The sequence below is a fragment of the Aphelocoma coerulescens genome, chromosome 2 (assembly GCF_041296385.1).
Source record: "Aphelocoma coerulescens isolate FSJ_1873_10779 chromosome 2, UR_Acoe_1.0, whole genome shotgun sequence".
Taxonomy (NCBI): domain Eukaryota; kingdom Metazoa; phylum Chordata; class Aves; order Passeriformes; family Corvidae; genus Aphelocoma; species Aphelocoma coerulescens.
In genome coordinates, this window is record NC_091015.1 from 142,441,091 (window position 1) to 142,585,269 (window position 144,179).

The window sequence follows — 144,179 nt, forward strand, 5'->3', positions numbered from 1 at the left end:
TGGTAGACATTTTCAGGCAAAGATATCCATAAAACCTGAAAGCATACCAAGATTTCCATGGATATGCTCTACAACTTATCTCTTCTTCAGTTCTTTACCTGGATTTGCAGTTTGTTTCTGAAGGTGTTTGGAGGTTTGAGCCATCTGTACCATTGCTTCTCAGTCTTTATTATAACAGTTTCAATTTTACCAGTTTTCACTGGGCACAATATTTTTTTCAACTGTCTGGCTCTTGTGTACTTGGCATTCTCAAAACACTGTATAAGCATTTTGTGTTGGATATATTGCCTCCATCTGTCCCTTGAAGCACTTAAAATTGCCTTTATAAAACATGTATACATTAAATCAAGCATATAGTCCCTTTGAATGAGTCTGCTCTAAAGTGCTTTCCAAGTCACCAGGCAAAACAGGCAGTCTGCAAACTCAGGTGTCGCCTTAGAAAATAAACACATCGGCAGCATATCAAAGATAGCCCAGGAAGATGTTCTCAGCCTCAATATGGAGTCTTTTTGCCATTATTGCTCCCAAAATAACAGAAATGATGATGTGAACCATTGTGTTTTGCTGCTTGTTCCCTGATGTGCAGCACCAATTCACAGACCAAGGTGAAATATTTCAATTTTTTATTCTAGCTTGTGCAAAGTAGGGAGATAACCCACAAAAGACTGGCTCCCTGATCATCAAGACTATGCATTTTAACAAACAAAGGCATCAGCACTCACTGGTTACAGATTACATAACTTTTTTTACTAATTAGTACTAAAATTCCTATTAGTTGTATCCCTTGCTCCTCATGACAATAGTCTGCATGTGCAGTTCTTCCCTCCATTTGAGTCTAGGGTCTGCTTTTAGCAGGTGGTCAATGAGTCGATGATCACAATCTCCCACAGCCAGAATTGCCTTTCCCCCAGTTACTGCTCAGTTCTGCTGACTTCACTCCTGGTGGCTCTCATCCAGACAGCCCATTCGTCTTGGCATTGTCTTCCTTTTTTCTTAAAACAAAATTCGCCAAGCATACAACATTCACAATGCAATAGCTTAATCATAACAGTCTAGCTAGAGCTACTGAGTAACAACTGAAAAACAAATTGCAAAGTTTGATTCATATCTTGAGCGACTCAAGTGCTGGGGGGCTTGATATCATTTGTAGAAGTCCTGATTTAAGCAGAGAATTTCTTCTTCATTGGAAGAGCGCCTTAAAATCTTTGTACAACATTGAACCAGCTATCTTTATAAACCTTTGAACAGAGTTTGCTTTCTCCACAATTCTTGTGATCTGAAGTAAAACAAAAGGGTTTAATACAGGGAATTAGTACCAAACCTGGGATTTAAATCAGTTATTTTTTCCTATTATAAAAATTTCTGGTTTTGTGAGTCCTCTTTTTCTCTTAAAACATGTAAAGAGGATTCTTTTAAGTAAGTTTGTGCAACAGGAATAGTTCCCAAAATTTTTCTTCATGGTTTTCACAGTTTTATTAACATATTCTGAAATCAGTCTTTCAATGTTGTTTGTATTCCTTAATGAAACATTTTTGAATATATAGACACCTTATATTGCTCCATGTTTAGGAAACTGTTAGCTTTGTCATCTGTATGGTCCCAGTGATAACATCATCCCTTATTCTCTGTTTCCAATCAATAACAGTGGGAGGTTCACCCCCATTTCCCTTCCTCCTCTGTCTCCTTCCTGGCATTCTGCCTATGGCCATGGGGTAGCAGGCGTATATTATCAAGAAGTTACACCAGTTGCTTCAGGCATGCAGATCTCTTCAAATTAACTTCATGCCCCTCAGCAGCTGTTGCTGCTTTATCACTTTACTGTCAGATGGGCAGCAGGCACCAGTCCTAATCCAGGACCAGCTGAGATGCCATTCCATCCTTACAGCAGCACCACTGTAAATATTCCTTACTGGAAACTGGATAACCTAATCAGCTACCTTTTTTTTCAACAAAATTTAGTTTAATTCTTCTCTATGGGTTTTATTAATATTTGTCAAATAAGACAGGAATCATTTAATAACAAAGGAAATATTGAAGAGCTATTATGTAGATATGAATGCACAATTTTTAATGAGTTTTGAATGAAACTCCACACCACTCCAGCAAAAATTTGCCTTAATGTGAAGTAATCCTAATTTTCGTCTTTATGCATCAAGACCTTCCAGATTAGTCTGACATCTAACTAGACATACAAAAAATTGAAAAATTTTGCTATTAAATTCATACATTTTAAAGTGTAAATTCTACCTCACCCCCTCTATAGTATACAAAAATTTCCATAAAGTAATTATTTGAGGAAAAAAAAAAAAGACAAAAATAATTTGGAGTTGACTGTGTGTGATACTTAATAACTTGAGCAAATAGTTACAGTGTGTGATGCTAATGTTATCTTTAAGTACAAAGAGCAACCAAGTACCCCCAATATTTGCACTTTGATTATAGTCTCAAACACACTGTATGCTCTGTAGGAGTTAATATGGCTGGAGTAAGACTCTGGCATGACCGTGGCACCTCTGTTATGAGCTTTTCCATTCCACAATGACTTATTGCAATCATGAGAAAAAGGCTATCATGCCTTTTTTCTTGACCTGTGAAGTTACAGACTTTTTCTGTATCAAATACCTTGACCTAAGGTGCCAAAAGAGAACTGCTGGGTTCCTGGAGAAGCTTTTATGTCCCCACAAAATCAGATGTTAGGAATTTCTTTCTAGATCTCCTTCAAGGATAGACATGCACACCAGTAATGACAGAGACATAAATTATCTCTAGTCTGAATCCATGGACAAACTGTACCTGCTGTACCTCAGGACCTGTACTGCCTGGACGAGGACTGACATCAAATGTGCAGAGATCCCAAACTGTGAAGACTCAATTCAATGTAGGTAATTGTAGGTAATTGTCCTGATCTTACCTGGGATAGAGCTAATTTCTTCTCAGAAGCTGTTACAGTGCTGTGCTTTAGATTTGGAATGAGAATGATGTTGATAACATACTGATGTTTTGGTCCTTGATAAATTGTATTTACCTAAGTTAAGGACTTTGATTTTATAATTGAGTTTTTGGTTTTGGGTTTGGTTTTAATTTGGGAGGTCGGGGGAATTAGTGTTTTTTTGTGGGTTTTTTTTTGGCTGGTTGGGTTGGGTTTATTTGTTTTTTGGGGGTTTTTTTCTCATGCACCACCAGAGAGGAGGTACGCAAAAGAAAATGGGAAGGAGCATAGCGAGGTGACCTGAACTGAATATCCCTCTATAGAACAGAGGGATATTCCAAACCACAGAGCATTATGCCCAGTATATAAACTGGAAGAGTTACCCAGAAGCAGCGGCAGTTGGGGTTTGGGAAGGGGGATCTGGCATCTGTCAGTGAATGGTGAGCAACTGTATTGTGCATCATTTGTTCTTCCCATTTTATTGTCATTATTATTATCATTTACCATTATTACCATATTTTACTTTGGTTTTGATTATTAAACTGTTCTTATCACAACCTGCAAATTTTACTTTGATTCTCCTCCCCATTCCACTGGGCTGGGAGAAGAGAAGGGGCTTTGAGTGAGCAGCTGCATGGTGCTTAATTTCCAGATGGGCTTAAACTATGATGGTAATGTAATTTAATTTGCTAATCCAGGGAAAATTGTGTTATGAATACAAACTACTTGTCTGGCTTATGCATGGTTAATATGCTAACAGAGGTTGACAAGTGTAAAGGAGGATCACATCTTTCTTATTTGAATCCACAGCATTAAAAAGTTGTTTAGGGTTTTCATGTTTTTGTGTTTGGTTTGTTTTGCAGTAGCTAATGTTGTTTTTCCTGGGTTCATGATTCATTTTCTTTCTTTCTTTCTTTCTTTCTTTCTTTCTTTCTTTCTTTCTTTCTTTCTTTCTTTCTTTCTTTCTTTCTTTCTTTCTTTCTTTCTCTCTTTCTCTCTTTCTCTCTTTCTCTCTTTCTCTCTTTCTCTCTTTCTCTCTTTCTCTCTTTCTCTCTTTCTCTCTTTCTTTCTCTCTTTCTTTCTCTCTTTCTTTCTCTCTTTCTCTCTTTCTCTCTTTCTTTCTCTCTTTCTTTCTTTCTTTCTTTCTTTCTTTCTTTCTCTCTTTCTTTCTCTCTTTCTTTCTTTCTCTCTTTCTCTCTTTCTTTCTCTCTTTCTCTCTTTCTTTCTCTCTTTCTTTCTTTCTCTCTTTCTTTCTCTCTTTCTCTCTTTCCTTTTCTTTCTCAGAGGTAGAAATGTCTCATGAAGAGTCTCATGAAGCAGTTCCTTAAAGAAATAAGAAAACGGGATGTGAGATGGTGAGATTCTATTGAAAGCCAAGATCTTGTATCTTGAGTCTCTGTAACACCTTTAGTCTTTTTGATTTCACCCTGTTGTTTCCTAGTTGCCCCTTTCTTTAAAATTTGTCATGCACTTTAAACTTTCAACCCTTCAGATGCTTCATGTTACTTCATTGGTCCATTTGTCCATTTGACCAAAACTTGCTGGTCAGAAGGCAGATTGCATTTCTTAGGCAATACCTTTGGAGATTGCTTCAGAATTGAGACAACTGATGATAAACCTAGTTTATAATGATAAAGTCAATCCCAGTAGCTTCCCAAGAGATACAGGAAGCTTTTTGCAAACTTACCCTTTAGAGACATACCAAATTGAGGAACAATTCATTGCACTGGCATTTGGAATCCACAAAGCATTTATTCTTTAATGCCTTGATTTTTAATTAGTGTTTTAGTTATTTAAGTTTGAGCAGCCCTTTCCCATCTCTGTTGTTATTCCTTTATCTCAGAAATTACAAACTGAGTCTATTCAAGGTAATAGAGTTGCTCAGGCAGGATTTTCCTTTGGCAAATCCATGACTACTCCCATATATTTTCTTCTTCATGTTCTCAGAAGACTTTATTTGAACTGTGTATCTTTCAGATAACATACAGAAATTATTTATTCAGAATATATTTTTACTCTGAATACATTTTTCACTCATTTACCTGCTACATATTTTTCACAGTGTATTTTCTGGTACAGTACATCTACCATGATCACAGAATGTCACACAAACAGGGCTGGATCCAACTGATCTAGATCTGAGGACTGTGCTGTGTGTGGGGCTCCACACAATGTATCTGAATCCATGTGCACACTGCCAGAGGTTGAAAAAGGATGAACCAGAAGAAGGAGAAGGTTAAGGGCCATGTTTCCTGTCTCCCCTCCCTGCCTCTTGCAGTAAACCCTTCCTGCAGGGTACTGTCCTCTCATTAGGAACTATTTCTGTGTACACGTAACGAACTGGAGGAGGGAGATTAATAAAATTCTATAGAACAAGTACATAGCTGAAGACTTGATCTGATTCAATAGGGCATTACAGTAGCTATAGAAGAAATTATCCTCCTTGACATCAGAGATTTTCCATGACAGAATAGGGAGACAGAAGCAGTCAGGCCTACTTAGCCTTCAGTGTAACAGGAGGCTGCTTCAACAACAGAGGTGATAGAGTGGTTGTAACTCTGTTGCATCCAATTACAAAGTTTCTAATTATGAAGAATTACTTAGGATTTCCCCAAGGAGATAATTTTAGAGAGTACTGGACCTCTTCTAACCTGTCGCTCTTAAAAGCATTCCAGCTTCTCAGATGTGCTGCTCAAGGGAGCTCTTTCTATTTTATTGGTATCCACTAGAGAAAAATATGCAACAGCCAAGTCATAACAATGTTGGGGTTTATTGCTTAACATTACAGCAATTTGCTGTTTCTAACCTCCTTGGGAAATTGCAGGGAGGTGAAGATGAGTGGATGAGCTGATTCACTGGGGAGTATGATTGATTGAATGTGGGAAATAATGACAAGTCCCAGGGAAGCACACAGGAGAGAGAAACTTCAGCAAAAGGAGAGCTTTAAAGTGAGGTGTTCTATTTTCCCTTTTTTTTTTTTTTTTTTAACAAAAGCACCCAATATCTTCATTATATGCTTTGATGTGCACAATTTTGATGGGGTTATTTTCAGAGCACAGGAAGCTCTCCTTTCTTTAGGAATGTGAAAAGGCTGTGCTTGCCACCCCTGGAAACAGCTGTGGGATTCACAGTTCACTTAGAGCTCCTAAGAAAGTAGATTCACATACGTAGCCTGTATTTCCTTTTGTCAACATAAAACCAGCTGGTTTTAAGCAGTTTGTTAAGACGAGTCTAGGCCAGGTCAGCTGTGGCTGGTGGTGGATGTATAGTGCATCTGACTGGACAATAAACTGTTCCTCTTCATGCCAGCATTTATTTCAGAGCAAAACACATGTAAAAAGCCCCAGAATATTTCCCCATGTTTCCTGCCCTCCCACAGACTGTAACTGTCTCTGGTTTGGAAGCAAAGAAGAAGGAAGCTGTGATTTCAAAGAAACACAACATGAGGGAAATGATCAGTGTGGCAACGGAGTCTGCTGTGAGGAGAGGAGAGGAGAGGAGAGGAGAGGAGAGGAGAGGAGAGGAGAGGAGAGGAGAGGAGAGGAGAGGAGAGGAGAGGAGAGGAGAGGAGAGGAGAGGAGAGGAGAGGAGAGGAGAGGAGAGGAGAGGAGAGGAGAGGAGAGGAGAGGAGAGGAGAGGAGAGGAGAGGAGAGGAGAGGAGAGGAGAGGAGAGGAGAGGAGAGGAGAGGAGAGGAGAGGAGAGGAGAGGAGAGGAGAGGAGAGGAGAGGAGAGGAGAGGAGAGGAGAGGAGAGGAGAGGAGAAGAGAGGAGAAGAGAGGAGAAGAGAGGAGAAGAGAGGAGAAGAGAGGAGAAGAGAGGAGAGGCATGAGCATCAGGAGAAAGCCACATTGAGGGAAGCCAACCAGCCTGTCTCTAGCAGACCTTTGCTTTTAGGGGAACTCAGGACACGGGTAGACTTTCTGACTCTTCCTCATGGCTGACATATATGGCCAGTACTGCATCAAGTCCTATCCTTTAAGATATAGATTATCACATAAACATGATTCTCCATTTTCATATTTTTTTGAATTAAATTTAAACATACGCTGTACTAGCACAGCTAGTGTTGCTACCACAGTGGTTATCTTTTATTTCCTATATTTCTGCAGCAACACAAATCAAAATTAAAAGAATGAACATGACTTTAAGACAGAAGAGCCCCCTATAAAGGAAATAATCTCATCAGGCTTCTGAACTGAACTAAACAGTCCTGTTTAAGTGCAGAGAAGACCAAAATTAGTATGTGCGAGAGAGCCTGCTTATGCAGCTTCAGAAAAGGGGAGCTGTAGCAAAGGGATTATTCCTGGTGCTTACTTCAGGCATCACTTTTCAGCCTATGTAACCAAAAAAATAAAATAAAAAAGAAAAAATAAAGAAAATAAGGACTGTATCATCATTTAGGTTTTATTTAAGGAATGAGAAGGGTTAAAAATAAAACAGGAAATTCTTCTTTTTTTTTTATTTCCTGAGCATTTATTAGGTAGCCAACACAGGCCAGCTCCTGGAAGAACACTTGTTTAACAATTGGACAAAAATCAAAAGATACATTTGAAGGCCATCTCTTTGGCAGCTCTCTTCAGCATGCAGTAAGGCTCCTTTAAAAATGTTACAGGGCAGTCAATCTAAAGATGCCATGTATCTTTTAGAAGAGATTTAAAGTGAAACTAATCTGCTTAGGGCCATCATGACCCCACAATAATGTATATTGCCTGTCCTCATCTCATGTTCAGAATACCGGCATGACAATCAGATTTTCCCAGAGAGCATATTATTAATCTTTGCCCTTTAGAATGAACTGTTGGGTTTAGCTGTATTGTATACAATATGAGCCCAGGATCCTGTCAAATACTCATCCTTTATGGAACTCCTACAGCCCAGCAACGTGGGAGTGGGAGTCTCTTCTGAGACTGAAAAGATGTCCATTGTGATTCCCTTAAGCTCAGGAGAAGGAAAATGCTGATAACTCCAGAGAAAGAAGTGTAAATTGAACAGATTACAGGACCCTGCACTGCAGGACCCTGCAGGGACCAGCTCTGTGCTGGTTTCAGGCATGCTGTTGGATGGATGCACACACTGCAGCAGGTGAGAATCCCTCCCACTTGGCTCTGCGGGTGGCGCTCCATCAGTTCCTGAATTAGGCCACGTTCCCTCTTGGGAAAAACGTCAGGAATTAGCAACTCTAATTGCATTATCCAGAGAGATTTTGGCCATGGTGAGCAGACATAGTCATGAGCGAGACCTTGATAAAAACTATCAGTCTTTTGCCTATCTCCAGATACTTCTTAGAAAGTTTACCCACTCTAAGTAGCTATAATTTAGCAGAATTATAGCTTTGTATAGGCTGTGTAGCCTTATACAGCCAGCTTTAGGGCCAGGGACTGAAGGGAAAGGCAACAGGAATACTTAGAGCTGGAGAGCCTAAGAGAAAGAGCAGTGCAAATACAGCCATCCAATAAAAGAAGTGCTTGTGTTTATCTAGATTCTCTTGCCATTTATATTTAAAATAATCTGATTAGTTCAGGTTATTCAGCACCTGGAACGTTCCCTTTGCTGCTTGCCAAAAATAAATTATTAAGCTTTATTCTTTGTGCTAGAGAGCATTGGAAAGGGAAGCCACGGAGAAAAAGACAAGAGTAGATTTTTCTCTATTGGGAAATACTCAGAATACTCAGCAATGTGTTTATAATTTCTAAGTACCCCTGAAGCCTACAAGAGATCAGAATTTCTGGCCCACAAACGTGAGAGACTTCAGGAGCTACTCAGTCAAAAATGATGGGAAGAACAGGTCTCACAGAAGTGCCAAAAGGTGAGGATGGCTGCACCCTGGTCATATCCTTAGCAAGGGAGAACATGAATATTTCTGTAATTTTGTCCCTGATTAAGTATGTCGTCCTAAGGGAAATAGTGTGTCTTAATGATGTTTTCCTGCTCACAGAAGATGTTTCCATGCATAGTTCTGTTCATATTCACTGCTATGCTAGCAAATGTGCATCAAATGCCTTTCCACTAATGCTTTTTTTTTCAGAACCTCTGCCAAAACATCCAATCCATGGGTTTTTTCAGTGTTGATGGACAGTTTAAGAGACTATAAACTGTAGTTCCTGCAAGATACACACAAAAGCAAAGTAAAGAGAGGAATAAAAATCTCTTGCCTGCTTTGATGGCGAAATTGTCTGTACAACAAGGAAGTATAAATTCTTTTGTTATTTTCTTTTAAGTTTCTACAGCTGCCAAATTCATCCTCTGCTAAATTTCAGTATTTCAAAAATGCAATGACTAAACTCCAAGGGGTTTTGCTGATGAATTGAAGTTCCATCCCTCTGGTTCTGCAGCTAACTTTTCCAAACCAGCATATGCAGCCCTTTTTGTATCTGGGTGTAGAAGTTCTCCCAGTCTCAACCTCAGACCTGTCTTCTGTATGTAATGATCTTTCTTTATATTCGTTTCCTCGTCCAATCAAGAACCACTTTCATCCTTCAAACTAAAGATGGACATGTTAATTAGTACTAGTTAGATTAATATGTATCCTATATTTAGACAAAGGATTTGTCAGTGGAACCTGGAAAAAGGAAGGGGGAAGGAAGAAGAGGAAAGGAGAAGAAAGAGTTTATTTATGGAAACCACTTCATAGGCACCAAGGATACCTCTGATTGCTATTTCTGAAGTACAAAACCAAAGCAAAGACTTGCATTTAGACCTAGAAGTCTGACCGAAACCAGTGCAGCTGCCAAATCATTCAGCCATCTTAGGAAAATTTCACTAGGTAGTACTCTCCATTATACTGTTGTTTCCTCATGTGAGTTACATTACTCAGGAAAGTGAGCAGAAGGAAAGGGTCACTGAGTTAAGGAGAGAGAAAATCTCCAGTAAGAGGGAGAACTCAGTTCCCACTAATACAATTAACTGATATATAATGATAATGAATAGTTACCATCTTGATAATTAGGTGATTGTCTAAACCTATGGCTATAGTGTAAATGGAGATGTGCTAACCCAACTGAATTTTGTGCAAGTATCATCAGCAACTAATCATACCCTTCTTCTCTATAGGTTTGCTTGAATTTGCTTATTTTGGAAACAAAGCAAAGCTTTAACCTCATTTGTTAAAACTGTATAGGCAGCAGAACTAGCCAGTGTTTTACTCTGTCCCGTGACCTACTAGTAAAATTCCCAGAATCAGCAGATTTCCAGGTGCAGAAGTTTTGACTGGTGGCAGTATACATGACAGAAGTGACTTGTGGGTTGTAAGATTAATAATGAACCAACTAGCCCTGATGTATGTCCCAGTAATGTCTTCCAGTGGTACATATTTACCATTTTACACCGGCACATTTCTGTGAGTTGTCCTGAAGGTCACCAGCATTAAACATAAGACAACACAGTCAGGTTCAGTCATCGTTTACAACACTACAGATCTAGACTGACATCAGTGTTAAGACATCAGCAAGAGAGAGAGAGATCAAGAGCACTTGGCTTTTCTTCCAGAAAGACACAGAACAAAAAACATATTACCTTTCCCACAAAATTTTACTTGGGCAGAAGTGATGGAAGCATGTAGGTACTAATTCATCATCGTTGGAATTAATTTCTAAATATTACTATCGTATCCACTGAGACTCTCAAATTACCTTTGTTATAACATCATTCCAATTAGAATTTGTAGGGAAGTTCTGACTCCTTGAAAGTTTTGCTCGTTCTGAATGGGAACAAAATCAACATTTTATAGTTTCTTAAGAGACAGTTTCTAGAGGAGATGCTGTTTCAGGAAATTTGAAATGCATTACCCTAAGATAATTAACTAGTAAAGAGGTTTGAGTTTCAATCATGAAACAATTTATTCTGAAAAGGATCCAAATTAATCACACTGACATTGTTAAAATGCTTTTCAATTATTTTCATCCTAGAATTTCATGAAAAGCAATGCATTTTTCAGATAGTTCAGTTTTTAATGAAGCTTCATTTCCCAAGTGAGAAATTTTCCTACAGGAAATTTATTACCTTTTTAACTTTATCCTTTGTTTTCTATACTCTGTTCATCTGACACAGTTATACAAATGCTGGACAGACACTTGTACCACTACCACTACCACAGTTTCTAGGTGTGAGTCTCTTACTCCATCTTTCAGAACAAAAATGTATTACAAGACAGACATTACAGCTGCATGTATATGGCATTTTATAGATGGAAGATTGTCAAACTGTTAAATATTGACACCAAACTATACTTGTAAATGCTATAAATTTACAGCACACCCCAGCTTTAATCTAGTTTTTCATGTTAAAAGTGAGTGCTGGCTAAATGAGGCCCTTCTGCTTTTAAAGAGGTGATCAGAGAGAAATGAGTAGATTAGGAAAAGAAGCTTATCTAAAAAATTAGGAGGGAGGAGTAAGGCCTGAAGTTGAAAAATACATAGACAGTATCTCAATTAACAAGAAAAAGCTTTCCAAAGAATGAATGTACTTGAAGCATGGTAAAAATATTAATTGGTTCTCTTGAGGTTAATAGGGAATTAGAGAGAGGATGGAATTGCATTGCAGACCTGTTGTGTAATTTCCCAGCCTGCTCTTGCAATTGAAGTGGATGGAGATTTGCTTCAGCTGGAAGCCCATTTTCACAAACACAAGGAAAAGAACTAAGAAATAATGCTCAGCTTTCAGGACAGGCAGGACACAACAGGGCCAAAGGGAGTTGAAGCAAAAGATTTGTGGGTGGGAAACTGTCAGAGGTAACCACTGACAAATATTTGTCAGGCTGGTTTTGGTTCATTCTAAAGCAACAAATGTTCTGAAGGACAGGGAAAAAAATTATATAACAAATACCAATACAAGAATCAAGGCTTATTGCCAGAGATTACCGACTTTTATTACTGAGCACACCTATGAAAATCTGACCTTTGGCAAGGAGATGTAATTAGACAGTGTGCACACTACAGGCAGTGTGGCTTTCCCCCTGAAGGACAGCATGAGAAGCAGCAGCAGCTGAAGTGCTCTGGAGTTATAATGGAAAGACCAGCACATTCTGGGCATGTGTCACCTGTGTAGCAAATAATGCCCTTTGTCCTGGAGAGAAGAAGAGGGTGCATACCCTCTGTGCAGTTCAGGAACCTCAGGAGGTCGGTGAGACATGTAAGATCTGGCTACAGCCTCTCCAGTCGGTCCTGGGGCTTCTGCAGGTGCACCTTTGCCCTTACTCTAGACAGTCCAGAGTTGGAAGAGGAGTTATTCCCAGGCTGCAATGGGCAGTGGTAATGTTCCTTTACTAAGGGCTGCTTTAGTGTCTTTGAATTGTCTTACACATAACTTGCTTCCTTTTCAAGTGAGATCCACCTGATAAATACTTCTGTTTACCGTTCAACTGCCTTACGTTCCTCATTGTTGGCAACACAAAGCAAGAAAGGATGGTAAATCTTAGCTGTTAATTAAGGGTATGCTGAGAGTCAAGGACTCTGCCATAAATATACATTTTATTGCCACATGCAAGAAGCAGGGAGTGCAGTGCAGACTGTTTGAGTGTGAGCTACAAAACAGGAAGGGAGAATTTATATGTCATCCACCAGCTATCCTTAAATTCAGCATAGATTTTCCTCTAGTGCATGCCACTTCCCAGGCAGACTCCTGTTTTCCATTTCTGCCTGCTGAGCAGATAGGCAGGATAGCCACAACCAGGATGGACCATCCAATGCTTTGCAAAGAGCAAATCTAGAAGGTTTGTGGGAAGGAAGCTGGCATGGCAATAACATGACTGCAGAGGCAACTGAAGGGGGAGACTCCTCTGGACCAAGATCCTGGGGCTGCGAGGATCTGTTATAGATAAAAGAGACATCAGCTGGGCTCCTGTGAGTATTTACAAGAATAGTAATAGAAGGGGAAAAATACATCTGCTACATATCTTTGTAAACTTTTTTGTCTCTACAAAGGTTTCAGACATTAAAACCTTGCTCAGTGAAGAAACTGGTATTGCCTAAGAATAATCATATTGCCAAATCAAAGATCTGAGAAAAGACAAATGGGGAGGTTATTAAATCTGCCATATTTGTAATTTTTTATGCGTGGTATCCATCACAGGATTTCATCTTATATTCATCAAAATTAAAGCTCCCTCCTTGTAATCGCTTCTGAAAATAAATCACTTTCAACCTTAAGAAATGAAATCAGGAGCTAACAGCTTTGAGTTATTAAAGATGCTGCAGTTAAACACAGAGTGCCATTCAGCAGACAGGAGTGTTCAACAGACTGTGCCGTCTTCTGCAAACACTGCCCATGTCTCTCTCTCTCTCTGTAAGCACTTTCCCCGCTTTAATTTGTGGTTTGTAGAAACTGATAGCCCATTAGTAGGTATCTTAAGTCATCATCCTGTTAATAGCTTCCATGGTTTAATCAAATATACAGCAAACACTACTAACCCTTGTTAATTCCCAAATTCTTATCCATGAGAAAGGCTTAGTGTGGGCAATGCTCTTTGTGCAGATGGAGTTTGTACATGTTTGTGTTTTATTTCTGCTGCGCTCATTTAACCTGTTAATGCCCTTTGAATTGTAGGAATTGAAATACAAAATGGCGGGAAAGAAAATAAGATGGGAACCTGATGTGGCTGGTAAACTTCTTTCCATGCACCACAGCTTTCTAAAGACTAAACAAAATTGCTGAATGTCATCAGAGGAAAATAGGAGACTAGCTTTGCACAGCTTTAAATCTCATTTTAATGACTTGTTAGGCAAGATTCAGAATTTCTGATGTGTTCCATGTCAGAAACTCAGCGGCAACTTCAAAGCAAATAAAACAAAAAAGTTATGTTATTCAAACCACCTTCATGCTGTTTCATCATATGACAATTTTTATTTTTATCTAAGTATGATAAGCTCAAAATGAGTTAAAATTAATATAAGCATCATGTTTATTCTCCAAAATATAAATAATAGATGTATAAACTCTGTTTTCTAAAAAAGTAACATACATTTTCTGTCCCTTTTACATGTTAAGGTAGAGTATTTGTCAGTGTCATCTTACTGTTTTACAACTTTTGTCAAGTAATTATTCACAGACATATGTGATGATTTACTTGTTTAGTTCTGAGCAAACACTTTAATGTGGGAAGTTGGAAAGATGATTCAAACATTATTATTCTAGTCAACTAATTCTGGTTGAGAGCCAGCAGAAGGCACATTTGCTGAAAATATACTGTTCTAGCACTTTAATTCAGAGAGGCTGGAGAAAATTACCTAGAGCTTTGATTAGATAGTATTAGGCCATAATGTGAAAAATAAAATCTAAAATAAAGGAGGAGTATTTGTTTCATGGCAGCTTTTTGTTCAAAGGGGAGACCAGAGCATGCCTGCAGCCTGGGTCATTTTGCTAAAAGGTGAAAACTTTTTGGATTTTGTATTCTTTTTACAGCAAAATTGCACCAGATGAGAAGAGAAAAATAGCAGATCCATGAAAGTTAAGACAAAAGTCAGCTACTGAAAATAAAAACCTTAGAGCCATGTGCTAGTCAGAGACTCCATAGCAGGGCCCACTGCAGGCGGAGCATTTGCCCCTATGGCCAGAGGGCAGCTCGTGGCTGTGCCCAAGCTGCCCAGCTGGGCAGGGGAGAGCCCTAGTTCTAGACCCTCTGTGTGAGCTATTCCTGTCCTGACTTCTCCAGAGCAGCAGCATTTCCTAGGGCTGTAGCTTGTGCTGTACCTGATCTGTAGATTAATGGAGTTCAGCAATCTCAGCTGTTAATCTCCTACTTTTCAGGAACACGATATGTATACTTATTTACACTTGCATTGCCACTCATGAATGCATAAGCAACTGTGAAGGGAACAAAAATAAAAATAAAAAATGAGACTCATGGGAACTCTGATTTCTAATTAGAAGCACTGCACATCTCTTATAATTTTGGCTCACAGAAGTTAATAGAAAATGAGATCAAAGGCAGCATATGTTTACCAATGGTAGATCATGCCAGACCAAGCTTCTTTGATGTGCTGAGAGATTTGAATAGGAAATGCAGATCTCATCCATCTGAACTTCAGGAAAACATTTAATGTGCTGTCACTTGGGACCATATCTGCTAGATAAATGGTAAAGGAACTCATAAGAGAAATGGAAAAATGCATGAAGTTCAGAACAAGACAGATGACAAACTGATTCTGTTGAAAAGAAAATTGCTATACTGGAAGGAGGTTAGTAGTAGAGATTCTTGTGGGTTTGTGGTGGGTTAGTCATCTTCTGTAACAGCACTTACACTGTTCCTTCCCCTTCAACTCCATAGATTCCTGAGGGATTTTCTGACCAGGTGCTCCAGGGCTGCATAGCAAATGAATCCAATACTGCCTTGGACCCTGAGCTGTGTTACCCAGCCGGTGGGAGCCAGTGTTGCAGGGCAGTTCCCTTCCTCCTGGGGAAATCCTCCCCTGGGCTGCAACTGTATGCTCCAGGGAGGGCTTCAGTACCCAGCAAGTGCAGGGAAGGGGGTGTCTCCTACTTTCCTTGAGCATGGACACTTTCAGAAGAATTTTCAGGGCTGCACTAACACCACAAAACCTTCTGGACTCAAGTCCAATTGACAGCACTGCCAGGTCATTTTTCAACTCATTAAGAAAATAGGTTACTGTGCTGGGCAGAAACAATCAACACAGAGCTTTCATCCCTACTTTAAAATGTTATTTTTAATTGATATTGGCATGATGTGACAAAGCAGAAGGCTGTGATATCATTCAGGAGGATCTAGGGAACTTTAGGGCATGGAGTCAAAGCGGTGTAAGGATCTTTCATCAAATATGTTGTAAGATCCTTCCCCTTGGACTTGCAATGAGATTTGTGTTACAGACTGTGAGTGCATCGTCTGGGGAGATGATAAACCAGGGATTTATTTTCAAAGAAACAAAAGCACCTAGAAAGTACTGTCTGAGCTCCTGGAGCAGGTCCAGCGGAGGATGAAGATGATGAGGGGATGGGAGCACCTCACTTATGAGGAAAGGCCTGTTCAGCCTTGAGAAGAGACGACTGAGAGGGGACGTCATCAATGTCTATCAGTCTCTGAAGGGAGGCTGACAAGAGGATGGAGCCAGGCTCTCCTCAGTGGTGCCAAGCAATGGCACAAGAAGCAAAAGGCAGAAACTGATGCACAGGAAGTTCCACTTGAGTATGAAGAAGAAATTCTTTACTGTGCAGGTGACCTTTCACTGGAATAGATTGTCCAGGGAGGTTGTGGGTCTCCCTCAATGGAGATATTCAAGAACCATCTGGACACAATCTGGTGCCATGTGCTTGAGCAGGGCGGTTGGACCAGGTGACCTGTTACAGTGGGGATTCTGTAACATGATGTATCAAACAAGGAGGCCTGTGGAAAAGAAATAGATATGGACCAATTCTTGCTAGATGTTTCAGAGATGTTTATTTCTCCAGCCGCATGGCCGGGGCTCTGCCGAGGAACTGCTGCAATCACAGGACCCGAGGGTCCTTGCCCACACAGGGGAACACAAAACAACCAATGGGGAATGAGGCTGACCAGGGGCAGGGAAACCCCGTGCCTCCCCCCCAGGGCCCCTCTCCCAGGGCTACACGGCACGGGGAGGGACCCTGACATTTCACCCGTTTATTTTTAACAAAAGAGATTTAAAACTTAACATTGAAAACTACTGGATAAACATAACAAGAACAGTTACAAAACAAAACAAGCCACCCTCCTGAGTCTTTAAATGTCCAAACAGATTCTCTGGAACATCTTAAGGCTGACAGAAGGGAGACAGGAATCTCTGGGCATGCTTTGTGGGGAAACTGATGCAGGAGAGGGTTTAATTTCTCCCCTCCCCCTTTTCATCCCCCCCTTGGCATCGGAGAGGAGTTGTAGGGAAAGGGAATTGTTTAGGGAAGCCATGGGGTGAAAAACAGATTAGGAATACACTGGGGGTAATAGGACACAGGGCAAAAAGGAAAGGTGGGACCAGGAAAGGGAGACTGTAGAGGGGGGCCTACAATGGAGATATTGTCTAACATGACTATGATTTTTAGCATATATACTGCCTTTTACAGAAACACCATCAGGCCCAGTGACCTCCGCTGCCTGCAACCCTTTTCTACCTTGTACAATTTTGAATTCCACCACCTCTCCATCTCCCAAGCTTGGGATGCATTTTTCAGGGTTATTCTTTTTAGTAGCAGTTTTATGAACGAATATGTCTTGCTGGTTGTCACATCTTGTTTTAAAACCATAATTTTGTTTAACATTATACCATTTTACTATTCCTAAAACCTTAGCTACAGTGATCTTTCCATTTTTCTGAGTGGCTGCTGTTTTCTGTCTCACTGCATTTCTGCTTTCTCTTTCGCTTTCAGTCGCTCTCGTGTTGGAATTGTCGGGGCTGCTCGGGGCTGTGCGCTCTTCCTGGGGTCGCATTCGGGGCTGCGCGGGCCGGGCCGGGCTGCTCAGCTCTCTGCGCTCCGTCGCTTCTGCTCTCAGCTGCGCTGCCGCTTCTCTCGACCGGGCGTTCACGGGGCTCGCTCCACCACGCGCTGCATTGGGCTGGGCGGGCTCCTGCCGCGCCTCGCTCCACTGCTGACACTGCAGCTCGGGTGGCTCCGCCCGTGAGCGGGAACTGCCTTGCTGCTGCTCGCTGAGCACTTGGTGCACGGGGCCGAGGCCGCACGGTCCCTGAGGCACACTTCCCTTTGCCAAGACACAGCTGACATTGCTCAACAGTCTTGGTGATTAAATAAAATTCACAAAAATATTCTTCCATCAGCATATATTTTGACTCAAAAATTAACTGTGTCCAAATGGTGTTCCAAAAGTCTTTGGTAAGAATCAAATCCCAAGAAACGTAGAAAAAGTTCTTAAACAACCATGCCAGGAAGTGTTTTAGTTCCTTTTGAGCTTGAATCAAGCTAAAATTTACAAATCGTTGTTCAAGAATCATTTTAAGTTTAAGATAAATGTCCATATGCGGCTCTGAGAGCCAAGAGTCTTTCCACAGTTCCTCCATAGTTTAGATATGGAATAGCAAAACAAAAACAAGAAGAGGAATCCAAAGTTTCTAGGGTTTACTCACAAATCAGTCACTTAGGGATCAGGGATCGTTCCGCTCGCATTACCACCATCTGTTACAGTGGGGATTCTGTAACATGATTTATCAAACCAGGAGTCCCGTGGAAAAGAAATAGATATGGACCAATTCTTGCTAGATGTTTCAGAGATGTTTATTTCTCCAGCCGCATGGCCGGGATCTGCCGAGGAACTGCAGCAATCACGGGACCCGAGGGTCCTTGCCCACGCAGGGGAACACAAAACAACCAATGGGGAACGAGGCTGACCAGGGGCAGGGAAACCCCGTGCCTCCCCCCCAGGGCCCCTCTCCCAGGGCTACATGGCGGGGGGGAGGGACCCCGACAGTGACCCACTGTAGTACCTTCCCACCTGACCCATTCTGTGATTCTACACTAATTTTAGCAAAGAGGACGGACATGTAATGACGTTTTCCTTGTGAGCCCTTTCTGAAAGGTGGCATAAAACCCTTGTTCCTTGCTTTGAAAAAGAGGAGCAAATGAGTGTCAGTGCACAGAAGCAGACATGATGAGGGAACTGACACCTTCTTTTAATGAGAGAAACACTAAAAAGTTTAACTTAATTAGCTCAGCAGAATCAAAGCTGAAAGAAGAAACAATTATTCTCTGTAAAGCTATCAAGACAAAACCTCTGGGAAGCAAAAGGACTTTTAGCTGACACAGCAAGATGTGAAAATAACCTGGCCATGAATATGTTTAGGCTGGAAAACGGAGGAAAATAACTACCAAGAAGTGGGGTTGTCTCCCAGTAAAGGCAAGAAAAAGCATATGCAGTTTTAGGACAGCAGCTACTAAGAATGTGGAAGGACCACCTTGAACACCACCATTCTGCAGCACGAAAAAGAAAACATGAGTAGTCAAAAGGCATTTCTAGTTTGCAGCTGGACATACAGAAGTCAAAGGGATACTAAACTGCATGGCAGTTAAGTAAAACCACTTCTCTCAATGGGATACACTGCTTTCAGAGCAGTATGTTAATGCTGGGATTAAAAGGGCAGTCCTACATCAGAACAAGCAATTCCTTGGCTCTGGGGTTAAAAGTGAACTTGGAATCATATCTATCTGGCCCTTTTTGGATCCATCTGCTTCTGCTCCTAAAAGCAAAGAACAAAAAGAATGGCAAGAAGAGCACCAAGCCCACAATGAGGAACTTCAGCCAACATTCAAATCTACAGCTGAATCTGATTGCAATGGCGGAGGGTTGGTTATAAATCCTCTGTGTTGGAAAAAAATGTAGGGCCTTAGAGAAAAGCTTACATATCCTTTTGCTATGAATTATTGAAACTCCAGGTAGGAAATGATTGCAATTTGAAGACAAAAAGATCACTGGACATTAACACAATGGCATCCTGACATGCTTTGCTCTCTGTGCCTGCCAAACCAGTAGCCTGCAGACTTGAAACTTTGCTTTGGGCATGTGTCTGTCTGTGAGACATCCTCTCCTTAACAGAGCAATTGGACCACTGCTGAGAGGGGTGCCACTTGAGCCATCCCCCCTTGGCTGTGGCTGATGACAAGCTGTTGCACTTCTGATTAATTTCCAAAGTAGAAAACATTACAAGCTTTGTGCAGACCACAAGATGGCACAGATGTAGTAGCTATATAGAACTGCATAAGGCAGCCCAGCATGAACAGATTAGAAATAAAAATCAACATAGAGTATAATATCAATTTGGCGTTGGAGAGGAGTGAAAAATATATTATTTTGGTGAAAAAACTCTAATTTCTACTTGAAGGACAGTGTTCTCTGAGCCTATAAACAACAACAATGCTGAAATCTTTTATTTACAGTTAATAACTGCTTATATATTTAGAATGAAATAACTGAAAGCAGAAATTACTTTTGAACAAGGTCATCAGTTTTTTCTGAGATCTAACAAAGTCCTGTGATTTTAGATTCTTTTCAGCCAAATGGTACAATCATTATGGAATAGCTTTTTAGTGCATATTTTTTTTAAGCTGGAAAATTCTTTAATTCCAACAAACTCTGTCTATCCTACAGACAATTCCATTTGCAACAATTTTCAATCTTTGAATAGCAAAAGAGTTTGAGAACAATCCCTAATTAGATGTCAGATACCAATGACCTTTTGAAAATAGCCTTTTTATGAACCAACCACAAGGCAATGAATTCACTCCATGATACAGTAAAGTTAATGATATGGATTTATAGGTTTCAGATTCACTTCTCTGAAAGCATGTCACAAGGGACTGGATGGTACAGCTATACTGTGTCCAGGATATTTGCTTTTATTATGCCTTAACTACTGAGGACATTATTTGAGGTAAAGAGAAGCAGACATATATCAAGAACTATGCAGGGAGGAGGAATTTCATTATATCTCTATTATGTATTTTTTAAACAGAAATTAGGAGATTTATATAATTCACCAGTGAGTTTTGCCATTTGTCTTGCAGCTGTTAAACATCTAGCAAAACAGACTGATATTCCATGATTAAGATTTCTAGGAATGTCTGCAATAAAAATATTTACTTTCTATCTACTTATGTGCTGCCATGTTTGTCAATAATTGCCACAGATGTCAGGGGTTTGGGAGGCCACTTAATGGCAGAATAATCAAAATATAAACATAAAGTCATCTAAATACTGATATATGTCCACCAGAAATATCTAGATCTAGTCATCTAATCTATATCCAAAAAGAAGGAAAATAATAACTTCATTATTCAGGTCTGTAGAAAATCAGAATTCCTGATTAGCATTCAAATGAAAAACTGACCTTTCCAAATTTGCTACATTTCATCTAGGAAAACTGTTCTCTGACTTGGACAGTGAGGAGACTCACAGAACTGTATTTTTTTAAAATGAGATCTGAAACTTTAATTAACAATTTTTTAATTTGGGTTGACAGCCTTCCTTACGTAAGTAACAAGGAAATGCCTGTGACTGTCCTTGCTATGCCTGGGGTAATATTTATAAGGAATATCCTAGTAAGTAAGAATTTAAGTCACTGACATTCACTAATAATCATGGATACAATTTTCAAAGCAGCCTGAGGGATTTGAATACATAATATTCTTCCTCCTCTAATTCTTCCCGTACTTCTCTCATTATCACCCACTGTAGTATAGTACCTGCTTCAGGACTCAATTCTTCAAACATAGAATGCAGTTTCAGGAAGCCTGTAATCATGGGGGGACTCATTCTTCAGATTAAAATCTTTCCCAGAGAAGGAATCCACACTTAGAGCTCTGTAGGAAAAAGAAGAAAAGGAAGCGGAAGAGGAAATGGAAATGGAAAAAGGAAAAGAAAAATTAAAAGAAACTGAAAAAGAAATGGGAAAGGGAAAGGGAAAAAAGGAGAGAAGAAATGGTGATTCATTCCCACTGCTCTCATGGTAACTGAAATGAAAAGAGTAAATTTATCTCATACTGTTAGATCCTGTACTCAGACCAAGTAGCATTGCTCCAGAGCTCAACAGACTGGCACCAAAGAATACAATCATTCTTTTGCTTTTATTGATATAACTCAGCATGGAAACAGACCAAGAAAATGTATAAACTGTCTGTTTATTTTTTAAATTGAGGGTAGTAAAGAGTCTTTAAATTTTCTGAGAGTATACATATCCCATGTAGAAAACTCAATCTTGCAATTCCAATTAATTTTAAAGTGATTTGTACAATCAGTCTCTGAAAGCTAAAACCTCTCACAGTAAAATGTGACATAAAATGTCCCTGTTGTTTTATTGCATCCTTTGATGATTGCATTTTGGCTTTTGTAGAGCATACACATCCTAAAACCTTGTTTTCAGTTCCCTGTTTGTGTTGCAGTGAGTGACCGTATTTTGAAATCATATGCATATCTGTATAATTTTGTTTTCCTGTCCCTATCTTTATAGGAAAATGCACTGACGAGCCTTCTCTTCTCCAGGCTGAACAGTCACAGCTCTTTCAGCCTCTCCAGGCCAGCTGGAGGCCAGTCACTAAGTGGTGCAGCACAGGGACCGATACTGGGACCAGTACTGCATAACGTCTTCATTAATGACAAGGATGATGGGACAGGGTGCACTCAGCAGGTTTGCAGATAATTTGTGGATCCAGGGGCTTCTAGGCATACCAGTGCTACTAAGTTCTTTGTCTAGGACCCTACAGAATATGGCCAGGAATTTAACCTGGCTGTCTTTGGGTTGGACTAGCACTGGGGCATTGAACCAGCCCCCACAAGCATCAGGATAATGGCAGCATTAGTGGGATATATCTGTCCAAATCACTTACTGCTAGTCTCAATCTCAAATCCCATCTGTAAGTAGAAGTTCTCTGGGAGTATTTTAGGTGGAATTTCTCCAAAGAAGCACAATGTTCAGAAGCAGGCCAAAATTTTGACATTCGTTCCCAGAAATTATTTTAGTTTCTCGTACAGGGTTGGATAGAAATTTGAATAGAAATTTCTCCAAAGCTATGCTCTGTTTGGATTAAGGCTTTTAGTTCTGTCAATTAGCAGAAGTGATTCTTTACTTCAAGTAGGCATCTATTAATTCTTATATTAAATATTGAATTATTAATTGTATTAATTATTGTTAAAATCAATAACAGATAAAATCACATCTCTCCCTCCTTTTTTTTACGTTCCTTTGCATTATTCTCCTTAGCTTAGGACTGAACATGATAACAGCTGGAGAGCAGACAGTGCTTGGCACTGAATTCTCTGGCCATATAAAATTGCTACAGACTTTTTTAAAAATAGATGGTGCCCTAATTTGCTCTTTCTGCAAGAATTCAGTTCCCCCCAAAGATCTGCAGAAAGCAAAACAGAGTCTCATCTACAGTTGTAGCAATATGATGAAAACATCAGTCAAAAAGGCCTTGAAGAGCCCTTGGCTTTCCTTGAGGTAAGAAGTACCAGGAGATGTTCCACTAGGCTGTGAGCATTGCCCGACTGGGGAGAGGGTTTTGTCTGCAGATTCTGAGCTGTCAGCAAGGCTGCAAGAGATGAAATCTCTGAATTGGTATAAGCCAGGAGGTCGTTTCAGACAGCAGAATTTCAACAACTGCCAAGGACTTTCAAACTGAAAAGCAAAGAAAAGAGCTGGAATAATCTCATGAGGTACTGTTTCATGGGAGATATATATCTGAGAATCAGCCTGGGAAAGGTGGAGAGAAAATTCTTCATTTCACTAACCCATTGGAATAGTACAATTTTTCTTTTAAAAAAATTCTCAAATCCAACTACAGAAATGAGTTTGAGATACTCTTCTCAGTTCCATGATCTTTTTATTGGATTCATGTAATTAAATCCCAGATGAATAGAAAGGACAATGGCCTACACCTAGAAAAATATTTGGCCACCTAAAGCAGAGCCGAGGCACTGAAGCTTTGCCAAAGTCAAACCCCTGACTCCATGTCACAGGTCTCAGACACTGTCCCAGATTGTACTGTCTATTATATGTGTCTGTGCACTCATTTCTGGCCCAGGTGTGAGGTACAAAGCCTTTGGCCTTTTTCTTAGTGGCAGTCACAGTAACAAAATATGTTATATATAGGTTGCCATTGGCAGGAGGGCACATAGTCATGGAAGAAACTGTAGTTGTTTACACACTCCAACAAGCCTCAAGCCTTTGAATAAATAAACCAAACTCCTAAAAGTACTCTGTGGTCAATAGCTCCTTCTGAGCCCTTATACACCAGAACCCTTAAGACTGGAATTAACTCTTTGGGGGAGACTCTTCCCCATCTTCAGCTGTGTGGGAAACTCTTCTCCCAGGTTTGATAAACAGTTGGTGACTAAAGCTTTGCAGTACAAATAACCTTATGATCCCCCCTCTTAGGGGGAATGGAGCAGGGGTGTATGGACTGCTCAGGACCATTGCTTGTATCTGAGCCTCACAGGTACTGTGAACTGAAACTCTCTGGGTTTAATCCAAATTAAATATGTGTCATGGTTTAGGAATGGTACTTTGCTGTTTAGTGACCCGTCTGAGACTCTCCAAAACTCGGCACCTGCTCCCCTTTCCCCTTTCTGATTCAGTGGGATGACATTGAGAATTGGAGGCACAAAAGGCAAAAATCACAGGTTAAGATAAGAAGTTACTGGAAAAAGAAATAAGAAAAATGAACAGTAACAGCAACAATACTAATGACAGAGGGTATAAGAAAAGAAGTGATTCACATAGGGAAAAAAAAACCCCAATAATAGAAAACACCGTGTTTTCTTGGAAGGAATCCCTTCTCCCTGGATGAGTGTCCCTTTCTCCTGCCCCCAGCAATGACATGAGGTGGTTTAAAATAACTTCCGTGCCCTGGCCATGTCCCCTCCCAGCTACTGCAAAAAAATTAACCCTGTCCTGGCCAGAACCAGGACATTATGAAATCATTTTAGCTGTAGACAAACAATAGCAGTTTTCTTCTACCTTTTTTGGGGGGGAATGTTGCAAATACAAAGACTAAAAGTAGAAAATTTTCACTGTGCTTTTGCATTGTTTTGCTTCTTATGCTTTGATCTTTTCCTTTATTCTTTTTCTTAGACCTTATAAATACATATCTGCCTTATCCATCCAGTCTCACAGCAGGCTTTCTCTCAACATGAGCCATAGTCTCTGCTGGATGCCCCTTTACACTCCCTCCTTCCCCTCGGCCAGGGGGTGCAAACCCGGCCTCAGTAAAGCACCCTGCTGCCTCCACAAATGGCCGATTGCTTTGAGTCATTAACCACTAACATTTCAGTCTCTCACAACTGCTTTACACTTATTTTCCTAGTGATTTAGGAAAAATGTCCAACGCAGGCAGACTGCATTCAGGCTCACCTTGTCGAATTTCCCGCGAGTTCACTCGTCGGAGGAAATCACTATGAGGGATGGGACTATGCAATTACACGAATTTATTGTTTAAAATAACAAACACATCAGTCCAGGCATGAGATTTCACAACACCTCCAAGTAATGGCAACTAGTCACAAGATTTAGGGTTACATAGTAATTTATAACTTTCTAATCCAATAGGCACTTAAAACGACACTTTGTTTTGGATTTATGACCTATCACCTGTGGCACTTCTCACTGCAGTGCAGCTGTGTCTTGACCAATAACTTCTCATGTACACACAGATGTCTCTTTTATACCATCTACATTCTTAACTTAAACTATAGAAAAATCACACTATTATATTGTACACCCAGTGTACAATTTTACTTATAATTACAGGAACACAAGCTTGTAATCCTTTTGCTTAAGATCTATATAATCTCTGTCAATTAAGCCAGACCCAGTCTCTTCCAGGGTTGTAAATCAAAGCCTCCTTTAATTGCAGGAGTTTCTACTCCTCTGTCTCCCACACACCTGCTGATGTTCATCCCTGTTGTCTACACTGGCTTGCCATTGAACTGCCCTTGGCTCCAGCATGGCCTGTGCCTGGTTTTCCTTTCCACCACCAAGTGGATATGGGACCAGAGGGAAAGGAGGAGGGTGGGAAAGGCATGGGAGCAGACTCAGGCCTTGTCCCAGGAGGGATCACAATGAGAGTAAAGTGAACTCCCAGAGCTGGGAACCTTGAGGTGATTTTCATCTGATGAACTATATGTAGCCACACACTCTGGTACAGGTGGATGGCCTAATGGTTTTCCAGGAACACCAACATTCCTTTTGGGATTTTTACATCTACCCTTGCTGTCACTGGCGCAGTTACGGTATGGTTATAGAGGAGGACTCACTTTTTCATCATCAGAGTCCAATTGCTAGAAAAACAAAGCTGTAAAGATACTGGGTTGTCACTTGGGTCAGATTAGTCCATGTGGGACACACAAAGTGATGGGAAAATAAAGGTGGCCTCTTGCTTCCTCTGTTACTGCTCATATTATAAGCCATGGCCACAAACATACTAAATCTGAATTTTCTCTGTTTTTACTTTATGACCAAGAAAAGTTATGAGGGAGCTACTACAGGGGCAGCATTTGAGTGCCCAAACCAGGGGCTGGTTTGGGGTTGGCCTACAGAGCTCCAGACCAGATGCTCAAACCATGACAAAACAACAGGTTTTGAAAGCTTCATGGAGAGGGACTGTATAATGCTAACTCAGCCCTTTGGATACGTACCAGTCAGCTCCTGCAGTGAAGAAAAAAAAAGACCATAAAGCAGATCCATTCCCTTAGCCAAGTGCAAATAGTACTGCTCTTCTGCTGGAAAGGTTATATTGTGGCATAAGCACTACAAAGTGTTTTTCCTGTCAGTTAGAGGCCACACACATAGAGTGTGGAATCACGGAGTGGTTTAGTAACTTGATTAGACAGCTTGCATTTCCTTGGTAAAAAGGAAGTTTTGCTGTTTATCTATCTCTGCATTGATGGCTCCTGTAGCACATCACAGTCCATTGCACAGTAAGTGGAAGGTAGCTCTTGCTGCCAGCTTTCATTTGTTTTTCCTGGATCAAAGGGCAAAATCATTACACACTGGCTGACCACTTCACTTCACATGAGCCAAGATGCTGGTAAAGTTGCTGATTTCTAAATAAAAGTTTAAAGATTTGACACATGGAAGGAATAAAGCAGGCTCTTTTAGGTTTTATCCTCAGACACACACAGAACAACTTTTATATCTTGTGATAGATGGTAAGCAGCACAGGTCTGTGGCTGCAGAGGGGAGCATGTCACTGAGTGCTGACCTTTGCTAACCTCACCTGGGCAGGTCACAAAGCCATCATCCTCCCATTGAGGCAGAACCTGTACTCCCACACCACAGGACACTCCTCACACACCGCTGCATTCCCCTCTCCTCACATCTTCTTGCTCAGAGACAGAGGGAGATCATTGGATGAATATGGAACCTAGTAAGATTCAGAGCTCTGGTCCTGCTTGTGATGTTAAAATTGAAATATTACTTCAGGTAATATTAAAGTGGTATAAAAATTATCATCAGTAAGTTTCACATATACTCTACTCACAAATTCCTCATATAATATAAGTTCTATGAGACATTTTTGATTCTTATATTTAATTTTTACCCTAAAAATACCAAGATGGCACAATTTTTTTTCTTACAATTTTGAAGGAAGATTTCTCTAGCCAAACAAAATATTCTTAGTGAATGTTAAGGCTAATCAAAAGGGAAAGGTACTGGTTCTTCATCAAAAGTCATTTTATTATGAGATAGAAATTAGTCAAAAAAGATCAATATGTAAATGATTCATGTTGTTGTTATAAAAGTTAACAAAAATAAGACCCTCTATAGTCTAAAGAAACTTTTTCTTATTTCCACTCACCCTCCTGGCCCTTGAGACAATCTTTGAAATTTTTTCTTCTTTTGTCTCTCTGTAAAAAAATATATTCCCATAGTTCCATCATAAAAATCAGATTAAATAAAAGCCGTTCTGTATTATTAAAAAGCAAAAATAGCCTGAGATGATCTTTCCATCTCTTTTTCAAGCCATCTTTATGACTTGACATAAAAATTGCTCACCCTGTGAAATGCCTTGTCTTTCCAATTGGGCAATTCTCTCTACCCTTTCTCAGGTTTCCCTCTGACATGTGGAAAGGTAGGTGAGAGAAGCAGGAACTCCGAAGTCACACCACGCCTGAGGCTTTTTATCCATGAAGGTGTTTTAAAACAAAAACTTCACTCTAATATTTGTTAAGAAGCATAGTATCATACACAGTAGTCAATAAATGTAGTATATAATATACAACACCATTGTATTGCATAATTGCAATGCCACCTGCTTGGAGTGTGTGGTGGGAGCACAAAGTAAAAGCCCCTGTTACACCACGTCCGTGCAATAACTTCTTGGCACAGGTCTGAAATAACACGGAGTGGGTTCCCCCCAGAACTGCTTTCCCTCTCCCTCACCCCAAAACCCTCTTCCTCTCCTGCCCTCACCCCGCCGAGCCCGGTCCTGCCCCATCCCACAGCTTGCTCCCTTGCAGGAACACCAGTGCTGCCCTTGATTTTTGGCCGGGCCACTTGGAGGGATATGTTATATTCAAGCTCCTTACTCTCCAGCCCGAGCGCTTTTGCAGAGCGCAGCTGCTGGCGGTCCCCGCACCGCAGTGTGGAAGCACAGAGCCGCCCCATCCGCCCTCGGCACTGCCGAGCCTTCATCTGCGGTCTGGGCTCGTGTGGCTTTCTTGAGAAAGACTTCCCCAAACGTGACCGTGCCGAAGGGAAGGCAGACCAGACGACGGTGCAAACGTGGCCTGACAGCCTGCGAGGCCCAAGTTTCTTTCACGGAGAGAAAGCGAGTGTGGCCACGAGCGCGCTTTAGGGACGCAGCAGGGCGTGTGTCCCTCCCGCCCCCGCGCAGGGAGCAGCAGCCGCGGCCGCCCCTGCTCCTGCCCTTCCTGGGGCGGGTTCCCGGGGGCAGGCGGGGCGGCTCGGCCCCCGGAGGAGCCCCGGCCCCGGGCAGGCGCTGCGGGCGCTGGCTCGGGCGGGCGGATGGCGGCGGAACGGGGAGCGGGGCTGCGCATCTTCCGCGATGTGAGTACGCGGCACCCCGACACGGAACGCGTGCTTCCGCACAGCGCACCTGCGAGCGTCTGGGGAGGGGGCACGTGGTTTGTTATGCTTTGCCTTTTTCTCTTGTCTTTTTTTCTCTCCATCCTTCTTTTTTTCCCCTTTTATTTCCTCTTTTCTTCTTCTTTTATTTTTTTATCTTGAGCTGTTATCTCCTCCCTCGGTGGAAGGGGCTGAAGCCCAGTGAGACTCTGGACTTTCCCCTTTCCTTTTCCCCTTTCCCTTTTCCTTTCCCCTTCCCCTTTTGCTTCTAATGGCTGCTCGTTTGAGGGAAGAAGGTTGGTGTTTGGGGGTGGCTAGGAGAAGTTCTGGGTGAAAAGTCACCTTTCCAAATAAGTTGCTTCAAATTGTATCGTTTTAATTGGGATGGGGGAGGGGGGGCGCTTTTCATTGCAATTTCTCACCCTATAAAAGTTGTGGGGGTTTTTTTCACAAACCATGCAGGCTCTTCTGATCCCATTAGACCCTGATGAATTTGAGGTGCCCGAGGTCAATGTGCAGAGAATCCTGAGCCCCTCAGCCCTTTGAGGGTGAGCCCAGGGAGGTGCCTTGATGTGCATCTGGTCATGCAACTCCCCAGGGGTGCTGTGCTAGACTCTCACCAAGGGCTCAGCATCTTGCAGGATGCAGCTGTAAAGGTTTTTTTTGTCTAAACTGGCACAGCACAGAGTCTTTCTTTATTCCAAGACAAATCCTGGTAAAAGCCAAACTCCCACCCAAAGATTTTCAAAGAATCCCCTGACCTTGGTGAGACCTACAAATCTTGAGACCAACTCTACTACCAACTCTGATCTGCTTCAGACCAGCTCCTGTATTGGCATTATTCCACAATATCAGCTGGAAATGGTATATTCTGTGTTAAAGGACTCTTTATCTAGACGTTTTCTATAATGTACCCACTTTAACTTCCCCAACCTTTCCCCAAATTATTTCGAGCAACCCTCATCTGCTCATCTCCTGATTACTCTAGCCTCCATAAGAAATCATTTAAATAAGAATTTTTGTTGAATTCTATTCTATTTCAATTCAAGTGTATACTGAAAATGCAGATTTTTTTTTTTTGTCTCAGAGATACCACTTGTAAGAGAAACAGAAGAATTACAGTCATAGATCACAAAAACAGAAGAGAAATCTAAGTTGCCAGGAAAGAGCTAAAAAACATTAAATGGAGCCAACTCCCCAGTTTAACTCAGCACACTGGGTTAGGAAACAGCACATGGTCAGATTATCTGATAAACTGGAAATTTTTGATTTTACTAGAGTAAAAAAAAAAATCAAAATAAAATTGTTTCATTTTCAGCATTTTCTTAAATCAGCATCAGGTTCGTATTTATAGGAACAAACCTGTAAATAGGAGGGAGGGAGGATGTTTCTGTGTTTCTCCTCTTATATCTGGAGGAAAAGCTTAGATTTAAACCATGTCTGCCTGCTTCAAAGCAGGGACTGGACCCTGGGGCCCTGCCTGCAGTGAGAATATGCTCATCTCACAGATATTTTAGATATTTGGGGGTTGTAGATGTGTGATTACCCCTCAGTGAAGTACCCCCACCTGTATAAAAACTTCCCTTTAAATTACCAGGCAGTAAGAGGTTTGTTGTAAGGCTGCACAGACAGGGCAGGCACTGAGGTCCTGATCCCACTGGAGCATAGAATTATAGAATCATAAAATGGCTTGGGTTGGACAGGACCTTAAAGATCATCTAGTTCAAACACCCTGCCATGGGCAGGGACACCTTCCACTAGAACATGTTGCTCAGAGCTTCCTCCAACCTGGCCTTGAACACTGCCATCCACAACATCCCTGGGCCACCTGTACCAGTGCCTCAGCACCCATACAGTAAAGATTTTTTTCCTAACATCTAATCTAAACCTACTCTCTTTCAGTTTGAAGCCATTCCCCATTGTCATGTCACTACATGCTCTTACAGATAATCTCTCTCCAGAGAGGGAGACCTAATGAGAGTGATATATGATTGCTAAAGCAACCTCCTCCCTGGTCTTTTGTCAGAGTCCCTCTCAAGTGTCTAAAGGATTTTAATATTTCCTGGTTTGGGGGGTGGTGGTGGTGTAATTAATTAAAACGAAGTAATACAAACTTTAAATAATAATTATAAAAATAATAAATGCATAAAATAATTTTAAATCAAAAATTTAAAACTACTTATGCAGAAACTTTTGCCACTCTTGACCCATATTTATGGGGCATTTCAATTTGATTGAAACTCCACTGCCACAGCCCTTCAAAAATCTAATCCTCATACTGAAAATTTGGAGTATGGTTTATTTAAATAGGGAGGGAAATTGTCGTCTTGTTAAGTATATTTCATGCTTCATGTGCTGTAAACTTGGTCCAATGCAAAGTTCTGCTTAGAGACCATCTGTGACGTTCTGGATGTGGGTCACAACTCTGTTGGTTCCCTGCCAACCCCACCCTACAGAAAACAGTCATGAAGATGCTCCAACAGAGCTTGGCACTTGGATCCATCTTATCTGGTTTCACTCCTAGGAGCAGAGCAGTTGTGGCATGTGCTGGAGAAGCTGTTTAAATGCTACTAACATTTTAATGAACCAGAGAATGTTTCCATTGCTGTCAGATCTCAAAAATTTATGTGCCCATTTCAAAACACTTTACTGGATATTCACAGCAGCAATACAAACTGTATTTGGAAGATTTGCTTTCTTCCCTTTCCTACATTTGTTGCAGCATTGCCTGGATGACTCCCCATTGCTGAAGCAGCCTGTGACACCCAAGTCTGATCCCTTCACGCCACCCAGCTCCTCTCCTGACTTACCCCTTGCTTCCTCCACCCACATAAACCGTGAGTCTTTCTCACCATCTCAGAGGCTCAGCACATCCTCCCAGCCATCACTCTTGCTCTGCTTCTCTAGGACACTTCTCTCAACCCTGAATCCAGTACCATAGAAGCCATACAGTCTCAGGCTTTGGGCCTGAACATCATCCTTATAATCCATTAAAAAAAACCTAGAAAATAAAGCTGGTTCTTGTTATGGTCTTGGGTTTTAGTGCACACAGCAAAGGAGGAGCTAAAAAAGGCTCTGAGGGAAGGATAGAGACACATTAAGAACTTTAAAATTTTATGCAACCTTGTGGAAATGTGATGTAGAGGTCAAACTATATATGTGCACTATAAAGAGCATTGTTTGTTTTTAACCCATACAAGAAAAAATAAAAATTGATTATGTTCTCTCTCTCTTTTTGTTTAGATATTAAGAAGAGCAGACAAGAATGGTAAGATTGCTCTCATGTCTTGTCCCCTCCCTTTGGAAAAAAGAATCCACCATTGATTCAGAATTTTAAGTCGTGTTTTAAACATCCTGACAGAAAAACCAGCCATCCTTCATTTAATGTTTTCTGCAGGTTCAGTGCCATGTATTATGTTGTGCTCTGATCTTCCCTTCTTTAAGTACAGATCTTATGCTTTCAAAATTTGACATGTGTGTTTGATTTGCACTTTGGGTGCCTGTGGGTGTTTTCTTAGTGACACTGACTCAAGAAGGTTTGAAATACTTGTTAGTAGCTCCATCTTACTACTTTTTAAAAACACCTTAGACTACATCCGGAAATCAGACTTGTTTTTGTATTTGTTCAGTGTCAATGGGAATAATAAACCCTTGAATTCAACTCACATATTTATAGCACAGAAGTCATAAGTTTTTTATTAACAAGAGGAGCATTGAACAGGGTCAAACTCACAGATCAGACAGGTTTAACCCTGACAAGTGATTCCCAGTCCAGCAAATCCTCAGAAAACAGATATTGTGTGCATTCAATAAAGAGAAGGCAAATGGATACCATTGAGAAAATAAGTGATAATAACTTACAAGGAAGAACTCTTGGACAGCAAGTGGTTACCGCACAGTTTGGGGGTGTAACTGAGCATGTTGAATAACTGTTTACTGTGGCTGAGAGAGAAATCTCACCTCCACAGTCCACTTCTGGTTGCTACTGCTGCCCCAGCTCATGTGCAGCAACTGGCACTTCCCACAAGACCATGGTAGGCTCCTTCTGAGAGCTCAGCAGCCGCAGAATCCATCACTGTGAAAGTGTTCTGTTAGTGTTTTCTTTGTTATCTCCCTCAGTCAGCTTGCCAGTGGTTTGCATGGGCAGTGATGGTGCAAACTGAATTCCAAGGTGGCATGGGGAGGAGAAGGACCTCCCCTTCAGTGGTGCATCTCTAGCTTAGTTAGCTGCCAACCACAGCCAAGCTCTGCTGGCATCCCTCTCAGAGCTCCTCGTGGTGTTTGGGAAAATGTGTGTATCTGCCCTGAAGACTGATGAGGGTCAGGGTGCAGGGTACCAAGCAGAACTCACCATCCCCCTGGAGTCTAAAAAGGATCCTACAGCTCTGTGTCCCTGCCCTGGACTTTGGGCTCATGCTGTCCCTGCCCTGGTGGATCCACAGCAGTTCGGTGGTTTGGAACACTTCCAGTCCTCATTTGGGTTTTCCCACAGCTCATGACTACACTGCTATGAAAATAGGGGGAACAGCTCACACAATCAGTGACAAACTTGCTTGTTCCAGAACAATCCAAAACCATATCTGCCCCAGAGATTTTGGTCACTGGTATTCTTACCTGTATATGGATTCTTTGCAATATATTATTGGCAGAAAAGTGGCTAAGTTCAGTCACTTCAGTTCTATTAATTTAAGTCCATGAACTTGAATTATTTCAGCTCTTAGGCCTTAATTGTATTTGCTCAACCATCAATTGCCTATGGGACTTCTACTTTGCTAATCTAGCACTGCACAGGCTTGTGCCACATTGATAGGGAGATTTGTTTCAAGGCTGTAAAGTTAAGCACATTTTCAGAAAGGTTATTGGATATGTGAACACTTACTGAACATGTTTACACTGTTGTCAACATAGATTATTAGCTTTGGTTAAAGACTGGCCTACTTACACTTTCAGTGTCACCTTTCTGTGCTACAGGAAGCCAAGTATTGGCTTTCAGTAACAAATAGTACATTACTGTCCATGACATAGCCCTGTTAAATTCTCAAATATACTTTTAATAGAACTTCCTCTGCTGTATTCATTCCTTTTGTGAGATTAAAATACCTTCACAGAAAATGTCATCAAAAACTTTACTAGATTCTTGCTAGATAGCAAGGAAAAATTATATTTAAAAAAATGTAGCAAGCTGATAAATAGGAGTATTGCATAAAGTAGCATTTTACTATGAATTAGTGGACTGTGGGACTTCAGGTAAGCCTTCCACAGCAGGGGAAGACAACTATTCTTGCAAAGGCAATATAAAATGAGAGATCAAAAGAGCCAAGAAAAGCCACTGAACTGCTGGTACTAAAAGATGCTACAATAATTTATGACATCTGCATTTAATTAAGAAAGTTCTTTAGCAAACAGTCATGTAAAAGAAGTCATACAAATGATGTCTTTCTTTGCCAGCCCAGGTATACAATTTGCCAGCCCACACACATCATTCTCTTACTGTCCTGTTTCTGGAAATATCAGCTGTGCAGAGATTCCATGAGAGGATCAGCTTCATAAACTCTGTCTGTAATTCTTATTTCATGGCTGTGCAGCTCTGCTTTTTGTGGAGCAGATCCATACTCCTCCCATAACTGAAAAGGTCATTTGATTTTTTTAAAGGGAGAACAAGGCATAGAGAAGGATTTTTAAGAACTATATGGTTCATAATATTGAAAAAAGCCAAAGAAAATCCTGAGGGGAAAAAAGCAATTTCATAAAGGTGAGATGCTGCACATTGGCATTTTTGGAAAGGAGAAGTTTCAGGTCTGTATGTCAAAATGAAATTTTGGTCAGGTTTATTTTATAAAACTCCATGTTCTCAAAGGAAAGCATGTGGATTTCACACAGAAGTAATTTGGAAAAGCTCCAGCTAAAAAGAAAAATTTTCATTTGTTTCATTTCTGTTGCTATTTAAAACAAAATGAAATTCATTAAATTCCTCTTGAAAAGTAAAATCTTGTGCCTAGCCTGCAAGGGAGGGAGTGAAGAAAAATGGGAAACTGGAACTGCCAAATGAAGTCTTTCCTAACCAAAAAAAATTTTTACTTCCCTCATCTCACAGGCAACAGTGGTTGCCTCACATATGTGTGAATGCAGCACCTGCATATGCTTGCCTGCATGAGGTGTATCTTTTATCTCCTGATATACCAGGAGGGACGTGGGGCACCCCATTAGCCTTGCAGTGGCCTGCAGTCAAGTGAAACGACATCAGTTGTTGGTGAATGTCACCCAGGGGCCTCTTCTGACCATGCAGCTGTGACATGTGCCCAGTTAGAATTTCCTCCTGCCAGAATCCCCTCCTCTTAGCACAGAAATGGAATTTCAAATACAAGCTGCATTGCAGAAACCCAGTCACAAAGAGTCTGACTGTCAAAATGGATGGGAAAGAAAGGTCATCTGAGAATGCAACTGTTGATCTTACAAGAGTAACAGTCTTCCTTCAGCAGGGGAAGGTGCCTCAACACTGATGGTTCAACACAAAGACAAGGAGCACCACAATATAACTAGAGAACAGTGCCCTCCCTGCCTTTGCTGGCAATATGGTAGGGGTCATTTCTCTTCCTGTCCCTCTGGGGAAGACCACTGCCTTTGCCTTTTACCAGAGTCTGTCTATCATCTCCAGCTCTGGAAACATGGCATTTGAGACTCCCCTTGGCACTTTTCAGTGTGGAAACATCCATCCTGTCAGACCTGGAGGGAGTGACTCCTAGCCCTGTCCCCCAGGAGGAGGACCTCTCAGCTGTCTCTCTCCTCCATAGAATTCAAATTGGTATTTGATTATGGCCCTGTTCCAAACTTAACAGCTCCTGCCCCCAAGCTCTTGGATACCTCTAAGCCCTGAGGAAGGCAACTCTAATATGACAGGTTTAGAAAAGATGGTTTGTATATAGATGCTGTCATTGATTTGCAAATACAAGTCAGCTGTTGTGAAAAAGCACTGATTATAACATATGTCTTATATATTATAACGTAATCTTAAAGCTCCTAAGAGAAAGATACTTGAAAATATCATTGGTAATATCTGCTACAGAAGCAGACATTTTCAACAAAACCTGAAAAGCCTTGAACTGTAAGGAACACTGTAAACAGTATGCTGCAGGCAGTCAGGAATGACTGCAAACAAATGAGGGAAAATTTTAAAAACTGACTAAACAAAAGAAGACTAAAGCTCTGTAGATTGACAAACCTGAATATCAAACAACCAGCTGACTTGCAACAGAATCTTATTAATGTCAGAATCACTGCATTTATGTCTGGTTTAATTTTTTTTCTCTGGCATTTCAAACAAGCTCTCAGTGAAATCTTCTCCCCCCACCCCCCCTCGAATATATCTTTTTTAAAATGTATTTGAACAAGAATCTGTAAAATGAAAAATAGATGAGACTAATTTTGCATTCTGTCATATGCCTTCAAGCACTACCCCCGATGTCCATGATACAGAGCAGGGACACCAGACTTTTAAATGTAGAATTCTGAAACTGTATAAAATACTGTGAAAATACATGCAGTTTGTTGATTACAATAATCTGGGGATTTCAGCCCAGCTCTAAAACCGTGGTAACATTGGCCCAACAAAAAACTGTGGGTCATAAATAAAGGATTCTTTAAAATAAGGCAAGTGCAGCAGTAGCACCCTGTCCTTTAACTGGTGTCAGTGACCAAAGGGATTGATTCACAGATCATATGCTTTTGAGTGACCCAACAAGATTTCCACAGAATAACCAAAAAAGCCACTAAACTGCACCTATATGGTCATCAGGAGGAAATCTTGCAATTCCTACTCCAGAGTCAGTTTTGCAGAGATCAGAACAGGTGTTTTCCTATTCATTATTTATTGTCAGTGCCATTGCAGGATAAACACTGACTTTGCAGGCAAGTCTTCTACCATCTGTGTCATCTCCTGTGTCTGTAGGTGAGCTCTGGAAGGCTGACATCTGCTTCACTGCAGCAGTCCTCAGACTGGGACTTCTTAGCGGCTCTAGCTTGGATACCAGAGTGCTAGTTTGTACCATGCCAGAGAACTAAGGGAATATGCCTCTGAGATGCAGGGAAAGCACCTTGGGAAAGGGAGCTCTTGGATCTTCCCTAAAGAGAGCCATCAGAGTTGGCCTGCAGGCTCTCAAGATTGCTACTTAGTGATTAAACTTTTTTCCATGAAAAATTCTGGAGTTGTACCAAAGCAAGGAATGCCGAGTCCCTGATTTCAGCATTTATCTAGGCCAGTATCTCATAACCTGGGGCTGTAACATCCTGACATCTCATTAGGTCTTCATCTAGCCCAGGGACTGCCCCAGAAGCTCTGCTCAGTGGCAGCTGCATCAGTGTACGGGCTCTCCCCTCCATAGGGACTGGCCAGACAGGTCACAGCATGACAGGGTGACCCAGCTCTTGTGTGACCTTCTGGAGAAAGACAGCAATGTGCAGGAATCCCTTGGAGAAGCTCTATGCACTGTGATACCCAGGTCTGAGTGGTCCAAAGTGAGCATGTTTGAGCTGTAGATTTACTGAATGACTTTGCATAACATATTTTCTGAACAGAAGCCAGAGGACAGGAATTCTCTGAACTGTAGCATCCCTGATTTAAGCTCCCAAGTTCCTCAATAAATGGATTAGTAAGGCAAAACCCTTGCAGTGCATCCCATGAACTCTTACCACACTGCTGTTTGCTTCCTGACCATCTGGATCCACTGCAGACATCACCCTGACTCCTGTTTCAGAGCCCAGGCTCTGCCTGGGGTGGAATTCCTCATCCCAACCCCCTGGGTCCTTCAAGTGCTGCAGTGCTGGACCCTGTACTCCAGATCCCCAAAAATATTTCTATAGAGATAACATAAACCCTCTCCCTGTTAGCCTTGGAATCACTTGGTTACTCGTGTGAAGCTTTTCCAGCATAACAGATGGAATAATGGCTCAAAATCCTTATTTCTGATTATATCAACATACAGTACAGATCAGAGTCAATAAAAGCTTAGTGCATTTGCCCAGACTCTAAATCTTCACCTGTGTCTGTGCTTTTTCTGATGCAGCCCCTTACAACTGGGACCTAGTGGATATTATTAGCATGCTTGCTTTGGCACACTGAAATTTGTTATTTTGGCAGATCTTTCTTGATCTGATTCTAGCCTATGTGCCATGTGCCAATAAATCATGTGGGTTTCATCTTTTTGCATCTGGTTCAGTCCACCTATGTCTGTTGTGATGTGTCCCCCCCACACTACCCATTTTCTCTGTGTATGTGGCAGTATCTTACAGCACTCAAGTAATCTGATCCAAACCTTTTACAGCAGGGGTGGACTGTCAGTTCCTTCCAAAGGACAAGTCCCACAGCAGGCCCCCAGGAGCTGGTGGGCTGGGAGGAGGACTCACGTTTGCACTGCCTTCCCACTGTGTTTGCTTCAGCCACACAGATGGCTGTGGCTCAAGTGAGGCACTTGAAGGCTTTAAGATCTTCAAAGGCAGATGGTTCTCAAAAAGCCATAAAGGGCTGTCACAACACCCATGAGAGATTTAGAAGCTGAGCTCCCATCAAGAATTGTGAGGGCCTGGATGGGTCTGTGTTTTGGCATTTGGCTTTCCCATGGCTGTGGGCTTGACTTTCCAAATCACATCTTTCTAAGGTGAAGCTCAGGATGAGCTTTAGCCGAGTGTGGTTTTCTCCTCTGATTGCCATAAACTCTTACATGTGGCTCTTCCAAGTGCCCTAGGGCTGCCATATGAGCTCCATCTGATGTGGCTTCTGCTATGAAAAGACTGTTTTTCAACTGCTAAGAATGGCTCACAATCCTAACAGGATGCCCAAAATAGGGGTCAGTGGAAGTTGCTCTCTAGCATTTGCTGGGATCTCTGTGAGACATCCTTCTTCTCTACATCACTCTAACTTCCTTCACTGGCAGTAGTCTCACCATTTGCCATTGTCTTTGTGCATGCAGACTCCAAGTACGTCTGTGCCCTTGTCCATTATTCGCTTGATACCTTTTGAAACCACCTTTCAACTCAGAGAATGTGGGCTACTTTCCTCTGTCTGATATGCTGTTCTCTACTGAAGTAATCAGCTATCCAAAGCATGTCCTGGAGATTACTAGTGCTTCTGCAGCAGTCTGGCTGGGAGATACCACTTGGGCATTTTTTACACAGAAAAACATCTATTCAATAGACAGGTGAATTTTACTGAAATAAATGTGAGAATGCAATTGTAAACTGAAAGAAGACTCCTGTAAACCACTGTGTGAATCTGTTTCTAAATTTGCAAGTGCAACGTGGGGAGATTCATTTTATTGTTTGTATTTTTGTCTGCCAGCTGAGAGACAAAGGAGAACAGTGCCTGTTTATGAAGCAACCCTTCTTTTGAAAAATGTCTGAGAAAATAGACAAAAGCAAGCAAGTCTTGCAAAACAGCTTCTTAAATAACATTGCCAAGACAGATACAGCTGAAGGCTGATTTCTCTGATGGATGTGTAGCTTCAGACAAGTTTGCCTTTCATGACTCATCCTTCCCCTGTCACTTTGCCAGTGGAAGGATCTCTAATAGAGGTTTCTGCTCAGCTACTCTGTAGCACTTAAGCCAAATAGTGTTTATCTGGGCACTCCAAGGGCCCGAAAGTGTGCCCAGGGCAGTGGTGTAGAGGATACATGACACATCCTTTAAAATAAAAGCTATTCTTGACACTTGGGGAAAAAAGAAACTGGCTAGGCAAATGTGTCTTCAAGCTAACAGCACCGGGAGCACTTGTTCCATGTTGGGTCTGAGCTTCATCTGAGCACTGAGGAAGCACAAGGGTGGCCACCAGCAGCTGAGCCCTCACCACCTGCTGTGGCAAAACAGTTACACTCACACAAAATCAGATAAATGCCTTGGATAATCAGAGGTTTTCTTAGTAAAGGTAACTGTATGAAGTCTGTAAGCACCAAATGCATTCAAAAGTCCTTGTGTCTTGCCAGCAACAAGCTCAGTGATTCGTCACTCAATGTCAATAACATTCAGAATGTTACTGAGAATAAATAGCAATGAACCAAAAGGCAATGTCTTCTCTTGGATAATAAAAATTTAAAGAAAATAGCTAAAGTCCCAATCTGTTGTTGGATCAGGGATTTTCTGGATTGAGGGAAAGCCAATGATCCTGAAGGATCGAAAAAGACTTGTTTCAGATTTTGTGTCATATTCCAGGCTGTTCTGTGGGTAAATTCATGTTTATCTCAGGAAAGTTACCAAAAGTCACTAGTTTCTTTAGTATGTGTATGACTTGCATGCAAGTCACCCTTCCCAGCAAATGATAAAGCTGCAGAGGGGGTTTGATTAAGCAATTGATTGTATCTGTAAGAGGCAAAGGAAGCATAGCTGTGAGAACACACACCTCAACACACTCAATATTTGATATTCCTTCTCTGTAACCACAGCCAAATGGAAAATGTATTTAGACCCTCAGCTAGGTAATCATTTCAGTTTTGTGCCATCTTGGTTTCTGGCTCTTGTAGATCTTGACATTTTATTTTGATTGTAATGATTATCATCTCCAGCTACAATCTGTCTTTTCATATTAAATATTTCAAAATTGTTTTGTTGAAGCAGACATTTAATTTGTACAATTTTGAAACCTCTTCAAGATATCTGAGCCATATATTCAAATCAAAAAAACTATTAAATTATAACTAATAAAAGAAGAAGGAAACTTCTCAGCTCTACTCTTCAAATCTGCCTGCTGTAGTACAGCACGTAGTCACGGGATTTAGATACCGTGTTTATAATAGAGTCTTCACCACTTTGAAATTAAGCCATAGTACACTGTAGATTAGTCTGATGCTTAGGACATATTAGTCTTATCCTCTACAGTTGTTTAGTGCCCTATGAGGCATTCAGTACATTACTGATGGAAGAGAAAGGAACATGTGAACTGAAATTTAGTGCTACCCAAAAAAGAGTTATGAAGTGTTAGGCTATAAAAATATTCTTTATGCTTCATGCAAAGGCTCAATCAATTTAGATAAATTATACTTAAATGTACTTAAATATACTTAAATATACTTAAATACACTTAAATATACTTAAATACAATTTAATCTTTCAAATTTCTTCTAAATAACAGGAAAATGTGAATATTTGAATTTTGTTTCCTGATTATCACCCTTGCATTTAAAATATAAAGTTTCTACACTTAAGCTGAAGACCTAGAGGTTTTTAATACTTTCCTCTGCTACTGCATGAAGTAAACAAGAAAAAACGTGAATGACATTAAGGCAATTTCTGTTTCTTCATTGTTTCAGATGATGGAAAACTCTCCTTTGATGAATTCAAAGCTTACTTTGCTGACGGAGTTCTGAGTGGAGAAGAACTGCATGACCTTTTTCACACCATTGATACACACAATACTGAGTAAGTGCCCCCTTCAAACAACTCCAGTGCCTCTCTCTGTATCTGAGAATGGAAAACAGACATCAGGCTGATTTTAGGAAACAAGTTTATGTAGAAAGCTGCTTGAGGGAAGCCAGGCTGTGTCATATGGCTATAAACTGTACAAGTGAAGTGTTTTGAAAGCTCATTGAAATATTTGCATGTTCCAATAAACGTGATTTGGGTACTGAGAACAAAGGGTGGAAATTGGATGCCTTCTGTATTCCCCCACCATGGAAAGAAAAGGAGCTGGGGCCTCCTTCAGGCTTAAAGATGAATTCCTCAATTCTCAATCCCACCGAGTCATACCGAGATGAATACTTGGAGCAGGTGTTGAAAAGGAAATAAAATAAATGAAGCAACTATATATAGTAAAGAGCTGAAAAAGCCATCCTCTCTGATGGCATGGTACTTGTGCTGGTGCTGTCCCTTGGGATATTCCCATTATGGTTGGGTTTTACAATGCCATGGGGAAATAAGCTGACAGGAATTTCATGAAGTTCAGCAAGGAGAAGTGCAGAGTCCTGCTTCTGGGGAGGAACAACCCCAAACTTTTGTGGGAAATGGAATCAAGTTAAATGTAGTTTCATAGTAGAATTCACAAGGTTTTAGAGTTTGTGCCAAAATAATGTCCTGAAGTAAGCAGAAGAAATGGTACTTAATCTGTTGGACTTGTGGGGAATGAAAAATATTACAGTCTTCATAAGATGATCACAGGATGGGGTGATGGAGACAGGGAGGTGGTGGAGTCACCACCCTGGAGGTATTTGGAGGATTTGGCAGTTCCGGATTAACAGTTGGACTTGATGGTTTTAGAGGTCTTTTCTAACCCAAACAATTGCATGATTCTATGGTTCTATGCACTAATATATCCTGGGGCCCACCCAGCCAGAAAGCAGCTTGGCAGAAAAAGATATTGGGTGAACACCAACTTGAACATGAACTAACAATGTGCCCCAGTCGCCACGAAGGTCAATGAATGGTATGAATGACCCAGAGTAAAAAAACTCATTTCAGAGCCAAACTCATTTGAACAGCTTTGGACTTCCTCCTATGTACCACATATCTGCATAAGTGGTTTTATTTTACCATAATTCCATTTTGTCTGCAAGCATCCTGAGAAAGGCAGAAATTCTTGATACTAAGCAAGATTTCTAAGAAAAAAGTCAGATGGTCTACATCTATTTTTCCTTTCTTTTTATTTGTAAAGCTTTCTTAATTTGTAAAATATTTTAATTTTTATTATTAGTATTTGTACACCATTTTCTCTTTAACGGAGACTGTCTAGATCTGAAAAATATGTAGAAAAGTGAGGATAACATTATGATTTTCCTCCTGGTAGATAGGCACACCTGAAGAATTGGTGCAATTGTTGAAGGCTTCTGCTATTAACTGAAAATAGGTAATTAAACTGTTCTAGCAGACATCTGAGAGATCATTCTCACTGTCCAGAAAAAGCCTGGCAAAAAGCTGGGCACAAAAGTCGCAGAATACATACTGAAGGGTCCAGTTTTCATGTATTTCAAGAAATGGAGCAAGTGGAAAATTAAGACAAGCTACTAAATTACCTTTTTCAACCAGAAGAAAGGGTATTGATGGATTAACATTTATTACAGGAGGAGGACCTAGATACAGACAAGAAAATGTACTTGAAACTTGGATTTAAAACAGCAACAAAAAGCATTTTGAGTGTTTTTTCATGAAGTCTTTAACTGATAAAAGGCTTTAGGGTGACTTTGCAGCTGAAAAGTATTCTACAAGGCTTGATCTTTAGCAGAGGGAAATACATTTTAAAGGCTTTCCCTTAGCCCCTCTGTAAGCTTTTGAGCATGTCAGCAAGATGTCACATGCCAAATATTAGATGGATATAGCAAAGAAGGACAGCTTGGACAGTATAATATAATTTCCTTGTTAGCATAGCTTTCAGAAAAAAATCACATGGAGCAGATATAATGAGGCAAAAACTTTACTCATTGGCATTTTCTGAAAAGGGCAGGTTATGTAAAATGTCTCAAATTAATGAGCTAGCTAAGAAAAATAGCAAAATGTTCATTGAACCTTGGGAAGTGTTTTAATGTAAGCATTAGGAGAATCATGTACATATCAAACACTCCCCGAACCATCTATTCTGAGATTTTTCACTTCCAAATTTTCCGAGGGAATGAATGAAAATTATGCAAGTCAGAAGTAGTTTATGGCTGGTTTTTAGTAGGGGAGGGTGAAGAATTCTGCTCACTTTTGTAGCTAGTAGGAGGAGACTTGCACAGGTTGTCTTCTTATCCAGTTAAAATGTAGACACTGTACAACCCTGGGCAAATCTTTTATCTTCTCTCTGCTTCACTATTTACAAATTGCAGGCTGTAGTTCCCTATCCCAGAAATATTTTGTAAGCATTGAGATTATGCAGTGATTTACACCACATGTAAATGCCTGGGACAGATGTCTAGAGAAGCAAGTCATGATGCCTTAGTTCATTTCTTGGAGTATCTCAAGATTTCATAACCAGCTTGTCACAAGATCAGACTTTGGGTTGTTTCCACCTGTGTTAAATCTCTGCCAGCATTCAAAACCTCACTGTCTGTGTGCACAAGTCTTTGTACTTTAAAGCCTGGAAGATAAAAAAGGAGATGTGGCCTTGGGGTGATAACCATGGACCACAAACTCGGGATTTGAATTCCCTTCTCAGCTATGCTGCAACAATCTTTCAATAAAATATTAAAAGTATGGAAGACTTACTCTGGTTTAACACTTTTAAGGGAACTAAATTAAACAGGTATTAAACTCTGCTATTACACAGGCCCTAATGTCAGTCATGTTGAAGAGAGATTTAGATTATTAACTTTTAAAAGACCAATCTAAGCTAATGCAACGTGCTTGTCACAAAGCAGACAGGCTGTGGAAGGTTGCTAAAATGAGTAATTACCATTTCCAGTGTAATAGCAGGGCAAATAACAGAGGGTTTAACTTCCCAGTAATTCAGGTTGTGTCTGCCTGACTAGGATCTGCACCCTGGTATTTGAAGCAGTCAGGTGTTCTCTTTTTATGAAGTAAAAGAAGAGTCCATTGGTGCATAATCAGCAGGAAAAACAGATGAGTAAGAATCAGTTACTTCCACATAAAGTTTCCAAAACATAGGTTGAAAAGTTTGTTATGGCAGGATGTATTTAAATGCACAATTTGTCTAGACCATAAAGAACATGTTATTCATTCAGGGCAGATCATTGCTTTTACTGAAAATTTGCATTGCTAAGGGTATTTCCTCAGTACATATATTTGGACATATATTTTGCAGTTTATGAAGGTACTTACATGTATACTATTTTTTCATTCTATTTTAAAAAATGTACATTTCCTTTTTGTAACATTTGAAATATTAATATTAGATATTAATTTTCTCTGTTTCTGAATTTCGAGTTCTTTTACTCAGAGTTTGGATTACAATGCAGGAGACGCCAGGCTTTTCTTTACTGATGTTTGTAATTTCTTATCTTTAGCACAGCTGCACAGGGTGTGCTTTCTAGTTGGCAGGGTGGAAAATGGCCCGAGTTCTAATGCCCAAGGCCATTTAAAGTCCAAATCAACCAATTATGAAATACCAAGTAATATGTTTTTACTTATAATCCAATAACTAACCTTTCATGATCTGCACTGCGGGTTTTTTGACCCAATACCAGAACACTCAGATTTGTGCAGAAGAAGGAGAAAAGATGAAGAACAAATCCACACCCAAAATCCTCCATATTGTTACACTTATATATATAATTATATATTACAGCTGGTGGTGGGGTCCGTGGCTCTGACCCAGGAAGAGGTGACCGGTCCGGAGAGATGGTCCCGAAAGGGATCGCCTTCCCGAGGCCCAGTGTCTTCCCTCAGCTGCTGGCAGGAGGGCCCTGCAGAGGCTGTCAGCTCTTTAGTGATTATCAGCTCGTGATTCCAGCTCAGCTCTGCAGGGCAGCCTCCAGGCCAAGCCAGACCAGAGAGAGACGAGAAGGCCCGTGTGGCTGGTTCCGCACAGAGGTAGCTTTATTGTTGGTCCCCTCCGGCGAAGGGGAAAGCCAGGGACGAGCTCTCTCCCCCACAGAGCCAGGGGGCTTCCTTTTATAGGGATACAGGGGATCAGCAGGGGACCAATGGGTTACAGAGGGTCTGGGACAGACCAATGGGTTACAGAAAGATCTGCATAGTGTCTCTCAAAGGATTGTGGGTCCACTTTTCCTCGCCATGACCCAAGAAGCGGCTGCCCCTTCAGGGAGTCCTGCTGGGCAATTGCAAAATCTCTTGTCTCAGCAGAGATCCCTCCAGGGCAAGGGCTGGGCATATCCCACAATTATATCCCAGAAACCTAAATTCTCTAAACCCAGGGTTCCAACAATTAAATAAATACCACTAAAGACACAGTGTACAAATTGATTGCCTAAATTTTTTAGCTTCTGTTCCCTTTTCCTTTGGGTACAGCCAGAAACAAATGCATAAGACAACCAAAGTAGGTGAAGTAGTGTATCCATGCAAAAAGGAATTTATTTTTCCATCTTTAGTGCTGTGATGTTTTACCTTTCTCGAAGGTAAGCTTTGATTAGGCCATACAATGAGCATTCCTGACATGTAATTGGTATAAGGTGACTGCTTCAGGGGGGTAGCATTTAGCAATTCTTCTCTAAGTGCAGTTTCCAGTATCATCATTACTTCAGAGTGAAACTGAAAGCCAATTAGGCATTTGACTGCCACTGAGAGTCACTTCTATTTGTGCTTTCCAGGATCTCGTGAAAAATTTGAGCAATCCTTATTCAAACACATACCATTAAATGGTATAAAGAAGTAGTTATGGAGGGCCCACACGCAGATGCCCTCACTCTGCCAGTGTAAGGAAAGGCTTTGCGTTGATGCAGCAATGATCAGGTCTGGGCTGTTACAGCCACACCTCCAGGTTCTTGTTTCCTAGCATGCATTTGCTTCTATTGCAAAGCAGTGTGTTGCATTTAAAGACTCTAAAAAAACCCCCAACCAAACAAGTGTAAGCAAGAAATCAAGAGCAGTGACTTAAGCTTTAACCTGGAGTTTGTACAGTGATTCTCCTCCCCTTATTCATAATGGTTTAAGTGTTTTGCAGGTAGCCCCAATGTAAACACACTATAAGCATCTGAGAAACATCTTAAGGTCTTTTTAAATTATCAGGAGGCCAAGGTAGATCCCCACAGTTTCTTGAGTAGGAGCCAGGCCTCCAGAGTTAGAGTTAGACCAACGTAAGTGCATGTCTGTGAGCAGGGGAGGGGCAAGATCTTACCTTTGTGTGCTGATTTGACATGTGTTTGACATGACATCCATGTTATACTCCTGTACTGTCAGTTTGGACCTGGTCAGTACTTGTCCTAACACTTCAAAAACTCTCAAAGCACTCTATTTGAAATCTGAGTTAACCTTTTTGGAGGTTTGTGAGGGTGAAGGAAAGCCAGTGTGGTTCCTCACCCCTCTCTCCTCCCCCAGTCTCAGCTCCAAGCTATACAGTGCTCAGTGAAGCTCTGCAGGGCTGATGGGAGCAATGGGAAGGGTGTTGGAGCAAATGTGAGTGCTGCAAAGGCACCAGAAGTCTTTCTTCGTGCTGACAAGGAGGGTCGTGGAGGACATGGTCTGCAGGTTGCAGTAATTTTGGAGCTGAAGTAATTTTAGAGCTGAAGACCCACATACTCTGCTGTCTCAGAGCATTCTGGTTATTAACTGAATGCAAAACATCTCGCACGCAAAACAGTGTTGAAGCACAGTTGAGGTAGATCTGCAGAAATACAGCTGTTTTGTTTACATGTGTTATTGCCTGAATAATTGTACTGAAAGTAGAGAAAGGTATAAGAAGCACAGCTCTTTTTATACATGGAGAGAAATGTGCAGGAAAAGTTTGAAATTAGTGGTTTAACGGGTGACGGCTGTTACAACTCATTTCTTTGGTAAATTGTCTCCTGTTTAATTTTAATGTCAACTCTGATGAGCTCATGTTTCAGCAGAGCAAGAATCCTTGGCATGGTTAATGGTTTAGTGAATAAGTCCTAGCAAAAGTCATTGCAAATATAATAAACCTCCTTTTTACTCTTATCCTTTACCCTTTCCTCCCCCCAGTCATGACTTCCATGGAAATTGTTTTAGCATAATGGCATCCTCCGGGAAAAGGTGTCAGAAGATAATGAGAATATTTGGCAAAGTTACAACTAGGAGATATACAGAAGGTCTCAAGGGGATTTAGTCTGCAGCACTGCTGGAGAGACTGCGATAAATGCTTCACTGATTACTGACTCACAGGAGTCTGTGGGGAATCAGACTTGTTTTTCTCATTTTACTCATTGGCAAAATGAAGTCCTCAGTCAGGAGCCTTGTTACAAGGTAGGAGGGGTGCTAGAACTATTGAGGACCTGGGACACAGGCAACCTCCCAAAGGTAGGGAGATCCCATTAAACCTTTGTGTGTGGCCTGAGTTAAACTGAGCACAAGCCAGAGATGAGCTTGGTGAGGAGCTGAGAAGCCTCAGCCACCTGCAGCACTGAGCTTATGCTGGGCATTTGGGAGAGTGTGTCATGCTGCACTCACAGCAGATGTAGGGGTGGGATGTGACACTATGGAGACACATCTACACTTGCATACATGTGTGTCAGCAGGGTGTCTAAGGCTCCCTCATGGCCAGGGAAGTCACTGGCACCTAAGACATGATACTGTTCACATGGGCTTCAGCTCAGTTGCCCAGGCATTAGGCATTTAAGATGCTCACACTTGAAAATCAGCCCAAGGTGGAAAGGAGAAGTAGGTGGGACATGGGTAGTGGGAGAAATGCTAGAGCATTTGAACCAACACTCGAAGCCTGTGTTATATCAAATTACTTCTCAGTCTTCTCCTAGCTGGTCCATTAAACTCTCTGAATTCCACTGAATACACTGGGACTCCTTTGCCTGGCATGGAGGTTGGACACCCGGCGCACACATGGACATCTACATTTAGGACTCACCCCAAAGCAAATAAACCTTCCTTCCACCTGCCCAGGTCTTCATTAGCGGAGCCCTAGTTCCTCCCGTGGGTCAAAAGAGAAGTGGTGAGATCATCTGCCCTAGCAGCAATCTCCCAAAGGTGACAATTGGATGCTGAGAGTAAGAGGCTGGTTAGCAATCCTTGCAGTCGTGGGAACCCATGAGCCTGGAGCCCAGTACAGTGCACTGAAACTAAAATGAAAGGCATGTTTATATGGACCAGAATGCTTCCTTCAAGTTTCTGCTTGTAAACATCATAATAAGTCCGCAGTAGTTTAAGGGTACTCTAAATGTACTAATTATCTCTGCCTTGGATGGTTTCCTTTTGTTTTAGTTGGAAGGCATATTTCAGTCTCATGCTATTGCTGATCTTTCACAGTTCAATACAAGTACACAGAAAAAACTAATTAACTTCTAAGTACAACAAGAAAAATAAAAAAAAATATTAAGAACAATATGAGATACAGACAGGATCTTTAGTTAGGTGAACTGCAGGTGAGTAAATTTTCTTTTTAAAAGGAATTTTTGAATACAAAAATTGCAAGAGTAAAATAATGTATTGGTGTTTGACCATTTTTAAAAAGCTGGTTCTTTTAGATAAAATGAGAAGTTCAGGCACATGGTGCAGCATTGGCATCAAAAAGGTGTGCTTGCTAATATTTAAACATGTAATTGCAGCTATTGGCTTTAACTCTCAGATTTTTCAAGACCATAGCTATGGAAATCAGCTTGGAAATGAAGCACAGAGACAAAGGCAAGATACTGGTCAGAGTGAGATGATTACACATTTTAGTATTTCACGACTGATCAAAACAAATTCACAAAGAATGATTTACAAAATCCTGATGCTATCAGATCCTCTGGTCAGACAGACAAGCTGAAAATAGATTTTTTCTTGGAAATTTTCCATATGAGTGGTTATTTTTAATGGGAAATTCAGCTTTTTGCAGAAAAAAATGACAATCCCTCTCAGCAAAAAGATCAAATGGTAATGACTATTTTCAGTTACATTTAACTAAATGGAGCTGATTTAAAGTGCTTCATTTCAGTTCTGCTGTAGATAACGTCGGCTCCCCTGCAGCAAGCTCCTTGCTTAATGGTTGGTGTAGTTTGGAGGTCTAGTCACTTCCATAAGGTGAGTTTCCCAGAGAACCACAAGAGTTTTAGTACCACTCAAAAACCATCTAGAGAGGTTTTACCATGACACTGGATAGCTCTGAGGGTTCTCAGATGAGTCCCATCAGGCCCCACAGATTTGTAGGGATCCAGCTGAAGTAGCAGATCATGCACAATTTCAGGGTCGACTGGGAGTCAAATATTCTTGCAGCCATGGTCCTCCAGCTCAGGACACTGGGACCTTCTTAGTCCATCATCCATGTTGAAGACAGAGGCAAAGAATGCCTTAAATACCTCTGCCTTGTCCATATCCCTGTTTGTGAAGTGCCCATCTTCATCCTGTAACAGGCTGATGTTATTTCTGTGCTGCCTTTTGCCAATAATATATTTAAAGTACCTTTTAATTTTTCCACACATTTCTGGGCAGCTTCAACTCCAGTTAATCTTTGGCTGCATGAGTTCTCTCCCTACACTGGCAAGCTGCATCTCTCTATTCTTCCCATGTCCCTTGACCTTGCTAACACTAGGCATACATCTTCCTTTTCCAAAAGAAGATGCCTGCTCAGCAAAGCCAACCTTCTCCCTCATTTGCTTGATTTCTGACTTTTTGGAATTGCCTGATCCTGTGCATTTCCAAGGAGTGTAAGAAACCAAAGTAAACATTTTATTTTGTCTAAGAATAAATAATTTCATATCAGGTTTAAAAAAACCCCAACATTTTGTGACAAAACCAGAAATTGAAACATTATTGTCTCCTATGTGGTGAAAACTCTGAAATTTGCTCTCTGTGGCAAAAGAGCCACCATGATGCTGCATCTCATCACCTCATTTGGGTTTGTGTCATTCAGACTCTGCAAAAAATCATAGCTCTGCAGCCCTTGTATATTGGTCTACAAATTTTAGCATACACAACAAGTTTTAATAGAATTATTAAGCCTCTTTTAGAAACACAAAGGCTGTTATAGCTGGGATGATTAAAGTGACTTGTCAGCTATGTAGTCATCACATCCCTGTGAATCACTGCTGAATGCAAAGGACTAGAGAGTTGTTTTTTCAGATGAGTTCTTAGTCAGGAAAAAAAAAACCCTTTAGTCTCTCCTTCAGTCCTGTTACAGGCAGAGCAGTAAGTTATGATTCTGAAGTTATCATTTAGCCTGGAACGAACTAGATAATTATTTAGCGAAGCAAAATATGGGATATTAAAAGATCTGTGACCCCGCTGCCCAAGTCAGAGCCCAGAGAGCCAAGCTGGCTGCTGCCTTTGAGAGCCTAGAGGGTGCACAGTCCAGGTGGATCTGGGATTGAAGAGCAGCAGTGTCCTTGGGGCAGCAGGAAGTTTGCCTCCCCAGGGACAGAAGCTTTGTCCCACTTCTTCCGCCTCTTCCTCCTCTCCCTGTTCTGTGACAAGAGGCCAACTCCTGGGCCTCTTGCAGCACTGCATCCTAGTGGAAGCAGTTTTGCCTCCACTGGTAAGCAACCTTGAACAAACCTAAACAAAAAGGTGTTGTTCACTATTGCAAAGGAGCTGTGAGGCAGAAAATCCTTGAAATGGAAGTGCGCACATAGGACTCCTTTGCAAAACAACCTCTGTACTGTTGGAGCACTTATCTCATTTCGGTGACTTACAGTGAGATGGTACACAGGCTTTCTTGTTGCAAAGAGCTTACTTTTTGGCTGAGATTGTCCATGCATGCCTATTCAGTTACTCTTGCATAGTTTAAGTAACACTTAATTCCTTTTACTCACAAATTATATGCTTCTACTTAACAGTAGGCAATATTAGCTTCAGACTTCCACCCCTAAAACCAAATTTAGCAAAAAGACATGCAAATGGGACTGAAAAGAGAGTTTTGAAAAAACCCCAATGGGACTGAAAAGAGCTTCTGAAATAAATCCTTCTCATATCTGAGAATGAAGAAAGATCTGAAGAAGAAAATGTTATCCTTGTCCAGCTTAAGTCATGGCAATGATTTTTCTAAATTCAGTTAGTTCATAAAGTCTTTCTTATAGTATTGGATTCTTCAATAAAGTAACTGCTTTATATTCCAGATTTCGTACTCTGTAACATCTCATTTCCTCTTCTTGTGGTACAGGGAAAATAAGTAGATCATCTGCTGGTTCCTTTGCCTAGAGGTGTCTTTGTAACATAGAACAGTATGTGCCAGTCAGTGGATGGATCCATGGATCCACAGCAGTGGATGAATGGAATAGCTTTAACCTTCCCTCCTCCCTGGCTGCCCCCAGCCCATGGCTAACTGTAGTGGGCAGAACAAGAGCACAGCTGCTTTGTAATTCTACATTTGTAATTCTACATGGACCACTTCCAGAGGTACCACAAATAAGCACTTTTGCCACAGTTCTTTCAAGTGAATGTGCTTATTTTTCTGTCACTGACCAATGGTTATGATCAACTTTTCAGTGATCAGGACTGCTCAGTGTAATACTCCTTTAAAAATAGCTCATATTTTTAGGTAGAGAACATTTTAGACAAAGACAGGTAGAAGAACTGCATCTAGCAGTCAGAAAGCAAATTGAGAATTATCATGCTGACACGATGTGCATGCATTTGCCTCACCCTATGCTTTGGTTGCTTATAGTTAGTGGAGGGCTGGTGCCTGGATGTGAGTCATCCAGCAAATATTGTTAATAACATGTTCAGTGTTGCCAGATTATGGGTCTAAGCAGAAGCATCCTCGGCATATGTACCCACTGAAATGGTGAACAGGTGCCTGCTGTAAACCTGAGTACTGAGTTACGGATACAGCCCTCTGGTGTGTACCTCACTCCTGTACTAATAAATTCTTGCCAAACTTCTTTAATTATTTCTGCAGCATCTTGCAGGGAGCTCAGAATTGTTTGTATGCAGCAAAAGAATTCCTAGGTTTATTCACAACTGTGTTTGAAGCCGCATGTCATTATTTCCGGGAGAATGAAATAATCACTGACACAAAATTATAGCTTCCCTGCCTAGAACAGCATCCCCTTCAAACAGGATGCCAAGAACAATGAAGCCTCCAAGGGTATTTATAACAGAAGGAAATACTGAGTGTGCTACACAGAAATCTGTGTTCTTTATGTCTTTTCTGTCTTTTTTCTCAGGCTTGCTGCACAAAATGTTTTGGATAATATTTTCTGGTTATTCAGGTGCCCAGTTCTAACTGAAAATGAATTCAGCAGCTGAATACTTTTCCATTTTCACTGGTAGTCCATTTTCAGCTGTGTCACTCCTGTCAATAGGACAAACAGCATGCTGAAAACAGGGATGCTGAAAGCCTCTGAGCCCCTCCCTATGTCACTAACATGGTGTTGAGGATGTTGCAGAAGAACAGGGACCAGAAGGGATTGAAATATAAAATTTGAAAAGAGAGCATGAATTTGACTGGTTAACAGTGTGAAAGGCTGTTTTAAACACAGTCATCAAGCTGTGCATTAAGAAATGCAGAAATGTATTTTACATTAAGTCATTAGGGCAGATGATGTGAAGGAGCAGAAAATGTAGGGACGATGAAAAAAGAGTAGGCATTATAACAGCAAACTCCTGTCATTTAACCTCATCATATTCTGTCAAGGCTCTTTGACTCAGGCAATTTTCCAGCTTTCAGGGTTTCAGATTGCATTTAAGAGATGAACATGTGGACTGTTCCAAAATTGACTGCTGAACGGCAGAAGTGTTGGTCAGACACACTTGACCATAGATGCTGTAGTGATCTGTGGTAAACAACCTTAAGGAGCTGCAGACACTTTTTCCCACCACACACTTTGTTTACCTAAGAGTTAAGTTTCACAGCTTCAGCACCAGTTCTTACAGACTCTGAATTCCTTTTTACCTGCCACCAAGGTCATTGGAAAAGTCAGGTGCAAGTCTCATTTGCAGCCATCTAACTTGGCCTGTTTGAATGCAGGTAAGATCACCTTCAATTAATAAATGTTGTGTGAAAATCTCATTTACATTATCAATTAAAAGTGTTCAGAAGTTTTTATAGCCCTGAGTATGCAAGTTTGTGATACTCCAGGATCCTGCAATTTCTATCAGGTTCTCTCCCTTGTGAAATAAAAGCCAGATGTATGGAAGTTAGCAGTGAAGAAAGTGATTTTAAGATAGTACTGTGTCATCATTTTATTAAAAGGTCAATTAAAAAATCCCATTAAAAAGATAAGTGAAAAAATACTCAGTGCAATCAGCCGTTCAATATTCACCCCTCAGCAAGATTCAAAGAGGACATTCATGCTTTTAAGTTTCTTTAATAATCTGTTTCTTTTCCTTCTTGGAAGAAAGGCAGTATGCTAACTTTCAGTAATGAGCTGTAGGTCAAATGTTGTCCTCTTTTAACTATTAAGGCCTTGCTTATGAGAGAAAATATCACTCCAAAGTTGATCAGGATGAAATCTGCTTCCAGTGAACAGGTTTGACTGCATAGAGTACTTCCTGCATTTATGAATTTATATAATGTTGGCATGGGAATATGACAGTACATCTATACTTTTCACATCACTAATTTTGCCAAAGTTAGTAGTGGTGAAATGGTCTTACATGGCCAGAAAGTCTTAGGAATTACGTGTGCTGACGGGCTATGGCTGGTTCTATCCTCCTTCTGTGTTCTCTCCCATAGAACACTATGGCACAGCAAAGATTGCAGACAGGAGAAAGTTATTGGGTTTCTTCTTCTTTAGCATGGAAGGTCAAGATCTCTGAGCCTTGCTGTCCAGCATGACAGCCACAGAAGAGGAATACAGGCAGAAAGGTGGAGAAAAAAAACCCAAACCAAACATTTCTGGTGTTTAGATGGATTCCTGCCAGAACTGGGGCCAAATGTGTAAGGCCTGAGGAACAGTGACTGCATCATGATGCACAAAGGCTGAATTTCAAAGTGGGTTTGCAGTGAGTAGGAAGGTGCCAGTGGCAATGTGACCAGGAAGGGAGGCTGCACCTGCAGCCAGCTTTGGAAAGGCTGCAGCCTTCTGCCCTAAGGCAGCATAGCAAGGCCAGCAAGAGCCAGGCACTTGCATCTCCTGCTGCAGCCCAGGCAGGGGGGCTTCATATCCCAGTCAGGCTAATATTTGAGTTGCACTATTTACCAATGCAACAACAACAAAAAAACATTACTAACCTCACTAACCTTCTATATTCTTATCTTTCCAGCAATCTTGACACAGAAGAGCTCTGTGGTAAGTTCTTTTTTGGGAAAGAACATAATCTATGCCTGCAGCAGCCCTGTACAAATAAACATGCCATGTGATTATTTTTTTCTGTTTAATCTTTGTAGCTCAAACAGAAAATAATTTCCACTCAGAGAACTCCTGGGAAAATGCAGATGGCTTATAATCTTTTCAGACTCTGTCATCCCCTATGTGCAGAATTTATTTCAAAAATATTTTTCCTAGTCAGTATTTCACACTCTCTGAGATTCAAGATCTGTTCTGACATAAAGATAGATAGATCGATAGATAGATAGATAGATAGATAGATAGATAGATAGATGCTTGTATTTTATTTCCCTTTTGTGTGAGATATTTTTTCTAGTTAGTTTCTCCCTTTAACGCTTGTCATATACCCCACTAAAAGAAAATTCATTACTTTCCTCCTACTTGAGCCAGGGAGAACAGCAAGTTTGACAAGTTCTATGATCCTTTGTCACAATAAAACTCCTCCAAGGCCTAGATTTTGGCCCAATTACCTATTTCTGGACCTCATTCCAGGCTGTGAGTCATTTCCCCAACGCCCTGTTTGCTCTCCAGCTTATCTTACAGCACCTGATTTAGGAGTGCTTCTTGCACCAGAAAACAATTTACAAAGAAAGGTTTCTGCAGGTTATCACAAAAATGTCAGAAAAAAAAAATCATACTTGTCAGCACCAGCCAGTTTCTGAGGGAAAGATGGTAGACTGATAAGTTTTCCAGTGGTCAACACTGCTGAAGAACTTAAAGCTGAAAATACCATCGAGTTGAATACCTGCTCAATTACTCACCCACAGGGTGACATGGCCAAGAACCCACTAAAATACACCTCACCCTGTGGCTTATAAATATATGACAAGAGACTCATCTGAAGTGAACTGGGCTGTGACAACTTCTGCTGGTTGAGCATCTGGCCAAAATTGTATAAACCTGGCTGAGGAAGAGAGGTGGTTTTGTTCCACAAGGGATTTATTCCAGTTGGTGTTGCACTGGAGGCATACAGGCTTGCTGGGCTGAGGGGGCTGTCCATCCAGCACTGACTCTGTTTACTGTCTGTTTTGATTGAATACAGGCTGTTTCAAGTGCCTTTTAAATCTTTTAAATGTTGCCACTAGGGTGTTTCTCATCTGTGAATCTGATACTGAGTCTACTCAACATATGTTTAAGCTTGTGATTATACATCTCTTTCTGAGTTATATCAGTTCATCTCAGAAATGAAGCTAAAAACCATCCAGGGTGCTAATTCATAATACGTTTTCACTCTAAATAATTTCATTCAACCTCTCAGCAATACCAGGTCATGTCACAGTGTTCCTGGTAACTTACATTTTCATGATTCCCCTGAGAAGCTCATGCTGACCTTTTAAAAGCCCCAAAGTGTTGCTATTCATTATTTCAAAAAGTTCCTATGTAATCTTGTCCTTCCTGTCTGCCGTTTAGATGTTGATTTTCGTGCTCTTCCAGGTGATCTGATGTCTAAATGCCTTGTCTAACACAGTGTCTAAGCTTTACCATAATTTTATTTAGTTATTTTTCACACTTTTTCCTTCCTGTGCTTCCCTCTACTGTACACCACATCAACCAAATGAGAATTCGGATCGTGATCTCCCAGGTTTGCTTCCTCCTCTTGCTGTAATCCCTTGGCCTTTACATCAGTTCTTTCTGTTAAAAAGTCCTCTGCTTTGAGAAGCTACACAAGGACATCCTGCAATTTGTTATCTCCACTATTTTCATTAAAATTTCATTTGCATGCATCATATTTGTTGAAAATATCACAGCTCCTGGGACTAGAAGCTTATCTGGCCAACTCATGATCTCTTCATTTTTCAGAAACAACTGGTCTCAACCAACCCCACCTCACAACAGCCCCCACTTGCTATTATCTCCTCTAAGGGCTTTACCAGAATTATTAATTTTCATATCAATATAATCAAATTCACCACACACATATGAAAACTTCATTTCCTGATTGTAATTGTAGACTATTAGACTGAAAATTTAGTTTGCAAAGAAGATGTAGATATTTTGGAAATAAGTTTGCATCAGCTGTCAAATTGATATTTCATATTTTTTTGTGAATTTGGCAGCTCATTTATTGAAAGAAAATGTTTTGAAATACTGATTTTGGTATTTTAAGTATGCCAGGAATTATTTTGCGGAGAAAGAATACAAAATTTAAAAAGAAAATGATCCTTTTCATTGTAACTCCTTTTCATTTTGTATTTAGATACCTAATAATGCTGTAACTGAGTTCAGACTTGATAAAGCTGATATTTGATGAAATATTGATTTTCAGGTCATTTGTAGGTGATGGGGGGTTTTGTCTTCTTTTAGATTATTTTTCAAAGCACCTAGGAGAATATGAAAATGTTCTAGCTGTCTTGGAAGACTTAAACATAACCATACTGAAGGCAATGGACAAAACAAAGAAAGTAAGTAAAATCTGTGAAATTTTCTTTACATTGTATATTTTGTTTGGAGTATTTCCAGTAGTTTTCTTATCTGAATTTACTAATTCATATTTAAGTTCCTCCAAATATACATGTTTGTAGCAAAATCCAGTAAGAAAAGGCTTGTCAAAATGATTGTATATGAAATCTTTAAAGACCTATCTGCAAACTATTACAGTTTGGATATAGCCAGATTTGTCTTTGTGAATGGTCTGAAGAATGTTCTTTGCATTGTTGTACGAAGAGGGTTCTATGTCCCCTGCCAAGTGTGGGTAAGTATCAACACCAACATTTGGAACTAGACCAAATTTGAAAAAATAATGTTGTGGGTTGAGCGAAGCCTCCTGACCAAGAAGAAGATTTCGTTTCCCATTGAGGCATTTTAAACAAAAGCAGTGGTCACACAGCCTGCCAAGAGGAAGGGTTGGGGCTGTTTTCCACCAGCACAGCTAGGGGACCTTTACCTGGAGGGAAAGAAGATCGGTTTCTCCATCGCATATCTGACCGGGAATGTGGCCGTGCTGCAGGACATGCTAGGCAGCCGATCCACCTGGCTCTCCATTCATTGTGGTCATAGCTGCTCCTGTGGTCAGACCACACCCCAGCTACCTGTCTGACTAAAAGTGTATCAATACATTGGGTGATTCGCTCCTCTTCCTTGGGTGAACAGTTAAATATCCTGTGCAAGGTGGAACAGCTTCAAAAGGTGAGGGAAAGCACAAACCAAGGAAGTGAACCCAGATCCTCCAAACCTAGCCACAGATCCACACCAGGCTAGTCATCAAGAACAGAAATTTCAGCCAAAATTATTCTCTGAGATCCTGTGGGGTCAAAAAACTCTGGGTGGTTTTTTCAGTCGATCAATGGATAGATCAATGTGGAGAAAGCTGTGCTTCTTTAGTGAAGCTGTTATCTGTGGTATTCGTGTGTTTGCAGGAGTAAAGCACTCATACATCTTACATAAACTGACAAAATAAAAACAAAAGTGCAGCTTATTTATTTAGAGCTTGAGCCAGGAAGCTGAATGTCTCTTCATTCATGCTGTGCATCTTCCACTCCTAATGAAGTGAGTGGGCACCGACTCACTGTCTTGTTGAGCTGGATATTAAAAAGCAACAGATTGGTTAATTTTAGCTATGCGTAATTTTAAAAAATAGCCATGTGTATAAAATACTGCTGGTAAAGGGCAGGTCATGTCATAACAAATGGAAGTAAATAAACCTCATAACAACTGGAAGCAAATAAAAGACAGCATTTAAGAATTACTTCAGAAGTTAATTACAAGGAGGAGTCCCAGCAGACTAATGAGATTATAAAATGTGTATTCTGGCCTGAGTAGAAATATGGATAAGAAAATCTGGAATATTAGTGTGTTTCATTTGTCTGCTTGAAGAACCCATCTAAAATATAATGAAACCACAATTTCTTTGAATTTTGTTTTCTTAACTGAAGATTCAAGCCTAATGGGTTTTCTGTTTTTCAGGAATACTTCAGCTGACTATTTGCTAGGGATGGCAGAAATAGAGCAAGGCTAACACTGGAAAAATTCTTTTAATTCCATTTAGTAGAAACTGTGTGTGAACACAGTCAAACAAAAAATGTGTAATCAAATATTCTAAAATAGAGCTTTCTGCCAAGGATATGCTCAGCCACTACATGTTTGTATGGAAACTAAGTTTTCAATTCAAATTTTGGATTATGTTCAACAGGAATTCAGTTCTCAGGAAATAGTTTATGTGAACTCACTACCTGATAAATCATTGGAGTGCATATCTTAAAATTTCTATGTTAAATAGCTCAAGTTTTACTGAAGTTCTTGTCTAAAATCTGGGCTACAGCCATCTAAAATCAGAGCTGGAGGTGCAGCAAAAGTAAGTTAGCACATTGAGATAGCATAGATAACTGATGTTCATCACCAGTGACACACAAGATGTGAGGCAGCTCCAAGCTCGAGTTGACTCCCTGCTCATGCAAACAGGTGCTCAGAAATGGTTGGTCTGGTTTTAAATGGCCATTGACATGCATCCCAGGCAAGACTTGGGTTTCGTCTCCTAGTGCAGCATAAAACTTTGTCACCATTCTGCCACTGCAGCCACTGAGTCCCTTGAACAGTCACTGAGTAGTAACAGCATTTATTACTCTCTTCTAAGTGATGACCTAGTTGGAAAATTTATATATAGGAAACAAAAGTCTGGAATTGAAGACCTACACTGTGAGACCCACCAGGAAATGGTGTATCTGCAGTGGCTGAGTCAGTTTCCAATGGCCTGGACCACATTTCCAAGGACTAAATTGTCCTATTAAAAACCAAGAGTAGAGACTGGTGAGACTGAATCTGAACTCCACCCTGCAAAGCATGGGACTGATTACAGTCCCAGTCCTCAGAGTTGCCATGAGATTTCCATCCCCTCTGACTTTATGGATTGAAGAAAACTTGGCACCTCTATCAGTCTCTGCTAAACCTTTCCAGAGTGTGTGCCAATTCAGATGGAGAGATCATTCATTCTTAAATATTTAGTGGGGAAAGGAGCAACTTGGTACTTTATTGATTTATCAACATTAGAATCAGACAAAAAACCACCACTCAGTCCTTCCTATAGAAACTTCCTATCAGTTAAGGTTGCCCATACTCAGTAGTACTTTGCTCAAAAGGCAGCTGCAGAACTGGAGCCCTAGAAAAATTCTTCAGGTCCAGTTTCCAAGGAAACCCTTGAGAAGGAAGATGTGTCGATCTTCAATGAAAAGCATGGATTGGTATGTCTGAAAAATATAAATCCCTAATCTAATCCCAGGGTGCAATCCTTCAGGAGTAGGCTACTTCAGCGTGGGTCCACTGCAGGGTCATAAGTCCTGCCAGCAAACCTGCTCCAGCATGGGCTGCTCTCTCCAGGGAGCCACAGGTCTGACCTGTGCAGACTTCCCACAGGATCACAGCATCCTTTGGGCATCCCCCTGCTCTGGTGTGGGTCTCCTCTAGGGGCTGCAGGTGAATCTCTGCTCCATTGTGGACCTCCATGGACTGCAGGGGCACAGCTGCCTCACCATACTCTGCACCAGGGGCTTCAGGGGAATTCAGCTCCAGTGCCTGGAGCATCCTTGCCCCTTCTTCTGCACTGACCCTGGTGTCTGCATAGTTCTTTCTCTCACATATTCACACTCCTCTCTTCTCTGGCTGCAATTCACTTCTCTGCAGTAACTTTTTCCCTCTTCTTATATCTGTTATCCCAGAGGCAATACCAGCAGCCCTGATGGGCTCAGCCTTGGCCAGTGGCAGGTCCAACTTGGAGCAGGCTGGCATTGTCTCTATCAATCATGGGGGAAGCTTCTGGCAGCTCCTCACAGAAAACATCCCTGTAGTCGCTCCCTTCCCCCCTCCCCAAACCTTGCCAAGCAAACTGAATGCAATATCCCACCAAGAGCAACTGGAACTTGGCTTGGCTACGGATTCCTGGATATCAATCAAGATCAACCAAGTTGTCCCCATCACTGTGAATGATTTCCATATGTAGATATTTTTCTCCAACAGATTAGCAGGAACCTTGCCCCTGCAAGGCAATTTCAGCATGATTTCTGTGTACTTCATTGCCCTCTGTAGTTTGAAAGAGCTGTCAGCACAGCTTTCTTGAACTGAGGTTTTCTCCAGTCTTCCAGTCCTCTGCTATCTGAAAGTAAAACCATCATCATCTGTGGCAGAAAACGTTCCAGTGTGTTAGCAGGTTCAAGAAGCTTTGAGTTCCTTTCACTGCTCTGGGGCCAGATCCCTCCCACCAAACCAAACTAAACAGCACCTGGGAAGAAAGACAGGAAGCCCTCGGGAGTGTAGGAACTGTTCATGCTTCATTGCTTGATGGGAGGGTGCTCAGCTAAAAATGCAGAGAAATGGATTTCTCCAGGAACATCTTTCCTCAGGGAAAAGACTGAGTTGTATTTGCAAGCAGTATACTTCAATACAAACCCCATTTAACCAGAAGATGATAGGGGAGCTACAGTCTTACTGGTTTTGCACTGCTCCCTGTATTTTATCCTTACAGCAGGAAGGAAAAACATCTAAGGAGTTTTAGAGGGATTTGTGGCATTTGATATTTGATCATTTCTCCCCTTAGGATGGAGAGTCTGCCTGAGTTGCTTATACCAGAGTGGTGAGGACAGATTGATCTTTGGTGTCCCTTGGTTTTCTTGCACTTGCCAAGTTAATATTTTCTGGATCAAAGTACTATCTGGATAGTTCTGTTTATTGCATTTATTCTTCATCTTATATAGAGGAAGCATTAAAAATTAAACACTCAGCAAAACTTTACAAATGCATTCTTTAGGCCTTTTATTCTGACATCTTTATAAGGCATATTTAGTTAAATACTTAATCTTTTTTATTACCCACATGAACATAACATGTTCAGCAAGCTGCATTTTTATTACATTCTCTAGCTTGCAGTCACATATAAATATAATTAAGAAATATTTTGCAACCCACAGCTCTGAAAATAAAATCTGTCACTGAGTAATAATGTAGATAGGCAAAAATAGACCATTTGTTTAATGTGTTCGACAGCTCAGTTCTATTGCCTTGTGAATATTGAAAATCAGAAATTTAGAGATTAAAGAACATGTATCTCTAAGTTACCAAGCTGTAAGATTGTTGCTGTTTGTCAGCTATTTGATAAGAACAAGTTTTGCTCTATCATTTTGATTTCTGGTATTGCTATAGTTTATTGCAAATGTAACCTTCTGCTGGTGGTGAGCTATTCTGTACTCAATAACCTCAATAACCTCTCATTTAATCACCAAAAATCTGATTTCCATATGAAATTAAAATGGCAATATAAAAGTATTCAGGGATTTAAACAGTTATCTAAAGATATTTTAGAAGATCTGGGATAGTCAAGGATGTCTGAGATGTCTCCACAGGCCTGAAGAATAGCACTCAGGACTCCAGGAGACCCAGGGGCAAGATGAGACCTCCTCCTGGGGCAGCAGCTGGAAACCAGGTGGGTCTCCATAGGGCACCAACCCCAGTTTAGATACCTGAATAGCTCTGTGGTCCCTGAAGGGTTTTTTTCCCAGAGGAACTGTCTCTCTGGGGAAGAGCTAGCTGGTGATGCTTACCTTGATCCGACAGTATCTTTTATCACTCATCACACCCCTTTGAAGTTCACTTTTTCATTGGCTGAAGAGCACCCCGCTCTCTTCCTGACTCCTGCCTTCAATTTCAGTGTTGGTAAAAGTCTAACCACAGTGGGCTGGCGGCCAAGTGACTGTGCCAGGGGGATTTCAGGATGGGACACGCTTCCTGCTCCATGATTTCAGTGCCTGTTGGCTTTAGCCTAACCTACTAGTCTGTTGTGGAATTGACAATGGTCTTGACATGAGAGTATCAGCTCTTAACTTACTGGAGCAATGACTGGAATTGAGACTGTTTGCAGTGGCACAATGGCAAAGTGGTGGGGACTGGGAATCATTGAGAGTAACTGAATGTGGTAGAGCTGCTTCCTCAGGAGAGCCGCACTAAGTGCCCTTGCACTTGTTTCTTTTGCTTGCAAGTGCAGGGTCTGTTTAGCACTCACACTCACTCAGCCTGTGAGCTGTCTCAAAAGTGCCTTAAGGCCACCACAGCTGTTGTAAATGTGATCCAGTCTCCAGCAACAAAAAGCTTCATATCTGAGCTGCTACTTAGATTATATTGGTTATATTTATTAGATAGTGTATTTTCATTTCAAAAGGAAATAGTGCTATAGGTTCTAAGAAAAGAAACCAAGTAAACCTGAAACTGGTTTTTACAGTTGACAGTGCTAATAAAAGTGAAACTTTCATCCAGTAAGAGTGTAACTTGACCTGATATAAAGTTGTATCTGAAGTCCAAATCCAGTGACTACAATGCAGCAGCAATCTCCTGGATAGACTTGGGCAGGACTTTTGAACAGCCAATGGAAAACATTTCTGTCTTCCACAGATGAAAGCCAGAAAGTGCTTTGGCTACAGCAGTTAACACACACTTTTTCAAAGTGATGACCTCTGAGTGCACACTACTCCTGTAAATACTGAGGTACAGTTCTTCTTTTGGAGACAAAAGCACTGCGGGCTTCCATGGAAAGAAATGGCAGACAACACAGGAAAAGAGGAATGGGACACTGCAAATTTTCTCCTTTTCAGACTCTGTAGAAGTCTGATTGTTTGCTTTGGAGGGACTTTCATCCCTCCTTTGCAGCTCTTTTATGAAAGACACCTAATGATCTATCTGTGACAGCAGGGGACCAGACTCAGTGAACTAGCAAAATGCATTTGGGCAGTAATTATCAAAACTGGTTTATTTAAGATGGGTTTCCACCCAGGATTTACATACACAAAACAGAAACATTAATTTTAGGATGGCAACAAGACAATTTTTCAGTGGAGCTACTAAGTTCTTGAAAAGCCTCCAAGTATTTTGGGGGAAAAAACCCCAACTGCTTTTTACATGTTGTTTGCAAAAACATAGAAAGGCAGTGTGTGGTGTGCAACAGCAAGATGCTGGATTCAGTGACCAACACAGTATGGCTAATTATCTGCTTCTGTGAAATAATTAATCTTTCTGTTTTGCTCAAAAAACCCCGAAGCTAAGCAAAGTCAGTGCAACCTTATTATTACTTGAAAATTTCTTGAATAGTCTAAAAATAGGAGCCAGTAAAGTAAAAGAGAAGATTATAGGAGCTGAGAGAGTAACACAGGGCTTGAAATTTAGTTACTGATGGTGCATTTATGGTAATTATGTAAATCACTGAACTCTTGAGGGTTGATACCTATTATAAACCAGAATACTTAGATTTTTTTTAATTGCGTATTTGAGTAACAGCAACAGTAGCACTTATGTAAATTATATCTCAAAACAATTAACTGGGAAGAAAGATAGGTAAGGATATGTTGACAATAGTGTTCTACAACTAACATTCTGTTTGAGCAAAAATGAAGTTTCAAATTGTTTTTTTGTTTTCACAAAACCTGTGTTAAATTGGCTGGCACCCATTTTTACGTGCGGTTAGAATTTATTAACATTTTTCACAGAATCTAGTCTTGTTCTCTATGAAATCACACTTTTTACAAGTGCACCTTTCACAGAATTAATGCAATGAATAGCTGCTGCACAAGAATAACAAGTATTTTTCAGTTTATCCTGAGTACTAATTTTCATGCACTGGCTTTGAAAATAGTTCATTTGTTCCTTTAGATTTATCGCTAATTTTTTTTTCATGTCAATCAAAAATCACAGAATCATTAAGGTTTAGAATCATTCAAATTGGAAAAAATCCTTAAATTCATAGGTCCAACCATTAACCTCCTGACACTGCCAAATCCACCACTAAACCATGTCCCCAAGTGCCACATCTGCATATCTTTTAAATACCTCCAAGGATGATGACTCTACCACTTCCCTGAGAAGCCTGTTCCAGTCAGTAATTGAATTGACTGTCTCTCAGCTGAAGGGAGGAATGCTGGTGATAATGCTAAATATATCACCAGTTCCACCCTGCTACAAGGCAGAGAGGAACCTACGAATAAAAGCTATTTTCATCTGGGGACATTCTTAAATTATGTTTTGGAATTTTTATTTAAGATTGTGACTATTAGTGCAAGTCAAAACAAACTAAGATAAATTCAAAAAGCTGCAAGCAATTAATTCTGAGCAGTCATGCAAGGATATTCCAGAGATTCACATTTTTCCTCTTTTAGCTCCTTATCAGAGTAATGAAAACTCTTGGGAACTTCTTTGATCTTTTTTTTGTGGAAGAATTATACCTATTGGGTCAGGAAGAGACAATGCTTAAATTTTTGCCAGTAGCAGAGAAGATGTGTTTAGTCAGAAATAAAGATAAAACAAAATGAAAACCCCCTTAATTTAGTATTCATACCTCTAAATAGAAATTACTTCCCAGCAGAAAAATAAACATTTAACTAGCCATTCTCCTCTTGATACCTATCAAAACCACCAGCAGCTTTGATGTTTTCGAGGTATTGTTGCAACCTTCTCCCTGGAGCAATGGCATTACACATTTCCCTGCTACCTGCTAAAATCAAACACATCCAAAACAGTTTATTGTCTCTAAGCTATGTGATGCACCTAATAGCAGTTAAATAGGAGTTACTTTTTATCCATGCATGGATTCTGTGCATACTATTATTGCAACAACAGTGTATTACTCCTTCAGTGGTCCCAGTACAGGAGAGTGATAGACTGTTCTGATGCTATTACAAATGTGTGATGATATTCTTTCTAATCAGCCATGGCTGCCTATTTTATTTCATTGCTGTTACATCAGCACTGCTGATGGTTAGTAGAAATTGTCACTGTTCCAATTCTCTAGGTAGAATTTAAACACAAAATTTATGCTAAATGTAATACTTGGATAAACTTGTAAAACTTGTTCCATATTCGAAGTTGAATCTAATAATTGGGCACATCCTGCCTTTGATCACTCTTAAGGTGAGGATTTTGTAAAGGTTAAATTTGTGTGGAGTCAGTGCACTGAGCATGTCTCCATATGGCTTCTGGTGAAATTATGATTTTATTCTGATGCTGTTTTGATTTCTTCCTACAGTCTGAAGAATTAGATCTTAGGGATTTCATTTTAGTGAAGTTATTCTAACTAATTTTATATCCTCAATTTAAAGTTGTAACACAGGGCATTGTCCCACTAATTTGGGATCTGAATATACAGGGCAGGAGACATTCCATGATAAAGGGAAATTTAAATAGATTATTCCTTACTGAGTTCTACTCAGTGATAAATGTTTTTCAGTTGACTTGAGGGTATTTTTTGTGAAAATAAGCATAAATATTTTTATGAAATTATGTTTAATATGACATATAAATAGGAAACAGAAAATTGCTAAGTAATACATCAGTAAGAAGTGTCCCACTCCTTCTTCATCTCAAGGAGCTGCTATTCTGATAAATGGAGCAGCATGGTCAAGTCACCCAGGGAAGAGGGTTGAGGCTGGCACCAGAGACTGAGAGGATCAAGAGTTGCTGAACCTGCGGTAACCTTGTGATGGAGACTGCACTAGAGATTCCTAAACCCTGCCTCCTCTGCCTTTATAAAAGGAGAACCTCTTCTGCACTTTTTAAGATAGCCTTTAGACACCTTTAAAGACCACAGTGACCTTTTCCACAGAGAAATCACTAATTATGTGTATTTTCAGTTGTATTAAACGAAATGCAAATCTTTGCTGCTCACAAAGGTCACAGTTGCCTCTTGATGAGGAAGATGTGGAAAATTACCCTCATTTATTCACAATCAGTAAAACTAACAAGCAGAACAATATGTTAACACAGACTTATTTCAGCTGGACTGCCCAAACTGTGGTGCAGTGTAATGTGTACGCTAATGAACAGTAACTTACAGCTAATGAAATTCAAGAAATGGGCCATTTTTCTAGTTTATGTACAGACACCATCCATGGGTCCCATTACTGATTGATGGCATGATACACTGAAAATACAAATGCTGGGCATGCCAATTACAATGATTCTATCATAATATAAACTTAATAAATTGATACAGAAGTGTTTTACCAGTGAGCCTTTAGTAAAATGCAAAATAAGGTACTTTTCAAAGGAAATACAGTGGTGAAACAATACCAAAGCATGGCTACTAATTCCTCAGTGCTGAGAGCTGGGCTTGAGGTTTAAATTGAATTGTAATGCACAATCTTTTTCCCTGCATGACTTAAATTATAATTATTCAGATAATTTGTATATGCTGAATACCTTCTTCCGTGATCTTTGAAGAACTTTAGAAGGACAGGTAGGAGTAGTTATCTTTCACTAGGCAGGAGTTGAAGCTGCTCAACATTGCTGTGAGCTCAGAATTGCTGGACTCAGCAATTTTTTAAAGGAAAGAGTAATAATTCGTAATTATTTGCTCAACTACGTGCATTAAGAGAGTTAAGTAATTCCACATAGAATAGGTGTAAGCACTAATATTTGGGTAAAATATCCATAAGGAAAGATCCCTAATAACTCTAGACTCCCACAGATTATGTTAGCATCCTGCCTACCTTTCCCATCTTTACAAAAGTAGCTCTGTATATTCTGATAATATAACTCTAAGACATATCTAAAGATCACAAGGATCTTTTCTGTAGGGAAGCCTTTAAATATAGAAGTTATGGGACAGAAATACAAAGAAAAAAAGACCAAATCCCAGTGCAATGCACAAACTTGGAGTAGTTCTAATGGAAAGATCTTACTTTCAGATGCAAGAAAGCTTTTCTAGGTAACTTCTTTTCTGAAGGAGTTGGAAAGCAGCAGCCTCAGACAGCAGCAAGTATTACACAGCTAATGTTTATATGATCCCCCTATCTGTGAGAGCCCACCTGAACAGTTTGCAAAATGAAACAATGTTGATGTACATTTAAGTTGTAATTCAGCATGCCTGTATCAGATTTACCATGAGCATCAGCAGGAAGCAATATGGAGATATCTGCAACATTTTCTTTCTGGATGCCCAGAATTTTAAAACACAGTTCAAAAACTTACAAGAAATGGTCAGTTCTGCAATGATTTGTTTACTTATTTCCAAGAGCAATGTCAAAATCTGAAAAAAAAAAGAAAATATACCATGAATTTTTACTGAAGGGTTTCATTTACCTGTCCATGCTGCACAGATTCATACATGCTGTTCTAACATGCTAGAGAATAAAAATTTTTGGTAGTGAAATGATCTCTGTCAGGTCCACTGAAGTTTTAAATAAATTACACTAGAGACAGTTTAGAAGAAGAATAAAAAATCAGCTTTCCTATTGACAAAAAGATTAAATAATCATAAAAAGGTTGCCATAAACATTATTTATAGACTGATGTGAGTCCCTCAGGTACACAGACAATCTCTCATGATGTAGTGGTTTGGTCTAAAATACTCATTACTGTTTATCTTCTTTGAGATAAGAATCAGGAGAAATGCAAAGCAGGCACAAAACTTGAAAGAATATAAATAAGTTTATTAACAGACCTAAAAGAAGGAAAAAAAAAAATTATACCACCTTCAGAATTCTCCTCCTCCCCCCACCTTCCTCCCTTCTCCCACTGACAATGTAAAGACAACCCTTAAGATGTTCAGTCTGTTTACCACTTTCATAATAACCTTGTTCAGTCCATTTAGAAAGAGAAGTCTCTTCTTGCTCGTGCTATGAAAACAGTATCACACCGAGACAGCCACCCACTTCCAAATATTGTTCAGTCCATTCAGGAAGAGGAGTCTCTCTGCTTGCGATGTGAGTCCCTTCCCCCGACTTGCAGCTTTTCCCGCAACTGCTTTCGGGGGTCCACTCTTGAAGTCTTTTGGGGTACAATTTTAAGGTTGAGCCGTTCAGAAACAAAAACAGAGGCCCTTCTCCTTCCCTGGGAGCAAAGGGTCTTCCTCATCTTCATCATTAGAACTATCTCTGGGAGCATCTCTAGGAATTGAGGTTTTTCTCCTTTCCCATTTGGAGCAAAAGTCCTCATCTGGTTCATCTGGTTCATCTCTCTCTGTCCAAACTTCTCATGAAATTACAGCTGCATCAGCATCTGCCTATTGCTTATGAGTTGAACACTCCACCCCCCATATCTTCATGAAATTACAACGGGATACTCTGATATATCATAGCTTCACAACAGAATTTCAGCTTTAAGCATCTCCTCTCTCTCTCTTCCCTCAGGTTTTCAGCTCTTCACAGCAATAAAAGGGTTAATCTCACCTCAGCCTTGCAGCTTTGCAGCTGGAATGTTGAATTTTTCTTATCGAAGTGGAGAGGGGGAGAGCCAAGCCGCCCTGGCTGCCCATGGCAAGGCAGTGGGGGGGGGGTTCCATGGCTGGAACAGGCCCATGGCTCCAGGCTGGCCGTGGCCCAGCCTGGCCTGGCCCAAGCAGGGCCTGGCCGGGCCCGCTGGCCCCCGCACGGGGCCTGCAGCCAGCTGTGCCAGCGCCAGAAATGAGAGAGAGCTGGGGGGGAGTTTGTCTATTCTTAAGTGTGGATCACAGAGGCGGTCACAACTTTAAGTGGCTTAAAGAATTGTCCATATTCAAACTGGCCAGCTGATAGGTTCTATCAGGTCCCAGAGGAAGCTGTAAGCACCCCTTAGCAAGGACATCCCTTCCGGGACTATGCTTGCTAACCTATGACACATGAGCATCTATTTTAAACTTGTATCAATGAAAAATTATTTGTTGGAAAGTGACTCACAGCTGATTAATCTGAAGATAGAAGAAGTAAATGTAGAAGACACAAAGCTTCTGGCTACATAAGTAACTTCTGATGATTCATGAGTGGTTTAACACCTGAAATTTCCGTAGCAGAAGTCTTCTAACGAGACTCAATAACATATATTGTGAAAAGATTGCCCTCATTTGAGAGCAAAATGCTTTTAAAGCTATTATCTGACAATCTTTCATTTTACATTCAAATTTTGGAACATCTTGTATTTGTGCTCTGATTGCAAACACATACATGGAGAAATTCTAAGAGAAGTCTAAAAATCAGAAAGGCATTTCAGTGGCAATTCACATTGGAAAGAGCATGGAAGAGCTTAAAAATGCCAAAACTACTCAAATGGGTTCTCGGATAGTGTAGGACGCAACGCCATTGAAGTGACAGGTCTTTTTTAAAGCTTGGACATAGGGGACTATCATCCCTCTTCAGATGTGGAGATTAAAGAAATCTTTCATTGAAGGCACCTTATATTTATGAAACTATTTCAGATGGAATTGTACCCAAACGTTTTCAAGATCAGCTGAGTGAGGAGCCAACAAATTCATTAAGAGTTTGAGATGTAAATCTGTTTTCTTTCTCTGTTCCTGATGTGACCTCAACACAGTAAGCAGAGGCTCTAGGGGTCTGCTCTATCCTCCCTATTACATTTATTAATGAGAAAACAAGAAAAAAGGTGTTTATATTATTGTAAAGTCACCCCCTCACAAAGCATTACCTACTGCAGAACTACTGAATCACAGAATCACATAATGGGTGTGGAAGGGACCACAGTGGGTTTTTTGCAGATCTGGGCTTGCCAGAAACATCACATTTGACTCCAGCCATGGAAATATGATTTATTTGGCCAGGGAGACAACAGGCATAAAAATTTATTTCTGAAATTATCTACACAAAAAAAGCATAAATATTTTTGGATACATACAATACATTGGGAATGTCATTATTCAAAGAACCACTACAGATTGCTAAGTATAGGTGGAAACTTTTATAATAACCAAACTCTAGCTCAAATAACATTTAGATGTATTTCATGAAATTGTGAAATAGACAGATATATGGTTTCAAAAATAATTAAACAAATTAAAGGAACAAAAATCAGTCAAAGACTGATAAATTCAGAAGGCAACCTCTCTTGCACAAACATTCCTTCAGCCAACTGCTAGTGGGGTTTTTCAGGGGAGTATCCTGAGCATGTGCCCTGCTCAAAGATTGTTCCCATAATCACTGTCTGAGACAGGCCAGTGGGCTTGATAAACATCTTTTCACAAGAGTGCATCTGAATTAAAACTTTAAATTCAATTCTGCAGCTGTCAATCTTATTTTGGCTTTCCCACACTTCAGAAGTAATGTGGTGCTGCCATCAACTGGAGTTAAGGATGTAAAGAAAAGGGTCTTTTTGAGTAGAAACTGTGTTGTGTCAGTGTGTACTTGGGAGCTGTGTCTACACCTGGAAATTCAGAGGTCTTTTTGTCTATAAACAAAGGTTGCTTGTGTGGTTTACATGTATAAACATGGAGACATCCAACCTGCTTCCTTTCTGAACGAAGTCTGAACCTTCCCTCACGTATTGCTAACCTAGTAAGCAAAGCCTGACATTTTGGGGTTTTTTTTCATGTAATTCTTAGGACTATCAGGAAGCTTCCAATTTGGAGCAGTTTGTGACTCGCTTTCTTTTGAAGGAGACACTGAACCAGTTGCAATCCCTCCAGAGCTCCCTGGAATGTGCCATGGAAACCACAGAGGAGCAGACCCGGCAGGAGAGGTGAGCAAACCCCTCTTCAGATGCAGGGAAGGGAGTGAGGAGTGAGGTCGCTGAGAACCTCCAAGACCACTTTACATTTCATCCAGAAATCTGATATAGGGAATAACAGGAGAAATAACAATACACTTTTTATTCCATATAGGAACCCACTAATAGGAATTTTCCTGAAATTTAATGCATATGATCCTGTGGTGGGCTGCATGTAGGACAATCATTTTGGTACACACTAGGCTCTGCTGACTTCTTTTTAAATCCCTGGACAGTTTAATATCAAATGTAGAAACCAGACCACTGCAATATAAAGAGCTCTGAAATTACTATAATGACTGTCTGTTTTGTTTGGTTTTTCCAGCTTTATGGTTTTGTTTTCATTCCTGGTTGCACAATGGTCTTCATGTTAAAAGAAGAACTAGCCGGGCTTTTGTTTGTCACAGCTTCTTCCTAGAATATTGGGCCATAGTCTTGGTTAACAGCTAGCTCTATAAACTCTCAGTCACCTGGGTAGCCTTTATCCATCCAAGGGGTTTAGCTGAATTTAGTACAATAATCTCAGTGATGAGGATTTGTAGATTCAAGGATCAAAATATTTTTGAAAAGTAACTTGGCTATATGTATTTTTTCCTCAGTATGCTATTGTTAAAGATTATAGGGAAAGCAAAATACAAACTGTTGTGTTTCATGGACAAAGAAGATCTTAAGACCTTTCTGTTGGAAATGCCATTTTCTTGTTTGTTTTGCTGTTGGGTTTGAGATCTCTGAAGTACAGGAGTAATACCCTCTGGTTTTGTGCCAGCGTCTTGACTGTAGGAATCAAGCAGGTTTTGAAAGTCTGAGGGTGCACCGACCATGCACAGTATTTTTGTACCTCTAGACAGTTCCTTTGCAGTCATGCTACGAAACTCCTGTGAATGAAGAAACTGTGAATGAAGAATGATTACTTAGGTCAGGTCAGAACCCTATCATGATCTTGAGATTTGTCTCCCTAAAAGATTTACGTTTATGCCAGCTTAAGCCTCTTCTTTTTTTCTATTAACTTCTTTAATGACCTAACCAAATGTTCCGGTTTGGTCAAATTTAGAAATATATCCTCTAAGAGAAGGCACAACCACCGCCCACCCCCCTCACCCCCCCACCAGGTTTGGGAAAAATAAATTTTCCTCAAAGGAAAGTGAAAGAGATAAAAACTATTTATTTAACAAACACACGGGAAAAGGAAAATAATGCTAAATAATAAAATTTCGCTTTTGGAAGAAAAAACCTGGGAGAGTGTTAGAGTCCTCCCCTTGGTCTCCTCAGAGCTGGGGCTTGGCCCAGGGCCAGGCCCTCTGTGCCCGGTGGAAAGTCCTCCCAATGTGCTCTGAGGTTGAAAGCAGTCCAGTAGAAAAGGGAGAAAATCCGAAATTCCCGTGAAGGAAAAAAAGTTCAACTCTCCGTCTGTTCTGGAGAAAAAGAAACTGAAAAACTGCCCAAAAGCTGACTGGAAAAAAAGACCTGCAAGCCGGGTGCTTCCTTGCTCCCCTGCTGCAGCTGGAAAAAAAAGTCGCTATCTCTGTGTGACCTTGAACAAGCTGCAAACTGCTTTGAAAAAGTTTTGCTCAGTTTTTCCTTCCTCCTCTCAGACTCAGTTTAAAGGCATAGAAAGGCATAAGAATTAATTTCTGGGCATAGGGCAGTGATATGGAATACACATCATAAAGTCACCCCAAGACACCAAATAATGGTGAAAATCCAGAAAATAATTCAGTGCTCTCAATAGGTATTTCTTTTTTATTGAATTCAAAAGGGAACATAGAAGCACATTTTTTGAGAACAGAGAGAAGAGCTCTCCTACATATTTTTCCTTAAGAAGTCTCCTGTGTTTCTGTGCAGAAAAGATCCAACAAAACCAGAAGTGCTCTCAATTCAGTGGCCAGGAAAACGCTTAGCTCGAAGGCTTCAGAGGAACAACAGCCTGTCATCAAATAATCCTCATTCTAGCACAGGTATGGTATTTCACATTTTAAATATATTTAAAATGTGCTTACACACATGCACAGAAAAAGATGTACATATCTTCCTCACAAAAATTTAATTTTGACATATAACTAAATCAGATACTTTACTGGCAGAAGACAATTTCAATTTAATACAGAAGATATTAATTCAAAACTGAGGAAACTCAATGCATACCCATAGATCTGAAATTGTAAAATATAAAAACCATAATTATGGGCCAAACTGTGTGTTTTGTATTGATCCAACACTTTTTAGGCAATCTTTATTGCCTGCAGATTTGAATGAAAAGGTGAAGGCTATAACTTATATGCAACCATGAGTCTCTGCCATAACTCACATCCCAGCTGAGGGGAATAAATAAGAAACAGAAAGAGACAATGCAAAACCTGAAAGAAAAGAATATTTCATTTAAGATAACACAAAAAAGTCTGAAGCAGAATTGTGCTTTGGAAAATGATAAAAAATTATTTACTTTGGTGAATGGGATTCTTTGGAAGCAGTGACATTGAGCATGAGGCTGCAGTGAAGACATATCCATGCTTAGTGCTGTGTCCCAGAATCAAGGCATGAAGATGACTGAAATAACAAAATGTAATGGGTCTAGCTTATTTCTTGACCAGTCACTGCTTGCAGCCACGTGCTGACCTCTTCCTTTTAAACCCTCTCCTGAGGACCTTTCTGTTACTCACATTCATGACTCACTCCCTTTCATTCACCAAATGATGCTGCTCATTGAGAGCAGTGATGCAGGATGATGGCCAGTCTCTTGTGAGTTGATGTTGTTCCTAACAAGGAAGGTCACAGAGCCTTGTAGCTGCACTCCTAATTCAGAAGGAACCCAAACAAATGCAAGGTCTACCAAATCCATTTACTGCATTGGTGTAATCTCAAAGAGCTAACATTTACTTCCACAGCTCTACTAATAGCTGACAGCTGTCCACTTTCCTGCACAAGATTTGTGTTTGTCTTGGCACTTGGTCTTCCTGCTTACTGCCTGCTGCCCACATGCATAGTAACACTGTGGTGTGTGTATGCACTCGAGGCTCAGGCCAGCATTTCTTCAGCCTGTGTACTTGTTCAGGTATAACCACACCCTGCCTCCTCTAGAGATCACAGCTGTGGAATGTTCTCAGCATTAGGATTTCTTTGTTTGGTCAAAACACATGCAAGTGCCACAAGAACTCTCAGCTGGAAAATGAGCAGGTTAATGAATGTGCATAACAAGAGCATTTATTGAAAAATCTCCAGTTTCTGATAAAAAACTCTCCTCTCTCCTTAGAGCCATCACTTATGTACACATTTACATGGTGGGTGATGTCAGGAACTGCTTTATTAGTGCACGTTTTTTTCCTAGAGTACTGTGCTTTTCATTTGGCAGACAATTTTCATGAGACTTTAGCAAAGCAAAACTTTCCAGAGACTTTAGAGGGACTCACAGAATCACAGAACATCCTGAGTTGGAAGGGACTCATAAGGATCATCAAAGTCCAGCTCCTGGCCCTGTACAGTGCCATTCCCAAGACTTACACCATGTGCCTGAGAGCATTGTCCAAATGCTTCTTGAAATCCTGGTGCTGTGACCACTTCTCTGGGGAGCCTGTTTCAGTGCCCAACCATCCTCCGGGTGAAGAATTTTTTCCTAATATCCAACTTAACCCTCCCCTGACACAGCTTGATGCCATTCCCCTGGATCCTGTCACTCATCACTCTCACCGCAGAGAAGAGATGGGTTCCTGTCCCTCCTCTTCCCCTTGATGCCTTAAGAGGCCTCCTAGAAACAGAGACTAGACCGGAGTAAGAGAATAAAAGTAGGTATTTATTTGAAAGGCCTTCAAAGGTACCCCCTGGGGAGCCAGAGGCTATTGCGAAGATGGATCTCAAGATGGACGACAGATCACGAGTTCTTCACACTTTTATAGGTTTAGTTCATTTGCATATCAGGGTTAATTCTCCAATTAAAGCTTCAGTTTAATGATGTAATTCCCCTCAGCTTGCCCCCCTTTAGAGGCTCTTTGGTTTATACTTTTTGGGCCTAGGATGGTCTGGGTGTCCTTGAAGAGCAGGCCCGGAGAGGCTTTGTTATGTCTACCTAGCATGAGAGAGCAGAAGTGAACAGGCTACAGGAAACTTCAGTTACACACTAAGAAGTACAGGATTTGAAAAATATAAAAGTTAAAACCTAAGACATCACCCTCACGAGGAAGTTGCAGACTACAATGAGGTCTCCCCTCAGTCTCCTCTTCTCCAGGCTGAACAAACCAAATGACCTGAGCCACTCCTCATACGGCTTCCCCTCAAGGCCCTTCACCATCTTCATAGCCCCGATGCTTGTGCCTTTCTAGTGATGTCTTATCCTTGGTCCTAAAATTAAGAGCCAGACATGGTTAAGGGATAAAGGGTTTTCTACCTTGGTATTTAATAAGGATCCTTATGGTGCAACAATTCGTCAAGATGGAATGCGCCGAAATGCACACACACGGTGGATTGCGGGTACAATTTTGTAGACCTTGTGAATTAGCATATCTAACAGAGATGCCCCCCCAATGAGAGGCTTGAATGGAGTGACATCTCACTATGCTAAAGTATTCCCCCCCAGATGGGCCTAATCCTAGTTTACAGGATATGTTCTAGAGGGGCCTTGGTTTCTTAAGATAGCGTAAGGCTTTCTGGCCTTATGTCTGGTCTTCTGCTCTAGAAGAATACCAGGACTATGCTAAGACGTCAGACCTAAAGAATTACAAGTATGCACACTAAGGGTACTGAGAATACATAAAAGGTATATAAAAAGAAAAGGCAACAAATCATCATGGCATCACTGGAACACGATCTTCTAGCTCCACCCTTGCTATATGACATCAGATCGGGTTGGATGGGGCCCTGAGCAATCTGATCTAGTGGAAAGTTCCCTGCCCATGGCAGGGGAGCTGAAACTAGATAATCTTTATGGTCCCTTCCAACCTAAACCATTCTAAGATTCTATGATCAGGTCACTACACAGGCAGGAATATACCTGCAGTAGAGATGAAGATTTTTCTTCAGTTACCAGTATGATTTCAAAAGCACTGGCATTATCTAGAATGTAGATTTCATTCTGTATTGGATTTCTATTGTATCTTAAACAGAAAGAAAATCATTCATAGAGTCAGATCATGCTTTCCTTTAGTTTCACCTAAATGAACATTGAACTAGTTGCAGCACAATCTTTGAGAAGCAAAATAAATTGCATGCTAAACCTTTTTTTTTTAATATAAAATACAGGATTACACTATGGATGAGCAATTTAGTAACATTTTATAAATGTTTATCATTTATCTTTTCCAAAGGTTGGATTGAGGAAGACAGCCAATGGGTGATCCAGATAAACAGACTCCAGAAGCTAATTGATAGACTGGAAAAGAAGGTGTGTGGGCTTTTTCACCTGTTTCTTCTTTCACTTTCACTGAGCAATCCTTAAAACACAAATGTTTTCAATGCCCAGCTGCAACATTACCTAAGAGAGCTAACACTCATTAAATGACTACATTTTTCTTCCACCTACCTTTTTCCTATTCATGACATGGTTTTTCCATGCTTCGCTTTCCCCCTCCCATCACCACAGATTCAACTTTTCATAAAGATATGAAAAGTTGCATTGTTCTATGACTGAAGGATGTTAATGTATTTAATTATGCTTGTTTGGGGGAACATGCTACAACCTTCCCCTTTTAGCATCTGATATTTTCCTCTTCCACTCCAAACATTCCCGTGAAAGCTTGACAGAAAGTTTTGTTTCCTCCTTTCCCAACAGAGAATACTCATTTATAAAGATTAAACCACTTTCCTTGTCAGTATAGTTCAACCAAAATCTGATGCAAATCCTGCCTGGGAGCTGGCTGCACCACCTCCCAGAACCCAGAGACCACCCGTGGTTTCCACACCAAAGCAGAGCCCTCCAGGAGTCTGACATATGACCCATCTGATGCAACAATGCCAGGGCTTCCCAGTACTTGTAAAATCCTGAGCCACATCTGTCAGTACAGAAAATATCTATTCCTCTTAATTAATATTCAGACCTGATTGCTACCCTGGTGTTCAAAAGTTGTCTTATAATCTGTGTGATGACTTCCTTTTTTTTGGAGAAGAAAGAACAGGAGGGGAAAAAGCAAGGTTATAAATTCCTGGGCTGTTCTCTGCATTAAGTTTCCCTATTGAAGGACAGACAGACAGTTTCAGGTAGGCGCTCGGGGAGTGGCTGAATTCAGTGGATTTTGTGACCCATGGTATTTCTTCCTCCTTGTCCACTAGAGGTGAGGTTTTAGGCTGAAGTGCTCTCAGACCCAGGAGTAGCTCCCATCCCAGTGCAGCTGATGTTGTTCCTCCCCACAGGTCAGTGCTCACCAGCAGTGAGACTGTACCTGTACTCCAAAGACATTGGCATGGGTCTCTTCACCAGCACTCACAGGGACATGAAACAGCCTGATCCTGTTCTTTCTTTCTAGCTGATTGGGATATTCCCCCATGAATATTATCATCTAGTATTTGTGGCTGGACCCATACCCTTTACCCAGGCACTGGCTCAGACCTTGGCTCATGGCAGAAAAATATCTTCTGTTACTCCCCCACTAGTCCAACTTGAGTTCAGTAGCAAGTTACACACATAGAAAATAGTCAAGTAAGGGATTTAACAACAAAAAAACCCAATAAATGGTGGTGACTTGGCACAGGGCTCAGCAAGAGAAGCATACTGACCTTTCTCTGCTGTTGCTCCCTCCCAAATGAAAAAACTGCCCCTGATTACTTTTCCCCTTTGGTCTCAGTTTGGTATTTCTGTTATCTCAGCTTTATTACTGATTAGCTGCGTATGGTCACGTGACCCCAGCACGATTGGCTTTGCTCCAAAAGGAGCCCAGTATTCCCTTAGGTTATCCCTGCAGCCTGACAGTCTCTTGCATCACTTCTCCTTAACCAGCTGTGAAATTCAACCATTCCTTGTGGCACTGTCCATGACTTCTGTCAGCTTCTTACTCTGCTCCTTGCCATGCTCTGCAGCTCCTCATGCTCTGCTCAGTCCAGCAAGCTCTGGCCAGGGAATACCCATGAGCCTCTATCCAGCTGCTTCCTCCCGGAGGTCATTTCTTCATGGGAAAGGCAATTACACAGCAGTTGCCACATTAATGACATTTTAGTAGCAGCTTTATTTTTTCTAAATGGATATAAATTGGATTTTGAAATGTCAAAGTCTATCACAAAAGATTAGTCTGGCTTTACTCCCCACCCTGCTTTGGAAACAGCAGCTCACTGCCCTGCCACAGTTGCCACCTGGCATGGACTGATGCCAAAAGAAAACATTTAAAAGAATGTTACTTAAAAAAGAAATAAACCTGGCATACAGCAATAATGCAGTGTAAATGTTACAGAAAGCAGCCAAACATTTTGTGGTAAATAAACTAACAGCAAGGATGTTATAAAATGATCAAATCTTCTACAGATAAACAACAGAGAACCTCAGCCTGAAAAGTGCCAAAGGGATACAGTGGCAGGGCATATACCTCCCATAATTACCTCCTTGTCAATATAAAACTTGATTAATAAACCATAGCAATTAGATAAGTCCAATTTTTTCAGTAGACAACCTATTTATATCCACCTTTGCCTAACTTTGCAGCTGCTTGATTTTGTATTTTACAGCCACATCTGACTGTGAGAGGCGTTAAATACCAGCTGCCTTTCAGCAGCTACGAACAGCCCCTCTTTCTGACTTTGCCCTGAAACAGATTAGAAAGGATTGCATAATCATGCTAAAGGGCAATTTCCAGAAGCCACCCCTTCTCAGCTGAGGTGGGGTAGGATTGCAGAGGCATTTTAAAGCCCCAGCTCTGAGCTGCATAAGTTTTTATTTCCAGGCTGCATGCTACTGGGCTGGCAGGACCTCTGTTCTGCACACCAGGCTACTTCCATCAGGCTCAAAAGCCAAGCCACCCCGTGCACGAGCCCTCTTTCCTCACAGATGGGGACCATGTGCCAGTGCTCACATGCTCCAAGGCCACACAGGCTGGCTGTGCAGACTCACCCCATCTGTGCAGGCACGCTCTGCCTAATGACATAACACTACTGAAGAACTACTAGAGATTATTTTTAACTCCTAGAGGGGGCTAGCAAGTTATGAGTCAGTGTTCCTACTGGAATATTACCTGGTGAAGGGTAGATTTAGTGTTGTCTAGTCTTCTGCTGTGTTCTGTCAAAGGGGAATTTGACCGTGAATCAGTCCTGTAATTTGTCTATTTTCACTCAAGTTCTAAATTTACATATACTGGCAAAGAAAAGAATTATTTTCTTGTTACCTTTAGAGAAACTTTGCAGTACAACTTGAGTCATTACTTTCCTCTCTTTTTCCATATGTTTCCCAAGAAAAAAATACCAGGGAAAGTATGGAACTACAGGAATACACATTTTTCCCTCAGTTTTTTTATCTGAAGTGTCTGCACTGACAATAAAGCTGGCTGCCTTTCCCTTCATACACACCTTTCATGCCTTTCTATCCACATTCTGCAGGAGATGTACAACTACACAGCAGTTTCTGAATACTTCACTCCTGCCTTGCTCTGCCACCTGCTGCTGGTGGAGGTCCTCTGTTCATTTGAACTCTACCTGCACATCTCTTGCTGGCTCTTCAGCGAGTACAGCATCTGTGCTGGCAGAACAGCTGCTACCTGAGGTTAATCAATCCTTACCCATGCTGGGAGCGGAAGAAAATTTTTCTCTTTGCTGCACAAGAACTGTGTTCAGTGAGAAGCAAAGCACCACTAACAAAGAGTGTGTTTTGCTTCAGCTGCTTATTGCAAATCAATCTGCTTTTCTTTTCAGGCATATGGATGTTTTTCAGAATATCATAATGACACTGGGTTAGGAGGTACTGCATGTGCCTGGAGAGTAAAGAATGATTTTTTGTGCTCTGCTGGTTGGTGTTTGCGTGAATCACTGATTCCTGAAGTGCACATCCAGTTTGTGTACCAGGGGTACTCACAGACACATCTCTTTGCTGCTGCCCAGCCTGTCCTCACAGCAAGGGCAGCAGTTCAGAAACCTGACTTGGACCATCATGCACATCTCTTTAAGTGCTAGAAAACAGCCCCCTGCAACCACAGAGTCCCTGTAGGGGAATTTCGTCTGTGTAAAGTTTTATGATTGCACAATAGTAGCTGATAGTTCATTTCAAATTACCCTTCTTGCTCTCCACAGTCTGTGTGACAATTTGAGCGGATGTCTGTCTTTTCTCAATTAAGTCCAACATACATTTGGGAACAAGCAGATTTGTTAAAATGAAAAATCACCTGCCAAGCACTATAAATAAAACTTAACAAGACAGCCTGGGCTGGAATTAACCACTGAGGCATGCAAGATCTTGTAAGCAACATTTCTGTTTGATTTAGAACTAATAAAGAAGGGATTTAACTTCTTGAGATAAAACAGAATCTAGTTATTGAAATAGTTTGTTAAAAATGTAAGAGCAGAATACAGCTGTAGTATTGACTCCTACAATTTCTATTTTCTTTTCAATTGCCTCAAAGGATCTAAAGCTTGAGCCACTTGAAGAGGAAGTTTCGGAAGAAAATGCAAGATCTGTAAGTACTTTTCAAGATAATGATTTTGACATTTGATTTGAAACGCCAGGCATTGAGACCACACCTGATCTCTTCTGTTAAAAAATAATTTAAAAAATCTTTATCCTTACTTTTTCCAGCTATCAAAGTTAGCAGAATACACTGTGCAAAAGGCAACAGAATAAAACTTAGAATATGTGGGCAAAACTTTTATACTAATTTTTTGCATTGCTTTCAAAGGATAGAGTGAGCCAAAACTTTAACACACATAAGGAGAAAAATGTGTCATTAATAAGATTTATCAAATTTGGCAGCAATGTTTATGGGGTGGTAGCTTCTCTGCTCCAGATGCTGCATGCATACTTTAAACCCCTGTTGTACAGCCTCCTTCCCTCCAAAAACTGCTGTAGGAAATCTTACGAGGAAAAATGAAAGAGTATCTAGTGCTAACCAGTAATCAACCTTACAACCCACAAAACCAAAACTGTGACCAGAAATAAACTTACTGTTAAACAAGTTTATCTCCCAAGATTGATACACTAGCATTCCTAAATTCACGGCTTTGAACCTAACAAAATGCAAATCAAATGCAAGTGAAAAGATTATTTCATAACAGGAGTTGCATTAGATTTTTTTTTAAATGAGATTATGCATTATTGCTACACAGACTGCTTATAATCCGTGATATAACAGTATTCATAATCAAAGCAGAACAAGTCAAAAACCTGTACAAGAAATTAAGTTGTACTCATTGAGAAGCACATAGTGTTCCTTTAAATATTCCATTAGTGAAGTTGACAAGCTTCAGTAGATGAATCAATAAATTAACTATTTGAAAGAGCTAAATGATAATTATATTAATTCAGGATAAATAGGTCTTCTGTACTACTGACTGTTTCCATAGTCCTGTTTATATTCCTGCAGAATTGTGGAGGTAAGACCCCCTCTCTATCCATCACTTAACATGGGCTATCTTAGGCCTCTCACTCAGCTGAGGGTCAGGGCCCTAAAAGGTAAAAAACTATGAAAGCACCTCAATTAAAGCAACAATGCACCCAGTGCAGATTGTGGGGATATGCTCTTATCCCAAACCTCACACCTGCTGGCATACATTCATCCAAGGAAACTCACTGACTTTATTACTGAGCATCTTAAAGATCAACCTTTGCTTTGCCCTCTTCTGAAAAGACTCTCATCCCGAGTTAGGACAACTCTTCTTCTCTGAAGTGGACATTCATGCCTAGACATAAAAACCACACTTTCTAACAATGCATTTCTAATTCTCCACTCCAGACAGGGACTTCAAACTTCAAGGGAACTTTTGTGGGTTTTCTTTGATGATTGTGGTTTGTATTGTTTCATGATAGACTTTTCTGAGTTTAAAGTACAAGGAATTCAGAGGAAGATATGACAGTAATAGTGTAATGGTTTTGTATCAGCACATAATGATCGTTCAGCATCAAATGTCTGTGATAGAAGAAAAAGTGGAGGAATTCCGTCTTGCCCTGAAGCAGTATGTGGAATCTGCTTCTGCTCAAGGTGGCTGCTTGCAGTAAGTACAATGTTATTGTCCCTGGGCTGAAGGAAGGAATGCAGTCTTTTTTCTTTAATAAGATAATAATTCTTGGATTATTTATGAAGAGAACCTTTAACTTCTTTCTTGGTGGGTTATGTGTGTGTGTAAGAGCTTTTCAAAGACAGCTAGAATTAGAAAGAGATGTCAGAATGTGCAGATTTTAGGTACTATCACAAAATGACAGTACAGGCTATCCCAAAGATGCTAAACAATCTTTTCAGGTTTGTTAGCTCTGCAGGTCATCAAGTCATGACTTCTGGAAGCTCCTAGGCTGAGACTCTGTTGGAAAACTCATTTGTCATCCTTCATTTGTGCTCACCTGCCAATGGAGCAACTTATCAACTTCTTTGCCAGTTCTCTGCTTGGAAGCTTTCAGAATCTTCCCTTTAGGCTGTCATTGTAGCATTTTAATTCATAAGAAAGAATTGGAAAAGTTAAAAAGCAAATTTGTCAATGAAACTGTGTTTCTGCTTTGCTCCTTTTAGAATGAAATAAAACATTAGAGCTGGGTTAAGAATAAATTTTAGTGGCTTACCACTGTACTTAATTTCTGAATTTAACATAGGAGAGAGATTTACTGTCATACATACTACAGACCATTATGAAAAAGATATTTTTGTAATGTGTACACAATACTGCATCTTTCTTTATATTCAAGGGCTTCAAAGACTGCCTATCACATCCCTAATTTATGAGTCTTGTTACTATGAGATTATCACATTTAGGATTTTATCAGTAGTGTTCACATAGACCAGAAAAATTAAGTTAAGCTGGAAGAAGAGTGATTTTTCTGCAGTGGTTCAGTTGTAAAGGCAGACTGATGAGGAAAATAAAATTCTCTTGTTGGCCAAGAGATGGGAAAAAAACCCCATGAGAAACCCTCCTGGCCCCCTCCCAGAAATGAACATCCAGCAAAACACTGTAGTGACTGCAGACTTCTCAGGGAAGAGAGATTACATGACTTCAGAATGCAAGTCAACAAATGGTGGCACAAAGTTCCTTTCTCGCCCAAGTTTACAGGCGTTTGGTAAGTCTGTAATGCCACCTAACGGATGGGTTTTGCTGTAGCTATAATTGACAGTGACTTGTTTATTCCAACAGCTTTTGATATTTTTGCTACTTTACTGTGCACTTTCACATACAGCAGGAGAAAACCAATAAATCATAAAACATTGCTGACCACATTATGAAGCATAAGCTGAGACCAGTTTTCAAGCGCATCCTTAGTGAGATCAGCAATCTCACACGTGGGCACACTGACAAATCTGTATATATACTTTCTGTGCTATTTATTGAAACACCAGTTTGAATACCCAAGTGCATAAGTGCCCTACATGCTATAAAGCTTTTATGCTCAGGATAATAGGCAGGATGATTCTGTGTAGAGGATCAAGAGATATTCTGTGGGTCATTTTTCACCCTTGAGAAACTGTTCCTTGAATAACTTATGAAAAGTAACTAGTACCCAAAATATTATTTAAAGGTGTATCTGCAGCAGATATCAGCCTATCTGGCTTTATACTGCATTATATATATATATATATACATACATATATATATATATACTTCATTTACTCATTACTTCATTTACTCCATTTGCTTTCAAAGCACTTAAAATCTATGACACTTTGATGCAGCCCTCATACAAAAGGATAACTTCTGCTTATTAGTTGATCTTCCCTGAACAGCTGTTTGATTAATTTTCTGCTTAGCATTTCTTTAGATAAATGACAATATGAAAAATGAGTTTCATTGTAAGTGTAGTATTATAAAATACTAACTAATAAAAATAAATACACAAGGATTTATTTTTTAAAAGCTCACATAATTTGCAGTATATGATCACTATGATAATACAACTTTGTTAAGTTTATTACTTGGGTTGTTTTTTGGGTTTGGCTTTGTTGTTTTGTTCTGTGTTTTTTTTTTTTTTTCCAAAAATCACTGCATTTGTTCCTAATCATAAGCAGTTAGGAATAAAATGTATATGACAAATAACTTTATTGTGTTTCATTAAATTAGTTCTACTGTGAAATTTTTAGTGTTTCTATACAGAAGCTTCCAACTAATTTCCGCTTCATTGTTTATGAGTTCTGGGAAAACAGCAATGCCTGGAATAGGTAAGTTTTGGTAGTGTTTTCAGGGTTTTGGTGGCAGGTATTTTTTTGGGGGTTGGGTTTTTTTTTTTTTTTTTTGGTAATACATAAAGTTTTGAAGTTTAGAAATCAATTGTGTAGAAAGACTGAGTACAAATTACTTTAAATACTGCTAACTGATCTTTTGATAAATATATCACAATTAATACTTCAGAACAATACTTCAGTTGCTAAAGACTTGAATAAACTGAAACATAAATAAAAATGCCAGAAAGAAAAAGGTGATTCAAACCAGAAAAGGTCTGAAAGTGAGTACATAAAGATATAGCATCAGACAGGTGTTAGTTCCTATCGCCGACAGAAAAGGAAGACAGCAATAGTAACAGAGTTTCACGGTAAAGAAGAAACAAAAAGACCCAATTATTGAAACAGGAGATGTGCCACCCCACAGCACACTTCAGCATGCAAGTAGTTACGGGGAACTCTCCCAAAACTTCCCAATCCACATCACAGGAACTCATCTGACAGACTCCCAGTGTCTCTTTTTGGGCCCAAAATAGAAGTTATAGTGACTAAACATCCTACCAGATGAATTTTAGTCTCTGGCAGGCAGATGACTAAGAAATTGAGACAAAAAGATAATCTACATTTAGTTAAAAAAAACTCAGACATACCAACCCTATGATCCTAAATCTGTAGACAGAACTCATTCTTAGGGAGATGGAGAAGTCTCTTGAAGCTTTGTTGCTTTTCTTTCAAACCAAACCCCAGTTTTTACGGGGTTTCCTATCACAAAGACTCAAGAACACTGGTAACACACGTCAGCATCGTACTGGGTCACAACCAAGAGATGAGCATCAGAGTGACAGCGAGCTGCACAGAAAAAAACTATGTTTAATATAAAATGCAAGAACTTCATAGCTTATCTGGTCTCCTCTCCCACAATAAGGTAGGTTTTGAAGCACAGAATCTCTGTTACAGCATTAACTGTAATTAATTAACTTAGCAGTAACTTCTAATGCTCATTTAAAAAATTGAGCTCCTTTAAAAAACCTGCTACATTTTTATTTTTTACAATTATTTAGCCACCTTCAAATGAATTACAGCAAGGCATTCCAAAGAAGTAATGTGGATTTCTTGGAAGCTCCAGAGCTCATCACAACAATGCTAGTCCCTGGTAAATATCAACTTTTCACATTTTTTTGTTTGTTACATATGAAAGGTTTTATTATATCAGTGTGTTCCATATGCAAGACTATTGCATAATATCACCCTTAGATCTTCGAGGAGAAAGGGACTCAAAATGTTTTTATTGTAACTACAGAAATGTAAAATGCATCAGCAAGGAGAAGACCCACAGTGCTTTATTTTACATGCTGTGAAGTTACACTAACATACACTATTTGAGAAAATATCTAGAATAAACAATACTATTTGTGAATGGTAAAATAGACCCTGTTTAAGCTTTTCAAAGAAAAAATGCCTTCTGATTAAGACTTCAACTTATTCCTACTTACATTGACTGAAGAGAGCCTTAATTACTAATAATTGATATTTACTAACCAACTTGTTGTGCATACTTCCTGATATGTTAACAAAAGCAAGGTGTAAAGATTCAGATTATTATTCCTAATACAAACCAATGAGCATGTAACATCTTTCTCCTAGAAAAAAGAGTTAAAAGACACAGTGCAGGATGAAGCAAAGAAAGCATCAGTCCCATATTTACAGAGAGAGGAGAGCAATTTTGGGGTTTTTTTTATTTAAGGGAACACAAATCTATTACAATGAAGCCCTAATTTCCTGTATGTCTGAGTACAGACTAAATTTAAAATAATAAAACCCCACTTAGTAGAAAAATAAATGTAGTCCTGTACCCAGGGTTTCTCCTTAAGAGAAACTGGCCAAGACATCTTCAGACCTCATGAGCCTGATCTGGATACAAAATTACATGTCAGGGATCCCTGCAGAATCAGAAGATTGCAGTTAATGAACCAAGAATCTCTGTAAATCTTGTATCTTACTGGGATATTGCTGGATATTCAGCAATAATAATAATTCTTTGTGTCCAAGAGACTGCACATGATCCACCAGTGTTCCAGGGTAGTTTTCTCACAAGTAAAGTACAATTAACATAAAATGAAATGTAAACATAACTTTTAAATGCCTAAATATGGAAGTGTCTGAAATTGGATTCCATCTACACATTAAAGCATTTACTCTGCCTGCTAAGAAAGATTTCAGTCTGCAGCACTCTATCTGGCAGACAGTTGCCATAGAAACAGCATTTCTCACTGTGCACTCCTTGCTGGGGTGGGGGGACCAATGGGAATTAATGCACTCACAGGTCTTCGTAGAATTTTATACATTACCTGTCATTTAGAAATCTGTGCACTGATTTTCAAATCTGTTTCATGGCAATATGATTTGTATAGATCAGTTGTTCCCACAACTGATCTATATAAATCATATATGTCTTTGAAAGACAGTAAATGTTCTTGAAGTATAAAATGATGGCTGCAATACACTGCAGTACACTTTACAAAAGAATTTTAGACGCCGTAAAGTGACATCACTGTAAAATCAGAAGAAAAAAAAACCCAAGCCTGTCTGCAATTAGAACACAAGATAGGCTCTATTCTAAGAGCAAATTTACCTCAGATAAGAAACTTCCAAACTTCTTCTACACATCTGGGTAGCTAAGAACTGAATCAATTGCAAATTGTAATCTGAATCTGATTCGATCAAAGCTTACAACCCAAAAGTCTTTACCAAATAATTAAAATTAATAAGGATACACTTATGTGGCCAAGAATGATTCAGGAAGACAAGTTTTCAAGACTGTTTGATCCAGTATTATTCTAAAGAGAATTAATTTCCCGTCAGTTAATAGGAACCACAACCTATTACAACCACACATACACCTGTTAACTCACCCAGTTGCTTCAGCCAATCTACCAGGGTGGCATGAATCACTCAGTTCACCTTCAGTGAGTATCTCATTTTTACACAAGATCTGGACTTGAGGACTCCTGAGAACCTTTGAGTGAAGAAAACATAAGCTAAGGGGAAACCACTGAACAATTATAACACTATAACCCATGAGAAATAAATAGTTAAATTTGCATTTTTGGGGGCTGAAATTCATTAATCCACTGATGTTTCAGAGACTTCTAGGCTCATAGCCTGAATTCAGGTAAGACTCTTGAGTATTTTCTCATCATTTTTCTTCATGAATAATAATTTTCATTAAAATAGCATTAATGGCAGCATTTATGGATACATACACAAGAAACAAGTTCTGTTCATGAATTTGTGTAGTGTGAAACCTATGGAGCCGAGAACACCCATCTCCTAAGGACACTTGGCATCTCAGATCCAGTCGCAATTCCTTTCCTTCCTTCCCATCTCTCTCCATTAATCTTGTGGTTCCTCCTCTCTGCAAAAGGCTCCATTTCAAAAGGCCAAAGGCGAACAAACACAAATTGGTTTCACCCCAGCACTATCCATAATCTGGTGATTACAGAACTTTTTATGGGAATGACATTTTACAAGTTCATCAATTCTCTTACTTTCGAGGACAAAATGCTATTAATTCCTAGAGCTGTGTTAAAAACCCACCAGATCTGAATAATGTCACCAGGAAAGCAAGTCATTAAAGGTAACACAACCAGGGAACATAGTGCTCAGCTTAAAAACTGACACAGCAGCACAGGACTGAGGATTTATGTGGTTTGCTCTCGGGTATCTGGGTTCTTAATTCTATGCAACTGCACCTATGACACGTTAATGCTTCTTTTGATGTTATCAAAAGGAGATATAATTCTTGTGATAAAGCCACCTTCCCACCACTCATACTCAGCTCTCCCAGTATTCTGAGCATTTTTCCTCACCAGTATTAGCTGCATATATTAAACGAATGTTTCTTTATATATGTTATAGGTATTTTATTTAGGATTTTTACCAGAGGTCAAAGAAGAAATGCCCTTTATATTAACAAATAAATAAATTCTGCTCTCTTTCAGCATCGTGGTGGGTCCTCAATAACAACTAGAAGCTGTGGTTCCAAGTAATGTTAATGTATTGTCTTTTGTTACACTATCATTCATATTGCAGTGTACAGGTGCATTTATGATGTGATAATGTTCATTATTATGGATGGGATCTTTTCCACTCAATCCATTTTAAAATCTGGAAAACTGCGTATTCATTACCGTCTCTTCTCGTGACTAGTTCAGTGAAATGAAGCATTCTAAAAACTGAAATAAGACAACTATGATAAACTATTTATTTTGTATATACAGTCCAAACTGTCACAGAAAAGTATGTCTTGAATGTATGACTAAATATTTGTGAAAAGTTTTATTATTGCATTAATAAACAATCATTACTTAATGCTGCTGTGGTCTCCTTTTACAAAAGTAGTATGAACCTGAACACACATTTTCATACATGTCTGCAGAGAAGCTGTAAGTCCTTAATGAAAAGAATAAACATAGGGACAACTCTTTGCGCTAATACAGAACTTTGCCCAGCATATTTTCTGCTCAAAACAAGACAAGGCAGCACTATCTTCTCTTAATGGACTCTAGCCTTTACCCTCACAAGAGGAAACATATCTGCCTATCTGTTGTCACTATAGATCCCCAGACTTGACATTTCTCAACCTCTATGGCCTGACCACTCAGAAAATACTTTCTTTACATCTCTGGCAGGTTCCTGTAGAGAAACTGCTGTTACAGCATAAATAGCCATAAACCTTGAGCTTGTTTGGAAGTTCTAGCAGGGGAGCAGGGCTACTGTATACCCTTGACTGATGAACAACATCTCTGTGGGGGAGATCACCCTCTTCTACCAGCGTGCAGCTTTGGTAGGGACGTGCATGGCGCCTTGAGGGAGGAAGGGGACACCCACCTAGCCAGCCAGGTCAGCTCAATCAACCTGGTCATCAACAGGGTGACAGATATTGTAGCCAGACTGCCCTGGCAGGCAGGAGGGCCAACCCTGTCCTGGGGTACATCAGGCACAGTATCACCAGCTGGGCAAGGGAGGGGATTGTCCTGCTCTGCTCTGCTCTGCTCTGCTCTGCTCTGCACTGGGGCGGCCTCACCTCAACTGGTGGGGACAGTTTGGGGCACAACAATATAAAAGAGATATAAAGCTATTAGAGAGTGTCCCAAAGGAGGGCCATGAGGATGATGAAGGGCCTACAGGGGAAGGAGTACAAGGAGTGGCTGAGGTCACTTGGTCTGTTCAGCCTGGAGGAGACTGAGGGGAGACCTCATTGCAGTCTGCAACTTCCTCATGAGGGTTAGAGGAGAGGCAGACACTGATCTCTTCTCTCTGGTGACCAGTGACAAGACCCAAGGGAATGGTATCGAGCTGTATGAGGGGAGATTGAGGTTAGGCATTAAGAAAAGGTTCTTCACCTGGAGGGTGGTTGAACACTGGAACAGGGAAGTGGTCACAGCACCAGCCTGACAGAGTTCAAGCAGCGTTTGGTCAATGCTCTCAGGCACACGGTGTGAGTCTTAGCATATCCTGTGCAGGGCCAGGAGTTGGACTTTGATGACCCTTGTGGGTCCCTTCTAACTCAGGATACCCTATGATTCTGTAGACCTGGCAGTAGCAATACTTGATTCCACAAAAAGTCATGATGTTCCCCCCTGCATCTGAGGTGTGTACTCCAGCCCAAGAACGGGCAAGCAACCACTGTAACCTCACACCTTCATAGCAGGTTGACAAGCTCTACATGCTACATGAGCACTCTCTCCATTCACTTAGCAGTCTAAGGTTACAAACAGTACCCAAAAAGTAACTTAAAAGTCATGTTCCATGAAACACCTTCTTGTAGTATTATTTCTAGTATTATATCTTCTCAAAAAAATTACCATATGTAATTGAAAGGGGGTAATTTAGACTACAGACAAGCAGAATTCACTGCAGTTAAGGTCCTGTATTCCAGAAATCATGACAAGGTCTGAATTCAAGATTAAGAAAGGCATCGCATTTATGTTCCTGCATGCAACCAAGGCAATTTGGCTCTTATTTATCAGTAGAGTTCTGAGGCAAGTTAGTTGCCTAAACAAAGGCACCTAGCACATGAGATACTGTAGAGGACACCAACTGGTCTCCAGCTCCCAGCTGAGGATGACATGTGTTACAGGTACTTTGTCTGTCATTTATGCCAGGCCCATGCAGCATGTGGACTGGAATTCCAGATGAGCCCCGGATGAGACAGGTGCCTACCTTTAAGCAACTGAATCAAGCCCTTTGCCAATAAAGTTTATGAGGCCTCAGTTCTCCACACAAATGTGGATGTCAGAGAGGGATATATGCCCATCTAAATTTGTGTGCCGATGTTAGAGACAAATCTCACCCTTATATCTCTCACAGTAACTCAGTGAAAGTGAATGCTTTTAATACTGAAGTCCATGGCTTTCCTGTATTGACACAATCTAGCTACCAATCTGTCCATTTTTAAAAGGACACTGAAATTACCCTCACAAATGACATCACTATAAGTTTAAAGGTTTCTTTTCTTTATCAAAGTAAATCTACTTATACTCCTGAACAACTGGCTGCTGTTTTTCTTATGCCAAGATGTCAGTCTAGTGTATAGCATGGGGTTTTTCGTCACTACTGACCTACCAACAAAGGAAATCCAGAGACATGTGACACAGATTCAGGGAAAATCCTTAAGTGAAAAATGACACACTAACTAAGGTTTGTAACATTTTTCCTTCTCACAAAAAAAAAAAAAAAAAATTAAGATTATTCTTAAAATAACCTGCTTTAGAACTTCATGTCAATTAGGTGCTGGAAGGGTGACAAAAGTTGTAACAGGTCATATGTCCTTATAAGAGTTACTAACCTTTGTATATTTACCGGTAAATAAACACTTTTATGAATCATACACAAAAAGAAGTTTGAGAAGTTTCACTTAGGAGTTTTGAGAGCTACACACAGAAACTGTCTTGGACACATACTGGGAAAAAAGATCCATATGACCACTCTAAGAAACTCCCACTGATTAAAACCTAACTTACAAAAAGATTTATTTGCATCATTCAGGAAAAGAAACCTAGCGCCTATCAAATGCAACTTGACAGATGTTTGCATTACTGCAAACATGTCATTTAGCACATTCCCATTTAGCTTTCATTACCATTTGTGACAGAGGGTAAAAATTGCCTGCAGTACCCAAATTATATTATTATAGGTCTAAATACACATTTAGAAGCTAATTATATTCATACAAAATACTTATTATTGATGCCTGTCAACTGACAGATGCTTGCAGGAAATGAACTTGTCTTGGTTTGAAAGACAGGTGTCTGCTAAAGAAGGCAGAAGCCCCCCTTGGAAATGGCAGATGCGACTCCCCTTCCCTCCGAGTTATTATAATTTTGAAATCAAGGGGCTTTCAGGCAAAGATGTGGGAAATAGGAATAACAGTTCTTTACTATTATATATCTGTATGTGTATAACCAGTCAAACAAACAACAATAACCATGGCAGTAACAGCAAACACAAACCCAGTCCCGGCCTTCTCGGCTGTCGGGCCCTTTCCCCTTGGGTGCAGTTCCGCTCGCAGCCGGCAGGGGCGCTGGCGGCTCCCGGTGAGCAGGGCAGGTGCGATGGTTCCCCCGCGGCTGCAGGGGGCGCTCCGGAGCGAGCTCGGGGAGCACGCGGCACCGCTGCCCTGGGATCCCGGGAAGGGATAGGACAAAGGCTTCACAAACCCCTGGGCAGCCGATCCCAGCGTCCGGCCGGACCCTCGGGAACAACAGGCTGGAACAGCAGGGACGAGCACAAATCCCGGGTGGCAGACAAGGCATATCCAACTGGGAAACCCCCCAGAGGTCTAGGCAGGCAGGATGAGCAGGGCTACAATGCAGCGAAGGCTGGAAGCAATGGCGGGGGCAGGGCGGCCACGGCCCGGCTCCCAGCAGGGCGGGGAAGGTGGGCTTTGGGATCCTGCGGTTTCTCTGGCAGAAGGAAAAGCAGCCAAAGAAAGCAGCCTCCCTCTCTGTCCAAATGCCGGAAACCGAATGCGGAACACTGGAAGACCGAATGCTGGAGACTGACTGCCCACACACCCAGATGAAACAAAAGAGCAGCCAGCTCGTTTGTTTTTCTTAAGTACCCAGCCATTTGTCCCTCTAGCAACATGTATGGGCAAAATTCCTTTAACAGAAAAAAAAAAACAGGAGAGCTCCTAAAACCCCAACAGAACTACTGTTTTCCACTTCCCTATTGGATACCATACTCACTTAAGGGAAAAAGAGGATTAACTGTGCATTGGTACACCCATTTCCCTGTATAAGACATATGATCGAAATCTGTCTTGTTCCTCAGTTTTTCCCCATTACTTTCACTTTTCACATTCAAGAACACAAGACAATTATTTACAAAGAACTTTAAGGAATGCAGTGCATAGGCAGGTCTCCTGTTTTGATCCATGATGAGAAAAGATTTCTCATGTTAGTGGAACTATTACTAACAAGAGACTTCATACTTTTAAAGAAGGTATGTGTATCCACAAAACATTAAGTAATATCTTGTGTCGAGATGAAGATTTCAAATTAAGAAGAAACAAGTCAAGTTTTGCCAAAAAAACCCCAAAAACTAGAGAAGTAGATACCCTAAGACATCTGGTATTTGACACAGCCAGTATTTGTTGTTCCATCTTTACTTCTAAGGAAGGGAGTTGAGAGAAAGCAAGAAGTCCCAGTCAAGTATTGTTTTAGAATTTATGGTCAGGCAAAATATATGGCTACATAACACAAACAATTCGATGACAAAATTCTGCCACACCAATATGTGAAATTTATTTATTTTCACTTCAATCATATTACCATTTCAGGCTTTACAAATTAAAGGTTTGTCTCTTAAAGCATTCAGGCAATTACAGCAAGAAACAGGCATTTTCATAGGTTTCCCAGGGTCGTACTTCCATCTGCAGGCACCCAAGTACCCAAATCTTGAAGACCTCCATCAAATGTAGCTCTCTGATTGATGGATTTCTGATCTTCCAAACAACATGTCACTTCTTGCAGATGTCAATGAAAGGCTTGTTCTTTACCTGTAAGAGAAACCAACCCTCAAATTACTTCAGTTATAACAGAGCATCTAAAGTTTTCATTTGGGTCTGCTTGCAACTCTTTTTTACTCCATGTACATTTCACAATTTGTTTTGGGTTTTTTTTAATGGCAAACAGTGCTATTTTCATTAATCATAGAGACTTAATCTAAAATTTTCCTAGAAGACTGTGTCAACACAGTAACTGTTCAAATGCTGAGCTATATATTGGTAGCCCTGATCCCCACATCTAAAAAAAATCCCCAGTATCCTTCAGGACAAAGGCAGTCCACAGTCCACCAACTGTAACAACTGCATCTGCCTTGTACAAGTCCCTCTAGGAAGTTTTCTTCATCTGAAAATACAACTTTTACTCAGGGCACATAGTTCAGCAGCGGCTTCAAATATTCAGAACTTGGAAGGTCTTAAGATAGGCATGAACTGTCTGAATACTCAATTCAGCGGCAAACTGCTGAAAACCACCTGCTCCAAAATACAAGCTCACTGACACTGTAGGATTGTCTGCTTGTCATTAGAAATTTATTCACAGGCCACCTTCTGCCACTTTTAAGCATAATTCATTTAATTTACACATGCATCTCATCAATCCCTCTGGTTTCTATGCAGAAAAATGGATGACGAGATGAGTCAACACACTGGAATTTTGGCTGAATTAGCCAAAATTCAGCAGGGATTTCTGCAGGGACCCTCCTTTTTCCTAGGAATGCAAACATGTGAAAGCATATAGATTATCAAAATCTGTCCCCCTTAGAAACACAGGTGGTGGGAGAGGGGGGTAAGTTAGGAAATTGAAGAGCTGAAACTTCCCAATCTGAAAGCAGGTTTTCAAATAAATACAGCTTTCATCTTGAGGACAAATAGAAAGACATAGGAAGTCAGAACCAGAGAAAGCTGATTATGGTCATGTATTACTTAATTTTTCTTTTTTCAAAGGACAGAAATTCTAAAAGCTTAAAAATGCCTCCAAATGTGGCCAACACAGTAATCATGTGGACATACTTTTCCATAACAGGAATCCTATTTCTAGCAGAACTACATCCCAATGGTCTCAAAAGCAACCTAGTATGTAGCCTAACTTGATAAAATAATGTTTACATGGAAGATTTTCCCACACTTGGTGTTGGGAATGTGATGCAGTAGATGTTTTCTCCTAGCATATGAAATATTTGAGGATTATTTCATCACAAACATTAAGGTAGCACACATGGATATCCTTCACACTCATCATTCATTTCTATTAATTTCTCCCCAAAATCAAAGATAATGATAATACAAACTGCATTGAGCTCATTAACAGTTTTGTAGTGAACACTGATGCATGGACAACTAAAACACTGGATTAAGACTTTTACCAAGATGTAAATGTATCAAGACTGTTCTCTTTTATTTTGAAAACATGGAAAGATAACTGATATTTTTCCTGAAAACAAATTAAAACCCCTTTCCCTTTAAGTGGTACTAACCAGGGTAAGATGTCAAATACCAAGTGGAGAAGTTACATACAGAAGTTGTGCTGAACTGCACAATCTGTTTTTTGAAGGTTTTACCAAGTTGGCAGGCTAGTTTGAAGGAAAATGTTCCCTCTCAAATGGCTTATCAAAACCCCCATGGATGATTTTATAACTTCACTTAATACAAAAAAAAAATGCACTCACTGGTTTTTCAAGTATGATTGGATGATCAGGAAGAAACTCTGGCTTCTTCTGAGAGAGAGAAACATTTGAAAGCTTCAGAAGGAAATCTCTGCTGTATTGGATCCTTTCTGTGAATATACAAAATCACTAAGTTCAACATTCTTGTTTAAGGGATTAAGATTGGGAATTCAGAAAAATTACTTGGTTACTTATAGAATGGTAGAAATGCTACATGTGGAATATAAAAATCAGTTTTAAAACCAGGAGTAATTTAAGTCTTATCTTGCACCAGGAAAATCTGAAGTAAATTACAGAGCATTTCACTTTAACTGTTTCAAACCGACACAGTAAATCAAGAGAAAAGAAGAAAAGAAGTGAATCCAACCTTACACCAGGCAGACTCCCGTATCTTGTTCTAATTAACAGAAACACCACAAACTGGTCTTGAAACCCACAAGAAAATCTGTTTATAACTCACTCCAAAGTGGCATATATTTCTAGGGGAGAGATAACAAAAACCGTGTGTCTCTTTTCTGGAGTTAATAAGTTAAATGCCTTTCAACACCTAAAAGTAATTACGAGATCTGCTGCATGTAAAATGGCAAACATATTATTAGCAGTGAAATCGTTTTGAGGGGTTATGCTGAACCAACAAGTCAGGGCCTTTGCTCAGAACATGCAGGCTTCTCATTCAAGTTTACAGCACTATCTCTACTGTGGCATAGCTTTGGATACAGTGTCTAGCAATGCCTGTATTTTAAGCTGATATTCTCAAACGAGCAGAAACAAGAGCAAAGGAATTAGGCAAAGAAAGAACAAACTTCATCTCTGGTCCTTGATGACAAAGAAGTTTATTCCTTTAGGAATTATGGGCTTCCTGCAAGATTGTTACACTGTCACCTGATGGACAACAGTTTTTGTTTCTCAGACTGTAGGATGTTGACAAGAAAGAAGCTGATGTCAACTATGACACTAATTTTTTCCTGCCTTTGAACACAAACGACTGTTGTAACTGGTGAACCTATGGCAGGGCTTGTGGGTAACTTTGAAAAGAACAGTTTAAAGAATATGAGCATACTTGAAAACTTAATGCCTTGTTTTTTCCTCCCCTTGATTAAAAACCTATGAAGATGATGACTTCTGTAAGGCCTTTGACACGGTCCCCCACAAAATCCTTCTCTCCAAATTGGAGAGATATGGATTAGATGTTCATTGGATGAGGAACTGGTTGGATAGTTGCATCTGATCTCATGCTGGAACAAGTCCAGAGGAGAGTCCCTAAGTTGATCACAGGGCTGGAATACTACTCCTATGAAGACAGGCTTAGATGGTTGGGGTTGTTCAGCCTGGAGACGAAAAGGCTCTTGGGAGACTTTTGGGTAGCCTTCCAGTACTTAGTGGTGGCCTACAAGAAGGCTAGAGAGGGATTTTTCAGAGGCATGTAGTGATAGGAAATGGGGGAATGGCCTTAAGCTGAGGGACAGTAGGTTTAGGTTAGATACAAAGAAGAAATTCTTTACTGTGAGGATGCTGAGGCACTGGAAAAAGCTGCAGAGAGAAGCTATGGATGCCCCATCCCTGGGAGTGTTCATCATCATGCTGGGTGGGGCTTTGTGTAACATGGTCTGGAGGCAGGTGTCCCCACTCACGGCAGGGGGTTAGAACGTGACAACCTTTTAATCCTCTACTACCCAAACCATCCTAAGATCCAAAGAGTAGTGGTCGTGTCTGGATGTAGATAAGTGAGTGGTGAGTCATGTCCCTCAGCGTTTCATATTTGGACCAGTACTGTTGAATATCTTTATCAATGACAGACAGCAGGATCAATGGCACCCTCAGCAAATTTACAGATGACAACAACCTGAGGGGTGCAGTTGACACACCTGAAGGACAGGATGCTATCCAGAGACACCTGGAAAAGCTCAAGAAGTGGGGCCATGGGAACCCCACGCTGCACTTAAGAACTGCTGAGACAGATAATTGAAAGCACAGTATCACTGAAGAGATATCAAATGGAAATTATTATCTAGAACTTAAAGTACAGCTGAACATAGAGTTCTAGAAGAATTTTTACCATGCAAGGAAAAAAAAGAAGAAAACAAAAGACTTATTTATAAGCAGTAGCTGAATAGAAGGACCTCTAAAGTTGTGTTATGCTGAAGGAAAAGATTACAACAATCAGCAAACCAACAAAAGCCCTTTGAAAACAAATGTGAGAAAAAGTTTGACATTGTGGTGAATTGTGGAGTAGACTCAGGGAGGCATCACAGAGAAATTAACCACTGAAAAAGATCCAAAGTGATGGCTTATACAAGAGACAAGGATCTGATGAGAAGCCATTTAAGATCTTGTAGAAGAAAACAATCTCTACCCACCACACGCAGAACCAATAAGAAAGTACCAGAAAGCCTGGTACTATGTGTTTGGACAACTAAAACACTGGATTAAGACTTTTACCAAGATGTAAATGTATCAAGATTTTAGCCACCAAACACATAGAACTTGACATGTCTGACATCTAACTAGATCCAAAGAACAGAACTCTATTATATTTATCAAGATAAAGAAGAAATGAACCTGAACCTGAAAGGGAATACATAAAAGACTTATTTTCAAGTCAGTAACACATGAGAGAACAGAACTACTGCTCAAGAACCTGAGAGATGGCAACCTCAGACTGACAAAAATACAAAAGGCTCAATAAAACTTAATAGAATTCTTTCAATTTTTGAGTACTAAGAGCAACAGAACAAAGCACATCTTCAGAGATTACTTAAGGATTGGAGATTACAGATGGATGCCACAGACAAAAGATGGAAGACACAGACAAAAGAAATTGTCTCAATAACCTGTGTCACTGATGCAGTTTCTGGGACATGTTTAAGAATGAAGAATCAGGTAGGAAGCAGGGCAGAGAAGTACCGTGAGAATTCGTCTGAAATCTGAGATTATCCCTTAATGAAAAAAAAAAAGGAGTAAAATTTTGACTTGGTTAAACTAGCAATACTCTATGAGTACAGTGGCAGTCAGTACAGAGAAAAAAGCATAAGGAGCAAACCTTAAGGACAGTACTGACACAAAAATAAACCAGGATTAATCATAAAAAAAATTAATTCATATCTAACCACCCAAATACTATTATTTCAGAAGCACCATAGAAGAGCAGGACAAGGAAGCCAAAATGCTGAGTTCTTAACCTGATTCCATTCAATGGTCTGCATGCCACAACTAAGCCCTGCAGCAGGCTAAGGGACGCAACTCAAATCTGTACTTCTACACACGAAGGCATCTATACAAACCCAGGATTTTGTGTAAAAATTTTTTTATGTTTGGGGTCTGTTTTTTTGGGGGGTTGGTTGGGTTTTTTTGTTTGTTTTGTTGGGTTTTTTGGGTTTTTTAAAGACTGTTACATCCCTATATGCAAGCAATTCTACCAGTGGAAGTTTTCCACCTCAGTTATAGTCAACTTTTACATCTTCTCTAGAGTGTTACGTGAAAACCAGAAAAATTTCATATTGCTCTGCAAACTAAATGCACTGGCTGATCAGAAAAAATAAAATACATCCCACATTGCTTCAAAGTTCAGGTGTCTTCCATCTAGAAAGTACAAACCTGACACAGCTCCCCATGCAATATTTTACCTTTTTTTGCTCCTGGTTCATGTTGTTTTGGTTGACAGAGCATCACAGTTTGAGTTAAGATCTTCACTTCTGTCATTTCAGATGACTACAATAGGAAGGAAAGTTATGAAGCTTATCTCCTTTAAGTGTATTAAAAAAAGGATACATGTTTCTTAGTTAAAAATAACAGTTGTAGCACAGTTTAATTTGAACCTGTAGAATGTTACTCTTGATTACATACAGTAAAGGAATAGTTCAATAGAACAATACAGGTGAACATATTTGAGAGACATTTTTTACACAGAATTTTACAGTGCTATTGCTAGTTTTTAGAAAGAACACAATTATCCCCTCCTTTTCCATTATCCCACCTAGAACACAGCCATAAGCTGCTACATTCGGGAATACCAAAAGCAGGAAGGACTCTCCTTAAGACCAAAGGATGGACTTGGATTCTCCCACTTAGCGAAAAGATTTGCTTCATAAGCATCAAGACCCAATATCCAGAGTATAATGCCAAGTTTTTTCCAGCTGCCAAAACCTTGGAGAGTGTTTTGGAAAGTTGGAAAGCAGTTTATCCTCATCAGTTTGTCTTAGCTCTGAAAAAGCTCTACAGGTTTAGTTGAGGTATCTTAGCATCACTCTGAGTCAGATGGGAAGTGGGCAAGAACTGAAAACTGCTCATCAAGCAGGGGTGGATAGGGCACTACTCAGATGGTATTTGGGGTACCCATGAAACAGTTCATGGTCAAAAGTATTATTAAAAAGTCTTTTCCATATACTATGTTAAAGAAAAAGTTTTAGAAAATATAAAAAATACAGCTATACCTATATCAAACAAATGCAATATGCAGCTACATGTAGCTAAATACTGATGAAACTGAGTATTACAACACTGATGACCAGAGGCTTATTTAAAAGGAAGTAGTTTGTTCTCCTGAGTAATTACTGCTCAAGAGACAAGTGTAAGTGTTAATTTCCCTATGATGGATCAAAGATAGGTTCCCAGGACCTTGAGTTGTTTTGTTGGGTTTTTTTTAAAGTCAAAGGCATCTTGCAGAAGCTTAACACAATAAAGAAGGACTACAGGAATACTAAAACTCTTAAAAAAAAAAAAGTAAAAATGTAGGAGCCTGCATTTGTTCTAACAAAACCTCTATCTATCTATCACTGCTCTGAAAAAACATTCAAATCAGAATCAACAGAAAATCAAATTCAGGCTATGAAACATGAAGCATTCTAGTTAGATGACTTCAAACTTCATTTTCCAGCAAACAGCTACAACCAATTTCAAGTCTGAAGGACATATCCATACCATGTACAAACCCAAGCACTTCTAGCAATAAAGTTTTATGTTTGCTGTCTGAAATGAATTTGTGCATGTGGTAGCAACAAAAAAATCCTGATATTATTATTTACACATAATAAGCAAAGACACAATAAATGCATTCTAAGCTTAAAAGAGCTGACTTAAATTCAGTGAAGACTAAAGAAATAGACTTTCGCAAGAATCGTAAATTCCTAAGCTGCATTTTTCAGCTATTAGTGCATGCAAATACCAAGGAAAGGCATTCCTGAAACTCCCTGAAACTCATCACTCTTTTCAACAGTTCTGACACTGCTGGTTTAAAACATTCAGTCAAGGACACTCCTAGCTGGAAATAGTTTTCATTTGGTTACATAGCGGGTCAGCTGACCTCCAATTTATAAATAATTATATATTCACTCAATACTCACCCAGTTAACCTTACTCTGCAAACATACTTCAGTGCTGCTGGGTAATTCAGTCCGAATGTTTAATGCAATGGGTGATGCTGATGAACATAAAACATTAAGAAAAAATAATTTCAATAGACTCCACAGTATTATTTTGTGATACTTGTCCCAAGAACATTCCTTGCTGCACAAAGATTATATGGGCATTTATTCACAACTTAAAAGCTCTACATCACCACATGACCCCTTTTCCATTTTTCCATAAATTTTATACAAAGTAAAAACTTATGATGTCTCTTAGCTTCAGTCCACATCAGCACAGCTGATGATTCTCTGGTCACCAGAAATTTCTAACTTAACAATAAGAAGAACTATAATACTGCAATATCTAGGGTTTTAATCAATAGGGATTTAAAATTAAAACCAAAATATTCACACCTGACATAAATACTGAATGAATTTTTTTATAAAAGTTTTTTGGGTTTTTTGTTTTGAACTTGTATGAAAGCTAGACAAGAACAATGCAGTGTAGTGTACTGTAATACTTGCAATAAAACTGTACTTACAATAAAACCTAAATAATCTATTTGTTAAATTATGTGTATTTTATATTTTCAATAGGAGTCAACTACCCCAAGAACCCCAAATTTAACAGAGAAGCCTGTTTTCTGAAGCCAGATTTCAGATGCCAAGCTAGAAGAGCAGTACCCAAGAGTTCTGCACAAACCTAATACAGTTTAAATTCAGATTTTATCACAGAGATGATGTACTAAGTTCAACACACAGCAAGATATTTATCCTCTGTAGTATAACAAAGTAACTTCAAAACAAAACAAAACAAAACAAGACACGTATCCTTGTTACTTCCCTAAAAATAACCCAAACTTTGGTAAAGTGAACTGCACCTTAGCCATGCTACTCACCTTGTTTAGAAGACAGTTGATGCACAGGTCGTGCTGGCTGAAGGGATTTACCAATAAACGTTTTTGCTTCTGTAACATTTTGAAACATCGCACTTCAAAAAAGCAGCAGAAATCATTAGCATTCAGTTTCACATATGGATGTTAAGCAGGAACAATCTACCTACTCCCTGTTAGTTGCATTTGACAAGGCAATATTATATCTGGGCAGGAAAAAGCAGAAAGGTCTGATGCATACATTTTTTTAGATGACTGTATATGCTGGATAAAATTTGCATGAAGACAGAATCAGACACCTCTCTCATTTTTTCCTTCCAACTGAGCTACCCTAGCTTCTTCTCAAGATTTTTTCCCTGTATGTCTATGTATATATTTGGAGAAAGGAGATGGGAATGTGATGGAAACAAGGGGGTTTCTAACATTTTGGTTCAATGGGTTTTTATTTAATTAACATCAGCATACCCCTTATCAATCTGTTGTCTGCACAGGAGTTCCTTACATATCTACATAAACTTACAGGACTGCTTTTTAATACCTACTTTAGTTAAATTTAAACATTTTTGTATCTTCCCACTCAGTTTAGCTACTATAGAAGCAACAAAAACTGCTAAGGTGGTGCTGTGCTGGAAAATCTCACACTTTAAGTGAGCAATCAGTTGGAAAATGTTAATTTGTAATATTTGTATCTTAATGTATCTCCTTCCCATTCCCATCTCTTTTGTAAACTGGGAGATTTCATAATTTGAAGGAATTTCAGCTTCTTTCATAGAAAAAGAATACCAGAAAGAACAACCAACACAATAAAAATTATACTGAAATTTTTTTCTCTAAGAAAGTTTACAAGAAAATAATTGTTATAGCAAAAAAAATTCAAGAAATAATCATGACTGTAAGAGTTACAATTACATTGTCCATTTTCAGTAGGAAACAGGAAAAGAGAAGCTAGGCTATTAGACCCAGTATCACACCCCACTTTAGTTGGTCTTTGTGTCATAGGAAGAAAACTTACAATCATCTGAGAATTTACTACACTATAATTTTTTGAACACTTGGTCAAGTAACAATTTTCCAACATACGAAGTCTGAGCCCACTCAGGTCTAGAAACCAACTGTTTAATGGTCTGAATTAGAACAATTTAAATAAGCTAGGAAAAAAATGCTGGTTTGATTCTTTGATTTTCCTACCCGCTTATCTTAAAAAAAGGAAGACTTCAAAGCTGTAGTCAAAAGCAGCAATGAAAATTCCTGTAGCTGAATTAAGTAAGACTACAGATGTGGATGACGTATTTCATTTTACCCAGATTAGGAATGCTTGTATAAATCACACTTATCCTAGATACTGAGTATCCACAGAAAGCAATGCAGTAATAATACATATTTGCATCAAAAGAGTGAAAAAACCCGCCAACAAACAGTCAAGTTTTCTTTCACGCCCTGACTAGAAATGATAACCATGCTTTTTAAAAACAGGAAAACCTGTTTAAGAGGCTGGTTAGCTTCCAGAATGCAGCACACCTGTATTTTTTTTGTAGTGTTCTGACAATAAAAACAAGTTGTGTGGTGACAGCAAAAACAACACATTTTGCCCCTCTTCCCTCGCCCTCCCCAGGAAGAGGCTTGAAAAGATCTCAACAAGTTGTCTAGCCCAACCTCCTCAATTAACAGAGTATTCTTTCTGACCAGTATCAAGGAAAGTGGAGAGAGATTAGTTTTAATACCTAAGAAATAAACTGCGTCCATGAGAGACTACTGCAGTAGGGGCAGCATCCCAAGAATTCCCCCTTACAAGGCCACACTTCTTCTTTGGGGTCATTCCCGTGGGAGACGTGCCCAGCAGAAGGGAAGCTTTCTGGCTCCCGCAAAGAGGCCTAGCAGCAGTTCTCTAGATCTGCTTTAGTATCTTAACAAGCTGGACACTGACAGCAACCATCTTACGAGAGCCCATCTGAAGTGTTCGGAAGGCTTTTTCCTAAATGTGTGAAGGGGATTTGATGCTATTTTCGTGAAAAATCCCCACGAGTAACTGGAAACTGACCGGCCCCCTCGCCCGAAATAGCCCCGCACTCGGAACCCCACAGCCCCCAGGAAACAAAACCTCCCTCCGCCGCCCGGCCCCTCGCCCCCTCCACAGCCTCCGTGCCCTCCTTTGGGCCGGGGGATGCCCAGCCCACCTCCAGCCGCCGGCAGCGCCCCTGCCCCGCGATCCCGCTGGCCGTGGGTCCCGGTCCGTCCCTCAGCGCCGGCCGGGCGGGGCGGTCTTCGCGCGGCGGCTCGGCCGCGGCCGCGTGCCGGGCGGGGCCGTTCAACGTCGCGCCGCGGGCCGGGCACGGCCGGGCGGCCCCGCGGGGCTGCCCCGCCGCTTCCCGCCGCTTCCCGCGGCCCTTCGGGATTCAGGGAAGCGGTGCACGCCTGAGAGGCGCCCTACGAGGCCCTGCCAAGGAGCAGGAGAGGCGAGATGAGGTGCTGCTGCCCAGCTCCCTCTCGGGTTAGACCTGAGAGGGACTGGAAACAGATGAAGATGGTGTCCTCTGTCCCACAAGGGGAGTCATGTTCCGTCAGGGCCTTACAGTGCAAACTGGGAGAAATAACTTTTGAACACAACTGTGAGGCCTCTACAGCTAACCTCATCCAGAAAGAAAAGGGCAATCCACAGGCCTTGGAGAGCTGTCAGTGAACTGGAAAACTGCCCTTGCCAATCTGCCCCATGGCACCAGGCAGGAGGGACCACAGAACGGCCTCTGGCTTCTCAGTTACAGAAGTGATGCCATCCTTCATGGTTTGGAAATACAAATTTTTTCTCATTTTTTCTTACAACATGTAATCAACAAAAACAATGGGCATGCCCTGCTAACTCCCAGAGGAGCAGACTAAAGTTCCCTTATGTTAGTTTGCTGGACTTCACCTTACTTAAAAGTACACAACATTAATTAAAAGTCCTTAAGTTTTTGTTGATTTTTTTAACATATATATTTCATATCACCTACTAAGAACTCCAGAGGTTCAGAATAGGAAGTTAACACTAAGTACATAATTACATAAATCGCAAGTACTGAATTATTAATATCCAGTGTTAAGATTTATACTCCTGGCTAAAGACTATTTTACTTTTTCCATCATGCAGCTTGGCTCTTCTTTGCTGCAGTCTCTGAATTTTATTAACTTAGGTATTTAGAGAAGAATACTGTCCCAGAAATAGCAGCTATTTTATACAGATGTCACCCTCCTACAGTCTTCTCTCCTAACTCATCATGTTCCACTTGGTTTCCTGAACTGTTCATGCATGATGCGCTATCAACCTTCTCTTTGCAGGCACTGATGCAGCACATCTGCATACTCACTAACCCATTTGCTGCTGTTTAAGGTCTGATTTAAAGTTATTTCTCCCAAGTGAATTAGTTTATACTCAGACATGCCCTGTTTCTTCCGACCCACCATCTATTCTCACGAGATTGTCATGTGAAACAGTTGCTCTCCCATTCTTACCCACCATTCCCTTAGCTACATCAGAACTAATTATCAATTATTAATATGTAAGTGCATATAAATATTAAATGTCTCTGGCTGTTACTCCAGAACTGTTACTGATGGGAAAGTCAATGGGGCAACTAAAATAAGGGTATAGTTTTTCATGGAGCTGTTGTGCTTTTTGAAAGAAGTGTGCCAAGTACAAACCAGATTCACACAAGATCAACGCTACCCTTCTTGACATCTTGAAATGGTATCACATACAGATGTAGAAGTACATGTTCTTCCAGTATTCTTACAGATTTAAATATGCTAAGGATGAACTAAACAGTAAAACCCTCACTTGTGTTTTCATAGTTGCTGTAAACTGAGCTGCTGCTTTTAATCTGTAAGGCAAGGAGAAGGGGCAGGAACAGAAATAGGGCAAAAAAAAAGAGTGTGCCAGGTATTTTGAAACCTTGTTGCTTCTGGGCCTGCTGGGAAGATGGGAATATTAGGGCTGGTAATGGCTGTTTTCCGAGGCGCTGACCATCCCAGCAGGAACAGTTATCACCTCACAAGCTGCTGCCCATGAGTTGGCAATGCCAGCATAGCACGAGGCCGCTGTCCAGTGCCTGGCGTAAGGAGCACTGGACTGCAGCCATTTCACAGATCCCAGCAACCTGCTCTCCTAAGCAACTTTGCCTGTGCCTAGAGAGAATTGTGCTCCTGACTGGGAAATGAAAACATAAAGCAGAAAAACAGTTCGCTTATCAATTGTCTCCCAGTTTGTCTGGTGCTGGCAATTACACTGCTGGAAATTTCTACTTCATTTGGTGGGTATTGTTTATGTTCTCACATTAAATGATGATAATCTAGTGTTCTCTCAAATACCTGATATATACAATAATTCATTTGAAGGGCCAATGACAGGTCTAGCCAAGAGAGATTTACTATATGTTGCCAAATATAATATTAAAGGATTTTGTAGCTGTGTGAACAAAATGCTTATATGTAGGAAAGAAACCATCCCAAAACCGACTGGTTTTTCTATTGGGTGAACTAATCAGGGAAATTATTTCTTTTTAACATACTGATTGTGCTCCACAAGGCTGTAGATGGCAGGAAGTGACACAGTCGCACTTGCTCCCTGTACTAGATATGGTTCAGGAAAGCAGAAGACATTTAATAAAGACAGGATCAACATTGCATGTGTAAAAATGAGCAATTGCACATCTAAATGAGCGTGTAATTGTAATTGCATGTGCTTTTAGTTTTGTAATGGATGGCACTTAACAGCAAAGTAATGGCTTTGTGCTGAAATGAAGGGACTCTTGGGTCAGCCTGAGGGCAGACTTGTAGCTGTAAGTTTAAAAAGCCATTTTCAGTGTATTTGATACTCAGTTGTGCAGCCAAATGTAAGCTGTTTGCATATATAATTGTGATTTATTTAGCAGTACTTTTTTGGGAGACACTTTTTTTTTCTTAAAGCCACTTTCAAAGTAATTTCATCACAAAGCAATAAAAAAAAAAGGCATTATTTCCAATGTCGTGTCCTTTATTAAGTCAGTCAACAGAAAAAACACTGTAAATGTACATGTAAATATATTGTGCACACACAGAATGTTATAGCTGTATTTTTGTGACATGGCTACTTTCAGCTAAACTAGTAACTTGCCCTGGGGGGGCAGCCTAGGGAAAGGACATAAAAGCTCTTTCACCTGCTGACTGTTCCTGAAATTGAGCTACTTAATATATTGAGGTTCATCTTTCAATAGAGTTAAGAATTCAGAATATTAATCATGAGTATTAATCTTGTTCTTTCTGACTACAGAAACTGTTGAATTAGAAGTGGGATGCTACTGCTGTATTTAGTGCTTACCATCTGTAGCCAGAGGAATGTTTATGATCAGCATATAATACTATATAAAATAATACATCAAATATATTTCCTCCACATACAAAAATTCTTTCAAGTCTGTCAACTGTCACACTTCTCAAATTAGGATTTTGTATTTTCCTTTAAAATTAATTTTCTGGTAACATTAATTGTAACAGATTCTCAATATTTTTCTTGAAATTTCTGATTTCTTTAAATGTGGAGAAAAAAATTTCAACAACATGGATCAAAAGCACTGTGTAAGTACGAAAAAATCCCTAAATGACAGATAAATTATTTTATAAATAAAATATGTATCAAAACTAAACATTCATTATTTTGGGGGAGGTCTGCCTTGTTCATCTCTATCGCTGAGGAACGGCAGTACTGAATTGCAGAGGTTAATTACTGCACCTGAACTGAAGGTGCATTCAGGATGCACTGAATATTCTCAGTAAGTGCAGACACTGAACATCAGCATTTCAAGTGACCTTATTTTGCAGGCTCTGAAACAACAGCTGCATATCCTGCTTCTTGACAGGGATCCCAGAAGCCACAGGCAGGAGGATTAAAAGGCAGAAAGGCCCATGAAACCTGTGGGCTCTGCTGGGTCACAGAGTAGCTGGGCAGCAGGGTGTGTGCTTACTGCCTGGTCCAGCACTGGCACTGCACATTTCTCAGTGTTGCTCTTTTGTTTTGATACACAAAATGATGTCTCTGTTGAAGAATTAGCCTGTGGGGAGCACAGCTCAGATGCAGAGCTTGAGTTTGCTACATGATTCATTGGATAGTGGAAGAAGATGCCATGGGACAGTTGATGCCTAAAGACTGAAAACTGATAGACTACAGCTAATAGCTTGATGAACTAACTTTGTATCTAAAAGAGGGTATCAGAGAGTATCAAGGTATCTGCTGTTTGCTTTTTTTTTTTTACATTAACAAAAGCATAAGGTAAAGAAGTTAGGAAAGATTTATGGTTCTGCTTAGAATCAATCAATAAAAATTCATCTATCATTATTTGTGACAAACTCTTATAATCTGTACACACACAGTAGTAGATAGATTAAACAAACAAAACACAAAAAAACCCCCCACACATACAGTTCTCTCGTGTGGTTTTAGATATTCACAGGGAAAGAGACTCACACATTTAATAAGTAATAACAGTCCCATAAGAGTTCATTTTGCTTTGGGAGAACTGAAATCCTGAAATCAAGGCTTAATAGATTTAGTGAAAGTTTGCACTTCTTTTTTTCTGGGCCAGAATTTCACCTGTTATATGTATAGATTCCTTTACTCTGAATTCTTACATCTGATGCATCTATCATAGCTGAATTACAAGACCTTTATATATATATGCTGGAGTTAGTTTCTGAATCTGAAAAAAAAACTTCAAGAGAAATCAGTTCATGCTTCAATGCAATGAAGAATTCTGCCTTCTAGTATTTCAGTCATGAGAGTTGGGTTTAGTTCTTAGGCTGATTGAGATTGTTGTCATAGCTTTTAATACCATGAGTATATATAGAGTTGTATTACTAAGACATTGCTACCTTTAGACTCAGACTCAATCAGCATGATTCAGCAAATGGCTCCAAAACCTGTACTGATAAATAAAGATGCAGTAGAATGTGGACAGAATAGTCAGGACCAAGAGCATCAACAGCCAAAAAAAAGACATCAAAGTTTGGAATGTGAGATAAGAAAACCCGTATCAACTGTGCAAAAGAGTAGTGATTATAAAAAATACACACATTAAAACTATGCATTCATGCTTCTTTGGATTGAGATAATTGTTTGTGTCATAGCTGTGACACAGTCATCAAAATTGTTGACAATTTTAGTTTACATGCCAAATAGGAAATACAATTTTAAGCTAATACAGCTGTAGTGTGTTCAGATGTATATATATGCATGAGATTAAGAATGACCTAATTGAAAATCAATCCTTCGTAAATTAATCCATTTTTATGCACCCTGGGAAATAAGATTTGCTTTTCACCTTGAAATATATTGTAAAATTACTAAATGCATATTGCTAACTATTGGAATGGAATAATTATGACCTTATTTAGCTTTTGCTAGATGTGAGGTATGGCTGATTTATAAGGAAACAGAATAAAGTTCCTTACTTATATTGCTATTTAAATTTTTATTTATTTACATGAGAGAGATTAATATTTCTATAGCTTTTAAGTTAGTACCTGTCTTACATCAATTCACTGTTCTTCTAGGTAGTGAATACCTAGTAGCTTGCAAAGATGAACTAAGAAGATAGCAGTCAGTGTAACTTTAGTGCCTATTTGATCTTTCTGCATTACAATATACATCATCTCCATTTCAGAAGAGGCAGGGGATAAGCCTTGGTCTTGTCCTAAAACAGAGTTTGGAGCATACACCTACCCCCTGTACAGAGATAATCTGGCTGCTGTGAGTGCTGTCGAAGACAGTGAGAATGTAAGAAAGAACAAAATTCTGTGCATCACTTCACTGTGTGGAACTGATCTCTTGCCATGTGAACTAGCATGAGAGAACCAAGATAGTGCATTGAAGCAATCTGAGAAATAGCAGTTCAGAGGAGTGCAGAACAAAGGCAGCAAGTTTTGTCTGTCTGCTTAGCAGCTGCTTTTTCTCTGCCAGAAATAGCAGTTTCGTAGACTTAGGGAAGTAACTCCTGCCTGTGCAGGGACTCCTTGTGATAGAAACTAATTGCCAGAAGCAGGAGAGCTGTGGCAAGAGAACACTTGCACTGGGGTGCACTAAGGGAAAATGAATGCATTGTATGCCTTGGCTTGGCATTGCCTACTGCAGATCATCCTGCTAAAAGAAGCCAGAAACTGTACAGTTTATGCTCCAATTCACCCATTGTTTACTTACTCTCAGCTAAGCTTGCCACTTCATTGTGGCAGTGGACCCATCAAATTTTGGCTGGTTTGTATCTCAGGTTGTTCTGGCCAGGAAGGCTTTTTCTCACCCAAATGCTCTTGATCAGTTACTGTGTGTCTCATAAAGGCAAGGAAAAGCCAAAGGTCACCAAACAGCAAATGAAAAGGAGTAACAGCAGCAAGTCAGAAATGAGAGAATTGTTGCTGTCATTAACCAAACATAGGAATAATTAAAAAACCCCAAGCACCCAAACAAAAATACATACAAAAAAGCAAAAATAATACCTAAAAATTCTATTTTGGAACTGAACCCCTATAACTACACCAGGAATAAACATTAATTTGATTTTCTGAATATGCAAAAGTTTCTTTTTCTTGTAAGGAATTGAGAAAAGTAATTCACTGCTTGTAAAAATGAACAGTTGCAGTGTTTGATGTTTGTGAGAATAAGTACACATCATGGCCCCCTAACTGGCAAAAAACTAAAGGATTTTACCTTCATCTTACTAAAAATAAAAAAGAAACATCAAAAAATCAGATCAAGTTCTCATTTCTGTGTAGGAAATACTGTTTGTTGGTTTGTCTCTGAGCATAAGCTTGCAGAGACATTTCGCCCCATAAGGCAGGTACAGGTGCTCCTTTGTTTTAATTAATAAATCTTACTTTCTAGGGCTTTACAAATATTACATTAATAATATGTCTTGGTCTGGATTAAATTTATATCAGTACATCATATTTATCCATTTTTTATACCACAGCTTACACTAGAAGTTTTTTTTAAAATGTATTTTTATGGAGCTTTAATCTGGATTTAGTGTTTATCATGAGTGTAGTGAAAGAATTGTGCCAAAAAATTGTCTGTTTATATAAACTGTGTAATAAAAAGACATTTTCCCTCAAAGTTTGTAAATATTAAAAAATATTTTTAAACAAGTATTTAACTTTTCATGCTTTTAACTGCCACTGCCAGTCAAACCCAGCATTTATGAAAAAACTGTACTTTTCTGGAGTAATCTTTTAAATAACATATTAATTGCAGTTTAATCAACAAATTTAACTCATTTTGAGATTTATTTAGTTTTTAATCCAAAGGTTTTAATTAAGCACAAGAGCATTGAGGAAGTTGAGATTTTGAGGGAGTCTTCTCAGCCATTCTTCAGAGAAGTCTATCACTAGGATACCAGTTTCAACAAGGAATCATCATGTGAGCTGCTGTGACCCTCTGCACCCGTCCCACCTTCTCCACCCAGGAAAGTTAAACAGGGCTGTCAGTATCCCACTGAACACTAGGCATGTGCTGCCCTGGATCAGGAATTTGTTCACTCTTACCTCACCCCTGGAAAGTGACTTCAGGCACTCCACAGTGGTATCCGTCACTTTATCAGCAATACCATTTTTTGCAGAAGTAATCTGAACTTGATGTCCTGAATCCAAGCAAGGTTAGCATTGTTGAAACTACATTATATAGTTGTACTAAACAGAAAATGTTCTATCACTCTAGTTATAGTGTCAGAAAAATAAATTGTTATATTCATTGAAGCATATATTCCTCATCAATTTAGAAAATACTGTAAACTTAAAGAATGACAGAGATTCCATAAATAATAATGGAATAGGAAACTTAGGGTTCAGTCAGCTCACATAAATATCTCATTAAATCAACTCATGCCAAGGGTTTCCTTCAAGCCAAGATTAGGATCTGCTGTTACTTGAAAATTCTATTCAAGTTTTCCAGCTCAGCCAGCCTGTGTGCTTGCAAGTGTGAGACCAAAAACAGTTAATCCTAGTAGGGAAGTAAATTAAATTTCACAAATACAAACATTGGAATTGTAAAATTTATCATTATCTTCTTTCTCTGCCTACTCTCAGAAATCAAATCAGTATTACCAACACTTAATGCTGTATTAAAATACATGAGCTGCCGTGGGCATAACAACATTCTGCATTGTGTGATGGTACTGCTGTCCTGCTCCTGTCACTGTAGTAAGGGCTGGCTGCTGTGACAGCCAGGCTGCTTCTCTCCAGTAGGGAAGGGCAGTGTCCCACCCCAGCAGTGCCTCGCCGCCTGTGTGTGACAAACACTGCTGTCCCCATGTGCAGCCACGCATCACAGTGAGCTCTCCACACTCTTGACCTTCTCTGCCTTCTTAATGCTAAAGCATGGGAAAAATCAATAGTTTTCAAGCTTTCACTTTGGATTTCAAAAAAATAAATGAATTCTTTTTCAATTCAATTGCACTAGTTTTTTTAGTTTTAAACTAAATTGAAACAGAAGGGCTGCAGAGTGGTTGTGCTCTGTATTAATGACAGTTTAAAATCACTACGTTTAACAGATTTTGTTTTCTGCTTTCTACTTTAAAAGAAAGATGAAGAAGAAAGGTTTATTCTCACTATTACTTTGTTAAACCGGAAAAAAGCATTCTTTTTAAGCTTTCTGCTACAGATTTAATATCAGATCTAGGTAGTATCTTATGATACTATCTAGAAGGCTGATATGATACTATCTAGAAATAGCTTTACAAAGTCATTTCTGCCTTTGTAAAATAAATTATGTTTGTACATCAGGGGTCTTATTATCAATAATAGCTGCTACATTATGTTTTCCAGATTTGGAAAGAAAAACACATATTTAAGGTTGTGTCTTCTTTTCACTGTTAACACACACAAAAGGTGTTATTTGCTGCAAGCCTCCCGGTCCATGGAGTCCATTCCCTCTGATACTGGTGACAGGACATTTTAAACAAAACTGGATGAGGACTAGAAATGTGGATTTGAATGATTTTTCAGGAAACCTACAGCCTCTGTCCAGTTCAGCAATATGCAAATGAGACTACTTTAGTGTTTTTCTAATCAGAATAAAATCTGTGAATTTGGGGTCAATTTGGTTGTCCTGTTAGCACTGTATAAGACAGTAGATGCTTACAGTGACAAGTGCCCCATCACCTTTTTGAGGATCGTAAAGAAAGCTGACTGCCAACCAGCTTAGAAAGAGATGAATGCATAACAATTATGAGAAACTTTTGTGTGTGTGCATCTGTATGAGAGCCAGATCTCTGAGGAAAAACTAAGCCATTTCGTAGCAGGCTCTGATTTGGTTTTTTGAGGGTTTTTTTTGATACTGTGCATGCATTTTTAACCATTCCTCTTAGCTCCTTTAGCTCCCTAGTGTCCAGTTTAAACAATCTAAATTTAGCATTAAATACAGCAGCTTTGTGACATTTACTCATTTATAATTTAAAAACCTACAAAAAATAAGATCGCCCTTGTAGTTCTTGTTTTAGTCCACATAGGGTGATTTAACCCACATATGGTTTATGTGGGCTCCCCCTTTTCCTGGAACACAGAGGCTCTCTCTAGATGCTGTCAAGCTCATGACATTTCTGCCAGAGTCCTTCAGTCACACAGGACAGTGCTGATGGAGGGAACTTGTGGGGAAGTGTGCTCTTAATCACAAAGAGGAATAATGTCTTAATCACAAAAAGGAATGTTTTGCTCTACAGGTCTTCCAGCTTCCATGATCTGATACGAGGTAGGCTGAAGCAGACAGCATTGGTGTCAAAGAGGAAGACCAGAAGACCAGCTCATAACTCAGGTTCTCTCCATCCTCATCCTATTGCTGCCAAGTCAGGTGGATAATGATCCATAGACAATGGAGTACTGAAAGCATCTTCACAAGGGTGCTGCAATCCTTCATGGACTAGATATTGTGCCAAAAGGCATACCATGCCACACACACACAAACAAATGTAGCAGTCTGCATAAAGGTTGGTTTAAGCAGAATTTAGTGTCATTAATAAATTATTAGGTGTTTCCTAATAGTGTTTTCCTCTGTGTGATTCCATAGTGCGATTTCCTCTGTTTCGATTCCTTGGTTTGATTCTCATGGATTGTGTTTCCTGCTTCAGTTTTGTTATCACTCACTATTCCCCTCTATGCTCCTTCTTCATCCTGACACTCCCCATTACTTTATTTTCCTCCTTCATGTTGCCCAATTGCCAACAAAATAGCCTGCAATACTGGGGGAGGTAGTCCTTTCTTCTTTCAGATATGATAGAAGGAGGAATTACAGGAAAGTCATGGGTATTTCCTGTACCTCCAGAATAAAGGCACCAATTTAACCAGTTCAGAGGAAACAGATATACAGTACAAAACAGATATTCTGAAGTTTTTAGCTGACTACTTCTAACAAGTGTCTACTGACAGCACACATTTTTCCTAAGTCTTGTAACTCAGCCATATTTCAGATCACTTTGCAGGGGAGTTAAAAACAGCAACTTGATCCTACCAAACTGCACCAAAGCAGAGTGCCAAGATAGCTGAAATTGTATAGAGCTATATGGTTCTATTTAAGCATAAACATTTTTTCTCTGTTCTAATTCCTGGCAAAACAGTACTATTTGAATGGAACTGCACAGAAAATATACATGAGACTTTTGGGATGGAAAATTTTGATCAAAAAGATTAATATCTGGCATTATAAGCATCAAAGCAAAATAAGAGACAACTAAAGCTCAGAGAATGGAAATATTAGGCAAGTTAAATATTTTTTAAAACACACTTTCTAGTTCATTGATCTGTCCATCAAAATAACAATAGTGTGCATTTATGTTGAAAGGAATGCAAAGTATTGTTTTCTTACTCCTGAATAAGAAAGGTGCACAAACTACAAACAGCACTATAGACTTTTTTAGCCCTTTTCCACACTGATTAGAGGCGAGTATTTTTGATGGGGGGAAAAAACCCAAAAAACAGCGAATTCCAGTTTTTCAGACTCAGATTTCTGAAGGGAAGACTCCTTGGGTGACTGCATTTTCACTGAAATACAGCCAGAGAACTCTTGTGAAAATTTCTTGTGCCTGCTGGTTCATCTGGCTGGTGGCTGTTTGGGGTTCCTTGCCATACAACCTGCTCAGGGCACAGGCTCCAAGCTTGCAGAGCTTCTTGGGAGATGTGTTACACCTTTCAAATTACTGGTGAACAGAAATTCTGTATTAAAGATTCATATCTTCAAGACACTCTATGTTTTATCTCTCTGATATAGTTAGAAATTATGTTCAGTATGTTGTAAAAGCATTCCTTAAATAGGCAAGGATACTTCATAAGTTTAACTTGAGAAACTGGCAGATACAACACACAGTGGTATCAGTTACAGATATAAAATTTAAAAATATGCAAAGAAAAATATGAAAATCACATTACAAAATTAAAGAAGACCCAATATACTTCAATAATGCTACACAGACAAGCCATATAAAAATAAAATTCTCTACCTATTTCCTATCTAGGCAACTTTGCTAATTTTTTAACAAATTGAAAGCAAGACAAGAAAGATATTATACAGGTGTAAGAGACTTCATTAATGGACAATGAAAATGTAAAGATTGCTTTGGAAATACTAAAAATTGACTCTGATCCTTCTATGAGGGTAATATGCTGTATGTTATTCAGCCTGTCAGCAAATCCTCACACAATTTAACTCAAATCAGTCCTGAAATTCTGTCAGCCAAATCATTTTCCCTAGGAAATATTGCAAAAAAAATAAGCAGCATGCCCTCAGAGGTGTTTTCTAACCTCAGTCTCTTATTCCCTTCCAATTGTTTGGGGTGGTTTTAGACATTAAATAATGCACATAAATCTAAGTAAGCTGGAACTATAACCATGTCATTACAAGTTCATATAAATTCATGCCAAAGAGCTACTTGCTCATTATTTACTTTGAAATAAATTGTTGTTTCTCCATTACACGATATGCTGTAATTGGATAAAATGCTAATATGCAACTGTCCATATGACCCTGTGCATCTCATCGAGCTCTATTGTTTAGCCAAGTGTTCCTTGACCCACTTGATAATCATTTTACTAAGTCACTGCAATGACATACATCTTGTCATCTGGATTAATTTGCAGTCCATAGTCCTATCTGTTACTTTTGTTCACAAGATTTAGCTGAACACACTTCTTTCAAATGAACTCTTAAGAAGAACCATAAAACCCAGGTTTTAAACAGGTTATACAGGTCCAGATCCAAAGTCTGTTACAGTCACATCCTTTTTTTTTTTTTTTTCCCCAAAACCAGACAACATGAATGTCTACAAAGGAATAAAAAAGCAGAGGACTTGGTACAAGGATACCTCCCTGGTAGACTCCCCCAGATTCCAGTGAAGTGTAACACGATGAGTTGCTAGCTAATCAGGCTAACAAGAAGCTTTATTGTTCTAAAATAGAAACCCTTTTGTGGTTAAAGCTGTAGTAAACTGAGCCTAGATATTCTTTTCTTGTTGGCTCAAATATCCATAATAAAAATCTTGCAAATAACTTAAATCGGATTAAGTTCCTCTCTCCCCTCTCCTTCATGACCTCCATCCAGCCTTTTGCTCCTTCACCTTCATGCAATCTGCTGCAGGTCGCCAGTACCCATAAAATCATGGAAAGAAATCTGAATTAAGGAGGCACTTTCAAAATTATTTTCAAGCAGGGTATTGCCCTGCAGTGATGTGTGTACAGTGCAGTTGCTCATACTCCTTCAGTATAACTCTGCTGCTGAGTCCTGGCATAGGGATAGGCACAGTTGGAAGGCTGAGGAAGGGGGACAATTTAATCTGGCTACTGAGACAAACATGGTTTGTAACACCCCTGTAAAGCAACTAATTTTTAGTATGAAGGGGGATTTAATATAATGAGAGTCCAGCTTTCAAATACTACACATTATACTAAATCTTACAGATAGAATTTTCTATTCCAAGTAATTTAGTGATACTCATTTCTCCAACACTGATCTATTTTTCCACAACAGATTTTTTTGAAAGGTAAAGCTCAGTCCCTGGTACTGTTAATCCAAATGACACATAAGGAAATTAAGTAGGAAAACAGGACGAATCAAATTAATGCTGTCACTCAACTTGCTTTCAGTTTTTAACAGCTGGAATTATAATAGATAAACAGCATACTAACTTGACAAACATTAAATATTTCCAAAAAGCTGGTATGCCTGGCTTGCCATATCTTCCCAGTTTGATAATCAGTATATTTGAATAATTTTACTGATGCGTTTCTCAAGCTTGCTTAGAAGGTCATTTCAAAGATATTTTTGGAGTGCATACTTCATTCAGTATGGAATTTTTGCTGTTGGAAAAGGCAGTGGGACAGATCTAACATGGCAAATAGTCTTGCTGCTACTCACCTATTTATTATTCAAGTCCTTAAAGTTAGTTACAAAGATTTTCTAGCACTTCATATGAAACTGCTGCTCCAGCATTCCCTCTGTTTATAAAAGCGTACACTGAAAGACAACATCCATTTCTCAGCAATAACCACTAATGACTCTACAGCTGCTCCATCATCTTCTCCAAGCACTTCATGCTGAATTTCTTATCAGGCTGATTTGAAAGATCTAGCTTCTTTCAACATGCTGCTTGTGACTAAGATCTTCTGATAACGTAATTTTCAGAAACACTACCCTCTTGGCCCCATAAGACAACATATCAACAAATAAAATCAGTAAAAGACTTATTCATCAGTAGGTTTATACTTAGAAAATTAAACACAGTTTAAGGTCTGAAGTGTTTCCTAGTCAAGGACACACAGTTTGTATAAAAGCTCTTTGGTGGAACAGAGTGGAAGAAGAGCAGGGAAGGGGGGAACTAAAACCTCAAACTGCAAAGGTCCTTAATCGTGAATTTGAATAACTCCTTCCCATACCGAACACAAAAATAATACCTTAAGGAAAAGACCATGAAAGTCAGCAAAAACAACGGGTGATTATAAAACCTGAAAGTTGTTCTAGTGGTCCATATGCACAGGACAGGAATTTTTTTTAAATTTAAAGTTCAGAGAAGTTTATTGGATTGATATGGAGTTCAGAAGAGAGTATGTTGACTGTCTGCAAACAAGCCTGCTTCATAAATGGCCCCATCCATTTGAGTCCCTTGTAAAGACCCATCAGATTCTACCATTCCGTTTCTTAGCTGGTGAAAAGATTACAATTCTATGTACCCAGCAATGGTTGAAATGTAATAACATTTAAAGAAATAACTACCGTGTTTTACTTTGCAAAAGGAAATAGTAGCAAACGTGCTAGTACCCCCTTCCAGAAAAAATAAGTTACTTTGTCCATGTATCATCCTTTCTGCTGGACACGATTGAGATGAAAAAGGAGAAACACAAGACAGGAAATAAAGTACAGTTTAATGCAGGGGAGAAAAGTACTAATTCCTTTGATTCATTAAAATAACATTATACCCAGCCCCCTCCCACTGATACCCTCACTGAAGTTACAAAAGCAGTGGATGATTTTCTGTACAGCCCCAGCCTACTTCATTTCACAATGTGGAGCGCAGGCAATATTTTGAAACACAAAGTAGCAGGAAAGAGTATTCATAGGTTCAAATGAAAAGTGAGTACAGCAAATTCCAACAGTGAAGGAATGCAAAAAGCACTAGGAAAAGAAGGGAGTATATTAATCCATCAATAACCCATTGACTAAAGAATATATAATCCCAACAGTGATTTCATCCCTTATTTACTTGCTCATTCTTCCTAAAACATCAAGCTAATAGCAACTTATTATTGCCCTCTTATATTCCTGAGGCTGCCATTTGGTAGAAATGCAGAGCTCACCTTTGGTGTACAATACCTTTGTGGTTGCTGTATCACACTAGGAAATTCATCCACTTATGCTTTTTTTTTTTACATATAAATAACAAAATATATTTAAGTTTGAATAATAATCTTTATTTCTTTATTAGTTTATTTGTAAAAGGTACATTGTAATCCTGAGCTACTGCTTTTATACATTTAGCATCATACAAAGACAGATCATTTACAGTTTGATCATTTACATTTATTGTGCTCCAAAATCCTTATCCGAATATCATTTTGACTTAGCAGGAACATAGATAATTTAAATTACATGTATCCCTGAAACATCCATATTAATTTACCCATCTGACCCCAATATCTAAATTACTACAGTCGTCTAAATCACTCAGGACATTCCTTCTGAATTTAGCAAAAACTTGTTTAAAATTATAAAGATGGGCAGTGCAAGAACTGGTCCCTCAATCCTTTGTGAATACATCATTAGAAAAAACTTTCTGTTTCCGTATTCTCTTGGCAAGTCAGTGCTAAATTGACAAGATGTACTTTGATGGAATGGTCCAAGTAATAGTTTACTCATTTCCTTATTACAGCAGTTAATGAGAATTTACAGTGTCTCCCTTTGCAGTGACCAGTGTCATAACTCTCCCAAGCAGGGAAAATCTGATGCAATCAGAGGAAAGTAAGAGGCAACCCATCACCATCTTATTGTCATCTACATGACACTGAAGTATTACAAACCAAGTCATATGAAATGCTTCCCTTAGACCCTGTAAAGGAACTTGTACGAATAACCAGAGTTAAGTTCCATAATCCGAGCATGGCTTTTAGGATTTGCCAGTTTAAAAAAAAAAAAACTGAAACAACAAAAAACCAGAAGAAACCAAAACCTCAGTCCCAGGATCCTTGAGGAGAAAGCATTTATCCTAACTGAAATCCAATCCTGGATAAATGGAAATTTAACTAGACTATCAAAATAGCATCTCTCTACCTGAAAATCTCCAAGCATACAGTGTTTACAAATGTCTCTCTAGCAACAGTGTCAGTCTTTTAAACACGCACGACTTTCATTTCCTGAATAAGGTCACTATGATCTTAGGCAAAAGATGCAGTAAAGCAGTTCAAGCAAAATGCTTATTGCTTAGGTTTTAAAGCAAGCCACTTGAATATAGTTTTAGTTAAAATGTTAAGTACAAATGTGAAGCTACTGTAGAAACACTTATAAACACTCTTGCTTTTGAATTCTTACGATCATCTAGAAAAATGGCAGACAGATTTTAACATAACAAAGGAAATGTAAAACTTAATACTGTCTGTTGAAATAAAATTCAACGCCTATAAAGACAGAGTTATGAACATGTAAACACAGCTTTAGTATTCAGAGCTAGGGAATCTAGCAGCAAAACAAACTATTTGCATATTATGTAGTGCAATGAACATTTGTTCTTAGAGACCCCCAGTCTTTAAACTACTTTGAACAGAATGGAATCCTTACAGGAAAGGTTTAAAAGTGTCCAAGATGTAATATCCAGAACTACTAGATGTTCATCTATAACCTAACAATTTCTCTATGCAAAACTGTGCTCTGGATAGCTGACTTTAATGGCTCCCCAGTAGCAGGCTCGAATGAGGCAGATTAAACCTAAGAGATAAGCAACAGCCCAAGAAACATATGTTGCGTGAAATCGCCTGGCGAAATCTTGTGTACCGACCTAAAAAGAGAAAACAGTAGTGTCAAACATACAGCACTATCTGTTTTTCAGGGAAGAGCAAGTTTATATTAAGGAGAAGCGTTTCAGCACCTTTTCAACTCTGATAAGGGTAAATTGGGTATTTTATTGGCTGAATTTTACATAACCACAGGATAACTGAGCTTGAAAGGGAGATCAGGAGACCTTCTAGTGCCAACTCCCCAGTCAAAGCAGGGTCAACTCTAGGGTGGATTTTAACCCAGTTAGACCCCAAGTAACTCCAAGGACGGAGGCTACACAAGCCTCTGGACAAACCTCATGGAGAAATGTTTTCACATAATTTTCAAATTCAGTAAGGTCATTAAAAAAAGGAAAAGAAATCTGTCTCTCACTGTTTTTATTTCCGGCTGTTTTTTTTCTATTAGCGAACCCGGAAAATCCTTCATAACTCATTTAAGCTCATACATAAATTATTCAAGTTAAAATGCAAGTTAGAGGCATAATGAGAATTACACCTATGAATTCACTGGGGGTATTTCCTTGCATGAACTTTTCTGGGATTCCCAGGTAGAAAGTTGGCTCTAGTAACCCATATGAGATACTGGTAAGCCAGATAGCTTTCCACATAACAGAGTAACTACAAGGTGAGCCTTTTAATTTGTAAATAGCTTATTAACTGGTTTTACTCCTTACAGCTTGTACAAATTACAAAGACACACATATTTTAGCACTTGGAATCCCATTCACTGCAGTGGAACTTATATTTCTGACTATACAGCAACATATATTTCTGGAAACCTGGAAGTTTTGAGAGCTCTAGCAAGAGCAAGATGTTCCAGTATTTCTACAGTGAAGTGAACCATTTTTCATAAAACTGCAGTTTTTAGAGATGAAGAGTCAAATTTAACATCAGAAAGAAGAGATTCTCGAAGTGTCAGAATACCTTTTTTTTTTACAAAAAAAATTACATTTTTCTGGATAACTCAGATGATTAAGTCCACAGTTTTAATAGAGATGACAAAAACCACATCAATTTAGGAAGTTTTACGCAAATGCTGGGGAAAGAAGAGCTGGTCAACTAAGAGAGCTCCTTTTAACATGGACACCCCTGCACACAGCTGCAAGTTTATCATGGGACATCACTCACAGTTAATCCAACACCAATGAAGATGCATATCATTCCAATTGTGATATATGCACAGCAGCGCCTCCGTGGCAGCGCACTTCCAACAGAAGAACTGTTAGAAAATAAATGGTATTGTAAATTAAAAACAAACAAAAAATCCCAAACCAAACAAATAACGACCACCACAAAAACCACCCCTACCATCAACAGTAACTATTTTAAAGGGGAACTATCAGTGATTATCTAGTACCTAAAAATCTAGGTGCTTACAAGAAAGAGAATGGTGCCACACCCACAGTTTGAGTGCCTACCTTCTGTACCCACAGTGCACCCCAGTAATTGTCTTGGACAGCCTTTGGATGGCAAAGCTCAAGTTTGCTTTCCAGCTTCCATGTTGGTTGCAAAACAAGCTTCTGGCTTTTAGTACATCACCATATGGCTTCAATACTTCACCGCATCCAAGAAACTGAAAATAACTTCTACCACCCCTACATGTCATTAATAACAACCTTCAGTGTCCATTTCCTGGATATTCAGTACTGTTCAGTGGCTAAACTGCTCTGAAGATAAATACAAATCATTTTAGTCACAGACATGTATTTTTTTTCCATGTTCAACATCTCCAAATACTGAAATTCTTCAGGCCGTTAAGTCAGTATTAGCAACTTGAAGAACATGACAAGTTCTTCTTACTTTCCAATTTTTTTCAGAGTTCTACCACAATTTACATGAGCTGCACAAATCACTTCTGACAACCAAGGAAAATAAATCCCCTGGAAGTTCTGTCACTCATCATCTAGACTATGAACTCCAGGACAGACAGCTCTGTCTCTACCTGCTGCACCAAGCTATTACAATGCTTCACTCAAACAGAATATAAAATGCAAATAAAACATTACATTATTTACTACAGGCTAGGAAAATTATTCCAGAAGCTCAGCATTGTTTAGCAAATACATCTTCAGTCACACATTTGCAATCACATACAGCTTACTAATGAAGGAAATAGGAACATGATTTAAGTCCACTGAAACACGGTTAAAAGGACTAGAGAAGCAGAAGTGCTTTTATAAAACATGTATTACCTATCTTAGAGGTGCTTTGAAGCATGCTATCATTAGTTAAGTACTTCATCCCTTTCTGGGAAATCAACACACCTTTGGAAATAGTGTAATGCTTTCACTCTGTGTTTAAGGATGCAAGAGAAAGTTGTTTTCATCTCAAGATAGTTCAACATATTCAAGATAAATGCATAATAGAAGAAAGTATGGCTAAATTATTGAAGTAGTACATGTGTCATATGACTGACCAAATTTCTGGCTCCAGTTAATTAACCACATAGCAAGGCCTCATATGCTTAGCATGTGACTAAAATTTTTTAAGCATTTGTCTTAGAAAGCCTTCAAATAGATTGCTTTAAGCAGCTTTACTTCAACATTACTTCTTTACAAGGAATTTCTAAAATGTTCCGAGAAAAAAAAACCAAACCAACAAACAAACACCACCACAGTCCTCAAGCTAACACACGGAGCTTCATCTTTCAAGGCAAGAGTTGAATAAAGTGACTACTCACAAGCCATTTTCAGAGGAGCTGGAAAAGTCCCCAAAACAGTACTGCTCATTAGCTTCCATGGGGAAATGACTTCCTTAGCAAACCCTCACAATACACAGTGAAATGGGACACTGGAGGGTGCTTGGGGTATGATTAGGGTAAGAGAATTCCCACTTGGGCAAATAATGGTATCTTACCCTCTCACACCTGCACACACTCCCTCAAAAGCTATTCTACAGCCATTCCACAAAAGGGATATGTTGTTCAACTCCAAGTTACAATGAGTTAAAAATAATAAAACCGAACAGTAGTTTTATAAAAGGGGAAAAGGGAAGAGACTGAGCTTGCCAGAGTGACCTTAGGTTCCCTCCTCTGCAGGATTTCACGGCTACGTACTCAAAGTTAATTCTATTACAGAGCTGGATACCATAAGATAATCTGGTAAAAGTGTCATGTTCAATACACCTAAAACATACATGATATTTACTGTGCTGTGTATTGCATGCAGAGACAAAGCTCATTCTGGAAAAGAGACTTTCAGTTTCAGATCTGACTTGCAGTTTTGCTTTTGTAATCATAACATTGCAGGTGCTATGTGTATTTTCCTCAAGCTGTGTCTCCTCCTATCCAGTAAAAAAGGCTGGGGGAGAAACCATCCACTCAAATACCACAAAATGGAAATGTAAAGAATGTCTCAATTTAGCTGCCTTTCTCTTTCCACAGAAAGCAATGATTAAATAAAGATATTAAAGTTTATACAGTCACATAACAGACCTAGGAGTTCCAATAAATCATAGTTCATTTTTCCATCACCTCCCAACAGTGATACTAGCCACCGGCCAACTCTAGATAGTGAAGCTTCCCTCTACCCACCCCAAATTACAAATAAAAACCCCAAACTAACTTAGAATAAAGAAAGCTGAAACTCTACCCCAAAAACCTACCAACTGTGACAACTTTGACAAGCACATCTGGCAATATTAAAAATGGGATCAAAAGAACTTTTTCACATCACAGAAGCAACCAATTAGTTCCATTGTGGGAATATGAGGGAACTCTCTACAGAGCTATCTAGAAAGCAGCAGTTCCTTCTTCCAAAGCTGCTGCTGAGGAAGCAAAGGCACCTGCCAGACCTTTGGGCAGCAGCAGCAGCAGATATAAAAAATGCCAAATCCACTATAGCATCGGGTAGTAATTAGAAGAGGGGAAAATCGCCACACGGGACAAAGGCTGTAAAAGTAGCAGCACAGGAAGGAATGCTGGGTCTCTTGTGCTCCAAATAATAGGAATTATGACCAGGATTTCAGACATGCTTTTAAGAGGAAAACTAAAATGCTAATAATTTGAAGCTGAATAGCACTGTTGAAATTAGCCTCCACAGTACTGATGGGGTTCCAACATCTCTCTCTTTCCTGAAAGTCCTTTATGGGGCAAAGATGTTATAAATTCATTCGGGTTCATAGTTTTAGAAGACCTTAAAAAGTAAAATAGATAGGTTCTAAAAGAAAAAAATATGTATTTGACATTCTGAAATAATAACTTGTACCATTAATTCTCTTTCTAGTAACTGAATTCATGATCCTGAATTTTCTAGATGACTTAATATACATCTTGAGAAAGAGAACAGCAAACAAAAAACCACTTCCTGCTTCTTCTCCATCATTAAATGAGAAAAATACTGGAAGCCTTCCCTAAATCTCTCACTCTTGGAAAACAAGCTGATAAACATCTGGTATTTCAAAATACAGAAGAACACTAAATCAGCAAAAAGAAACAGTTTCTCCCCCATTCCCAGGTGTCACTACAAAATAAAACTGTATCATGACAATTTCCTCATTAGCTACATTTGGTTTCCCAACGCAGTGGATAACATGCAAGGAAGGGCCTGTGTCAGGCAGAGCCACTAAGCATCAGTAAGGCTTCTGCAAACAATTTACCTATATGGACATGACAGGTTTATAGTCCACTTCCAAAGAGATTTGGTCATTTACCAAATAAGAATTTTATTCTCTACATCACAATTAATTTCCTACATTTCCCAAGTTATTTTGCAAGACAAAACAAGCGCGTCACAAAACAAAGTTGTATCACAATGGTAGCACATAGATGGGATTAAAAACAAACAAGATCCTATTTCCCCCTACATTCAGGTACGAGAGGTTTAAGTACTATGAGGCATGATGACTTTATTTCTCCCTGAACATCATTTCATTATTAACCTTTTCATGTAATAACTTCTGATCTCTCCTGCAGTTTCAGAAGACATTTTTAATATAAAGATCTAGTACCCATCAACCAAATGGAAGGTCGTAAACAATTTGCAGAGATTCACTGCACTTTTAAAAACATTTGAAACAAAATTATGAAAAATACTTGAGAATCTACAAGTCTCAGCCGATGTCTCCTTGAAAAGCTTGCTGTAGCAGTGATTCAAGGTGCCCTTTGCCTTAATCTACACTATCCTTTTTTCAGTGACAATCATCAACTGAACCAACAGAAGGAATGAACAGTTCTACATTTGGCTACTCAGCTACTCATGAAAGAAGTTTTGCATTAATAAGATGAAACCCTACATTCCCTTCTAACTACTTGGCTATGATGACCTCTGACAAACTCCTGATAGAAAGCAGGTCACCACAGTTATTTATTCCATCATCATGACTCAAAGTTCTGTCTCACCTATGCTGTGCCCTAAATCCATGTATTAGAAATGTCTATGCTGCTGGAGTGCAGAACTCCCAGCCATCACATATCAAGTGTGGGAAAGCACCAAGCAACTCATTCAAAGCTAAATTACAATATTCCACAGTTTGCATCCTCAGCCCAAGGACAGACTTGCCTACTTGTTAAAATTTGTTTTGCCTTCTGCAATACAGCTGCCATGCAAGCTGTAATTATCACAAATTGCACTGCAGAGAGGCTCCCACTTTCCTACATACAGATAGCATGCTTTGCACTCTATGGAAGAAAATACCATGAAAACCTTTAAATTCAGCTGGAATTTAAATCAGAAGCAACATTAATCAACAGAAGACAGACCAAAAGATCACATGCTGTGACTTTTGACTGTTGCTTGGAGCATGGTTTATTTTGCTGCTTCTATTGTTGGGGTTGATTTCTTTTGTTTGGTTTTTACTGTTTGTTTTGGTGTTTAAGGTTAAAAAACAAATAATACTGACCTAAGGAGAGTCAAGAGAAAAGCCAAGGTCAGCTAACAAGGCTGACATAAAATGTAAAACACAGTTGCAATTAGTTTTAAACCAAACAGCAAAACTCCAACCCCTCCCCAAGGACTGAACCGACTTAATGTGCCAGTACAAACACCCCTGCAAAGCAGCATCTCCTCAAGACTGAGTTTATTTACCCTAAGCAAATTAGAACATATCCACAACTCCACACCGGGTTGGTTACACCCCTGCGGTTAAACACAGCACTAGACTGACTTCTCTATCAAATACTCCAACAAAAAGACTTCAACCAGTGTTGAAGGCCAGGCCATGCCCACACCTACACTACATTTATCCTAAGCCTTCTGCTTCCTAAGGGACCTACTAGTTTTCCTACAACATGCAACACAGCTGAGGCTCTCCATTCCCAGTGGAAAACACATTTGCGCCTTTAACTGGAAGTCACACTTGACTGTCAAAGGAAGACAAATATTTAAATAAATCAGCAGGACATGAAAGTCTCTGAAGTAGTATTTATGTCTTATTTCACACCCTGTGGCTGAGGTTCCATAAAAATGTAAAGTATGTTAGTAGTGCAACAATTCAAATTAAGAATTCCTAAGCTCAGATAAGAGAGGTCAAACAAATACTCAAAAGGAGGAAAAAAAAACAACCAAAACCAAAAAAACTCTTATAGCTCTTGTATTCTCATTTTTCTTGTTCTTGTTGAAGTAATAACAAATGAATAGACCAGTTATTCCACAGTAATTCATAAACATTAAACAAGCTAATGCATTAAGATGCTTAACACAAGTTAGTTGTTGAGTTTATAGTATCAGTAAGCCCTCTTTCAAATTAAGACAAGATTACTTCCTTTCCTCCTTTTACAATAAAACAATTCAAGTTCTACCTTTAAAGATGACATCTGATTACTGCTGTATGAAGAGGTAAAATTTCAAGGACATAAAATGTTAATTTTAGCAACCCATTCTTGTCTATAGTTAGCTACTTATATTTGCTGCTGTCAATTCAATCAGAGCATTTTCATAAATGCAGGTTGGATTTGTCAGAGTTATTGATTTTTACACAAAGAATGGAGAATTCACATGCACACAAGATCTGCTTTAGCCTTGAACTTCAGATAAACATGAAAAAATAATCAGCACAGCCAATGCATTTTACTCCAAAGACCTTTACAGAAGAAACACTGGCTGCTTCACAGTAATTTGTATAACCTTGCCTTCAGAGAACTTACATTTTTTTGCAGTGTGGGCATTTTGCTAGTGTGTTAAACCTCAGTTCCATCCACTGTAAAAAGAAAAAAAGAAAAAAGTTGAAAAAACTGACCTGAGAAAATGGTTGTTGCACTTAATGTCAAATGTCACTATGAAAATATTTTGCTTCTCAGACTTTCTTTGACTTGTTTCTTGTTTTATTCTATAAATAGGATGCCCTTTCATCAGTGGCAACATCAGATTGGTATTCCCATGTGAACATTTCCCATGACTTGCCTTAGTATTATAGAATTTTCTTGGTGTAATGTGGTTGTATCCACAGGCATAGTATGGACAACATTATAATATTAATAGGTTTTCTTATCCTACTTAAAGACTATGAATATACCCTGAATCAAAATAAGTGTGTTTTCTTTGGCACAATTACAGACAGAAGTATTTTCCAATCTTTTCCCAACCCTTGCATCATTTATGAAAACTAAGTTATGGGTGCACAGAAAGATTAGTTAAAGAATATTTTAGAAAGCAGATATCACGTATTATATCAAGGAAATAACACTACTGGCTACTTTACACAACTGTTCAGAAGGTGATATGTAAAATTGTCCATGGCCACCACCTTCCATGCTCAGACTAAAACCTATGTGGGAAACAGCCTTAGTGAAAGCAATGCCTGGAACTAACTCAACCAGGGGATACACAGTGATATACTCACTTAAAAACAACAGGTTCTGTTAAATTTCATTCTGTGATAACCTTAGTATTAAACAAGCATTTTAAACACATTTGTCTTGATCAAATGAATAAGGTTATTTTTCTTCTCCTTGTAAGCACTTATTTTGTAACTGCAGCTCTCTTCTGTTGCCTTTCTCAACTGGAGGTTAGTTGAAGTTTTTTTGGTGGACTACAGTTTTTGTCTCCTCTCCCTTCTGGATTTATGCAGAAGTCACACTGCAAGTTAATAGCAGGGGAAGAAGCCACAGTGCAGATCACCAATGCCTCCATTAGGACCTGTCCTATCTCCATAAGAAATCTGAAAGCCGGCCTGCTGAAGTGAACAGTGTTATAACTGCTACAACCACAAATCAAAATCAGAGCCCATCCTTGCATGGAAGGAAAGCAGCACCAACCTACAGCAAGCACCATTTAAATGCTGAGAAGAAAGTTATGATTTTAGGAGTAAAGAAAGATGTGTCTTCTCATGCCTTGTCAGTATGAAGAAATTTTGCTGTGAGCAAGGTTTCAAACCGTGGTATTTATAGAGCATTTTCCTACCTCTTGAACATCTCACTCAGTTTTATTTACTTGGGGATAAATCTCCACTAAAAAGAAATCCATCTTTTTTTTCCTTGTTCTGAAATATCCATTTACACATTTACAGAACAGCTATGTAACTGGTATTATTTGCTTACAAAACCTGACCAAACTGATTTAGCAGAGTTTTATTTTATTCCTTAATAAAACTTCTGTAATACTCCCCACCCAAGCAAAGCATTTTAAGAGCATTAATTCTACTTCCACATTCCTGGCAGAGGAGCAAGTTAAGTATTTTTCTGCATCCCTTTCAAAAACCTACTCAATTTCCCTTAGTTCTACACAGTCAAAGTGGGATAAGATGCAGTTGTCAGTACTGGGGATGGAGAGAGGCCTCTCCAGAGCAGTTATTTCAGCTTTTTAAACTGCAGTTCCAGAAATAAAAGGGAGTCTAATTCCAGGATCTATATTTTATCTACTTGTAATTCAACTTCACTTCCATACACCAGTTTCACTTCTATATCACAGTGTAGGCAACTGCATTTCTTTAGTTACTCATTAACCATCTTTCCAAGGTTTTAAAATTTCTAATAATTAGACTAAATTATTAATGGCTACTCAAAGGTATTTGGGCTGTAAATACTGATGGAAAAAAGAGGCAGCAATAATGTTTTCATTGAGAGTTACATGGAAATAACAGAAGCAGTAACTGTTATGATGCCTTTTACACAGACCAGATGTGTAGAAAAAGAGCAAAATTGTGACAAGACATTCAAACTACACTAATTCGAATCATATTAGCACAGTGAGGAAAGGTTATGTGCATGTACACTCTAAATCATGCTTAAGCTGGCATTTTTTACCCATATTCCAAAGTGTTTTATAGTACCCAATATTGACTCATGTTGTTAAGAAGTTACAGTTACATGAAATTTAGCTCTCTGCTGAGAATACAATGATTTTTTAAATTGAAGCAATAATACAGCCCAAATTCCTGGTTAGATATACTGAAACACAGGTGAACAGATGAGGAATCCAGAGCTCTTCAGTGTTTCAACTGTGGACAAAAGTAGACATCCATCAAAGGAATTACTAGAACAGTCAAACATTTTCCTTCTGAGACTAAAATAGTCCTCAGTGCATTCAACACAAGACAGTGAAAAAAAAACCAACCAAAAAAAAAAGACATATGCACATAAATACATACACAGTCCTATATACATAGGCATACATACATAGGAAGCAAAACAAGCTTCCCCTCCACTCCCCTCTGGTCTTTTGGGAAAGCAAAATACTTCTACAAACTAAAACATGTCTAAGTTTTCTGAAAAGTTTAATGGGTTTTCTATTCAATTATTTCATAAGAAGTAATTTTTGTATTTGATTAGTTAAAAAAAAAAAAAAAAACAAAACAAAATTGACAAAGCACAAGTGACAAGGCACAGTGCTCAGCCTACAGCCTGTGGCTTTCATAGCTTGCTCCTAGCTTCTAGTCCTTGAGGTCCCTCTGAAAACAGGAGTAGCAAAAAGATGGCAGAGAGGGGGAGGACACAGGGACAGCCCTCCCTTGTCCCCCATTTCCAAAGGCAACTCAGCCTCTGACAACCACAGACCACTGCAGGCAGAGGCTCCTTAGGGAAGGACAGCAGGGAATGACCTGCTGCTGGCAGAAACAGTAACTTCACAGCCCAAGTCCAAAAGCTCTCAAAACAGCCCAAACCAGATCAAACTCATATTTAGCAACACAGTTAAACCCTCATCCTGCCCTCCTTTTCTATTCTACCCCTTTTTCCACTTGTCAAGTCCAAATCTGCCAGAAACAGTAGAAACCTTAACACAGAAAGAACTTCTATCAGGTTACCAAGGGAAAAAAAAAAAAAATCTGATTAACAAGATGTGAAGTACTGATAGTTTGGCTAAAATTTCACATCAGTACTAAGCCAATTTTTCAGCTAAGACAGAGAAACTTTAAGGCACTCCATAGCAAGGAGCATGCTTTTCATAATTTGTGAAAAACATCCCCCCACATGCAGAGGCAAGCAAAGCACAGCCCCCACAGTTATGTTTTCAAATGGAATAAAAAGCCAAACCAAAACAAACCCAACTTGGAAAGGTGGTGAACAAGCTAAAACTCTTAAAAGAACATAGAACATGACAATTTGACTTTTCCATCCCAGGGATTCTAGCTTTGCCTATTTTTTTTCTTTTTTTAACTGCCGAGTAAAGTAAAAGGGATAGCCTACTGAGTTGCTGAGAGATGCAATCCAGCACTACGTATTTTCTTCACAACAAGGAGATATCAAAAGGCAGAAATACTTACTCAGAAACTGAGTTTCCAGGCTGGCTAAAATGCTTTTTTGTTGCTTCTCTGCTCATTCTCAAATCCAAGCAATTTCCTGATTTTTCTTAACTAAAAATTTTATTTTCAGAATCTCAGACCTAATTACAGAAAAAGTGGAAGCAAAAGATTGGTGGGAAAGCTGTGTAACATGAGGAAAAAAGAGTTTGTTTCTTGATAACTCAGCATAAAAAAATAGCAAGCTTCCAATTTCTAATGGTTCAGAGAGTTTCTTATGAAGGGACAAATTAGTCTTATCCTGGCAGATAGGACTACGAAGTTCTAAATGTTTCAGTTCCCTAAAGCAACCAGAAGATATGAAGTCACATGCACAAATCCTAAACTAGAAAATTTAGCCTTTTAAGGCATAATCTAGTAGTTATGGGCAAAACCAGCCTTGGTTTTACTCCCTTATGTTCACCTGAAGTAGTTCATAGCTTAAACTACAAAGTTAATTTGGACTGTACTTATACAAATAAATAGGGGATAAAGACAAGTAAAACTCCCATGCTTGTGAAAGTCCCTAAAGATCAGCCAAAAAAAAGGCAAACAGAAAACCCGCTTCAGCTATCATCAGTTTCAGACTACTGTTCTTCAGCAAAGGTTTTAAGAAATTATGTATTTTTTAATATATAAGCAAACTTACTAGATAGAATGTTTCTTGAGCATCTCTCTAACTGCTTTCCAGTTAGCACACTACTTGTAAATTCATCATCATAGTTTCTCTTCGGAAAAAATGAAGAAGAAAGAAGCATAAGGGCCATCTCCTGCTCCCTGCACTCATCATCAACTACAACAGTTAAGACATCACAGCACACCTGTCCTGGATTCAGCTGGGAGTGCTGATTTTCTTCTTAATAGCTGGTACAGTGCTCTGTTTTGGATTCAGTAACAATGTTGGTAACAAGCTAAGGTTTTTAGTTGTTGCTAAGTAGTGTTTACCCTGAGTCAAGGACTTTTCAGTTTCCCATGCTCTGCCAGCAAAGAGCTGCACAAGAAGCTGAGAGAGAGCACTGCCAAGACAGCTGAGCTGGCCAAAGGGATATTCTATACCATACCACAGAACATTATGTTTGGTACACAAACTGGGGGTTGGCTGGGAGATGCTGATTGCCGGCTGGGCCAGCAGGTAGTGAGCAACTGTATTGAGCACTACTTGTTTCTCATGGGTTTTATTCCTCTCTCTCTGTTTTCATTACTATTATTACTGTTATTATCACCATTAGCAGTATTTTTCTTTTTGTTTCAGTCACTAAATTGTTTTTATCTCAATGCAGAAGCTGTACCTTTTTTCCAGTTCTCCCCACCACTGGGGCAGGGGGGCCGGGTGGTGTTTGCAGTGAGCAAGCAGCTGCGTGGTACTGAGTTGCTGGCTGGGGTTAAGCCATGAAAGCACCTCACTGATCCATAAACCTGAAGACTTGAAGGCACAAGCCTATTTCATTATAGAGCCTATCACAAGCAAACCCTTCTCTTTCTGCTGGTACAAGCCAACATGGAGTGGCATCCCCTAAGCTTCCTTTTTCCTTGCACAACATGCACTTGAGTATTCTCTGATCTTTATGAGTCTTATAATCCTTTGTTTCAGGAATGTGCCACCTCTCTCGTGACTGCTACCTTTAACTGTACCCCTTCCCTAGCCACTTCCTGCAACTCACAAACCTGACAGATTCAAGCACGGCTGGATGATGAAGCCAAAGCTAGCCTACTTGTGTACTGCAATCAAAATTCACATGTGGCAGCACCTTGCCCATTTAGAAGGCTACAGCGAGTTCAACAGCAGAAGAGTATTCGTGCATCCTTCCACTTCAAAAATGGGATAAACTGTCACTCTCGCATTTAAACCAAAATCCCCAGTTCTCCAACAACCTACAGATATGCCAATGGCAAGTGCCATAACCAACAGCTTTCAGGGGCTCATACAGCAATGACAGAACTGCTCTCTCGGCCACTGCAGGACACAGCCACCCCTACAAGCCGCGACAGAACCTGGAAGCCCAGCTTCCTTTTCCAGCACTGTCCACTCTCACATCACTAAACAGTAAGACAGACTTTGGGCTTTATCTATCCATGCACAGAAAGACTGTTAAAGGTTTTCTTAAAACACATATAAAGATAACCAAATGCAGCCATACATCCATAACAATGAGTACAGAAGAAGTTTTGGTTCCTCAATGACGCCAGACAGTGAGGCAATATACTCTTAAAACTGCTTACAACAAACAGCTTGAGGGATAGCACGGTGAGGCAAGAAGGAGAATCTGATGCTTTACTTACAAGGAATGTATTTCCACAGTGCCCACACACCACTCTAGTTCCATCTGGTTGAACTGGCAAGGCAGGTTGAGCTGGCTGCTCTTCTGGAATCAGCATTACTGGACCAAGAGTAATGATGCGTCTACTGTGTTGAGAACATTAGATACACATGTAATTAAGCTACCAAAAGAGAAGGACGATGCGTTTAAGCAATTAGCTCAGTCGCTACCAAATATTCGTACACTTTTAAACTATAATCTACTTGTTGAACAGCTGATGCACCCAGTTTTGGTCTCTCTCCAAAGTGTTTTCAGTTTTAGAAATATTCTCTTTCCCTCTAAGATCAGCCATACAAGCCTAAACCCTACAGAGATCAAAGACTTGCAAGCATGTGACAGACAAATGAAAACTTAATACCCAGGGTGAGCAAGCCCAAGAACTGAAATGTACACACCCATGTGAAACATGTAGAAAGAGTAAGGATCTTCCATAACCTAGTTCTCCTTCCCACACTACTAACAACCACATCAATATAAGAGGCATATCCACATTTTGCACAGTAAAAATTCCTTTCAAATTGAGTAAATTAAAAAAGAAAACCACCCTAGGTTGACTAAATGCAATCAATTTACTTTAAAAGTTTCTAAGTATTTGCTTTTATGTTCAATGTGTTTCCAATTTAATGATACAATTTGTCAGTCCAAAATGACAGTACCCAAATTAACCAACTAGAAACAGAATGAGGATGAGACTTCTTAGAATGAAAAAAGTGAAGAGGAAAATTAAAGCAACATTTAATTTGCATTGCATCTCTCTCCACCTACAACCAAAATTTTATTCTGAATGGCTTTCCTTCAATCTAGTCTTCCATTTAGGGCATGCTCCCAACTCTCTCCTTCAAAGTACACCAATGTTGTTCAGTTTCTAGCAAGACAAATACATAGACTATCTTAGGGAAATGGCTTAAATGTATGCCTTTGAGATTATTTTAATACAATTAAGGAGTTTCTGATTTAGTTTAGTTACCAGCCATGTAATACATATAACTGAACTATCCCATGAACATTTTTGCACTCTGAGAAAATGTTTTGAATGTTTTGAAGTCCTCCCCAGCAGAGCATTAGTGAAAAAGAGTAATTGCCACAAGTCTCAAACTGTTTCAAAACCAGAGCAGCCAACAGACTGGTGATTTGGGCACTTGGTGGGGTAGAGCTCCCATTCACACATCTGCAGGCTCAGCCTTCCTCTCCACTTCTCTTAGAGCTGCACCACTTACAATCAAACTCCTCCTACCTCTGGAATCTTTAACACCTTAAGCCCAATGGTAAGAACAACCACTATGGCAATCACAATTGCTTCTTTTATAAGCAGTGTGTACATTAAAGTTGAGAGCTGAGAGAAGAATGAAAACTCAGCATAACTAAGGAGAACAGGACTGAAGCCAACCTACTGCTCCGTCTCCCATTTTGCTCTGAATCCCTACTCTGAACTTAGCAAAGTGAGTATCCTGTGTGTTTACAATAACTAAATCTCCAAGAAATTATGAATGTTAAGCCCCAGAAACAAGAAGTGGATTTTCTTCTGTTGTTCTTTACATTCTTTTTGACTTACAAGGTAGCTAAAATGGGACACACATCTGAGACTAGAAGAAGAAACTTTTTTCCTCTTTAATCTTAAAAAAAAAATATTCAAAATGGACACTGGTACTACATGTGTCTGTAGCAGTTCAGTAATACTCTGTAAGTGTCCATGTAAAGAGACCAAGGCTGAACTTCTTTTAGTTTTAAATACTCAACACAAAGACAACAGTTGCTTTAAAGAAAACTATCTCAAGGCACTGAGAGTATTTTATTCTTACCAGTTTGGTCTTGGACAGCCTATTTTCCGAGATGTATCCTTACAGATAAGGAGACAGTTACACTGACATCTAACATACTTCTTCCCTGAAGGAGGGTTTTTGATTGGCTAAACAAAAGAAAAAACAAAGAACCACAACCACCAGAGAACACACATCAGAAGTCATAGCAATTCACTTTTTTCCACATAACAGGATGACAAAGCAGAACAACTTCAGTGAAAAGTTCTCGCTAACAGAGAAATACACTTCCTCTTACAGAGGAAACTTCAGAGTCAACAGAAAAAACTTCTAGTTTTGTTTCTTAAGAAGTGAAAATTTCCTTACAACAATCAAATTCTGCAAACTCACAGAAAAAAACATTTGTATTTTAGCAATGACAATTCAAGGCTTCAGTTCAGTTTTTTTTTAAAATGTGAGCTTAAATAGTGATATATTAAAAAAAAAAATTAAAAAAAACCCCAAAACACAACCACCCAAAACCAGTCAAAACACCAAACAACCTTTCTTGCCAGGTACAATGGCTTTGTTTAACAGTGAAAGGATCACAGTCTGTTTCTTGGTCACTAAGAGAATATGTAGACATCACTGAACTGCAATCTTATTCTAAACTGTACTGAAATTATCTTTCTCCAACCTGGGAGTCAAGTTTCAATGTCCCTTTCATACAGCAAATCAAAAGGTGCACAATGCTTTGTTTGACTTAAAACATATATGGGACAGGAAAGTACTATCAGTGGCAGGTTCTCTACTCTCACTTTTAAGTGGAAAAAAAATTTCCTGCAGTTTTAAGGTTTCCTGTTTTCTGGACATAATTTAAAGTTCTTTTCATATAATAAATATACAATAAATCCATATAATAAACCTAATCCAGTGTTTTTCATACAAATGCTTGCAGTAGCTGTGGAGCACTGCAGTATCACATTCCAAAACTAAAACTGGCTGGAGAAAAAAAAAAAAAAAAAAGAAGCAGGAGGCCAAAGAGGGAAGACTTCTGTTAGGAGGAAAACAAACAAATAGGTCTGTGTTCACTGGAAAAGAACCTAGGACTTAAACATTTCAAAGTCGTTTTATTGTGGTCTGTTACAAGCTAACCAAGTGACCGAATAGTATTTCAGGAGAAAGGCATTCATCCAGGTAGAGGTGCAGGTTAGTTACTTTGTTTTTCCCACTCTCAGAATAACTCAATTCTGCATTTCTCTTCATCCCATCAAAACCAATTTCATCCTTCTTTACAGAAGAGTAATTACTGAAATGACATCTTTGCTTTTGGTCCTCCTTGGAAGGAGACATCCTGCACAGCCAGCTCAACTGCGTGAACATTTATTCTAACTGCTTATGACCATCCTTGTGCCAATATGCCTCGAGCTTGCACGCCAGCCACACTGGCAGTGAGCTGGGCTGACTGTCCTTTTCCCTAGGGATGGCAGGAAGGGACCCACCCTGTCCAGGTGAGGACATGCATTCTACCCCCACAAAAAGAAAAATGCTAAAAATCCATTTTACCGTAGCTTCATTGCAGACCGTGCACTTAACCACATGTTGGTGCAGCTTGCCATCCAAATTAATCAGTGACTGGCACACACGGCAGTTTATCACAGGAACACCGCTGGCATCTGGACTTGCAATGGCAGTGTACGGAGGAGGAAGCTCTGCTGCAAGAGACAAGGAAATCTCAGCTGAAAAACCAGAGGATCCTAAAACACTTCCAGCAAATATTGTCTCTAGAAGTCACAGCCTCAAAAAAGGAAAAAAAACCCACACACCCCAAAATTCAGTGTTTATACTAAACACAGAACAAACCTAAGTTTGCTTGCCCCTTCTCCACAACTTCTGTGTTGCCAAGCATCATCCACAGCTGTAGGTAAAGCAAACCAGCAACATAAACACACAGTAAATCACCCCAGAAATGTGGATCCAACAAAACTCATCTATGTAACTTTATTTTCACATCAACCTTTTGCAGTCTTTAGAGAATACACAGAGAAAAAACACTAAAAACCCCCAAACCTACTACAGATTAGTAGCAACCAGAGACTGGCTTTTGAAGAAAAAGACCCCAGAAAATAAAACAAGACACAGGTAGGCAGAGTCATAAACAGTGTAAACAAATATCTAAAAAGACTGAAATACAAACAAGTGTTTATTGTATCTTAGCAAATACTACAGGTAAAAGCACAGAAAAGTTCTGCTAAGAGAACAGGTGTTGGATAGGAAGTGGCATGAAATGCTTCCTTTTTGAGTATAACAACAGCAAATTTATGCTGCCTTGAGAAAAAAACCCAAAGTCTCCGAGTTTCTGCTTTTAAGGGTTTCAGATATCAGGAGCCAAAGTACCAATGCACAAGAAGGTCTTTAGTTACTTTGGAGAGGCTAACACAAGGAAGGCTTTAGTGGCCTCAGGCCTCCATGGAAGAGCAGACTTCAGGCTCCAGCTTTGTCAGTCTTGAGCCCACAAAAAAACAGGGAGCAAACACTGAAGGTCCTCTGAGGCTTAAGAAGCCATGGAATGAAAATCAACACAGTGATCTCTCACAAGCTTATCACCACAATTCTTTGGCATATAATAGCACTGACTTTTATTTCATCGAGAAGTTCAGGGCTTTTCAGGTAAGCAAATAAAGAACAGGCATATTCAGTAGTTCATATTTACCTTTTAGTAAATACTAGTAGTTTGAAATGCTCTGCAGCCTTGAGCTTCAATAAGTTTTTTAAAAATTAGATCCAAGCAGCTAACAAACTCTTCAGAGAAGCAGTGAGAGATCAGCCTACTCCCCGTTACCAACAGCATTGAGCAGAGCAGTATCTGCTGGAGGGTGGTGAGGGAAATCACAGGCTGTTATCAAAGCTGACAAGCCCGAGTATTAAATTTAAGCCTGTAAGAAAGCGCTCATCCACTCCTTCACTCTGTCTTGAAGTGAATGTCATAAGCTGGAGGGATACAAGAAACCCTGTCTGCCCTTCAGATCCAAAAGTCATCACACACCTTTGAAGCAGCAGTGCTGTCCAGCATGCTCTATCTCTCTTTGCTACTTGGTCTACATATGACCCAGACCTGTGCTTGATTTTAACTCACAGAGGCAGCAGGAAAAAGACGGATACCTTGAGAGTCTCAGAATCACATCCAATATACTTGAATTATTTCAGATCAGAAACAAAATTAACTTATATGCAGCAATGCAGTTCTGAATTCATGACACAAACTGATGCTCCATTTCTTGAGCAAGCCAACTTCACACGTCAGCTCTGATACACTGGTTACAGTTTCAAAGCAAATTATCAGGTAGCAGTACTGTTATTTCTTCTGAGGAAATACATTCTGAAAAAATGCAGCATCCAGAAAAAAAAAATTAAGTAACAGTATTTTGCAGTACTGTGATACCCTATTTTAAGTAAGGCTGCCACATGCAGGACATGAGACATTACAAGACATTAAAAAACAAATGCACACAAGACAAAATCCCAACCCACATATTTTGGTAGAAACAAGCTCAAGCCTACTAGAGCACTCCAGAAACCAGGTTAGAGACTTGGATGATGGGGACAGCAGTGTCTTAACCACAATGGCAAAGTCAAGCCTGCTGCAAGGGGGTTTTGGCAGTCAGCAGGCTGCTTAACTGCTCCTGCAGCGAGCAGCTGACGCTTTCTGGCTAGGGGAACAGGCAGCCAGAAAACAAAAGGCATGTTCAAAAGGCTAAACACCAAACTCTCTGTCAAGACACCTCTACAGTTCACTCCCAGCTTTAAGGTTGCTTTTCTGAAAAGCAACAATTGTTATACAAAAGTTCTTGATTTTGTCCTCTCCCTATAAAGTGTGACTTCCTCAATTCTGTGAGCTGGGAACAGGGTAGCTGTACTAAAGCAAACAATATCTTTAAGGGTACCAGAAAGTGAAGAAACACACAGCTGCCAGCATTTCAGCTTTCCATGATCCTGGAACACTTCAAAAATTGACAACCATACCTCCTAGACATTTATAATTTTCTATACCCTATTTCCGAGTGATAACTCCTAGGAGTTTGAAAGCTGGTTAACTGAGGTGCATGAGCCCCTACACACAGTGCCAGCCACTTCTCCAGCCTCATACTGGGGCTGCTTGGCTTCCAGGTAAGCAGCCTCACTGTTCCTGTCCTGCTGGCTCAGCAAATATCAGATAGCAAGCGAATAATGGCTGCTTTTCAGAGCCGTGCTGCAGCAAATAACATTTGCTATGGAGCAGAAAAGCATGAGGTATCTTGGCACTGCAACCTTCATGCTTAAAGAAAACATGCATTTTGAAGAGCTCCAAAAAACAAACCAGCAAAAGCCACCAAAATTAAATGTAAAGAAGAGTATATTGGGGGAGGGTGAGGGGTGGGGGATGGTGAAAAGGAAAATAAAGACATTGTGTCAGAGTTAGCTGGTCATTACTCCTTAATAAAAAGGTTTCAAAGCACATTAGCATACTTTTTTTTTTAGTGTGACTATTTTTTTTTTTTTTGACAGCTTGAATTTCAGGTTAACTATAATATCTCAAACCAGTTCATAAAGGTCTGTCATGCTGGACATGACTGGGTGGTAAGCAAGCTTCACATATACACCAGGAGACATTTAATGAGATAGTGAATTCCCTTCTGCTGACACACCAGTGTACAGCTGTATTATCAATTTTTCTTAAAAAAAAAAAAAAAAAACAACAAAAAATCCAAACAAAAAAACCCCCACAAAAACAACAATGGGAAAAAACCCAACAAAACAACAACAAAAAAACCAAACCAAAAAAACCTAACAGCAATTAGTTCAGCAAGATTAGCAAAGTGCCCTACCATGCAGTACATCTGACTTCCTCCTCACCCCCACAGGATAGCGATGCAATGGCAGATATCCCATTTGCAACCTGAGAAATTCCTTGTGGTGCTTGTGCACTTTCCTCCCTTGGTAGTTGAAGGGTGGAAACCACAGAAAACCACTTGCAGCCTTCCTGGGTCAAACAGAAATGAGTTTGTTTTATTTGATTCAAAAAAAAATTCTTTATCATTACCTGAGAGGGGGTGGGTAAGGGAAAAAGTTAAATGATTGATGTCAGAGATAAGTTGTTAAGAAGTAAGAATGCCCGGATAAAGCCAAAAAAATCAGAAACAAACAAAAAAGCACTGACTAATCACCTTACTACAGGGAACAGAACTGATAGTCCCACCCTTTGTGTTCTGAAAAGTTTCTTACATACTGTGGCCTGCATCCACACTGAAAACATCTTTTCTTGCTTGCTTCCATCATCAAGAACAAACACTGAGCCATTACCAGGATTCAACCATCCACCAGTTAACACGGGAAAGGGTCAGCTGGGTCTCAGCTGCAGCTCAAGGGAAGAGAAGGCTACCTTCAAACCATGGTCTCTCTAACTTTAAGTTCAGGGTGACATATTGGGCACAGTAGATAATTACAGGGATAAACCTATTAATGTACATTCAGGTGGTAGTTTTGACACAGCGAGCTTCCTCCTTCCTCTGCCACTCCACACTATCCAGGTGATGTTAATCAAGAAAGCTCTGCAGAAGAAGTTTGCTTTGGAAACAAACCCAATTTTTCCACAAGAATGCTCCTTCCCTCAAAGTCTAGCCTTGTGCTAGGGAGAGAGATAAAGACTGCCAGTTAGCTAAAAAGGACGTTTAGCTTCCACAGATCCTGTCACTAAGGAAAGCTGACGGAGCAAGGGAAGTAGAGCTACTGGGCCTATGTCACAGCTCTGCAAAATTCTGATCAGAGTAGTTCTGAAGTGCTACCTAGTATGTTTGCTCATGGACCTATCAAACAAGAGATATTCAACATTTAAGAAAGCTCTGTGTTGGTTCCTCCTCACTTTCAGGAACAAGCCATTTATCTCAAGCACCACATCCCATCGCAAGTGCCCAGCCAGTTATCACAAGTAACAGATGCCCATTGAAGACACATGAGGACAACGAGCTACCAACTGAAATGAGCATTTAGAGTCCAGCTTGTTTCCAGGTCATGAGTTTTATCCTGGGTTCAAACAAGAGTCACTAATCTAATGCATTTTCATTATTTTTAAATTTATAAAGACTTAAAAAAATACAAGAAAGAAACAAGATTGAAATGTATGCAAAAGTAATGGTTACAGTATAAGGATCACTAAGAATAAAAACATCAAACACCAGAATGTAAGCTAAGGTGGGTATATGGATTTTTTTTTTTTTACTTAGGGGATGATGCCAATACTATACAAATTGATTGCAAATAAGCCCCAAATAAAAACTAAAGCCTCCAACCTCTGCTATTTTTTAGGCCAATATTCCTTTGTCCAGTTCAAATCAAAGTAAACAATCAACACAAACTACAGGCCTAACCAAAATACGTTTTCACATCAAGACAAAAAGGACTAGCTTTCCACAAGTTCAAATATTATTCAAAACAGACAGATGCTCACTCATTCTAGTTACATGCATGTCATGAATCTATATAGTTAATAGAAATTATTAAGAAAGGACCAACACACTGGAGCTATTGAGATAAGAACTGTAATCTAACATTTTAAAGGGTACTGCTGGCAAAGCTACTCTAATCTTATTTAGTCTTCATTCCTTCAGCTTTCTCCACACCTCAGTTTCTCCTCTAAAACGGTTAACTGAAAAAAAAAAAACAAGCGAAAAAACCCCTACTAATGTACTTTGATAACATCCTAATTTATATTTTCTAAGTAATTTTTTTTCATCTACTTATTAAATCAGTGAGTATTGATCAACAAGATGATTTTTCCTAAGTCTGTGCAAGAAAGATAATACCATATAATTATGCTAAGACTACAGATTTGTAACCGCAGTATCGGACTTGCTTTAAAAATAAAGCCAAAACCAGCTATGGCCTTGAAACGTGTTTGCAAGGACATCCTGGTGGTTTTGTACTTCAACTACCACATTGCACTGAGTCCCTTCGTTTTTTCAATGCGACTGCCAGGACAGGCGCTGACCACACCTGGGCACCTCTGGGCAGTGACGCTGCGATGGCCACCGGCGATGGCGACCTGCGCGCTGGGCTCCGCTGAGCTCCTGCGCTGTGCCCCTCCCGCAGCTGCCTGTGCCCAGCTGAGCTGCCCTCAGCTCCGGATCTTCCACTTAATCCTGCTCCTAATTAATGGGGAAACCCAAGTCCAACAATTACCATGCAAGCTGCGGCATGCGAGCGAGTTATAATAAGCAGACCGGTTCGGGCTTGTTCTGCCCCTGCAAACAATTATTTTAATTTCTTTTATTTTTCCTCCTGAGCCGCTCAGGCCGGAGCGCGGCGGGGAGCACGGCCTGCACCCGGCACGGAGCGGCGTTACCTGTTGTTCCCCACCGGCGCCGGGCGGGGCGGGGGCTCCCCCGGCGGCGGCCCCCGGCCCGGCCCCGCCGCCCCCGGCCGAGGCGGGGGGAGCCGCGCATCGCCGCCCCCGGACGGAGGCGCCGCGTCCCCCGCCAGCCACAGCCACAGCGCCAGGGCCACCCCCCGCCCCGCCGTCCCCCTGCCCGGCACGGCGCCGGGGGGCCGGCAGCCGCCTTACCTCGGGGGCTGCTGTCCGGCAGGTAGGGCGGCGCGGTCGGGGTGACACTGCCGGAGCCGGGCGCGGAGAGCAGCGGGGAGCGCTCGTCCACCCCCTCGGCGGCCATGGCTGCGGCGCGGAGGGCCCTGCCCGCTGCCGGGCGCGGGGCGGGGAGGCGGCCGGGCCGGCGGCGCCGGGGAAGGAGCGCAGAGGAAGGGGCTGGGAATGAATGAGAGAGGGGCGGGGAGGAGGGACGGCGGGGCGGGCACTGGGCCGGCCGGCCCCCCGGTACGGGGTAATGAGCGGGGCAGGCCGGGGGCGGTGTCTGGAAGAGAAACGTACCAGCCTCCTGTAAATAAAATTTTCCAAAAAAAAAGTGCATTTGTTGAGTTGTGTGGTTTTTTCTGGTTTTATTTGTTTGCTTGTTTTGGTAAGGTTTTTTTAAGCTCTGTGTTTGGATATTGACATCAGTACCGGGGAAGTGCTATAGTCGATTTAGCTGGAACCAGGCCCCTTTTCAAGAGCTCTGGGGATGCAGACGGACTGAGGCGGCACTCACCGAGGTGTCATAGCGGTGGGAACTTTCAAGGGCGCTCTAAAGGTGAGGAGATAAATCTACTCGTTATCAAATCTGCTGCTCAACGGGGAAGTCTGTCCCTGGTGCCACCGAGCTCTCTCAGGACGGAAGGACTAAATTTCCTTTTGCTAGACAGCCCACTCGGGCACCATCTGGAAGCCTCTGGCAAAGAGCGAAAATAGCCTTCCCTAATTAATTTATCAGACCATATTGAGATAAAACTGATGTTTGTCCCCCTGTCTCGTGTCTTTCTGCTGTCCGTCGGTCAGACTGCCAGGCTGCAGTAATAGCAGAAGATGAGCACTTCGTACACAAGTGGACACGACTGCCTGGCGGCACCAGCACCCATACGATGCGATTAACCAGAACCAAGCCATTCCCTGAAACGACTTGCATGGAAGGCAGATCTTGTTGTAAGAACTGGGTAAAGGTGAGATCATGGCCTGAGAGTTCACAGGCTGGTCATATCCCTTCTCTAATAATATAATTTATAAAATAAAACAGGATTTCTTGCATCGTTCTGAAAATATTCTGCAGGACCTTTTTTCATATTTGAATCTAGGAAATCAAACTGTTCTACAGAAACAGATTATTGTATTTGAGAGCCTATGAGAAATAATCAAAACAAATTAAATGAAGGCTGATGTGGTTTATTTTTTTGAAGATTTCAATAATTATTACTTTAATAACTGTAATATGGAATTAATCAACTACTCATTTGGTGCAAAATTGTGTTTTTGAACATTATTATCCTGCAGAAATAAACTCTGAATATGAGTGAGCTCTGATATAAGGGATAACGTGCTACAAGGCAGTTGGTAGTGTTATGCCAGCTGTCTTCATCATGCAAGAAATGCAGTAATACTACAGCAAACTTCTGTTGGAAAATGGTAACTAACCTGCAAGATGCCTTTTTAGTATAAATTATATTGAGCTTTCAGTGTTCAGTTAGCTTCAAAATAACTCTCAATATCAATACTTAACGGGTTTTTATTTTTGTGAGGATTTCTAAGGCTCAAGGTGTTTTTTGCCCCAAACTCCTTGATAAGGTACTGTGAGGCCAACCTTGGCAGGTCAAAAGTAGCCTGTAAATACAACAGTAAGGTTGTATCTTCAGCACATGATTTTGCTATCACATGCCCAGTTTTTAACAAGTATAGAGCTATAGGCTTTCTTTTGGAGTCCTATTGTAGGAACTGGCAGCTGCAACCAGATTTCTTTACTATTCTTCTTGTATGGGAAAAGACAGAAAAGATTTCATACATTGGTAAAGCTGCCAACTAGGCAGCACTGAGCTCCACCAGTGCCTGGTCCATCCTGCTGCAACTACAGCAACTCATCTGTGTGGGACCTCCTTCTCCACTGAACTGCTCTTCTGTGCCTCTGAAGAAGACTTGTAAACCTCAGTTTCACTCCCAGGGACCTGCAGGGAAGGCTATGTCACAACTCAGTCTGACTACTCAAGCCTGCACATACAGCTGAGAATTATTGTTATTAAGCATCCCAGCATGCTGACCTATTCTTGGAAATATGACTGTCATCTAAATAAGTACCTATTTGGGATAAAAAAAATAAGCATTTCTCTAGCTACTTGACTTGACTTTTCAGAGTTCTTTAAACCCTAGTCACTTGAGCTGCTATAGTCTAAATAGCAGCAATTAGGGAATAGTTCAGTCATCTGCCTCTGTTTTTCAGTACTTCACATCCGTGTGTTTAAAGGTAGCTGAAGGTCTACACGACTTTCCAACCCAAACATTGCAGCCTGACATGTAGATCCGCTAGCATTGTCTGCAGTATCCATGGGAAGCTGGATGGTACCTAAATGTGTACCAAGAAATTAGGGGATGCACTCAGCTGGTAACAAGCCTTCCTTGGATGTTACCCGAGCTCTAACGAAAAAAGTCAAACATCAGATAATGCCAGGCTGCAGACAGTTCAGGCAGTAAGAACTTACTGCTTTCTTCCTGCTCCTCTTCCTCTAGACACTACTGCCTTATAAAGAGATG

At 39.9% G+C, this 144,179-nt stretch overlaps 3 protein-coding genes across 5 annotated transcripts; 1 reads left to right on the forward strand and 2 right to left on the reverse strand.

Annotated features, from left to right (window-relative positions):
• The first annotated feature begins 27,992 nt into the window (after positions 1 to 27,992).
• On the forward strand, positions 27,993 to 88,160 carry NECAB1 (N-terminal EF-hand calcium binding protein 1). 2 transcript variants are annotated; one of them, XM_069005077.1, is made up of 13 exons: positions 27,993 to 28,398; positions 31,660 to 31,684; positions 40,708 to 40,816; positions 54,095 to 54,120; positions 56,464 to 56,561; positions 70,481 to 70,563; positions 72,433 to 72,545; positions 75,882 to 75,958; positions 80,106 to 80,159; positions 81,578 to 81,690; positions 83,757 to 83,834; positions 84,896 to 84,987; positions 87,836 to 88,160. In XM_069005077.1, the coding sequence occupies exons 1-13, from the start codon at positions 28,357 to 28,359 to the stop codon at positions 87,862 to 87,864; spliced, it is 939 nt and encodes a 312-aa protein (XP_068861178.1). In that variant the 5' UTR covers positions 27,993 to 28,356; the 3' UTR covers positions 87,865 to 88,160. The 2 variants fall into 2 exon arrangements, with proteins under 2 accessions (XP_068861178.1, XP_068861177.1); XM_069005076.1 differs by having other exon boundaries at positions 27,995 to 28,398; positions 70,427 to 70,563.
• A 4,469-nt stretch (positions 88,161 to 92,629) lies between these two features.
• C2H8orf88 (chromosome 2 C8orf88 homolog) lies at positions 92,630 to 103,052 on the reverse strand. Its single transcript, XM_069006018.1, has 6 exons — positions 102,978 to 103,052; positions 100,810 to 100,901; positions 99,908 to 99,984; positions 98,192 to 98,276; positions 94,572 to 94,678; positions 92,630 to 92,898 (listed from the first exon to the last, which is right to left on the reverse strand). Exons 2-6 carry the CDS (start codon positions 100,895 to 100,897, stop codon positions 92,860 to 92,862), a joined length of 396 nt encoding a protein of 131 aa, XP_068862119.1. The 5' UTR covers positions 100,898 to 100,901; positions 102,978 to 103,052; the 3' UTR covers positions 92,630 to 92,859.
• A 14,124-nt stretch (positions 103,053 to 117,176) lies between these two features.
• Positions 117,177 to 141,807, reverse strand: PIP4P2 (phosphatidylinositol-4,5-bisphosphate 4-phosphatase 2). Of its 2 annotated transcripts, none has more exons than XM_069005079.1 (7): positions 141,618 to 141,807; positions 135,587 to 135,732; positions 134,084 to 134,190; positions 132,247 to 132,370; positions 126,398 to 126,450; positions 120,445 to 120,535; positions 117,177 to 119,318 (listed from the first exon to the last, which is right to left on the reverse strand). In XM_069005079.1, exons 1-7 carry the CDS (start codon positions 141,721 to 141,723, stop codon positions 119,175 to 119,177), a joined length of 771 nt encoding a protein of 256 aa, XP_068861180.1. In that variant the 5' UTR covers positions 141,724 to 141,807; the 3' UTR covers positions 117,177 to 119,174. The 2 variants fall into 2 exon arrangements, with proteins under 2 accessions (XP_068861180.1, XP_068861179.1); XM_069005078.1 differs by having other exon boundaries at positions 135,587 to 135,735.
• Positions 141,808 to 144,179: the final 2,372 nt, after the last annotated feature.

What these genes read in the sequence shown, in the direction of transcription:
- PIP4P2 (XM_069005078.1), bottom strand. Translation starts at nt 141,723, where the DNA reads ATGGCCGCCGAGGGGGTGGACGAGCGCTCCCCGCTGCTCTCCGCGCCC. An exon ending in GCCGGACAGCAGCCCCCGAG is followed by an intron (nt 135,736 to 141,617) that starts GTAAGGCGGCTG and finishes TGTCTCTTGCAG; the next exon opens with CAGAGCTTCCTCCTCCGTAC. An exon ending in CGGTCTGCAATGAAGCTACG is followed by an intron (nt 134,191 to 135,586) that starts GTAAAATGGATT and finishes TCTTTTGTTTAG; the next exon opens with CCAATCAAAAACCCTCCTTC.
- NECAB1 (XM_069005076.1), top strand. Translation starts at nt 28,357, where the DNA reads ATGGCGGCGGAACGGGGAGCGGGGCTGCGCATCTTCCGCGAT. An exon ending in CAATGGACAAAACAAAGAAA is followed by an intron (nt 56,562 to 70,426) that starts GTAAGTAAAATC and finishes TGTAATTCTTAG; the next exon opens with GACTATCAGGAAGCTTCCAA. An exon ending in GAGCAGACCCGGCAGGAGAG is followed by an intron (nt 70,564 to 72,432) that starts GTGAGCAAACCC and finishes GTTTCTGTGCAG; the next exon opens with AAAAGATCCAACAAAACCAG.
- C2H8orf88 (XM_069006018.1), bottom strand. Translation starts at nt 100,897, where the DNA reads ATGTTTCAAAATGTTACAGAAGCAAAAACGTTTATTGGTAAATCCCTT. An exon ending in TGCAGAGTAAGGTTAACTGG is followed by an intron (nt 98,277 to 99,907) that starts GTGAGTATTGAG and finishes TTCCTATTGTAG; the next exon opens with TCATCTGAAATGACAGAAGT. An exon ending in TGAACCAGGAGCAAAAAAAG is followed by an intron (nt 94,679 to 98,191) that starts GTAAAATATTGC and finishes GTATATTCACAG; the next exon opens with AAAGGATCCAATACAGCAGA.